At 41.6% G+C, this 144,179-nt stretch overlaps 1 protein-coding gene and 1 long non-coding RNA gene across 2 annotated transcripts; one reads left to right on the top strand and one right to left on the bottom strand.

Moving 5' to 3' along the window:
- Nucleotides 1–66,960: 66,960 nt before the first annotated feature.
- On the bottom strand, nucleotides 66,961–69,153 carry LOC130253982 (uncharacterized). Its single transcript, XR_008840634.1, has 2 exons — nucleotides 68,886–69,153; nucleotides 66,961–68,373 (listed from the first exon to the last, which is right to left on the bottom strand). It is a non-coding gene; the product is annotated as an uncharacterized LOC130253982 (long non-coding RNA).
- NUDT14 (nudix hydrolase 14) lies at nucleotides 68,366–126,317 on the top strand. The gene is made up of 5 exons (XM_056493086.1): nucleotides 68,366–68,891; nucleotides 96,329–96,372; nucleotides 110,125–110,189; nucleotides 114,881–115,118; nucleotides 125,944–126,317. The coding sequence occupies exons 1-5, from the start codon at nucleotides 68,811–68,813 to the stop codon at nucleotides 126,182–126,184; spliced, it is 669 nt and encodes a 222-aa protein (XP_056349061.1). The 5' UTR covers nucleotides 68,366–68,810; the 3' UTR covers nucleotides 126,185–126,317.
- The last annotated feature ends 17,862 nt before the right edge of the window (nucleotides 126,318–144,179 follow it).

The following is a 144,179-nucleotide window of genomic DNA, read 5'->3' as shown; positions in this document are numbered from 1 at the left end:
TGCCAGGGTGGCTGTGGTGCACCCTGACAGCCCCACTCTGCACCTCCAGGGCTGCTGGACCATCTGGGGACTGATGGTGTCAGATCATCCATCCCCCATGGGGCCCTGAGCTCCTGCTGGGACACCAGCCCTGCAAAGAAGGCAAGGATTTGCCAGTGGCTGGAGTGTCAAATGGGATGTTTTCAATCAGAGAGCTTTCTCCAAAGCCTTCAGAGCCACCTTTGGTGGGGGGAAGAGGGCTGCAGGACATCCCTTCCAAGGATGTGTGCCAAGGCCCTGGGGAAAGGGCTCCACACATCTGTTCATGGTGTTGAAGGTGTATGACACAGCAACCCATATGGGTCCCACAAAAGAGGGTTTATACACCCCAGCAAAACCAGAAATGAGACAAATTCAGATTATCCACACTCCTTAAATCCTTTTCTCCATCTGTTACTCACCTTTTATATCTAACCATCCCCTCCATCCCACCAGGCATTCCTGTTGATCCCTTCCCTTCACAGCACCCCCATGATGTCTTCCAGCTTTTACTTCTTTGCCTGTTATTCTGTTTTCTGTTCCCTCACCTCCTCATTCATGACAGTTCAGGTCATGACAGCCATGAAAAAATGTTGAATTATGAATCTAGCCACAGAATGGGTCAGGAAACAGGAAGCTAGAGATGTTCCACAGGTAATTTTCTCAAGCTTAGTTTCTCTGCCTAAGCTAGAACAACCATTCATTGGTACACTCCTGGCTGATCTGAATGATATCTCAAGCACACAAAGATTATGCTCTGGAGATTCCCCTATCCCCCTCTTGCTTGTGATGGCTCAGGAAGTTCCTGAGCCAGAAGTGAATTCTGGCCACTGGACTCAATTGCCAGGGACTGTTATTTATTTGCTAAGGCTGTGAGAGAGCAGGCAAAGAGGTTAAAAATACTGTGAAATACTCTTTTGAAGGATTTTATTATATTTTTTTTCTGAAGGTGTATCATGCTATGTATGTTAGGAGAAAATTGGGTACTACCTGCCACAGATAACAGAGCAAAAATGTTAATCACAAGGTGAAATAATACTCAGAAATTGGCAGCCAGACATGTTTCCTACAGAAGAAATCCAGTAGTGCAATATCTGGTTAAAGAATTGGGATCTTTCTGCAGCCCATGTTCACAGCTCAGCCCAAGTTGCTGAGATCTGTGGCTCTGATCCAGCAAAGCACATATTTATCTCTCAGCATGTGAGTAATCCCATTCACTTCATTTGTACCACTCACACACTTCAAGATAAACAAATATTTGTGTGACTTGTGGGATGTGGCTCTCACTGAGCCAGAAGGAAGGAAAGAGAGGTGACTATGCAGTTCCATGGGGAAGAAGGTTTGGAGATATTTTTCTCTTCTTCATCCTTGCTGGATGAATTAGAGCCCTAGTTAATGCTCAGTTAGTGCTCCTGGTTACTGCCACTGAGTCTGCTTTGGCTGATAGTGACAGGAGTCTTTGGGATTGCCTTTTTTATTTTTTAATGTCTGCAGTATTATGTTTCTTTTAGTTAAACAGATCTCAAGCCTGGGAGAACTCTTCATGGGTGCTCTTCATCGTGTTCTGTCTCTCCTATAATTAAGTCAGTCCCCTTCTTGAGCTCTGTAAGAACACAGAGCACATTGCAAAATGAGGATTTTTTATGCATTAGTATAGGTGCCAGTGTTCACACCCTGGTGTGTGTGTGTTTATGCAGATCAGTATTTTGAGCAGGGAGGAGCCTCTGTTGGTGCACCCTTGATCTCCCTGCTGAAATGAATGATGTGAGGTGCAGTGAGACACATTATTCCCATTCCTGCCCAGGCTGAGATTGCCAATGCTCACATTACAGGGAGACCACTTGACCCATCTCCACTTACCATGTGCACATGAAATGCACTTCATGATTTTACTACAGACTGTATGATTTGCCTCCATGGGTCAGCCTATCATCTTTCATAAATTCCAAAAAGAACAACTCCCTCTGGGCAGCAGCCAAAATAAGGACTGCTGGGGAATCTGATATTGGTTTCATGTTTATATCAGGGGGAGTCAAGCAGTGATAGATCTCCTATCACTGCACTCAAGTTTCTTGCTCTGGGTTATGGGATGAGAAACCAGTTGCTCCAAAGTTGTGTAAACTTGTAGAAGGTGGTAAACTCCCAACACACAAGAACAAAAAGTTATTAAAAATCTCCTTTCTCAATTGGTCTTCGTGCTTAAAACTGAAATTCTCTTTTTTACTTCCCTGTCTTCTCATTTAAGGGAAAGCAAAAAGTACATAAACCCAGATTTTAATATGTTTTGTATTCACTTTGTGTGACAGAGTTCATTGCAGAGGCTTGTTGGGATCTCCTGTTTCTTCTGGAAAGGCTCTTTACACTCTTTGCAATTTGCAATTTAGTTTTTCTCCATAGCTACACCATTTCTTGGTGTTTGCCCTAAAGACTAAGTAAGAATTCAAAGAAAGCTATATCCTGATAAGAGCTTTGCTATCTACTGCAGCTGCAGCTGGCATAATAAGAAGTGATTTCTTCTGGGGTGCATAAGTTAATTTCTCTCCAAGAGCTCAACGATGTACAATTAAATTTGTGGTTTAATGAGACAGAAAAATGTCATATCATTCCCATGAATTAGAAAGGTACAATGCACTTCCCAATAGGCCAAGCCAGACTTATCAAATTTTAAATTAACCATCATTATAGCTCAGAAATTATCATAGATTATTCTTCCAAGACCTGTTAAAATGAAGATTTAAAAGATCACATAAATAATGCCATGTGCACAGTTTTAATTCCTAAATTTTAGGCCAATAGAAAGCCTTGGATGGAGTCTAATTAGGCACATGGGCCACAAGTGAAATGCAAAACCCCAGTCACTGTCAATGGAGACAAAATTCCAGTTAAAAACTCTGATACTTTGATCCAAATAATAAAACTCACATTTTAACCACATTTTTTTCATTTATTTATGGTCCAGTCTAAGTGTCTTACATAACCTGGGCCTCTCTCTTATTCAAACCCCACTAATTGCTCTAATTGTGCCAAGTTCCTGATTCAAGAATGTCTGGTACAGTAAGTACCACAGGCCAGTCCTATAGTACATGAAAGCTATTTTTACCAACCTGAAACTTCTGACCAAATGAAATTTTGCTTATAAAATACCTTCTGTGCTAATTTAAAAAAATTTTGACTGTCTACATAAAAAGCATAATTGGCATGTTAACTGCCAAAGTGGGCAAGAAGAATGGTCATCTCATAGAAACTTGTTTGCATTACTCATACTTTAATTTCTTTCCCATTTCTTCTAATAACTCTACTAATCCATTGTTAGTCTTTAGATCTCTTAAACACTCTTTGCAATGTTTTTGTTCAAAGGCAACCCTAGATCAGTATAATCCAGTTTACCCTAACTATTGCTGAAAAGTCTGTGGACAATATTAATTTTTTAGCTCTTTTCATAGTTGGATAGATATTATCTTCATCTTACACATTGAAAAACTAAGTCTCTGGTATTTCTTTTTGTCTGCTTTGCTTTGCTTTAATCTACAATGTTTTCACACGTACAATCTGGGTTTTAGCTGCCAAAACCATAATTATTTTGGGAACACTGAGAGTTAAGTAGTGAATACTACAAGAGGAAATTTACTGTGGAGATTTCTGCCCTGACATCCCACCAGCCTCCGCTTTTCACATGAGCTCCTCTGCTGTTATCCCAACATTACCCATGTGTGACCTGCTCCCCACCCCAGACTCCCTCAGCAGGTAGTTTCCACCACAGCCTGGGCAATTTGTGGGCTATGCAACCACCCCATGAAGGAGAGAGTGAGTCAGCCTGGAAGTATCTGAGGGAAAATTAATCTTTAAGATATGGCACTTAAAAAAGAATAGATATGGGTTATCTGAACCATTTCATACATATAAAAATATGGCATCAAAGGAGCTCCCTTAACAAACATTCTCTCCACCTCTGCTTGCACCCTTTATCTGGCTGAGGAGCAAATTAAGCTGCAGCAGCAGGAGCAAGCAGGAGAGGTGTTAGCACAGCCCTGAGCACCCCTGAACCTCAGAAACCCCCAGGACCACCGCAGGGGGAACGCCCAGCAGCCAGAATTCCAGATCAGATGTGCTCTGTTGCCCTTTTCAGAGTCTGCATGGATCTTCAGGGCTCTCCTCAGATCTCTCAGACAGCAAATTCCCCAGACCAGACCTGTAGTGGTGTTGTGTGGATCAGCTTTCTTCACGTTCATGGAGATTAGGCACGTAGGAATAATCAAACCTCCTAGGTTACTTATCCCATTCCTTGCCATTGCTGCTAACCTTGCCATCCAATCACCAACACAATCTGTTTTAAGAGCACTTATCCCATCTGTGAGAATATTCCAGTATTTTAAACAAACTAGTTCTTTTAAAATTTTATTTTATAAATTTCCACTGTCTCAGTTTTTCCTTATGAGACATCATGTATAGGCAGATTATGGTTTCTTAAAATGCTTTTCAGCTACTTACCTTCTTTTTTTTTTTTTTTTTTTTTTTTTTTTTTTTTTTTTAATTTAGGAAACTTTATCCCTAGCCCTTTAATTAACCACACTGCCCATCTGCTCCAAGCTCTCATCAAATAACACCATTCTCAGGGCCAGGCTCTTCACCTAGTGTTCAGTATCACACTATCTGGTCTCCACGATAGCCAGCCTGCTGTTCCAGGCCAAGGAATCATCTCTGCTTCCATTGCCATGACTGTGTTACTCTCAGGCACTTTGCTATTAAAAGCAGTGAATCATCATCCCAGTCCTGAGCACAGGCAGCATGCAGCCTGATCCTGAGAACCCTTCCCAGGAGCAGAGACAGGCAGTATCAGTGTGAGTCAGTAGATGGCTCTGTTACAAGCCATTGCAACAGTTTTGGGTCTGTGTGTGTCTGTGTGGGATGATCTTTTAGCTCTGCAACTTTCTTTTTGCAAAGTGGGTTTATATCCAAATCCATCTCTCCTCTGCATGAGTCTGCTGTAGGTAAACTGTCCAAAGAACAGAGCTCATCAAACCCAAAGAAAATCAAATATGGCAAAACATGACAGTCCCCAAATACCCCAGGTACTTTCAGTCAAATGCTAAGAGAAAATGCTGTGACACCCCTGGGTGTTAAGTCATCAGAATGACAAAATCAATTACCTCCATCTTCCCTCAGTTTGTCCTTGCTGAAGCTGCCTGGAGTTTGAAGATGCTCAGAGAGGTCACAGCTTTTTAGTGTCACACTAGACACACTGATCTTCATTGCACACAATATAATTTTTAATTGCACTTCACTGTAAGAATGGCCATACTGGATTAGATTAATTACCCATATTGTCCAACCTACTGTTTCCAACAGCAACCAACAGTGATGCCTAAGGAGGACAATAGGAACATGTCAAGGAACTATGAGATACCCTGAGTAATTTTAGCCCTCAGCCATTCCTGCTCCAGGGATATTCTAAATTGGAGCAGTCTTTACCCTTCCATTAACCTTCAACAGATTTTTCTTGCATGACCTTGTGCATCTTCCTCTTCCCTCATTTAAGGCTTTTCCATCAACACCTCCCCACACCAAGAAGTTCTACAGCTCATCTACAGCATCTCTAGAGTGCCTCTTTTATTTGTTCAGAGCCTTTCCCTGCCATCTTCATATCCACCCCTAGCTCCTGGAGTAGAATGAGTGAACAGACAGGCTCTGCTCCCCTTCTTTGTGAGTTCCCCATCTAAGAGATTTGTGTTGCATTTTGTTCAGTTCTGTACTTTCTGCCCATGTCCACATCACAGGTCCAGTATTAGGGCTGGAGACAGTTAATTCACATCTCTTGTGTGCCTTGCTCAATTCCCACAGCTCAAAAATCAGGATATTCTACAGCTGTGCCAAGAGACTGAGGAGAGCTGTGGCTTATATATGGCTTATAAACCCATTGCTGCCAGCACCACTGCACTGTCTAGCCCTGATAATGGCTTTTCTCTCCAATTTCTGCCTTGAGCACCAGTTCAATTTGATTTCAGCCCATGAGCAAGAGAAATTCTCACCACAAACTGGAACCAGGTCTCAGACTATGTTTCTTGTCAGAGCAAAATGATATTCAGTGCCATTAAAAGCAGTTTTAGTGGTAGTTCCTGCTGAGTAATCATGGGCACCAGGCACTTTGTGCCTTTGGAAATGTCTCACTAACAGCAACATGTGGGAGGAAGGAAGTGCTCCCTGTGGAGCCTGACACATCACTAATTCAGCTATGGTTAAGTCTCCCTGTCCATCAGAGCCCTGCTTCCTGCACTCTGTCCTTCTCACTCCTCTGGCTTTACCTGCTCCTTCTCTTCTCCAGGTTTGTGCTTTTCTCTGCTCCTGGCTGTACTTCTGTCCTTTGGAAAACATGCATCTTTCCTATCTCAAGCCCTCTGGATTTCTTTGTGTATTGAAAAATTACCAACTCACTATCCTAGATGTGCCCTTAGCAATTAAAATATTAAAGTCTCCACATCTATTCTTTTGCATGGTAAAATAACTACCCAGAGAGATATGGTTACTCCAAAATCCCTCAGTGATCCCTCAAACTAATACTCAAATACCAGGAAGGAGGGGACACTGGCACTAGGCACACTGCAGAGGTTTCAGTTCTTGTCTTTGATATGAGAAACATGCAAAATCTGGCAAGAGACCTTTACTAAAGAGTGTTTCAGCTCCTCTGGCTGTTTTGCTCAGTGGACAGGCTGCAAGGCTTTGTGCTGAGCTGCAATAAACAGGAAGCATTAACAATAGCCCTGAGACAAGAAGGCTCCCCTGAAAGTCTGTGGCCCAGATATTTGGCTGGTGCTAATCAGAGCCATTCAACTGGGCTTTGGGGAACAGCATTGAGCACATCAGAGCTACTCCCAGCTCACATATTTCTCGTGCAAAGAACAGGTGACAGCAACAGGAGGTGGTGAAGAAATAATTTATCCAGCTGGATGTTTCTCATAGGTCAGAAATGAACTCACTTTCCAACCTCATTGCAATCTATGCAGTAAGTATCTGCTGTTTTGTTGGCATTTTTGAATCACCCAGAGAAGATGCTGGCCTGGTGCATCCTCTGGAAGGCTAGATCACCCAATTAATCATTTCACCACAGGAAAATTATTATTTTCTGTGTTAGTTCCCAAACAGCATCTGATTCATAGTCTGCAAAACAAACCAGAGGAGCCTGGTATCCGTGGCCAGCCTTGGAAGGAATATGAGTGCCAAAAGTGCAAGGCAGGAAAATCCCTAAATACTGAAATAAGTAAATAAACATACATTCCACTTCCTAGGGGTCAGTTTGCTCAGCTCAGCCACCACTTGGGCATTTTATCCTTCATCTGCTTCATGCAGCAGTAAGGGATTTTATCTCCAGGTCGATGCTGGTGCCTGTCTCAGCCAGGCTCAGCTCTCAGCTGCCTTTAGATGCCGCTGCAACACAAATAAATCCAGCAGGGCTCAGCCTGCTTGTTCCCATGTGTGGAACCAGCCCTTGCACAGGCTGCCCTGCATGTCAGAGTCACGGGCAAAAAAGCACCAAATCCATCACAATTACACCAAGCAAGAGCCATAAAACTCCTGTGACTCCCCGTGAAAGAGGCTGCTGGTTTGGTTTTTGTTTTTGTTTTTGTGTTTTTTCAATTCCAAAACCTGTTATGTTCAAGTGACCTGATCATTCCCAAGCTATTCCTTTACTACGTGGGGTTTTTTTGGTTCTTAAGTCCTTCCTAGGAACAGGGCACTGCAGTTCAGCTCTCCTGTCCCCTGTGTGGGCAGCCCCACACATGTCCAGCTGCTTGATCAAACACTTCCCCACCTCCAGCCTTGCAGGTGCTGTGGGTTTGTTCCTTCAGGGAAGTGACAAAGCTATTCCAGACTTCAGAAAGTGTGCTAAAAGCAGTGATTCTTCATCCTCACCAGTGCAAGGACTACAAACATTGAGGTGAAGTGGTAGAAGAGGAGGATGAGCTCCATGAACTCCCATGCTGAAGTTCACCACTCTTGAGACTTCCATGGGTTTTGGTCAGTGTCCCAAAACGGCCCTGACTGCAGCTGCTGGCTTTTCCCATGGATCAGGGACAGTTTCTCTGATCTCTGCTGTGAGAACAGCTCCTTTGCTATAAAAGCTTACCCTCCTCTTTCTCTCTTCTGCCCCAGTTTCTTCTCCCCGTTTACATTTTCTTTAGTGAGAACTTCCTGGTTCCTTTTTCCCCCATCTGAGTATTCTCCCTTTCTCTTCAGACTGCAGTTTCAGATCCCAGGCCAGATTCATCCTCTGAATCTCTGACATTCAAGCAGAGCCTGGAATGAAAGCCTCTTCTTGCTGCATAGCATTTTGCAGTGATATGGACAGGAAGAGTGGAATATCTCAAGAATAATTCCAAGCTGCAACAGGCTCAAACATAACATTCAGCAATGCAGCAATTTCATTAAAATAACCCAAATTCATCAGTCATGCAAAGCCTCTCCACAGCACACCAGTGAGTCAGTAAGGTTAAAGCAGAACAAAACCCTGTCCCTGAGATAGGCAGTGACTTGCCCACAGCCCCGGAAAGAACAAGAGCAAGATTTGTTTTGTGCCCACGGATATACAATTTCTGCCCTTGAAATCATTTCCTCGAAGGAAAGGGAGAAATTAGAGGCCCTGCTTCCCTCTCCCATGGGGAGAGCTCTGATGTTGTTTTGCCTGAGGCACATCATGAGCTAGGAAGGAATTGTTTATGTGGGCATCTCCTGCTCACCTGTAGGACCAGTCTGGACTGTAGGTGCTGCCAGGGACACCTGGGCAGCAGCAGTGGCCAGACCCAGCACATCAGCCCATGAGCAAGTGCCAGGCAGGTGTGGCAGAGCCCAGCCCCATGGAACACTTCTTTCTATGAGTTCAGTCCTCTGGGAGCATCCTGAGAATCAGAGCTAAGGCAGAGGGGTCTGTGTGTGTGCAGGGAGACTCTCTCCAAGTGCAGGTATTGGTGCTTCATGCTGTGCTCCCAGCTCTGTAAACTGTGGCCAGAGCATTTTAGCTAGGCTGGGTGAGGGCTTGCTTCTCATATTGCTTCCTGTGCTTTTGTGCATTGTTACTTCTCAAGTTGTTCAAAACATCTAAAGGAGGCTGAAGCAATTACACTGCAACTAAAATAAAGTCCTAATTTTGTAATCCACTTCCCCCCTCACCCACACAGAAAAAATCCACAATGAAATTTAGTGCATGAGAAAATACAGAATATTCCACCTACCCTTCAACAGAGCATGTATGAGCACAGCCCTAAAACAGCCAGCACCAGGCTAGAGAGCTTTTCATTAATTCAGAATATATATGGGCAGAAGCTTGATAAGCAAATAGCAGTGTTCCCAGCATACCAGCCAAGCCCTATGAAAACTAAAAACAATAAATTTATTGAAAGCTTTTTGAAAATAGGAGGAAATTATTACTCATTTGAATTCTGTTCATGTTAAGGTCAATGGTCTTTTTTTCAGGTTCTGATTGTTAATATTAGATGAAAGGACATTTCCTTTACATTGTATTTATGAACTCTAGTGGCACAAGGAGGATAACAGCCACATACATTGCACACCAGAAACATTTCTCAATTTTGCATTGTTTAAGGATTAGTTCATTACTCATTTTTCCTTTGACCTTTAAGTTAAAGCCAGGGTTATTTAAATGCATTGGGCCTGATTGTGGTTCTAGAATTTGTGTGTGGATACATGATTTGCATTCAGTCAATGCAGCTTAGACTGTGCACATGGATAAGACTGGTTTGAAAAACACTGGTCTCATATTTTGTATGATGGAGCAAAAATCCCAAGAGCTTGCAGGATGGGATGAGTATCTTCAGTATCTTCTGTTGAGTTTGACAGAACAAGCCCTGTTTATGCCCCTAAGGAGGAGCACCACAGCATTCAGCTGAATCTGCCTGGCTTTGCATGCTAAAAGTTGCCTGCATTGCATAATAGTGTGGGTATTCAGGAGGAAATTTTTGATTGCTCAGGTGAGAGCTTTCACAACGCTGCACGAGCACAGAATTATGGTCTTAGATTTGCTGTGGCTTTCTGCTAACAGCAAACATAATTTGACAACTGCAGGTAGCCCCAGAGCCTTTTGTGTGGTCTGTACCATGGAATAATTATCCACAAAGCAATATACTCCTGGTGACACTTCCATTGCCCCCAGAATTGCCTCCCTTCACTTTGCTGGTGTTACTCTCATTTCACAGAACGACAGTAACACTACTCAGAAGCTTTCTGTTTGTGTGGCAGAGAAAAAGAAGGAAAACCCTCTCAGATTTGCCTGTGTTTAGGTGCTGGATATTGCTCAAGGTACATCCTTGCCCTGGTGATTGCTGACAGGGACCAAAGATCAATCAACATTGTCAGACTTTCACTCACAGTGGAACCAGTCAGACCTCCCTGGTGTCTGTGAGAACCTGGTCTGGCTGTGAGTTTTCCAAGTGCTCCCTCCCTCTGCATCAGCTGCCAGTGTGTGTCTTTGTCAGACAGACAACAGAACTGTGTGCTGAGCTCCAGCACTGCTGGCAGCTCTGAGACTTCCACCAAACACTGTGAGCAGTGGCTTCCTCCTCATGTGGCTGCTGAGACACTGCTCTCATTTTTCTGGTGAGAGTGACACCAGAGCACATCCTTTTCCTCCTGAAGGCATGACAGCCTGTGAGCAGCATGGCTGAAACACCATAAAATTTTAGCCCAAATCCTTTTTCCCCATCTTTTCCTTTTCTTTTAATAACAGGATGAATGTGGCCCTCTCTTGCCATGTCCTCATGCACACACCTCCATCCCAGCTCTGGCAGCTCTTAAGGAAATTGAGAGCATGTTGACATTTGTGAGTGGTTTGGAAAGACTTAGAAGCCTCAGAACCATTCTCCATCAGAACTGATATCAACACAGCAGCAGCTCAGTCTGTGTCCTGCACTAATTTTTAAAGGCTTCTAGAAAATGCATGAAATTAGTAAAGGCATTTTCTGGTTTGATTAAAAAAACTCTTGTGTTCTCAGAATCAGAATTCAGCAACAAACTCTATGTTTGGGTATCACTGAGAAATGTTAAAATAAAGAAAAAAATTATCAGCATTCTAACAGAATGAGGCAGGCAGCCTTTTCCTTCCACTTTCCAATCTCTTCTGCTCACACATGATGCACAACAGTAAAGCTGCACAGAGTATTTTGAACAATTCGAGTTTGTGAAGAGCTCCACTAAAATTTTAGTCTCAAAGTTTTAGGGCCTCATTCAGATTTCAGAGTTTTGGCCTAAAGAAAACACTGGATGCTAAATTAGAAATCAGTAATGATCTGGACAGCCACAGCTCATTTCACATTAGCAGTAACATTGCCATTGTGATGAACAGTCATAGATTTTATGTGAGAATTTGCAGAAAAGGCATTTGGGGGGTGCTTTGCAGTCCTTTGAAACAGGGCAAAGAACACTGTTTTTCCCATTAGCCTTCCAAACTCAGATGTCTAAGGAGAGCTTAAAGTGAAAGACACAGTGAGGGCGTCCCGAGGCTGCCCCTGCTCCAAAATAACAATAATACACAAATAGCTCAGCTATTGAATAGGTTTGGGTAATCCTTTGTACTTTTAGTATTTCACCATCTGCCATGTCTAAAAAGAAGTACATGTAGCCAGGAGCACTGTGAAAGACAGGCAGGCGAGGGATCATGACCCCTGCTTTTGACCTTGATGCTGAGAACTCCCATCTCAAAAGAGATCTAGGGCTGCAAACCTGTCACTAGTCCTGCCCTTGGGAGCCAGACAATTGCCAGGGCAGATTCGTCCCTGTAAAAATGAGAAACTGTTGTGGGGGGCTTAAGGGGAGGAGGGAGTGAACACCAGAGAACAACAACTGCATTTCAAATAACCTCACTTATTCCTCTCAGCCCTCCTATCAGCATTTCCCCTCTCTCATTTCCATACTGAAGGCAGATATAAAGTTGTGAAAGATGTGAAAGATGTTCAAGATGTGGCACCCATTTGGAAACCTCCCAGGCAGTTGCACTGACATGTTTTTAAAGACTGCCTGTAGGTCTTTCGTCTGGATTAGCTGCACATTCTTCCCTTGGCTCCTTTTCTGTACTGAAGAGCTCCCTCACTTTTATCCATTGCAGGACAAAGTTCCCCTTGGATCCCCACCTTAGAACTCTCTAATTTACACAATAGAAGAGACTTGCTCACCACCACTTTGCATCTGTATTTACACAGAGGGGCACCTGGATCCCAGAGAAGTTCCTTTTGGGGACTGACTTCCCTTTGCAAACCAGGAGTACATTCCAGAGCTTCACTCACTTTAAGTTCACAGCAAATATGCAGGTTCAGCTGGGTTGTTCATGAGAGCAAGGCAAGCAAGAGCTGGCCTCCAAATTGCCCTCACATATGAGCAAGGGCTGTCTTTTCTTTTTTATAAGTTTTTCTTGAGTGCCAGAAGTAAGCAGAAGGTTCTACTTTTAAAGGAAGGACTGGTGGATACAACACACTGATCTTGCTGTCCTGGTCTACTTCTCTTTCATTAGGTTGTTTTTTTATTATTGTAGAGGAAAATAACATAGATGGAAAAAAAATCAGGAAGGTCTATGCCAGACACATAAAGCTGAGGTGTTCGTGTTTTGCAAATTGTTTCTTCTCCTGTCTGCTCATAGATAATGGAGTTTTTGACATCGAGCCACAGAAAAACAGAAAAAATGTTGCCTGCCTTGGCCAACCTATTGAAAGAAATCATCTCCTCTTTCCAGTTTGTTTCCATTCCCCTCATTAATCCTGCTTTCCTGCCCAGCTAAACTCTCCCATCCTGTTATCTTCGCTCCGTGATGTTTCACCCAAGACAAGGCTGATGCCTACCATAACAAATTCCTCTGAGAGACCTGGCAAAAAGAGAGCATGACAAGAATCTGCAGGCAGATAGAAACCTGAATGGCTGGCCTTAAGCTATATTGATATTTCTGTAGTGATATACACAGAGACTGCAGTGAAAACCTAGACCTTTGGCTCACTAGGGCCAGTTACTTGTTTTAGATGTGGCTGCTAATCAGTCTTTCAAAGGAAAATGAAAAGTCCCTGTATTACACTGAGCTCTGGTGTATTGCTGTAGAGAGGAATTTTCCCCTGACCTTACAAATCAACAAGATATGTCATGCTTATTCTGATCTTCTGGTATCCACATACCTACAAATATTATCAATCAACATCAAAAAACTGAGTCCTACTCAAAATTCAGGGTAACAAATATGTGTAACTGAGTAGTTGGTCATCATATGTTGTCCTTTAAAAATGTTGTTTTCCCTTCATTTTTGAAAGGTTGAAATAAATTATCTGATTGTCTCTGACCTAGCAAAGGGAAATGAAATAAGAGCAGCTGGGTAGGTCAAGAAGGAGATGAGTCATTTAACATTCAACTCATCAGGAAGGGCCAGAAATTTGGACTACAGAAATTAGGACAGCTGAAAGGGAGTAAAGCAATTGCAAGTATTAGACTCTTATCCAAATCCCTTAAAATGGCCTTTGGTTCTTGCAAAGTCAGCAGAAAACTGGCAATATATTGCTGGAAATGCTTGACAAAAGTGGAAAAGAAATTGCTTTTAACACAATGTTCAGTGGAAAATGCCAGTGCTTCATTTGAAAATGTAGGCTGCTGTCTTAAAACCTGGAAGGTTTTAGCAGAGAAATTGTTGCAGCAAAATACAAATTAATGTAGGTGAAATCAACAATCTATGAGAAATGTCAGAAGACCTCTTAACCTGACTCAATGTAGACTATTTAGATTTCTTATCACTGAAATATATTGTACAGTCCTAAATAAATACACTGAAACACTGGCAAGCATCACCACCAATACATATGCTTTCATTTTACTATTAGTGGCATTAATGTTAGAAAGAGCAAACTGTGCTCTTTTATGTCAATCTGATTACTTCCATTTACAAATATGGATTTGCTTTAGTAGTGTTTTCTAGAACAGGACACACCCTGCAATGCTTCACACTTTTCCCCCTATAAATCATACCTAAACTCCTTCCCCTGGCCAAAACTGACTGTTTAACTTCTGATCACTTCCACTATTTCTGCTTCTTATCCACTCTGCTGATTTCACAGTGTCCAGAGGTTATTAAGGTCCTAGTGATGTCTCAAACCAAGACCAAGCCACTGTGGATGAGTCAAAAAAACTCACAACACCACAGATAATGCTTTAAATGCAACTGTGCAGCAAGAAAGCAAAATAACTGAAAACTTTTTTTAGGTCAATGAAGATCAGGTAAAATTGGAGGCAAGCAAAGGCAGGCAAACAGTTTTTGGATTAAGCACACGGGTTTTTTGCTCTATGATTTTGCCTCAGGTTCATTTTGAAGTTTATAAGTTTTTATTTTTTTTAATTATAGCTCCAGTGTTTGAGGTTTTATTGGAATTTGGGGGGTTCTTTTTTCTTTTTCCTGGGTGAAAGGAATATCAAAATAGGATGAATGCTCAGACAAACTGGCAGGAAATATTTTCTGAAACCAAAAGGAACAAAGAAGAAGATGAAAGTACCAGCAGTTCACATTGTCCTTACTAGTCACTCCAGCACTGAGGGTAACTGTTTTTTTTGATGAGCAACAAGAAGGAATGCAAATCCTCTGAAGGACCAAGGGCTAGCAGTGTGTTGTCCAGTACACAAACTCCTCCCAGCTCACTGCTGAATAGCTGCATGGGGGATGTATTCAGGTACCCCAGAGCATCAAGAGAGCAAGGAGTGCTTGAGAGAGCCACTGCTGTGGAGTCTCCATCCTTGGAGCCACTCCAGCCCCAGCCAGGTATGACCCTGAGCAACCTGATCTGGCTTTGAAGTTGCATTTGGCTTTGAAGTTGGCTGTGCTGTGAGTGGGTGTGTGACCAGGTGACACTGAGAGGTCCCTGCCACTCCAGGATGTTCTGTGGTTCTCTCTAAAGCTGCTCAAATTAGTTCCCTGTGAGCCAGAGTGACACAAAGCAAGGCAGTGATAATGCTTTAGCACAGAGCCTGTAGCCAGCAGCACAAGCCTCTCTTTCCAAGGGTGAAGACAAGATGTGAGAGTTGCTGAAGCAATGATGATCTAACGACATAAACAAGACAGTTGTGTGGAAGGTGAGATAGCATCTCTTTATTAAGCCAGCTGATAACGGTGGAAAAACAAAGATAAGGATTAGGGAATGCAAGACTTCTTCAGGTCTGCTTTTTTTTCATGTCAGGTCATCTTCAGTTGATCTTGTAAATAATCATAATTATTGCAGTGTTAAACTGTGGAGAGAGGTGACTCTATGCATATAATTACTTGAGAAAATGAAGAATGTGAGATAAGGCTTAAAAATGTGCATCAAGGAGATGTACAGACTGATGAAAAATGAAATTTCAGTTTGTTTTGAAATACAATACAATGTAAAGGGAAATTCTGCAAGTTGGATTTTTAATTTATTTTGAAAATGAATTTTAATTTTCATTTCCTTGGGAGACTCCAGTTTGCACAGACTGCAAAACTACAGTTCAGTTCACTGGAAATGATGGTGTCTGGTGGAGAGAATCTCTTGTCTGGGACAGCAGAGGACATTTCAGGTCAGAACTAAGAAGTTATTTGCTATCAGTGATGTCCTTCAAAGAGCTCCTGAGAGATGCACTTGCCTCATGTCAGCCCTGTGAGTCACTCCTTTACACAAGTAATAAATGTGTCCAGATTATATACACTTAACGCAAGGCTTAACATCTTGTTTTTTTAAAGATGTCCTATTTCCTCAGCTGTTCAACATGAAGCCATCTCCCCAGTGCTGTGTGGCAGCTGTGTGTATCCTGAATCCAGAGAGCTGTCTGACCCAGCCAGGGCAGGTTTGTAGCTCAGACAGATCCAAACCTCCCATAGTTTTGCCCTTAGATTACCCTTTAGATTATTTGGGAAAAAGTCCCTGCCATTCAGCAGCAGAATAAATTATCTGTTTGGAGTTTGAGGAGAGCCCCAAAGCTTCCTTTCCCCTCATTCCATGCAGGTCAGCACCTCTGTTTTGTGCCTCTCATTCTGTGTGGATCAGCTGAGGGTGAATTTATCTCAACAGGTTCCTGGGGTCCCTTGTGCCTTGTTTCCAAGAGTTGGCATTTTTAGAGAATCCAAGGCTGTAAGAGGGGTGGGCTGCACGTGCCCAGAACAAGGCAGGCATTCTGAGGAGAGCTGAGGTGTGCTGGTTGGAAAAGGCACAGAGGAGCCACATCCAAAGCCCAGTGGATCAATGGCAGGATGTGCAACCCCCTAATCTGATGAAGCACGGTGCAATGGGATGCTCAGAAGCTGAAGGCTTTGATACCTGAGCCCTGTAGCAAAGATTCCCTGGATGCCATGGAGGTGAATTGAGGTTAGCAGGCAGCAGATAAATACAGGAGGGTGCAGACTTCCATGCACCTGATGAGGGAGCACAGTTTGCTTTCATCTCAGAGGGGCCCTGTGTTTTCTAAACACTTCAGATGCTGCGTCCTTGTTTTGGGTTGGTTTTCATTATTAAAAACGCAGCAAATGAAACCCCCAGAGAAGAAGCTGGAGGGAGAGCTGCTCCCACATTTTCACCTCTAGGTGGATTGCTTGACCCTGCCCACAGTCCCACCTCGAGTGAGTAACAAAAACATAAATCCCTGTGGGACATGGGAAGATACAGGTTTTATGTACCAGCAGAGTGTGCCTCAGGAAAAGGTATGAAATCATTGCCAAGGAATTTCAGCAGTTTATGTGCAGCTCCAAAGTAATCATCTTCTGTTTATTGCCTGGGTAAAACCCTTTCTTTTTCAGGTGCTGCATATATGACTTCCAACCTATCACAGACAAAACAGGCATTTTTTTCTTGCAGCTGCACTCTGCATACTCAGAAGTGCCCTGTGCTCTCTCAGATTTTCCCTTATTTTCTCTTTATTGGCATAATTTCCTTCACTGAAGAACTATAGCAACATATTTTTTGCACAGGAAACAATGACATATACCAGGGCTACCATGAACATCCTGTTATCTGTGAGCAATGCTCCCTATGCTTATTTTTCACTAAAAATACTTCCAATTTTCAGACCAAAATGGCTTGAAAACTCATTAGTTTACACAAAGCTGTCCAGTCTTATCAGGCCTGATATTTTTCTGAGTATAAGCTATGAAATTCATTCGTAGTGAATTATGTCTGCAGGGTATTAAAGGCCTGTAGGGAGGGATGAAAGTTTCCTCTAACTCTCAGCTCATTATTTAGGCAGTGACACTGGTGCCAGGTACCCTGACTGAGGAGAGCAGAGTCAGCAGCACAAACCATCCCTTCCCTGTGTACACCTATTACATGTTCCAGTGATGCACCAGCTTCAGCACGTTTTCTGCAAAGAAACACTTGATGGAGAACACCTTTTTGACCCCTCCACAGACTCCAAATCTTGAAGAACATGGTCTCTTCAGTATGGGATGAGAAGCAGCATCTCAACTGACAAGTGATTTGTGCCTAGCCTGTAAGTATCAGTCCTTGGGTGCCAAGGCAAGGAGAAATCAGGCTAGGAACATGTTCATGTCATGTTCAGACCCCCTCAGTCCTGGCAATGGCAAATTAAATGAGTTGAGGGCATTACAGACAGAGAATCTGTTCCTGGGTTCCAAACTGGCTTGAACAAGGCTCAATATATAACACCATTGACTGGAGAGATTTACTTGAGCAACAAACCCTGGTATTTCTTATCACAAGCAACTTGTGTCCCAGACAGTGCTTTAAAAAATTCAGGTCCATCTGTGTGGTCAGTGCCTCCTGCACAGCCACAGTGCAGTCCATCCCCACCACTGGCATGGCTCAAGCTGTCCAAGGAGTTTGCTGATTAATCTCTGCATGCCAGCTAATGAGCAGCCACTGGTGCAGTGCAGGTGGTGGGAGCATTTGCTCAGACCACTCAGGAATGACTTGGATCACCCTTTCAGCTAAGATGGAAACCCTGTAAAAGACTTTGGCAAATAGGAGTGTGCACCTTGTGAATGTTACAGCCACCAAAGTTGTTGTGGGTCCCTGTGACTAACCAGAGCTCTAAGATTTTAGGAGAGGTTTAAATTTGTAGTATCTCCTAGGGGCACATTTGAAAGGCACCCTTCCTATAATTCCTTAGACCTTGGGGGGAACTGAGACCTGTGGAAGTATTAATCCCAGGCAGTTATTCCAGAGGATTTTGCTAGAAGAAAGCAGAGAGATTCCATACTTGAGCACTCTAGGGCCAGGGAAAGCTGACCTAAATGTCCAGTCTTCCACAGAGCCTGACTCACTGGTTCTAAAGATGTGCTGGGGTCTGCTGAATGGCACCGTCTCTTCTCTGGTGACATCCCAGGAGTCTGGGGGACATTTCCAGGGCAGGAATGACATGGCATCCCCTGTCTGCCCTTCCCCTCACCCTTCTCCTCCATCCTGCACCTTCCCAGCCCAGTGCTTGCTGCCTGCAGCTGGCAGTCCCAGGACATGCTCTTGTCCGGGACATGCTCCTGGTTTTTGAAGCTGCAAAACACTGCTGTACCAAATTAATGTCTCTTGCAGTCTCAGTCTCAGCCATGCTGCTTCCAAAGCACAAAGAAAGGTTTGTTAACAAAGCACCAGACACTATGATTTTAAAAAATCACACCGTTTGCCTTGTGCTGGGAAATCTGTGGGCGTTGGGGCGAGGTATATATACACACACACTCCTAGTGTGTGCATGCATCTTGTAGAGGTTCTGCATATCTATGAATATATGGATCTGTATCAGCTTACACATATGTGTACATGCACAGGTTAAGCCTTATCTGTAGAACAGGCTAATATGTCCCCTTTTTAAATGAAAAACAAACATTTATTGCTGACTTGTGAGGCATATTCCTTTGTGTTGTTTTTTTAACTTGGCCAGTTCTTAGAGTACAATAGTACATTGGCCATCTGTGCAGAGGAGAAGAGGGGTTTAATGAATAGACAAAGCAGGGAATGATTGACTGATTGGGACTGTTTCCCAGTCTCATTCATACCAGCCATACAATGGAATCACTCCCCATTTACACCGCCAGAAGTGAAAGGAGAATCACGTCTGTTTTGAGTTCATTCCTCAGAAGCTCAGATCGTCCTCCTGGGCAAAAGACTTTAAAGCACGTGCTGCTGAAGCCAGGCTATCTGGTTTATTCAGAACATGCCCCAGCCTTTTATATGTGCTGGTAAAATTAGCTTCTCCTCGGCCCCTCTGATGGTGTCATGCAGCAGACGTGGCCTTTGTATAGGGCTAGGACAGTTTGTGTCCGGACAAACTTGTTTATGCAACCCAGTATGCCCCTTCCTTTTTTTGTCCCCATGTATAATGACAAAGTTCTAGGCATGTGGGCAGATCACTTACTTTCCCCTTTTGTCAGAGTACAAATTTACAACAGCCTGTTTGCATACCGTGCGCTGGATTTTAATCAAGTTCACTGTAAGGAGAGATAATAAAAATGAGAACCATGATTACTTCACAGTTGATTTCATTTGAATAAAGAACTGCTCAATGACAGATGGTTTCTAGAGCTGCTCTATATGTGAGCTGCCATGATGTTGAATAGTAAGGAGAACAAGAAAGTATGCTGCTGTGGTCTTTGGGTCCTTACTTTGTCTTATCTATATTCATGTTTTATTCACAGAGGAAATTAGACTCCGCACCATTTTTTATTCAGAAGAGAAGCTTGGAAAGGAATAATACACAGTATGCAAACCTGCCAGCTTCTCTCGGATCAGGTCCACATCCCTTTACTCTGCCAATACAGCTTTAACTATTCCCCACCAGCAAAATGCCCTGCTGTGAATGCAGCTCCTATCAGGGGAACTGTGCTTTTGGCAGCGTGGCTTTCACCTCCACCCGAGCCCAGGGGCAAAAGTGTCATCCCAGAAGAGCAGAGCAAGGGGTTTTGTTGGTAAAGACCTGGTGAGGAAGGGGTGTCTCTATGCAGTGCCTGATGTGTCACACCAGTGACACTGCAGCACAGAGAGCTGAGAGTCTGTTTCCACTGGCTTTGAATTTGGCTATTTCTGTGGGTTACTTTAGCCACATCTAGTACAATATTGCACAAAACTGCTGAGGACTTTGTTCTCAGAGTTTTACTTAGAGGCAGAAATGCTCCTCTGGCATGTATTGAGGGAGCATATATAACCTATATAATCCAAAGATGCTTGGTGACATATCCTTGTGCAAATGAGTGGTCTTTCATCACCAACTTACAGCAATTTTAATCTCTCCCTCATTGCATGCTTACCTGACCACACCTGCATTATTCTGAGCTGCAATGGAAAATCATTGACTTGATGAATAAAATTCTAAGCTTGCGTTGCCTTCTGAAAAGTTTTCCAGAAAAAGTAAAAATCTACACTTTTCCAACGAATAGCTAGGAATGTCAAAATTTGTCAGGAGTAGGAATAGCTTTTCTTAGACCACCTACTGTGCTTGGAAGGGTTAGACAAGTTTTTAAGGACACCACTGAATTTCAGAAAGTTCCAATCTTCAAAAACGGGTAGAGGTTGGAAAGTGTTGCTTTGAAATCTTTTAATGCAGCAGGAAGAGATATCACTTGAGATGAAAGGTAGCTGGTGCCTGTGGCTTGCTGGTGTCAGAAGGGACTGCTGCTAAAAGTGGAATCCCAAAGGGCATTAGCCCGTGTGGTTCAGAGGGAAAGAGGCAGGTAATTTATCACCTCAGGAGCACAGAGGTATTTGCTGAGAATAGTTACTGAGGGATTTGAACATGCCATAAAACCACTGTCTTTATTGCACCCACAAATTTTGCATCCAATAATGATTAAAGCCAAGAGGTAAATATTTCAGCTCCTCAGGCCTCGTTAATGGGAGTCTTTCCAGTGGCTTTTAGATGCTTTGAATTGTGCTCACATAGAGCATGTTCATCTTGTGAGCTTTTGGACTAAACTTTTTTGGCTGTTGAGTCATGGGTTCAGCTAGTGACCACCTGTGACTCTTGAGATCACTGTGATTATTAGCTTAGGCAAATGCACTTGTCTTCCATCCCTCCTTCCTGTCTCCATTTATCCTACCAGGGTATTCACCTGTTGTGTACTGTCTAAACCCTTGATTAGGAGGTCTCTGGGTCAGAGCTTGTCTTTGTTTCCTTTGTTAGATCTCTTCTATATTAATCCCTTTCACATTGGCAGTATATGAAAGGTGGATTCCTCACAAATTCTTATTAAGTACCCAATTAATAAGAGCAAGAGCATGTTAAGAGCACAGCACAGAGACAATGCTCCTTTCAGATGCTGCATGAAATCTTGATGCTGATACTGTCACTTGAGTGAAATCTGTCTGGGAAAAATCCCATGATAAACACTAGGAAAATATTATTAACAGAGCTGGACATATTTTATGTATTTATTTTGAATGTGGTGTGTGTGTGTCTGTGTGTGCAATAAAACAAAAATAACAACTGCTTTCTTTGTTTTTCATTATGCGCCATTTATATAGATGTTAGAAATTCAGACACAAATTGATCCTGTGTAAAAAAAAGAAAAATTGGCCTAAACATTAACCCCTGAACCTGAGCATAATCTGGGGTTTTATTCTGCTTCACAACTTCTCTAGAAACACAGAATACACAACAGAGAATTTTATAGTCATTTGGAGAAACAACCATCCTCTTCTGGGATAATTGTGTTTCTAAGGGACTCATCAGTTCCTCTGTGCCAAAGGATGAGTGAAGTTCAGACATCAGATCCAAAACCTGAGTAGAACAGAATATCTAAGAGCATTAGTGATTTAGTGAACAGCAACCCAGTTGATGCCTTGGGTTTTAGCTTTTATATTTTTCAGAATCTCTGCTGCGTAGTGTGTAACTATGAAACTTCATGTTAGGTGTCAGTAAGTTCTCTTCACAGGGCAGTCAGACAAAACAATCCCTTCCCAGCTGGAGAATCAAGGACACCCAGTACCCAAAAAGCAGAAACAACAGCGAGGGAAAGGGGGCAAGGCAGGGGCTGAGACTTCATAGCCTGGGGCTGTGGTTGGACAATTGACCTCAATGTGTAGATGAAACAAAACTTATAAACTTGTAAAAACTCCTGACCAGGATCCATCCTGGATTTGATTTGGGTGTAGCCCCAGCCAGGCTCTGCAGTGCCCAAGGCAGACCCTTTCAATAAACACTTGTTTTGTTCCTTTTGCTCTGTGTAGTCTCTGTTCCAGGTCAGCCTTTCCAGGAAACACAGTAAACAAGATTCCTGTCCATGGCAGTGGATTGGGAATAGATGATCTTCCAACTCAAATCATTCCATGACTCTGATCAGGAGGAACATTGTGGCAGATAGGCACTAAATAAGAGAGGGTTGTATCAGTCTAAGAGATGAGCTGGAGCAAGATGACAACAGGGAACTGGCAAAGGTGAACTGACTGTGAGAGCAAGCAAGGTGAAGGAGAAGGTTCTGGTATTCCTGGTTGAGAGAAAACTCTGGGTTTTACCTGAAACACCAAATTAAATACGGTGCCAGGCTACAACATTTGCTTTCATAATAGATGGCTCCAAATTTCCAGAGGGAGGCTCACATCTGAGCTGGGTCCCCCATACTGTGAGGGCTGAGAAACCTGGCTCTGCTTCCAGGATCCTTCCCCTGCAGGCTGCCAGGCTCCCTTCTTCCCTCTCTGCCATCCCACACGCAGGTCAGAAGGCACAGGCACAGGAATGCCCTGAGCTCTGGCAGTGCCCACACACATTCCCACGGTGCACCTCCGGCTGGGCTCGGAGGTGATGAAGGCACGTCTCTGTGCTCTCCCAAAAGGGCTCCAAAGACACTGGGTGCTCCTTTTGCCATTCATTGCCCATAGAGCAGCCTTCAGGCCGCTCTGAATGGTAACAGGTGCTTCTGGCCCCATTGTGCCGCCCCAGCTGTCAGGGATTTCTGGGGACCAGTGAGTGAGATTGTGTAGGAGTTGCTTTAGTGGCTCTTTGCCATTCAGGAATTCTTTTGCGCCAAGGGAATCCTCCAACAGCTGTTTGGGCTGGCTTGGTGACAGCTTTGTGCTGCAGGAGCTGGGCAAAGCAGCCCCAGCTGGGCCAAGATCTGGCTCCTTGCGTGTAACTTGCTTATTTAGGCCTGTGGCCCTGTTTTGTAGGTAATCGCTGCTCCTGGGGCTGAATGCAGCGAGCTGCTGAAGCCCGTGGCCTTTGCCAAGGAGCAAAATACCCACTGATGTAATTGGAATGTGAGATCTGCAACGCTTGAGAATTCTGCCAGAAAGTAGTTAAATGGAGATGGCATCTCATTAAAGGGAAGAATGGGGTCTCTGTGCCTGTGTTCTGTCCTTAGGCTGGGCAGTGGATCCCCAGCAAGCAAAGACAGGCATTTGAAAGAGAGGATGGGGAAGGGCTGGAGCTGTGGGTGCAATGGGTAGGTGCAGAGCTACTGTATGCAGGGATGTGACACCCAGGTGCAGCAAACAAGGCCTGGCTGAAGGCTTAGGAACAAAGGCAAGCTTTGCCACACCATGGCTTTGGTTGTGCATGTGACCTGAATGTCTGTCCTCACCCCTTTGTGCTGCTGCCCATTGAGGAGCCACGAGGAGCAAATCATAAGGGCAGCGAGCGACTGTCTCCACATCCACTGAGTCACGATTGGCAGGCACGCCCCAGCATCAGCTGTTTGATTATCCTGAGAGCATGTGGCTTTACTCAGCTGCTCAGGCAAGAAAAGCCAAGAGGGACAACTGACTGATTGTGGGGAAGGGTGGACAACGAGGCAGGAGCGGGAATCCATGTGACTGCTTTCTGAGTACAGTCCTTCAGCAGCCACTCAAAACAGAATGGGCCTGAGCTGGCTGATGACCTGCATATGTAAAAATATTTGTCCTTACTCAAAAGGGAGTGGGACAACATATACTGTGAATGGAACAATGCATGCAAGCATTTGGGAATCCAAGATGTGCCTTGCAGCTAAATCATATGAAATGAATATTGTCTTCCCCAGTGTATTGTTAGTTGGGTAATCAGGTTCCAGCAAAGCTGCAAAGAAAATAAAAGTGGCACAAAACAAACTCTTGCTAATGAGCAAGCCTATTATTTGTCTGCTGCTAAATATGTAAATACTGAAGCAGATTAAGCAACAGTAGCTGAAAGATAGGTATTTTTCTGTTCATTTATCTGTATTTTGTAGCCTAATGGATTAAAGTGTAAAGCTGACAGGCTGCTTTAAAGAGATGTTCCTTGGGGGACATTAAAAAGTCTTTATGTATGATGCTAGACAAAACACCCACAGCACTGTCTTTGCTCTGAGTGAAAAATCAGCTTTTTCTGTCTGCTTCTTATAACCAGCTACTAAAGAATACTCTTTATTTTGGTAACTAGACAAAGGAAGGATGTGCAGTAGAGGTAGACATCACCTAGAAATTACAGTATTTGCCAGTGTTTGAAATTTTCAGGACTGTTAGTTCCCTTAGGATCGTTTACTTCCCTCACCTCTGCTGCAAACACAGTTATGGAATTATTTGGCCTGGGTTCATCCAAAATGATGCCTTGAAGGGACATTCCCAAGGGAAGGTGATCCCACACTGCCCAGTTATTTCCTTCTGGACCTTAGTGGAGGTGCTGCCTGCAGCTGGTGCTCCTGGGGGATGTCAGGATGGATGGACCAAGTGGGTCTGTCCCCAGACAGCCTTCCAAAGTTTATCTAGGAAATAATGGAGCCCCAACACATCTCTGTGTGTGGTGGGGAGCAGAAGGAGGATGAGGTGTCCAGCCTGTGCTCTGTCCAGCTTCCCACAGGAGGGGAGAGAGGCTGGCTGGGTTTGGAGCCAGGGCTTGCAGCTATTCCAACACAAGGGTAAACTTCATTTGCACCCAGAGCCAGCATGTGGGGGGTTGGAAGGAGGGGGGATGGACTCTCCCTGAGGTGATATCCTCCCTGCAAGGGGCTCTCCAGGGTTTTTAAGCGTAGGCTGCAGAAATCTTTTTGATTCGTAGATACATGTTGCTCTTCCTTAAAAGAAAACAATTGTCTTTTTTTCCCCTCCCTCCCTAGGCTTCTTTAAAACCTTCTTCTCCCATGAAGACTTTATCCAAAGATAAAAGATTCCTCATTTTATTAAAAAGAGCCCTTCTGGATATGAGCCATTGCACCAAATTAAAAATAAACCTGGAAAATATTGGCAATAATAATAATAATAATAAAGAGTCTGTATGGTGTGAGAAAACACTCTGTGAACATATTAAAATAGAAGGCAAGGGAGAGCTTTCCTGAAGTGGGTCCACAAGAATCTCTGAGGGCAAAGCCTGAGCATTGCTGGCCCAGCTCCTGCCCCTCCACTCCTAGTCCCACAGTCCTCCCACATCTCCTGGCTCTTCCCCATCACACAGGGACTCCTTTCCCACATGCACTGGTGTGCCAGATCCAGCCATGGCCCCCACACCAGGAAATGTGGTGGTTCTGTGTGTAAATCTTGGTGTGGATCTACCCTGCTCAAAGTCAGAGCATGGCACAGATGAGGAAGAGCAGCTCCACACTCCTCTGAAGGTCTGTGTCATCACAAGCTGCTACTGAAGGGAGAGGGCCAGCTATTTATTAACTTTTTTTGCAGTGCTTTTTGTCAGCTTGAGCGTGAGTAACGTCAGCTCAGTGATATTTTTCATGTTTTAATAAAATGCTTCCAACACTTTGGGAACAGCATGCATCTCCATTTTTTTCCTTCAGTCTCAACCACCCTAAAAATCAGCAGTACCAAATGCTAGGCAGTAACCAGGACCGACCTACAGTCACTGGTGATGATGGACCAGATAGGAGAGAGAGAATACTGTTTTCTCAACAGCACTTTTATCTCACACTTTAAACCCCCATCAAAGAATTTCATACATATTTCTCTACGTATTGCAACTTGTTGTAGGGGCTGGACTTGGATTGCATTTTTAGTTAATTGCTACTTCACTTTATATATCATTTAAAATACACCAGTTCTAAGAAGTTCTACCAGGAGGTCATTGTCTCAGATACTGCATAAATGTCAGCTATGTTTTCATTTGCTCCTTTATTTCCTTTTTTTTTTTTGTTATGATTTTCCTCCAGGCTATGCCTTCTTGAGGTTCAGAGTCCTCAAACCTCTGTTCCAGCTTCTTTACTTTCCAGCTCAGCATCCCACTATCATTCATGGTGTAGTTCCAAAATGCACACATTCCTTACAGCTGAGATAAGAATCGCTGGGGTTTTCTTTGAGGAGCTGCTCTACTTTTGGCCTCACATGAAAATGTTGCCCTTCATAGGAAATAAATTTGCACTGCTTTGATTCACAAATTCATCTCTCCTGATCTTGTGGACCTAATCCTGTAATTGGATCCAGGCACAGAAGCTGCATGTACACTGGTAAATTAAACATGTGCAGCAGCACTCCTGGGCACTGCAGGCATTGGAAAAGGCAGTGCCTGTGCTAGTGAGCTGCCTGGTTAAAGCTGTTCACATGGCAACCACTTACTGCAAATGGACCCTGGACTGGTCTAAGTGCTGTGCCTGAGAACACAGCTAGGATGGGCAAATGCCCAGAGAAGCTGTGGCTGCCCCATCCCTGGGATTGTTCAAGGCCAGGCTGGATGGGGCTCTGAGCAAGCTGGTCTGGTGGAAGGTGTCCCTGCCCATGGCAGAGAGGTTGGAATGGGATGATCTTTAAGGTCCTTTCCAACCCAAACTCTAGAGTTCTAGGATTCTATGAAATTCACGGCAGGATGCTCTAAAAGTCAGGCACAGCCCAGCACCTGGGCATGCTATGTCATACCTGGATTTACAAGTGCTGCTGCCTGAGCCTCTTGCTGCAGAGCCCATGCTGTGGGAGCAGCCCATGAGGACAGCTCACCACTTTACCTGAGTGAGTGGCAGTATTGTGGTGCAAACCACGTCTGCTGGGTATTACAGCACAGCACTGGTGTCTCAACTGCTTGTGAAGGTGTGTTTGTCTTAGGTATATTATATTATATATTATACACCATGAGGCTTAAGCCATTTCTAAGTGACACACATTATCTGGGTGCATAGGTAGGTATGTAGATAGATTGATATATCAGGATCCTTCAGGCTCTGACTCCTCTCCAAATTCCAATTAGAGAAGGTGATGTGGAAGGGACCTCAAAGGGATCTCAGCCCTCACTGCAGAGCATTGACATAAAAACACTTACACAAAGCTACCCACGAGTCCAGGTACCCCAGGGCCCTCTCTGCAGTGACCTGCAGCAGGTTTGCAGAGCCCAGAGCAGAGCATGCTGCAGAAATCCTCCTGTGGGCATGGCCTCCTCACAGCTTGTGGCAATCAACAACTCCCTCAACTTCTGCACTAGTAGACTCCAAAGGAATTTTTCATCATGAATGTTTCTGTTCCTTTTCTGAAACCAGTTATAATCTTGGCCTCTGTAACACCCTGGGCAAGGAGTTCCACCAACATATTAGATGTGGTATGAAGCAGTATTTCTTCTTATTTGAGCTTGCTGCTTGATCATTTCTTTGCATGTGTCTCAGTTCATCTATTGTAAGAACAGCTGTCTTTATTTACCTTTTCTGTGCCATCTGGGATGGAAAATACTTTTTCTCAGATGTTGCCTTTCATCATCACTTCTTTCCCCATAAGGTAGATTCCTTTCTACTTGTTCAGTCTTTGCATAGAACTTATTTCTCCATAAATATCACACAATATTCTGTCACAGTTACAGATGTAATATAGTTCTGCTCTGTGCTAGTGAGATGGGGGGATCAGGATATTTGAATGTACTTGGACTGGAGTAATAGCTTAATAATATCTTTTTTTTTTTTTTCCCTGTATTGTCTTTCCTGTAATTACAAACATCCCATTTGCCTTTCTGATCGCTACTGAGCACTCACTGGTGGTGTGATAATCTCATAGTACTGTCCCCAGTGACCCCAATTTCCCTTTCCTCATTGGTAATTGGTATATTGGAAGCCCTCATTACCTATGTAATATTCAGATTGTTTTTCTCTGCAGTGCATTACTTTGCATTTTCCAATACTAAATTCCATTTCTGTTTTATCACCCAGCCACTCAGTAATGCCAACCTGTTCTGCAATTCTTTGCTGCCAGCAGTAGTTTTGACAGCAAGATCTACCATATTTGATGGAAACAACCAAAGCTGACTCATTTTAACACCTTTAATTCCTCTCTTAAAAAAAAAATCAATTCACAAAAGAGCCCATCCATTTCTTTGCAGACTCTCTCCAACCCACATGCTATTGCTGTTGTCCAAACAGAAGACTTGTCATGGACTTGCCATGCTTCTGCAGTTGAGGCTGAATTAATGAATTAAATCTCTTAGCAGGTTGCTGGGAATGGGATTGGACTTCTACTCCATAAGTGACATAATGTGCTCCATCAGCCCCCTGCAGCAGTTTTCATCTCCACACATCAAAGTGCTTGCAAAGATGGGGGAGTATCAATGTCTCCAGGTGACAGCCAGGGAAACTGATACCCCTTTTAGCAGTAACAGTATGCAGTGTTCTAGAGTGGCCTGAATGCTATTTGTTGAATAAATTAGTTAATGAGTAACAGCAATAGTTGCTAATTAACATACTCAATGAATATTTATGATGGCTCCTTGCCAGTTGCACATCTTATACAATGTGTCTTTCACTCTCACTTTCCCCTTATTTATTTCATACCCTGAGCTCCCATCGGAAACGACCTATCCTGGCTCTGCCTCCCCAGCACCTGTCACAAGGAAAGCCAACTTCTCCTTCCCACCCTGCAACAGCCAATTATCATCAAATGTAAGCCTCAAAAATCATCCCCAGCCTCACTCCTTCCCTGCTTCCCAAGGCAGCAGTTGCTCAGTGGCTCCTGCACAGCTCCCCAGGGACCTACAGAGTTAAATTTTATAGAGGAAAGAAGATCCCAGCTCATGGAATGGACAGGACCAGCAAGTGGCCTGAGGGATTCAAGCCACACATTTTTTGCCACTGTCAAAGACCAGATTCAGAAGAGTCATTCCTTTGAAACATAAGTGTTCTGGGATATTTAAAGCTTCATAAAGACAATCAATAACTTAACTTCAAAGTGGAATCCAGTCTGCAACCTGCATAGCTCAGGGCCCATTGCTGTACCCCACAGCCTGGATTAACTCCAGTGCCTGGAACAGCCCCAGAGCATCTGCATTACACCCAGCTCACTAACCAGGCATTTCAACTCTGTACTCCCTCGAGTAGGATGAGGCAAGAATTGGTGTCTGCAATCCAAGAAAGGAGATGTTAGTGTCATCTCTACTTCTGAGATGTCCAGCACAGTTTTGGTCCTTGTGAAGAGCATCCTGTAGGCACAAACCCCAAAACTTGATGGGTTTTATCCAGTACTTGCCTTAAGGATGAGACCCTAAGGATTATCCTGTGTTCATTTTGCCCAGTTGCTAAAAAGTGAAGGCTGAATTTGAACACTCAAACAGCTAATGCTGGTTGTGAAGAGTCACAGAAAATCCTCCTCTATCAGTGACTGTGATCTAACATTAGCAAAAGATGAAATAGCAAATAAAAGAATCATGATAACAAATGCAAACTGACTCTTACATGGCAAAAGAAATGCCCCAATAATGTCTATACAGTAATGGATACTACATTAGTAATTTCCTCTCAGGAAAGACACGACAATCAGTGTGGATAGTGCTTGTAAGGGTCTAGCAGCACTCAGAAAGCAAAACTGAGTATCAGGAACTATTTGGAAAGAAACAGAGATAAAAAAAGACACCTGTTCTCATGCCTGTGCTGCTGTGTACATTGATGGTGTGTACCCCTGCAGGCAGGGTTGCTCTCTGTGCCCAGGAAAAACAGAGCAGGGCCAGAATGTTCACAGGAGATCAACAGGGATGATCAAAGCTATGGAAAGTCTTCAGAATAAAGAAGCATCACATAGGATGGGCTCAGCTGGAGAAGAGACCACTGGGACAGCAGATGAGAGAGGTGTGTGAAATCAGGAATGGCCTGGAGAATGTGATAAAAATATGTGAGGACTGGGAGACTTCACATGATTAAGTGCCAGGTTTAAAGCAAACACACCCAGTGCATAAGCACTTTGTGACACCCATTGCCACAGGATGTTGTGGAGACCAAAGGCATAAATGGGTTCCAAATACAATAAGAAATTTCTTGAAAGAAAAGTCCATCAAAGGCCCCTAGACTGCAGAGATGAAGACACAGCTCTGGATCAGGAAGTCCCTAAACTCCAGACTGCCAGAAGCTGGAAGGATTAGGTGGAGGAAATATCTCTACTTGTCCTGCTCCTGTGCTCTTTTGCTGAGCATTCACCACAGGCTGGCCAGAGACAGGATGCAGTCTGGGTGACCCCTCAGCCTGACTCAGCACTGCCCTTCCTGCAGGCTGGCTCCTTTCCAGCTGGGCTAATTCACAGGATGGCTGCTCACAAGCTCTATTTCTTCGTGCCCTGCTGTCTTGTGTAACTCAGGGTATCCAGGACACAGCAGAGACAGACCCTCACTGGGATCAAGGCAAAGGGACACAAGTTTTCAGACACAATGATCAGACCTGAGAAACTTGGTGCTATGAGGTCAAGGGTCCTGAAGGAGCTGCAAAAGAAAAGCAATGACAGAGAGCTAAAACAGGCCTGCCATGACCTGACCAGCACTCTGGCAGGACTCATGGGGGTGTAGGAAACTGCACTCAGACTCATTTCTCCTGAGACAGTCCCCATCACAAACCAGTGCCATATGGAGTGGGAGTAGGGACGTGCAAGGAGTTTTGGATCCATGCCATGCCCAGCACTTAAACAGTTTCTGTTGACTTCACATTCTACCAGGGTATAACAGCTCTGGGTTTGCACTGGAGCTCCTCACTAAACCAAGGAGGGGGCGAGCATTGCTTCAGGCTCACACCAGGCTCCCTGAGACTTCCCAGCCCTCCCATGGCAGATACACAGAGCTGCAGGAGGTTCAGATAAGGCCTCACTCCAAAATTTTAAAAAAAGTGCCAAAAAACCAAGACACAAAAACCCACCAAAAAAACAAACCACTTGAGCACCCAGGTAATGAGCAGCACCTGTGCACCTCAAGGCACACAGCCCACAGGGCTGCTCCACGTGCTGGGGATGGAGGTGATGCCTGCACTTCAGCATTTTGCAGTATTGGGCTGTAAAATAGTGCAGAAAATCCCTCCTTTGCCTCTCTTTGCAAAGCTACAGCGTTTGTGAACACTGTGCTGCAGATAAGTGTTTAAGTGCATTGTAGCAGGGCGGCTGTTTTTGAATTACTAAAAATCCCAGCACACAAGTTTTGTCTGTGATAAGCCTAATCTTCTCTTCTCATCATTATCATGCTAGAAATCATGCTGGAGGCCTCTATAGTCTAACTTCATTTTGCATTAACCATAATTGTGAGAACTCACTTTTTGCATGCGTGTTTGGGCAAAGATTGTTTGCCAGTGACTTTATACAACTATTTTTCTCCCAGAAGTATGCCAGAATTATTTTTTTTCCTTGATTTAAAATGTAAAAGAAAAAAAAGGAGGAATGATCCGAGAGAAGAGGAGAGGAGAGGAGAGGAGAGGAGAGGAGAGGAGAGGAGAGGAGAGGAGAGGAGAGGAGAGGAGAGGAGAGGAGAGGAGAGGAGAGGAGAGGAGAGGAGAGGAGAGGAGAGGAGAGGAGAGGAGAGGAGAGGAGAGGAGAGGAGAGGAGAGGAGAGGAGAGGAGAGGAGAGGAGAGGAGAGGAGAGGAGAGGAGAGGAGAGGAGAGGAGAGGAGAGGAGAGGAGAGGAGAGGAGAGGAGAGGAGAGGAGAGGAGAAGAGAAGAGAAGAGAAGAGAAGAGAAGAGAAGAGAAGAGAAGAGAAGAGAAGAGAAGAGAAGAGAAGAGAAGAGAAGAGAAGAGAAGAGAAGAGAAGAGAAGAGAAGAGAAGAGAAGAGAAGAGAAGAGAAGAGAAGAGAAGAGAAGAGCAGTCATTGTTGTGCAGGATGACTCTGAAGTGTACAGCAGTGGCACAAATTTTAGAGATACTGAATAACCAGACTTCACCAGTCAGCTCAGTGTGCACTGCTTCAGTGCACATTGCTGTGACAGGTGAGGTCCCCACACACCAGCTCTCAGTGGGGGACATATGCAATGGCTTCACCTTTGTTACTCTCTTATCAATACAGGTAGTGTTGGGTTTGGGCATCCTTTTCATTTTTTTTCACTTCTACCAAAATCCACACTGTCTGTTCACTCATAACCCTTTCCTCTACAGACTGTCAGGAGTTTTCCTTACCTCTAGGGACTGATGCTATTCTTTTCAAACCAGCACAAGACCTTGCAGGAGGGGTGGGCCAGGGCCAGGGGCTGGGCTGGGAGCTGCAGGGGAAGCTCTCCTGAATCAGTCAGGAGCTAGAGGGATCAAAGAGCACAGCCAGTATTTGCAGCTGCAAAGCAGACCTGATGCTGATCCCAACCCTTTTAGATCCCAGTCTGATATGAGAAAAGAAATTTTCATAGTCTTTCCATTAAACACCTTATCAGCAATGTTAAAGCATCTGGAGTGACGGGGTGCTAAGGAGGAGAGACTCATCAGGGGGGTTTATAAAGAGGAACACCTAAGAACATGAAACCAAAGGTATTATTATGGCTAATGAAACAAAGGCATTTGATTAATTACTGACATTGCAGAAGTACATTTTTAAAAGTGATTACTATAACTAGAGATGTCGAACCTGATAAGATGCACTAAACAACATACAACAGGGCAGGAGAAGATTTATGAGATTCCCCTGCACCTTGGCTGCAACAAAGTTCAAATCCCAGGAGTTCACAGGAAGAGACCTGAAGAGCTGAGACTCTTCTGCAAGGCCCATTAACTAACCAGGACTGTCAGGATCCAGATAAAATACTGGGAGTCAGCTAGGAGGGGTAGAAGCAGCAAGGCTGCTGGGCTGGTGGTCTGCTCCCAGTAAGGGGGTGTGGTGCCAGGGCCAGGTTTGGCCCTGACCAGAATTTCCAGGGAATTGTCTAACAGGGGACACATGAAGAAATTGTGGTGCTCAGGCTTTGATGTGCCACTTCTTCCAGGTGGCCCCCATGGAGCAGTTTGGAGGTGGCAGGGTGCTCTGGGGTAAAACTGAGTTTTACAAAAGGGCTTCACCACGAGAAGGATTTCAGCAGACATGAACTCAGTTGTCTGCTGGTGCTTGCAGCCATTCTGGCCATAAAGCTTCCCTCTCCTTTCACTTTGCCTTCCAGCACTCGACCCTGAGCAGTTTCCTCAGGGAACACAATTATTCATGAGCCTCTTCCTCTGCAGGGGAGGGAATACATCCATTTCCATTTGCCACTGCAGCCCCAAGGAGATGGGGACAAACTGGCCCAGGGAGGGGAAGCCCTCTGAAGACAAACTTACAGCCTCCTTCTATATCAGGATGTCTCCAAGCTGGAGCTACCTTCATTATAGAGCCAGGTGATGGAAAATGGATAATTTTTCATCAACACCTTATACCAGTTTCAGCACCTGGGTCAGATTAGTCACTGGTAGCTGGTGGGGCAGGCTGGGGACTATCTGCTCTGTGCTGCCCTGCTGTCATCCTCTTCCTCAGACACCAGCCCCTGAGTGCTGTCTGGGAGCTCCAGCACACAGCCAAAACTCAGGTTACACATTGCATGTTAATTTGTAAGCTGATTTTGCTCCCTTGGCTGTGTCCATGCCCTGGCTCCGAGCTGCTGCTCACAGTCAGAGCCACCCGTGCATGTTTAGACAGTGACAGTGAGGAGGGCACAGCTCAGGACAGGCAGCAGCTGGGACTTAACACTCCCACCTGCCTCAGCTGGGAGCATTACCTAGAAATACTGCTCCTGGAAACACTGCATCCTGCATGGAAATACCACTTTATTGATCACAGGGCTGCAAACACAGTGTGCCTCAAGTGGCAAACAAAAGGTGATCACAGAAAGGAAAACAATTTACATTAAAAAAAAAAAAGAGTCAGCTATAAGAGGGCAAGTTGCAGCAGAGAACGCTGGGGACTTGTCCAAGGGCCAAGAACTAACCCAGTGTTTGTAGGTGTGCTTGGACAACTGTAATGTAAAGATGTGGAGCCAGATTCTCTGTCAGGGTAAGAAAGCAATGAAATAAATTGCACTGGTGTGATTTACAGCAGTAGACTCTGCCACTAAAAGCACAGATCCCTCCAGAAGAGCGAGGGGCATCTTTCCTGAGTCCTGCATGACAGCACTCCTTACACACTGGGAAAATATCTCAGTGATTTCACCGGCAGACACATGCCCCAAGGGGAGTTTCAAAAGGTGAAAAAAATAACAATATCCTTAAGCTACCTATAACAATTGCTAATTTCCAGCTACTTTCTCTTTTAATCATCAAGCCTGGCGTATGTTGACACTCCTCTATCACTGCTGTTAATCAGATTTAACTATCTCTGTGTAACTACCACCTTCACACGCCCCATGGCACTTTTTTTTGCCTTTATATGACGGCTCCATTATTTTACCCGTGTTGCCCTGCACTGACACGGAGGATAATTGAACACCTCCAGATGAAGGTGCTAATAAAAATACCTGTCTGCAGATGCCCCAAACGCTGCAGAGTGGGAGGGAGGAGATCCCAGTCCTGCCCTTGCCAGCAGAGGTCACTGCAGAATGGAGTGAGAACACTCACCCATTTCAAGCCAAATGCCTAAAAATGAGTTTCTCTGTTCCCAGGCATGCACGTGATAACACACACGCATTAGGTATTTTTTTAAAAGTAAAATTTAGTCTTGTGGAGATCTGGATCCAAACAGTGCCACAACCTCCAGGTAGCTCAGTGGAACTCTACAAGCTCAAGTGACCAGACACAATATTTTTCCAATACTCACTTCTCCCAGCTGGCCAGATCACACTGGTTTTAGGTGAGGGCACCCACTATACCCAAAAATGGTACATTTTCTGAACACAGCAATACGTTTTAATATCACTGCTAGCAGATTGGCTACTGTTGATAGCAGATCTATTGTGTGGAAATAAAAAGGGGCTTTTTTTTTACTTACTCTTGTTCTTTATCTCAGTTTCAGAGGCGCTGACTTTGAATGCTGTAATCTCAGTGAGATTCAATCCTGATTACCCCGTGTGGAAACATTTCTCCCATTCATTGGGGTATACAAACACTGTGACTATGGATCATATGGATTTCCCAGGGCACCCAGGGTCATACAGGGGTTGTCAGAGCAAGGACTAAAGGCACTTAGCATGGAGGGTCAACTCTGCTGTACATTCAGTTATTCCATGGGAGTTTTCATCGTGGTCATCTGAACTGCTGTATAACCCTGATACAAAATCACCTCCCATGAGCTCTTCTCCATCTTCAGATGGTGCAGAAGAGATTTCAGGAAATCATCCACTCTAGATTTAAAAGAGAAACTGAGAATCCAACTTTACTCCAGTAAGTAGTGGCTAATTACCTTCAATTTTTTTACTTGCTTTCTGTTCTGGATGTATCTAGCATCAAAAACCAACCACTAGATTTTATTATGGGTTTATTTTCTGCTTGGAACATCTGTTGTATTTTCCCCATGCTCATACTTGTAGACCACAAGCAAGTCACCCCTCAGCCTTCCTTCAAACAGAAGAATTCCACTGAGTTCTCAGTCTCCTATCATAAAGTTTTCCAGATCTCAGGCTTCTCATGTACCTTTCCCTGATGCCCTTCCAACCTGCCAACATCTCCTTTGAAGTGTGGACTTGAAAATGGGGCAGAGTGTTCCCCTGGCTGCCCCGTGCTGCTGTTCACAGAAATAAATCCAGGTCGTGGCTCCTCCTGTGCGTGTTCAGGACATTCTGCACAGCAGCATCACAGGAGGAGGTGACACTCACCTGGTTGCTCACTGTCACCCTCACATCTGCAAGGGATGGAGTCCTTTCCCAAGGGGTCTTTGACCTCCCAGCACAGCCCTGAGCTCGGGGAAGACAATGGCTCCCCTGATCCTTGGACCATTTGGCTTAGGACCAAGCCCAGGTTTATGTTAGAGCCTCAAGGGAGACTCCCCAGCTGCAGCAGCACAAAAAGGATGGAGCTGGGAGCAAGGGTGGAGCCTGCATTCCTCAATCTAAAAGGAGACTTTTAGTCTATTCCTCACCTCCCTTTCTTTGAAATGTCTCTCAAGAGATGGTTAGAGAACAAAGGCGAGGAATGAATAAAACACACATTATCAGTACTTTGCATGAGTCCTGCAGGGAAAGGTGGCAAGCTCCCTCCTCTTCTCCTCCCTTGCCACAGTGACTCTCCCAGCTCTGGCTTGGAGTGGCTCTGGCTTGGCATCTCCCTTGCTATTCTTTTCAGATCTCTTCTTGGAGACACCAGAGCTGCTGGCTCCCTCCTCAGAGGGCCTCCCTGCTTTGCTGTTTCTTATTGACATCCCAGTTAAAACTGCCTCCACTGGAGGGACACAAATGGCAGCAGCAGAGGAAAACACACAAGAATGGGGACAAAATGCTGCACAATGATAAATGAAAGCCATGACTGTTGTGGGGTGGTGCACACCACTGACTCACTGGGGAGCAAAGCAGAGCCCTATCACTCACTGCCATCAGGAAAACCTGGAAGGACTAACTTTATACCTTTGAACAATGACATTTTTAAAATGAATATACTATTTTTTTTCTGTCTCTTGCAGTATATTTTTGAGAACTACATTGTGCATTGCTGCACCATAATTCTTTCTTTTTCTCCACAGTATTTTAATGGAAATTACTTTCTTTCCACCCCATGGAGCTTTATACAGGTTCTCCAAGTGTTACACCACTACTGCCATGCAATGGAAAACCAAGCCCTACAGATTGTACAAGTTGTTCAGTTATTTGTATAGGCCAGAAGATCATTTGAATGCATTCTTTTATTAGCTATTAGGGTATTTGTGCCTTTTCCAAGCAAGTTCTGTAGGAGAGGAGCATTTGCTAGTCTGCCATATGTCAGCATAGCTTCATGGATGATATATAGCCAAATGTGAATAATGCCACTGGTGTTAATTTGCATGGCTGCTTAACATCATCACAGAAAAGTTGGATAGGGATGGATTGTCAATTGTTTTTTGCTGTGCATGAACTGGGTTTCAAACAAGAAGTGTTAGTTTTGCATGCAATAGATAGCAGATCTATGGAATTTCTTGCCAAAGGATGCTGTGGATGATAAAAGGGTTCAACCAGTGACTGGACAAGTTCACAGTAGAGAAATGCACTAAGGTTACTAAGCAGACAAACCACACCTTGCTCAGGGAGTCCCTGACCTGAGAACAGCTGATGCTGGAAGGGGAATGTATCTTACAGGTTTTCTGCTTCCTTCCTCTTCCCAAGACATCTGTTTATGATTACAGTCCAAAGCTGGATGCCAGTCAAGGTGGACTTTGACATGACCTGGCACAGCTGCTCTCCTGGTTTTATGTTTGTGGCACAGACACTGGAGATAAGGAAGGTGTAGCTCATGGAATCAGAGAATGGTCTTGGTTGGAAAGGACCCTAAGGATCATCTCATTCCAACCACCCTCCCACTAGATCAGGTCACTCCAACCCATTTACTGAAGTGTTTAGTTATTAAGAGAAAAATTACTTGGATATTTGTATTTACTTCTACCATTACAGTATGCTTTGGGTTATGCATGACTTTCAAGAAGTAATGTTGGTTAATGGCACTATTACTTATATTTTCTGTGGATAAGTTTTTTTCTTCTTTATTCACATTCTCACAAGAAAATTAAGACAGTAAAAAAAAAAAAAAAACCAAAAAAACCAAAGAAATCAAGTACACGTGTTGTTTTGACCCAAAACAAGTCCATGACAGCTTAGTACACACAGACATTTCAACAGGCATGTTGGCTTTATAATCCCCTTTTTTTGGCGTCAGTGGAAGTGATGAAAGGTAGCCATGTGTCCAGATAACTCCATATGAGTGATTAGAAAACCTGGTCATTTTCCCCATGGCACAGGCCCCTACCTGCCTTTTTAAAGACAGCTTTCATCCCAGATGCCTGATGAATGCCAGCTTGTTGCAGTATTAGCAGTAATGTCATATACCTGTGAATGTGCAGCCCAGCCCTGCAAGAAGCAAGTGCCAGGGAAGAGGATGAAAAGCAGACCCTAAAAGCCTGAATACTCCAGATGGGCAGGCTGTCCCCAGGGAATAGCTCTCCTCTTGTTTCTATCAGCAAGCAGAGGGAAACAGTTAAAAGAAACAGGCCTTGTTTGCATTAATATTTAGAGTGTTTTGCCCAAAATGTAGCTAAATAATGAATTTGAAGGTACTAAACACTGTTGTGTGAAGCTGGAGCTCAGATGAAACAGAGGAAGAGAGGTGGCAGGAAGGCAACTTGGGGAAGCAGAGACTCTGCTTGGCCCTGTGTGCCATCAAGATCTTTCTGGAGGATTCCACAGAGATCACACTGTGAGACCAGGACAAACCTGACAGCATCCTCAGGTGGAAACACTGATGCCAAATTAATGGTCACTGGAGAACTTCCAGTGAAGCAGGTAAGGGCTGCAGCTCAGCTGACAAAATCCAGCAAGGGCTGGTCTATCCAGCAAGCCAGAATCATGCTGAACCAGCCCCTGAAAGCAGGAAAGGCATCACTTCCCTGAAGGGATGGACATCACCTGGGCTTCCCTAATGCTGGTCAACAGAACAGGGGAGGAAAGGCTCTAAATTAACACCACTGCTCAAACTGCAGGTGGAGAACCGAGCTCCAGAACTACTGACAAGATGCTTCTGGGGGTGGGAAGCAGCAGATCTCACCTAGCAGCCACAGATTAGATCTAGATGCAGACACAGATACTGTTGGTTTACTAATGTGCCTGCTCTCGAGCTGGGTGGCAAGTCCCCCGGGGGGCTGAGTGCAGAGGGTTGAATAGTTTACCTCTGCAAGGGAGAAAGCAAGTCTGAGGCAAATCCCCTGCTCTGCTTCCCTCTGTGTGACTGCTGGGGTCAACCAGAGTGGCCCTTCCAGGACCACAGGCCACGTCCTGTGTCCATGTGGAGCCCCTGGCCCTGCCCTGCCTGTCCTTCCCATCCAGGGACGTGCCCAGCTGCTCCCACCATGGCCCTGGAACTGCCCTGGCTACATCCCCAAGCCCCACAAAACCATCCACAGCTATTCCTCCTGCTCTCCCAAATCAGGATATTTTCCTTGGGGATTGCTGACTGACTGTCAGTTTTTCCAAGCTGAGACTATGCCAGCTTTGCATTTCCTCTTCTTTCCCCACACACTAACTCAAGCTTTGTCTGTGGGAAGCTTTCTCTCCTAAAAGCACCTGGTGAATATCCTAGTTTTCCTGAGCTTCTGGACTGGATGGCTTCTGGCTGGATGGCTTCTGTTCCAGCCATTACACCAAATAAAATCACTGGGCATGCCAGTGTCAGCCAGCAGGTTGCAATATCAGGGTATACAATAGCCATCTATGACAATGAATAATGCATAAAGACTGACCAAAGCCTGAGGTCCCATCTCTGATGCAGAGGTGTTCCCACTGCAAAGAAAAGTGGTCTACACTGATCTGCAATCCTGATCCTCCCAGTTCTCTGTCACCTGTTTTATTTCTGTTCATGCAAGTATTTCATTTGTGCAACCTCTGGCGAAGGAGGCTGGTCCTGGGTCTTGCTCAGGGACAGCCATGGCAGTGTCCCTGTCTGTGCCCAGGGCAGAGAGCCAGTCCTTGTCACCTGGACAATTCTGGAGGAGGAGTCACCACATCTGTCAGTGGTGTGACAATCCTCCTTCAGTTCCTGGATCACCTGGAAGGGCATCAGTGCAGAAGAGGTGTAAGAGTGGGGTTTTTTTTAAAGGGTTTTTTTTTTGGTTTTCAGTGACTGGATGCTGGCTGAGATCCTGCCAGAGCCCATGGGTCTTCTATCACAGCCAAATGTAGCAGGAGGTGCCATTGAGATTATCTGATGGGAAACTGAGGCTGGAGGTGGATTTAGTGACCAATGAACAGACCAGTTCACCAGGGCACAGCACTGGAAGTGCTTAAGTCTTATAATAAGAAAGATCATGATGGGGGAAAAAGGAGGAAGATATTCTGCCTTAGCTTTGAAGATGACCACAAGTTTGAGTGTAGGTTGGAATAAGGCTCTTAGTTTTACACTGAGGAATGCAGAGACTGGATTTGATGCTGGAGAGCTCACCCCTGGAAGCTGGTGACTTTCCACAAACAGCCCCGACCAGCCGAGCCTGACGCCGCTTCACAAAGACCCAAATTTCATTCTAAGCAGATATATTTGTTTTGGAAAGGTGTCTGTAAAGCTGAATGTGGTGCAAAGCATGCTGCTGGCAGTGAATTTGCTGGCAGAGTCCCTCTTGGCATGCAGCAAAGTTACCAGTCCAGCCCTGCCATTCATGCTGGGCTTGAATCACCAGCGTGTTGCTGCAGCTTTGTGCTGGTACCATTCCAGGAAAACGAGTGAGAGGCTCCAGAGAGTTCCTGAGCAATGCCATGTCCTGCCTGCATGGCAGAGTGCATGGCAAAGCTGCCTGCCAGTGGCTGGCTCATTGCAGGAATGTTGCTCCAGCCATGTCAGCATCCTCTCAGTGTCATTTGCTATCTGCCTGCCTGTGCCTTGTTTTCTCTCCTGCTCCAACACCAAGCTGGGTGGGCAGGGAGCAGATGGTGAAAGTGGCTGCTGTGCCTCCTAAAAAACAAGAGCTGTGTCCTAGGTGTGCTGCAGAGTGGTGGTGACAGTGGAAATTGAGGAGAGGCACAGAACCTGGTAAGGTTGGCATCTGACCCATGCTCAAGGTCAGCAGAGCCCTGCCCTGCTGGAGGAAAGAGGAAAGAGTCAAGTGGCATCAAGTCAAAGATGTGCCTTGTACATACAGGCAAAAAATAGTAATTCTGAAGCTCAAACCTTCAACAAAGGCTTGTAATAATGGGATTTAGCTCTCACCACTGTCACAACTCCCACATGCCACCCAACAATGTTATTTCTCCATGTTTCAGTTCCTTCTCTGTGGAATGAGGAAACCTTGTCTCCTTGTCTCTATTTAAACTGCAAGTTGTTCAGGCCAAGCATCGTTTCTCACAAGGTGTACACACAACAACATATTCCAGTGCATATTCTATACATCTAGGAATAAAAACGAGACCTTAGGACTCCTGTGGAACTGACAGGTCTGGATGAGGGACATGCTCACCCTGCAGGCTGTGTCTACCAAGTGGCTGCATGCATGGCCAGTGCTTTGAGAGACATTTATGTGATGTTTCCTTATGCCCTCAGTCTCCTGAACTCCCTGTGCTGCCAGACATGCATGGCTACAGAAAGTCTCCTTAATCATTGGCTGCTGGCAAATACACAATCAGTCACCAGCCACTTTTGAAGTGTGCCAGACACACTGCTCCTCTCAACCCATCTGCACAACAGGCTACAGATGCCAGCTGCTTTTCTTGGAGTGACATGGATGGGAGAGAAAGAAGGGAAAAGGATAAAACAGTAACTAAAACCACGTTCTCCACACTTCTTTTAACCCATTTTCCTCTAGCCTGCATACTGCTTGCAAATTGTTGCCCCAGTTTTTCTCTCCTTTTCATTTTCCCATTGATTAATTAGGCCATCATTGAGTCAATGAGGTTTTAATCATATGACAATAAAATAGATGTTCCTAAACTGACATTGCAGTTTTCTTTGGGAATATTCCCAATTTTGAAAAGGATAAGATAGAAAAGAGCACTGAAGATAATAAATTTAACCTTCTTGTCCCTTATACTTTCCCAACACTGCTCTGACTTCACTGACCATGATGACAGTACTATTGTGTTGCAACACGGTTAGCAGGGTGGTGATTTCACCAGGGTCCTTGTGCAGGATCATATATAGTTTTTGCCAAAATTTTAGGGAGAAAATTTACTGAAATTTTTTATCCCCCCTGGTGCAAATCTACGTGCAAACCCTCTTTTAAAAGAAACATAGCTGGGTATGATTCTGCACATTAAAGCACATGAGCATGGCTGAATCATCTGAATGAATCCTACTTCAATGGGATTGAACTAAAAATGCTACACAAAGTGCATTGGAACACACTTGAATATAAGAAAAAAAGAGGAAAGAGATCTCACAGTGTGCAACTTTTCCTTTTGAGAACAAAACCAATGAAAGCAAGCAAAGGTTAATTCTTCCATGTGCCTTCAGATGAAGGGTGCTTGATGAGCACAAGAAGTCATCCTGGGGTTTCTGTATTTTTTAGGGCACAACTTTTTGTGAAATTCTCAGCCAATTCTCATTTCCCACATCAAGCTCCCCAGCTTATCTGGGGCCCTGCAGACCCTCCCCTCAAATGTATGAATAAATCAGGATTGAGAACAGCAGAAGCCACCTTTCTTCTGAGTAAGGTCTGTCTGCACAGACACACCATATGAATGGAACCATTTTCAATTCACAACTCTTAATAATTTGGTGACAGAGGGGCAGAACACAAGACTGCTGGGTACAATGAGTTAATTGGATAAAAGGCATGTGAAAACACCATACCTATAATGTACCTTGTTAGCATATGCAAATGACATAATTATACAGGCTGATAGCAGTTAGGCACAGTAATACATCATCCATGTGAACTGTCCACAAATACTTTTGAGATCAAGAAATGAAAGTAAATTCTTTAAACATCCTAATTGGTTGCCAAAAGGAAATTCATTCCAACTCGAACTTAATTCAGTGTAAAGTAACGTAACTCATTTGATCTCAATGAAGATCAAAAAAACACAGCCATATCCAGACAATCTTGGATTACAACACATTGTTTGTATATATTTACTACATAAAGTTATTATGCAAAAAGCAGTCTTAGTGAGATGAAGGCTCTGTGAAATCATTCAATGCCATTTCTTATGTGTTATTTGTGAGCCAAACATTGTCCTGTTCGTGCAAGAATATACCAGGTTTTCCTATAGTCTGGGTTTGCATGCAGGATTTCTGCAAGCCAAATGGATAGTCAGATGTTTCTCATTCCCTCAACTGCACTCAGTGATTTTGCACTTCAAATTTAGGCCAGCCTCTCACCTCTCCAACTATTAATGTACCTCAGAGACATTTTCTAGGGAATTATTCAGGTAGACAACATTTTTTTCTACTTGATTTGCTATGAAATGACAAGCACTGTTAAACCAAAGGTTAATAATTGATTGAGTTTAATGACACCAAAAGAAACAGGTCATGTGAGAAAGCAATTGCACTTTCATTTTTGCTGTCACAGGTCATTTATGGCTTTTGATTCAAATTCCACCCCACGCAAAGAGTTGCTAACAACATCCTACTTCAAATTCTAATGTACTACAACTGCAGAGCAAGCATGTGAGCTGGCAGTAATCAGGTCATTTGTAAAGCATACACAGATTCTTTCATTCATCCTGGCCATTTAGCTGTTTGAAAAGATTATTTTATTGTTCTGCATTAAGAGGCAGTGCTTTTGACAAGTTGTTTTACAGAGAAGTGCCCCTTTTTATTTGTGTTCAAGGCTGTTCTGCCATTTTCCTGCATTTATGAACCTCATATTTTTCATCACCTGCAGTTCTTCCCAGTTTGGTATGGACACAAAACAAAACAGAACAGAACAACAAAAAAGAAAGCAACAACAAGAAAGGAAAATAGCTTGAAAATAGATAATTTATTTTCTCTGTGCCCAATAGCTCTTGTGCCCCAAAACACACAAGGACCTGAAAAATCAACTGTAAGAGTTTATTATTCTTTCAAGGATGGCTGCATCAGCAGGGAGCTGCCCAGACAGTAATAGAAACTCCTTCAGATCTCATCCTCCTTTGTACCCTTCCACATCCATTTGGTTCCAGGTCATGACTCTTCCTTTACACCACCACCAAGCAGATCAGAATCAAATCTTCCACCTGCTGAGAGAGAGTTAGTGGGCATTGTTAATCCAATATTCATCTATGCTTTGGCTCCCTAGACAAAATAATTAGCCCTCTAATGAGGAATGAACCCTCTAAAAACTTAGATATGGGCACAAAATAAGCAATAGAAGTAGATCTTGAGGCTTTGTAAATCCTCTGTCACCTTTCTTTCCTTCTTTTTCATTCACATAACAAGACAAAGAAGGGCCTAGTCCTCTAAAGTTTTGGGCACTTATTTCAGAACTGACATAATTAATGCAAATGTGTACAAGAATTTTCAAAACTGACCTTGTTTGAAAGAAAAAAACATAAGGACAGTGATATAAGCTTGACTTTTTCATCAGGATTTTTGTTACAAAAAGCACTTATAGGCAGAGGGGAGCTGTACTTTCAAAAAACTAATGGTGGGACAAAAGACATGAGACTGCCTTTATGTGTAGGTTGTGCATGAATTCAGGGGTGAGTCTGGCTCTTTGGAACGAGGCTGTTGCCAGGTGCAAAGCTGCACAGAACAGTTTGTCTCTGAGGCATTGCACTGGTTCTTCCTGCAATGGGCAAACGACTCCAGGTGTGATTTGATGAAAATGGGCTGTTGGTAGAGACCAACTCTAGAGTATCACCAGAGCTCATAACAAAAAATTGGCTTTAAAATGGTAGTAGAAGTGATACAACAAAAGGAATGCCTTGAAGCACTGAAGTATTTCTCTTTTCAAAGAATGCAGTGAGGATTGTTCAAATCTATAAAACACGAGAAGAGTGCTTGTTCTGCAATAGTGACAAGATTTTTTCCCTTTAAATCTGGTTCAGGAATGACCATAAAAAGTCTATTTTAAAACTTCTCATTTTCAGTGTGGCAGAGCTGGACCATTGCCATGGACTTTTTGAAGAGTCACTTCACATCCACCTCTATTTTCACCCTTTCAACCCAATTCTACATTGTTACTGCTGAGTGGTGGAGCTGCCTTTGAAAACATACAAAGCAGGTGATTTTCAATTGTGTAAAGCCATGTTTGACTTTAGGCATTTGAATTCATGGAATAGCCTTTCAAAGTGCCTAGTCCAAAGCAGAGTGAAGTCAGTGGAAAATCTCCAGGTGACTTAACTGGACCTTGGATCTGATCCAAACTGTGGAGCCTCAAAGTCTGGAAGCCTCAACTGGGCTTGAAATTAACCCTGATTGCTCAAAAAGAAAATAAGAATTTTGCTGGTTTACCTCCTCCACACATGCTGTGTCCTATTTTCCAATGGCTTGAGAGTCTTGCAGAAGGCTGCAGGCATTCAGAACCTTACAAAATTACCTCCCATCTTAGGATAAACCTTCTCACAATAGCCACTGCAGTAGATATGCAGTGGTTTCATTATATTGTCTCCATCTCTGCCAAAATTCATCCAGCTGTGCAGCCTAGTCACCTTTAGCCACAAGTTGTGGTTGCAACTCATCTGCTAAATTTAGCAAGCCACATGGAAATTCACTTCTAGGAGACTATTCCCTCCAGGCACTGGCTAGGAAAAATAAAAGAATAAACAAAAATACAAAAATTTAAATTAAAAATGTGATCTGACTTTCAAAACAATTCTTTATCCATAAAGTTCCCACCCAAGGAACCAGTTACATGTTTCAAGGGACTATATTGTTTAAAGAAACTGTAAATGCCACACAGTTAAAAGACAGAGATGCAGCTAGATTTAGTTAAACAATTGACTAATAACTCAGTCAACATTATTCTTACCCTGGGTAGTAGTTATCAGCTTAGACAGCTGTTACAGTCTTTCACTGTAATACTTAAAAGGCAAACCACCAAATTCAATACCATATTGTTTGTGTAGTAGTGTTTGTTTAAAGGTAAATCACTCATAAAAGTGTAATTTCCTGCTGATACATAATGGTGGATAGGGGCAGGAAGCCGGTCAGAGCAGACAGACCCTGAGATATGCAGTGCTAAATGGCCAGCAGCAGCTACCCCAGCTCTGAAATTACTGTGTTTTTACACCCAGTCACACCTAAATCAGCATCAGCATTTTAGGCCCTCTTGCAGACTCCTCTCTGCTCTTTGTGCAACAGCACATGATAAGGAAAAGTGCTACAATTGACACAATAAAGTCAAGTTTCTGCAAAAAAAGATTCCCTTCCTGCCAGGGAGACCTTGCTGGGCAAAATTCCCTCCCCAGTCTGTTTTTCTGACTGATTTTATACAGAATCATACTTATATTTTGGGAATCCTTCTGCTTGCTTTCAGCTGATGCACTGTCTCATAGAATTCCATCGTTTTTGGAGCTGCTAATTGAAGCTCCCAAATTCACAGTGTTTTGCTCCCTGGTTTCCCAGTGTCAGTGCACAGACAGAGGGCAGCTGCTGTTGGCTTTGGGAGAGCTGCTCTAGATCCATGCCAGTACAACCAAAACCCCAGCTGACTCACCAGCATGTGCTGATCCTTCACCCAGTGGCCCCTCAGCTGTGTAGGGCCTGCCAGTATGAAAAGCCATAGGGATGCTCCCAGGGATTAAGGAGACACATTTATCAACCATGGGATGAAACATGCCCTGAGAGAAATAACTTTTTGTTCCCATCTAGGTCCTTGGAGCTGAATGTTTTTGCCCACCTAAATCTTGGTGAGTCCAAGCCAGCTCACCACATGATTAAATTATAATCAATGAAAAGAGAGGCAGAAGATAATTCATGCTGGGCATTCCGTCTACCTATTTTTTTTTTTTTTTTTTGGCAGAATGAATCAGCATCCATCTCTCAGCTAGTCCCTAGTGCCCAGGGTGGGTGGATATGTATTTTGCTTTCTTGCATTTCCCTAAAGAGATTTCCTGGGATGCCATCAGTATGCCTTGATGGCCTGCTGCCAGAGCACTCCCAAGTGCCATAAGAATGCACTGGATAAAATCACACAGCCTGTAGCTCAAGCCCACGCAGAGTGGGGAGGAAAGGACTCTCACTGCATCTCTCACCCTTTCTCTGCCAAAGCCTAATTGCTCAGAGAGATTAAGAGAATAAAAACAATGTGTGTCCTCTGCTCACTCTTACCCATCTATACCTGAAAAGCTGGACCCAGACAAACCTGGATCTAAGCCACAGTGCTCAGAGGAAGTTTTGACAGAATGAGGATGTTGAGCCTCACATGGTGGGAAGGGCAGAGGCTGTGGAATTTGTACTGGGACTGTCTTGTTCCTCCATTGGACAGGAGAGACTTCTGATATGTCCATACACAGATATTTTTACAGAATTCATTTTAGCAGTCCATAGAAAGGAAATCGGAGTCCTGCAAAGATTACAGAAGAGTGAATTACTATGCTAAATTTAAATTCATAAATCATTAATAGAAGGCTAAATTGGAAATCAGTTCCATCTTCATCTGCCAAGCTCTACTTTCTCAGCAGCAAAGCACGTAGCTCAGGGAAATTCTCCCATCTCCCTCCATTAGGGTTTGATGTTATCAGCATTTTCCTGTCATATACAAAAAATTATCTTTAATTAGCCTAGCTTGCAGCTACACTACCCAGACTTGGAAACTTGTTTTGGGATATGAGGAACTAGTTGTCTTCTCAAGTGTCTTATGAATCATCCTCAGCAGCAATAAATACATCAAAGTCCTGTAGCTCAGGACTGTTGTTTGGCATAACCGAGGCCAAGGCTTATCCCTGGAGATGGAGCTCCAGTGCCCATGCCATGCCCACAGTTCCTCATCCAGTCCACTTCAGCCATCCCTTCCCCATGGCTATCAGCACTGGTCAAGAACAAAAATTTACCCTGCCTTCCAGTTCCAGCAAGTGTATCCCAAATTTGACCGAGGTGGAAGAATTGCTTGCCTAAAAATGCTGGTTTGGATTTTTCTTTGTTTTGTTTTCAAACTCAAATGCATTTAGGAACACGAGTTTCCAGTGTAGTGTGAGCTGCTCTCATTCCCTGAAGTTCGAGTTGTTAGAAATGAAGGGGGATTCATTTCCTGGTAAGCTGAATAAAATCCTTTTGCAGGTTGCTTTAGTTCACAACCAAATATAGCACTTGTCAATGCCTTCCTCACCCAGAGGAAGAGAAGATTGTCTATTGGTTTCCTCTTCATTAAACAGAGGCTAAAATAAAATGTCTTTGTTTAATTGAATGCCTCTGCAGACCTACTCAGGCTCATCTCCTGTTTCTTCAAACAAAAAGATAACAAAGGAAACATGGATCTGCCATATAACCTCATCATTTGCTTGGAGGGGAGGAAGAGCTGCATGCCAGCCACAGCTTCCCTTAGAGCTTCAAGGACAGAAGGAGCAGCTGCCAGTCTGGGGGCAGCAGGATGGAGGAGGTTCACACACACTATAAAAGCAGAATAGCATTTGGAGAGAAACTGCAATCAGCAGGAGAAAAGGCTGTGAGGAGTTTTGTCATGGCAATTCTCTTTGCTGGACCATCAGGCTTCTTCTGTGATGGGTAGTTCATCACCCAAAAAGTAATTTTGAAGCAAAGAGAGATTTTACAATGACTCTGGTGTTTGTGAAGACAGTGTAATTTGGCACCACTTGTGCAAAATGCACCTATTTGGTACAAGGATTGAACTACTGACCTGACTCAAGGATTGGGTAAATGCTTGTCCTTTCAAAAATAAGCATTATTTCTTATAACAATATTTATAATAATAGTACAGGTTTGTACTGCAACCCTGAGTGAGAACAAGACCTCTTCACACTTACAGAGGCAGACCCTGCCCTTCAAAACTTGCATTTTAAATCAGACAGGGAGATGTTGTATGGCAAAGATAACAGAAATGGGAAGGGAAGGGCTAGGTTGTCATAAATCACACAAGAGGACAGTGTCTGTGCCTGAATGCTGATTTTAGGATGCTAATGATAGAAGGCAGGAGTATGGGGAAACAGTTAGAGAAATCCCCCAGGTTCATAGTTGATGACAGTTGATGATGATGATAAAATTCAGGGTTTCTGAATAACACTCTGTGTTGTTCATAATAACAGAATTCAGAATTACACACTGAACAGTGACATACATAGAGCCCTGGTTTTGCAGTCTGTACTCCAAAAAGCACAGGAATCTCAGACTTTAATTTTTTTAAATTTACCATGAATTTGTTCTCCCACCAGTTACATTTGGGTTCCAGAATGGAACTCAGAACAGAGCAGACCAGCAGCAAGCCCCCTGCCCTGCAGTTGCAGTAAGACTCTGCCTGCTTTGCTGCTCTAAGACATTTGCCAGCCTGTAAACTATGGGAGCCTGAATCTCCTCATCCCTTTCCTTTCTCCCCCCCTTGAATGGGGCAGCCCATGCACTCACAGCTCATGATCTCATGATCTTTCAGTCTGACCTCTGGAGTAACCCAAGGTGAAGAAATTCATGCAGAAGCTCCTGCTTAACCCTGTGGTCTCAATTTGTGGTTGCTGGTGGTTTAAAAAAATATGTCTTGCTCCAGTCTCCTGATGATGGAGAATCACCACATCCCTGGTCAGGTATTGCTGTGGTTTGCTACACTCAGTGAGTCAATTTAACACAAATCCTCTCAAGCCTCACAGGCCTCCTATCCACTTGCAAACCTGGAAATCAAGAAATTCGCAGATTGTGTTTCAGCACAATACAAATTAAAGAAACTCATGTTGGGTCTATTATTCAGCCAAAAGCATCCACCAGAATATGTAGATATTTTCTAAAAAGTATCACTGAAGACGGGAAAACCTAATTTCTACATCCATCACAAACTTACAGGTTGATGTATTAGCCAACCCAGATGTTGTTTAAGCCAGTCTTCGCCTCAGAGAGACAGTCTAACTTTTCTAAGAGGCTCTTAAGGACATGGAAAGCGAATTTCTTTTGCTATTTGAAAACCTCTCTCACTGAAACACTCTGAGAGAAATCACAAACGCAGGAAACAGCAGCTCCAGCGCCGCATGTTTGTCCCTATAGAAGGAATGTGATGATATCATTTTGGAATGTGCTTTCTTTCTCAGGTTTTTGTTTTGGTGGTAGGAACGTCACTTTCTTAAAAAGTAAAGCACATTCTTGGCCGTTGTCTCCCTCCCCCTCCCTCCAAATTTTGCCTACGAATCAATATTCCCATCTTCTGCCATGTGTTTTTCCCAACCTGTCAGGTACCGTTCTCATGTTAGTAGTACAACCATCTGATATCAGGCACCCCAACAGGCAATTATAAATAGTCATTTACCATTAGTTTGGAAGGTTTATTTCCATAGACATAAGCTTCAAGACATTCTTTGCTATTTTAAATTGAAAGCATCATTTATTTGCATTTTGCATAGAGGATGTGACCATTTAAAATATGTCAATTTCTGCCATGCTGTAGTAGAACCTCAAGACAAACCTTTGTTTGTAAACACCTCATTCTTCAATTTTCAGAGGAGCCCACATGATGTCCTGTTCCCTGCAAGTCTAACTGGGCACCTCTCTGGGTAGCTCTGCCTGAGAGAGCCCATTTCTCAGTGAATATTTCCTTACAGCCAGAGTCAGTGCAGATGAAGTTGGCCAAACATGGAGATCTACTTGGCTATGATTTTCTGTGGAACCTTCTTATTTTTCCCCTTTTATAGCTAATCCATGTGCTATGTACTGCTACTACATTCCCTATTACATCATGATCTTAAAATTCTACTTCCAATTGTTGTTAAGACTAACTTAAGGATAAGCAAGATCCTAAACCAGTTCCTCAATGCCCCCAAGGGACTGAGATGCTGGAGAACACACCTGCACTTCCAAGAGGCAAACCTTGCCTTATCATGCCAGGTTGTTGTCCTTCCATTTCACAGAGCAATGAAAATTCAAAATTTACCAGGAACCAAACCTTCAGACAGAAGAATCTGAGAATTTAACACTACTTTTCTCATCTGAAGAGACCTCTCGTTGCAGATTTCAGTGTGCTTTGCAGATGACCAGGAAAGGAACGATCTTTTCAGCAAATAACACAGAAGAAACTCTATATGGTTGGAAGGTTCACTTGTCCATACAGGCATGATGAAAATGGCTTTCTGAAAAGTCAACTCTTGTGTCTCAGGAGTTTAACCTGCAGGAATCCCAAACCTCTTCAAGTGGCAATAGGATACTTGCTGGTTGGAAGAACAAAATTAAATTCTTGTCCACCCCAGCATTTAAATACACACAGTATTTAAATTTTTATATTGAGAAGGGCAATACATATCAAACCCCTGAGTTGCAAGAATCCTACTGATCCTGAAAACCAACAAGTTTTCTGAAGTGTGTGCTTCAGCAGTGAACATGTGGTAAAGAATACAGAAGAACAGCAGGGCATTGCCAACATGGCAGGCAATTCAAAAGCAAAAATGTTGCATCCTGTGTAAATGCAGCTGATTCCAGAAAGCTGTCTTGGAATCTTCTTGTCCTAGCATATCTCATGTCTCAGAGATGACATGGTGTGATTTCTGGATCTTTATTCACAGAGAATAGCAACATTAACCTCAGACACACTGCAATTTCTGATCAGGATCATCATGCTAATAGGAATTAAGCAGTTTTACTGAAACCCAGCTCACTGATCTAATGTTCTGTCTGATCTCCAGGGTCATTTGCAATGAGTGCTGCCGTGGTTTTTTTTTTTATCACAGAAGTCCTTTTATTGAAGAACGTCTGACAAAATGCTAAGGGTCTGTAATTTGCCAGAGAATTAAAATTATCTGTATAATCAAGGACACTGCAAGATCAAATATTGACTTTGCACTGTTGCTACAAAAGAATTAAGAAACCTGGCTGGGCAGATGTAATCATGCAAGCATCAGCCAATACATTCTTGTAAGTCTCTATAATGGCTGCAAAATGCTTATGCAAAACCAGAGGCTTCCTACTGACTCAAATCAGGATTGTGTGTGGGTGTAAGGGTGTGCCTCTGCTGGAGCAGTTTAGATGTCAGAGGCCAGAAACCCAACTCTGTATTCTTTAACAATTAGATAAACCAGTAATAAGTTCATAATTGCAATTCCACAAGGTAATTTCATGTGCCTGGGAGATGACAATATGCATACAATTAAAAGAAGAAAGCTTTTCATCTCTGCAAACTGTATTACTGAATTCTGAAATCTTTTCTATTTGCAGTGTGCAGGAGAAGGGAGGGCAGGAGTCACCCGGCAGAGGGTGGAGGTACCAGGAAAGGAAGAGGGAATCCCCAAGGCTGTAAATTCACTGAGTTCAGTTCAACAGAAAATATGAAAATACAGGTCTCTCCTATGCTACTTCTTCTTAGCAATTTTCATCTTTTTAGTTGTATGCAAGAGGAAATGTCCTGGGATAAGGTTCTTAGATCTAGTGTAACAAATTGGATATGAAAAATCCCCTTTACTCTGACCATCTTTGAAATAACAAAGCAGCTCAATTTCTGAATTATTATATTTAAGCTGTCTTTCAACTTTCCTTTTCCCCCTGACAGTTTTAAATCTCTCTGTGGGTGGAGGTCTAATGTCAGCATATGCAATTCTATACTTTAATCATTTTTTAACTACAAGATCAAAGCAAGTAGGTTTTTATTACTCCAGTGTCCGATACTTCAACTTAACTATTGAATATCAGGCAACAGCTCTTCTCAATGCACCACATTAAAATAAATCTTTCCAGCTACACTTCCCTTCCACCAAGAAATGTATTAAACAAAAAAATTACCTTATTAATCATGTGAAAATAACAAACTTATTTCTACATTTACTCTGGGAGTGTGCAAGCAGCACACTGCCTAAGAAGAAATCCCATGGCAAACATCATTAATATTCTCATCTTATTTTCATTTCTAACACTTTTCTTCACTTTCCCTGCTTCCACACAGGAACCCAGGGAAATTAATACCTGGCTTGTGGCCAGACTGTCTGGGAGAGCAGTCCTCTGGGGTATTATTCCTCTGGCCATGGCAGTGCAGAGCAAACCACTTGAGAAGAATGAAGGCATCTTTCACCCCCCGGTGTCAACCCCTCCCTAACTGTGCCCAAATCCCATCTATGGTCTCTCTCCACTACCCTGTCTGTGGGAATTCTTCCCATCATTTGCTGCTGTCTCACTCTCATGGCTGTGTTTCACAGGAATGGTTTTCTGAACTGGCTGCACAATTGTTCGTCCTTTTGTTGACACCGCCGGTTTTGCATTTGGGACAGTAACTGCAAGACAGGGCAGAAGGTTGATAATTCCTTCATACTTCTGGAGAAAAGGTGTCACTTACAGGGACACAAGACTTGTTAAAGTACTCCCTGCTGCTCACAGGGGAGCAACATACTCCTGCTTGGCCCAGAGGAATCTCAGCAGTGTCTGACTGCGATCAGAGCAGAAGCTCTGAGCCATGAACATGAACAACTGCACATGAGCACTTTGGGCACGTGGGCAGTCCCCTGACCCTCACCACTCCTCTGCTCTGCATGGACATGGGTGTGCCAGGCAGCATTTCCATCAGAGCCGTGCACACACAACGTCTGCACTTTGCTATCCTCCCAAATACCTCTCTGTCACAAGCTGGTCCAATTAAGAAGGCATGCAATAATATCCCTAATTACATTTTACTTTGATGAGAGATCTAGGCATTTTTTTGAAAATGCATGTTGTATAGGGTTAGGAGAATGCTCATTTCAATTCTTTGCATATTTTGGCAGGAGCTGTGTCCCGCCCTCGGCGGGCTCCCGGCCCTGCAGGGCACCTGCATCCCTTCTGCTGCTGCAGCCCAGCTCTGGGTGCCAGACACCAGCACAGCAACACGGGCTGCTTTTTGCTGACTAACCCCAGCACCACATCTGTGAGCTCTGACAGCTCCAACACAAGAATTAAAAAAGACCCTGAGCAGTCTGGGGGTCTGGGTGGAAGGGTCCTGATGTAAAATGCACCCTTGGAGCTGTCAGGCTCAAACAGGCACTTGGAAGGAGATTTATATTTTGTTGATTACAATGGTAATAAGCCACAAACACAAATTCAAAGAGTAAGAGTGAACCAAACCCATGTTCCCTTTGAGCTAGATAACATCTCTACCTCTTACACGCCTATCTATTGATGTGTTCCTGGATAAAATGTGTAATTTTAATTAACTGAAAGTACCTGCCTTTTATATGGTGCTAAAAACAAAGAAAATCACACAGCAAAAATGCCATGCTGGCTGAGTGCATTTTTCTTTTGTGCTGAGGAGCTGATGGGTGTACTGCTTGCCTCTTAATCAATACACACCAGTGTGTAATTGGTGACTATAAAAAAATCCCCCCTCAAGGTGTTCAATGTCAATTAGCATCACTTTGCTAATGCTCTTGCCAAACAAGTACAAGCATTTATATGTAAAGCTTGTCTGATGCAGGCTCCACAGGTAAATTTCTTTCTATTAGTGAAGCAGCTACAGGGAATGTAATTATCCCTAAAATTAGGAAGGAAAAGAAGAAAATCTAAAAGCAAATGTGTTGATACAGAACTAAAGTTAAGCACAAGGATATTCGATTCTTTGCTGCAATTGTTTAATACTATTCTAGTATGAAATATTTCTCTCTTTTATTTCAACTATTATGTCAAAACTATGTCCATTTAACATATATATTTGTAAGTATAGATGGAGGTATATATATATTATATTTATCTATGTATACTTCAAGAGTGCTGTGTTTTTGTTGGATCTCAGAACTGTTTGGTCAGCTCAGATCCCTTGATCATACTAAAGAAGAATTTTAGGTCAAGAATTTATATGTACAGTGAACCAAATATCTGAGCAAATGGGTGTTTCATTAGAGCTAACTTTTAATCTCCATCCAGGCCCAAGTTTCAAACACTCCTTCCTGGATATCCTCTCTCTGCCCAAGGGTTTTGCCATCTCACTCTCCCTTTCAACACCACCCTGTTGTTTGGCTAGTGAGACACGTTGTATTTCTATCTCGACCAAGGATTTTGCCAAGTCCTGTTGCTTCCACTTCTGTAGCATATTTAGAATTCCTCCAGCCCTCTATATCTCAAAATTCTTGGCCCTGCACAACTGTTTTATTTTGGCTGCTAGAAGCCCAAACTAACCTCAGCAGATTTTGACTGGCAACACAGATCTTTTAAACCATGTCTGTTTTTCCCTGGGCATATCCTTGTTTACTGAGTCTGCTGGTGGTGGAACCAGTACAGTAAAACTCAGCACACAAAGATACCAAGGAAAATCCATGCTGAATCTTTAAAACAAATACAAGTGCCACAAAACAGAGTTGAGGACATGGCTTAGCCTAAGTCTCAAATTTTCTTTGTTGGGGTTTTTATTTTTGAGGATAGGTATGTATTTCTACTGACTACAGCTTCTTTTTAATGTTTCCAAAATGTAAGCATACAATGCACAGTTTTCATTTTTCCTGCCCAGTTTGCACACAGGTGAATGCCCACAAGCAACTCTCTCTGGATAAGGGCAAACATAATGAAGAGACTCTGTGATTCTCTCACTACATCTGACTGAACTGGGCTATTACAGCTAATAATGTCTCTTAATGTATTAGTGGACTGCTGGTTACTGTACCCTGGTAGATAAATGCAGATGTTGATATTGGTGATGGCAGTGATAAAAAAATAACAGTACAAACAGAGTCTTCTGCTGCAAATCACTTTATTCCCTTTCCCAAGAAAAAATCAGCTTTGATTCTAGTAGCAAACTTTTAAGCAAAGCTCAGATAACATTTGTCCCAGAACATTTTTATCACTATTATCCTTCTCCTCTGGTAGGTTAGAGAGAGCACCAACTCCAACAGTTTTCCTACATACCAGGTGCACAAGGTTGCCTTCGTTGAAGAGCTGCTTCAGTGGTTTACTAAAAGATAGAGTTCATCTCTCTTTTTTTTTATTTTTTACAGCTTTTTATAAACCCCATTTTCACTGCACTTGGAAAATGTGACTGTACAATGGGAAAGGGCAGGCCCTCCTTTTTTTTTCTTGTCTGAACACAATGGCAGGATAAGGGAGGCACCACTCATTACAAGGAATACACTTTAATCAAGTTGCCCAGCACCAAGTGTTTGTCTTCCACCATTTCAGATGCCAATGTTTGTTTTCTCTTAGGGAGAAAAAACAGACAACACTTTTAATTTTAATAAAAATCTTCCAGAATGAAGCAAACAGATGACCTAATTTGGAGGATCTACTTCTTTGCTTGGGTTGCAAATAAAGACAAAGATGACTGGCAGGCTCCCATACAGCATTGCTGGAGGAGCTTTAACACTTTCCTGCTCTGTTTGTTGGCTAGGAAGTGTGAGATGGATTGCCATGCTGTTTGATTCCTCTTTCCCTGTTCCAGCAAGTGTCCTTACTATCACACACTGCTTGGCTTGAGTGAGAACTGCAAAATATGCTGCTGTGACTAAAGCTCCAGTTGGAAAGGTGGAAATCTGATTTTATTAAACACATGTGGATGCCTGTTAAAATTACTCCTGCAGCTAAAGCCAAGACTCCATCTCCACTTTCACAACACTCTCATCCTCTGATATGAATCCATTGTTTCCAGGTTTAAGGACATCAAAGCAAATTTTCTGATGTACTGCAGTACTGGATGTCTAAGTACACAAGGACAAGAAATTATAATCATAAGAGCCATCTTTCACCTAAATAATTCATTTCAAGCCTCCATGTTTGTGAAGAAAAACAGAAAATTATTAAAGACTCCTAGTGCAAGGAAACTGAAATGCTTATTTTTTTGTGAATCCTCATGGGCAATTTCCAGGATTTGGAACTCGAGTGCTGCATTTTTTTATGCTGTTGGCTGACAGCAGATAAATTTGAGGGCTTCAAGCATCTTGCCTTGTTTGGATGTACCATCCAGTAACAACACAAACTTATTCTCTGTGACCAGGTAGAAATAACTGGAGCCTGAAGACTCCTGTTCTGTTCTAGGATTCATCTCCTTCAAAGCCAGATCTCCCACACTTTTCTCCCAGCAGCACTGAACTCCAAAATTCAAGGGAGGGGAGGACAAAAGGAAGGGTGAAGATGCAGAAACATAAAACCTAAGTCCTCATTCACCTACATCTCCTTGAATGACAAGGGAGCAGCCCTGTTGTCACTGCAGTGTGTCCCCCTAAGCCTCCCAGCTGGGAACACAGGAGGGATGCCAGGTAAGAGGAGACAGAAGGTGGTGGAGGACTGGAACCAATGCATCTTCTGCCATGCACTTCTCCCCAGACAAATCCCTACCTGCTTTGCTCACAGTCTGTAACAGATGAAACTTGGTGTCATCTATCAACTTGTCTATAAATTACCAAAAAATACCATACTGGTTACCAGCCATGAGGTGGTTTCTCTTGGAACTTGTGCTGCCCTGGTAAGTGATGCCCACTGCTGGAAACACACTTCTTCATTTTCATTTAAACTTGCCTTACTGCAGCTTCTTACTGCAAATCCTGGCTATTGCAATGCCATGGAGCATCTCCCTGCAAGAGTGAATTGGGCAAAACTGAGGCACTCCATGATATTGGTTTTTTGCTTTTTTTAAATTTTGTGAGCAGATTCTGGGACCTGCTCTTCTGCCTGCCTGCACTAGAGCATACAGCAGGCATTACTGACAGCAAAGAGCTGCTTTGGAGCCCCAGAGTACTGTGAAATGCAGCAAATGTACAGAAATAAATCTCACAGTGATACCTGGCTGAACAAGGAACACCTTGAGGAAGGGCACTGACTGATGGCAATCATGGGATTCAATCTTTGTCCCAGATCCATCCATGAATGGATCAGTCCTCATTTTCATAAAATCATTGTTTATTCTACTGGCCCACTAATTGCTACTATTAAAGCAAATGGTACCATGCATGGTCTTGCAGAGTATCAACAACTGAGAGCTGCCTGGCACTTAGGTGTGTACCAAGGAGCTGCATGCAAGCACCTCCACCCAGAGGATGGGCATTTCTTTGATTATTGCTCTGCTTTACCTTTGCCATCTCTCAGGGCAGTTCTCCCCATGGGCACTATCCATAGACACCAGCTGCCTTCCTGTTTCAGCCAGCAGCTGCCACCAGCTCTGTGCTATTCATTTGGCAGAACTCTCATTCCTGAGCAGGTTGTTATGGTTTATGAGCATTTTCCTGTGCTGGAAGACCCAGGAATGAAGGTGCTTTCATGTGCTTTTGGCCCACATCACCTCTGTGTCACATGTAACATCCAGCTCTCTGAAACTACATCCCCTGTTTGCTGCTGAGATTGGAGAACCACTTGGATTCCAGGGTACAAGATGTGATTTGCTATTTACTGTTCCTCCCAGACACTTTAAATCACCTTGGGATTTATTTTATAATTTATTTTAGTATTACCAGGAGGATATTGGATCAATATTTTCTCTACCAAAACCAGCAACACTGTCAGCAGACAGTCTGTCCCATAAACTGGATGGGAGCCAGACATGCAGAAGTCCTGCATGAAAAAATGGATTGTTCTGCAGAATAATCTGTAGACATCCTGCTATATCTCACCCACAGAGAGGTGTCAGAGATCCCAAGCTGGGGCCAAGGAATAACTGCTGGCACCCAGGATAGATTCCTGAAGACTTCCCTACACACAAAATTAAGCATAAGGGTTTCATATAGATCAAAACAGCTCAAAACAAACATCTCACCATTCATCAGTTATGCTCATTTATTTTCTTCTTCTTCTTCTTTTTTTTTTTTTTTTTTTTCTTTGGTTGTTGTTGTGAGAAAATGGGCAGAAAACAAGTGGAGAAATATAAATTTATTGTCCATAGACTGGAAACATTTTTTTTTCCGGTCAGCCCCATTCCTGAGTCAGCTATCTGTGTACACTGCTAAAGGAAGTAATGGAAGTTGTCTACACAAAAGAAAGGGAGCACAAATCAACAGGAGAGAAAATTGGGTTTATCTTGAGCCACTGGCAAAAACAAAGCTATCAACCATGTGAAACAAGACAGGGCTCACTGCAGAATGGCAGAGCCCCTGTACTGTATTGATGATATCTAAGTTGTGTGACTGCTTTGCAGCTCTGCTGCCTTTAATCCAAATAGTGTCAGCCTTCAGATTGCTTCTCAGCCTGTGTCTGCCTGCAGACACTACTGCATTGATTTCCATCTGGTGCATGTTTTAAAAGTTTTCCTCACAACCCTAAAGATTAACTGCCCCCTCCACCTTTTTTTTTTTTTTTTTTTTTTTAGCAGAACTTCAGATTCTGAAGCATGCTGAGGAAAACAATCACAGCAAAGAAGCACCAAATCTGTGAACTCTCCCCTGATCAGTGGGCATACAAAGATCTACCAGCAGCTGTTAATGTCACTTTATGGATGATTAGCAGGACTTCCTGTATCTAATGAACATGGCTCTTTCAGTGAGGAGGAGACACAGTACAATGCTGTCCCAAGAACATAAAAACGATGTAACATTCAGTCAGGAATGCATTTACTGCATGGCCTGGAATGGTGAATTGATCTCATGCCTCTGTAACAAAGATCTCATCTGTAGTCCCCATGCACTGCTGGCACTGGCACAGCTTCAGAACAAGCCCAGTGATCCTGCTCCCAAAAGGAACTGATTAGGAGGGATGTTCTAGGAGCTATTTGATACAGGCAGCACGATCCAGAATGCCATTTATAGAGCAAAAATAAAATAATACAGCAAACTTCAAGTATTTTTATGTCTAAGTATGCCAACAGCATCTTCTAACTGAGAGTGAAAATAAGCATTAAACACCCCTATAACCATGGTGTTCCTGGATTTGAAGCAGGTAGAGTGGATGGACAGATGTTTTGGTGTGAGCATGGCACATAAGAGAAAAATGTTCCATTTGGTTTTGCTGCTTTCCTTTTGCTTTTTAACTGGAAATGTAAAGCAGGTCCATTTAAAATCTCTCTGCTCATATCTCTACATTTGTTTCACACACTGGGGATCCAGGATATCCAGGCGTATGTGAAATAAAATGTAAAATTGCGAGATGACCTATATGGTGAAGGGAACAAGGATATAAATAACACAGGCAGCTTGTAAGAAAGGCTTTCAGAATCTTTTGCCAGCTTGTGGCAACAGTGCAAGCAAGAGGGTGAAAATGTACTTGGAGCTTTGCTTCGTCAATACTATAAAATAAACCCAAGTTAAAACGGGTGTTGCCCAACCCAGTCATCAAACATCACTGCTGCAATGCAAAGACAAATGTTTATTGGCTTAACTTTGAAACTGCAGTAAATGCTCTTCTATTCAATTACATAAACAAATACAGGACAGAGTATATAATAGGGTCCTTTCAAGTAAATTATGCTTTCTAAGTCACGTGTAAAAGAAAAATGACTTTAATGTTTATATTTCTGTAAAATAAAAGACCATCAAGGTTCTCCTTCTGCTACATTCTAAATATTAAAAAAATAAAGAATGTTTAAATGATGTCCATTTTATGACAAAGTCAGCAAAGTAAAGAAGCATAGCCAGGCTGACAATCCAGCTTTTCTTCTCACCATTACAAGAGAGAAAGAGAAAAAAATTCTTTATTCTGTTCTCATTTACAGTAGCACAAATCCCCAGGAACTGCACTGATTTCAGTATGTTATTTTGGATTTACAGCACACTAAAAGAGATTAGAATTCAGTCACACATGAATGAAGAACAGAACATCCACATTCATTCTAAACATATTTTCCTTTCTTGTGTACACAGAGCAGCAATGCTGTCCTTAGCAATGACTATGTGCTGCTGGTTTACCTGCTTGCCTAGAAGTATTTATACAGGTACCAGGCAGGATGCTTTGGTGAAGGAAGCACTTTGTTACCCTCAGTTTTTACCCTTTGCTAGCCCAATTTATGTCCAGAGAGAACTGCCTGCTCTGCAGCATCAGGGCATCAGGCAAGGGGCTAAAACATACTCACAGCATTATGCATCCAGTGATAAAAACCACCTGTTTGTGAGCCTGTTCTATTGTCTCTGCCAAAGACTGGCTCTAACTCCTGACAATTTCTCATGCAGATGTATTAGCATACATGGACTGTATATCTTTAAAATAAGAGCAGAAAACCATAGTAGTGGTTGGAGAGTACTGTGGTTAAAATAATATATAATTCCTAATCTTGATGGAGAAGGGCATTTTCTTTTTACTGGTTGCTTAGTTATGGGAATCTCCAATCTAGTCTAGCAAAAAGGCAATGCAGTGAATAGATCCCTCCCAGTTTAAAAGCTATGGCATCCCCTGCATGGCACAAGCCAACTGCACACCCCAATGCCCCATTGCCTGTCGTGTTCAGCTGAGGTGCAAACTCCTCACACACGAGCAGGGAGCCAAACAAGCAGGGCCTTCCCTTTGGTCTTGACACCTGTCAACATTAAACACATCCACCCCTCCTGCTCTGCAGGCTTTCTAATGAAGTGGCTGCAGGAAAGGAAGAGGCATTAAGAGAGGGAGCACTGCAAAAGTAAATTGAAAATAAGGAGATCAACAGAGATTAGTGTTGGATATCCCTGGGCTCAGGTTTACTGTGAGCATACTAATGCACACATCTCCAATTGAAATGCTCTGGAAACCTCTGCAGCTTCCAAGAACACAGTGCAAAATAATAATTCCAGCAAGATAGATCACAAATAGGAAAGAGGAGGAAGGGCTGATTTTTGTGGTTACATTTTTCTTTTTTTTCTGAGCTATAACTAAAGAATTGAAAAGTATGCAGAACATTTATTAAAAAAAAATAAATTGTCAAGGCTTCAAAGTCAGGCACTTTCCTAAGTTAGGAAAGGCCAGTGCCAACAGTTTGGAGAGTCCAGTATAAAATGCCTAGGATTTTGTTTTTCAGAACTTTGATTTTTATGGAGATCCAATGTCTTCCAGACCCAATCTTTTAAAGACCCAAATTCTAACTTTCCAGCTAGCCCTCAACAACAAATCAGCTCAACTACCTGCAGGTTACTTGCTAAATCATTTCAGCTCACTCAGTCCAACCCTTATATTGCTTCCTGACTTCAAGTCTCTGATAATGAAATCCTGCTGCTCCCACATCCCAGCTGCCACAGCTCTCCCAGAATCGCTGTCTGTGCTGTCCTTCACGTTTTTTGCAGAAAAGTTACAACTCCTTGAACTAAGTTGTGGGGTGCTTACCCCATCCTCCCTCTGAGCTCTTCTGCAACTCACTTCCAACCACAAGAATCTCACTAGAGCATTTAGGCTATTTTGTTCTGCAATTCGATACTGATGAGCACAATACAGCTCTGGGTTCCTAAGCACTGGCGTAATAGAAATAAACAGGAAAATAATGTAATATGCCTGATGAAGAGGAGGCAGGAAAATGGCCAGCTGAGTCTCTCTACCTTTCTATCACATAAAACACATATACATATATTTACATTAAAATACGTCAAAATATAAACCATGTACCTGCTCCCTACATCTGGTGAAAAAAACCTCTCTGACTATATTTTTATTTTGGAATGTCTCAATTTACCAAACAGAAACATTTCATCCAGACAAGTATTCAATTAAATTCCTTTGAAAAACAGGCAAGCTTCCACTGGAGCTATGCCAGCCCCAGCTTCTGAGCAGTCCAGCTGGTAGTCTCCTGAGGACCAGGACTTCCAGCTCCCACAGTTTCAACAAACCTTGCTAGACAAATTGCCTGAAAATAAAGGACCCTTTGGCTTAGAATGCCCCCAGTCCAGGGCAGAGCAGCAGGCACAGCACAGTGTCATAGTGACTGGGGGCTCAGGGATACCAGGATCACGGCTACAGCCATGGCCAACACTCCAGTATCCAACAACTCCAGCTCCAGTCCTTTTTTACAGGCAATTTCAAACTGTTGGAACATGAAGGTTCCCTGAGAAATCAAAATACTTTTCTCCTTCCAGCTCTATTGCATACATATGTGGCAAACAAAAGAAGATTCTTCGTGATCTTTTGCTCTCCTTCAGCTGTTCCTTATTAGGTACATTCATCTTGTTTGTTCTTTTGTGCAACTTATTTTGCTGCTTTTTTTGTGAAAGACGCCATTTTTCTACCTGCATTTGAACAGTTCCCAGCTTAATGAGATCCAGATATTGGTTGTACATGACTCTGTAACACAAACAACACAGTGTTATCATTTTCTTTTTTCCCTCCTTAGGGAGAAGTTTATTGAAAAATCAAAGCCTTCCCTCTAATCGTTTTCACCCTGCTAGCTGTAGGCAACATTTGTTAGATAGTAATTAATGTAATATAAAAGTATCCAAATTTTGCATGCATATTGTTTCTCTTTTTTTTCCCACAGACTGTGTTTATTCTTCTCCCAGCTGAAAAGCTAAAATTGAGAATTTACTTCCCATGTTCTCACCTCCCCTCCTCTACTTTATACCATATTGCAACTTGTTATATTATATTGTGAATAACTTAAGAACTATTTGACATATTAGTTACACATTTATGTTGCAGAGCGTTTTTCCTTCACTATTTTTAGAGAGAGCAATTTTACATGTCATGATATCCATATCTGTATTTATACTGAATATGTTTAATTTTTTTTCTTACCATATTTAGTTCAAGGCTTTTACTGATGATAGGCAGAAAAAAACGAGCTATTTATCAGACCTCCATTTCACAAGGCAGATGGACAAATTTCAGCTCTTCTGGGAAATCACACTAATCTAACTAGACACAGGTGAGTTTCCTACTACAGCCATGAGACAGTTCTTGGCTCTGCAAAGTAAAGACCAAGATGGAAATTCTCATTAAAAAAGATACACTTCTTTTCTGAAAACAACGTGGAGCTAATCAAAACATCTAAGGGAAACAAACTGACATATTCCTCTAACTCGCTGTGGTGCACAACAGCAATACCACACACCATGCCTGTCTTGATCATGCTGTCAATCCTTAAAAACCAAATTCAGGAATAATTGCTCCAGGTTCTTCAGACTGAGGCTATTCATGGATTAAAGCAGGCTTGATCAATTGATGGTGAATAAAATTGTTGGAACATAATGTTATGTACTGCAGTGTGGACCTCTAATTTTATATTTTGTATAATAATTTATTAAAAAAAAAAATTGTCTCTCAGAAAAATTACTACTAAAATCAAAACAAATTTCTCTAGGGCTCTATTTACAATGCAAAAGAATTGCATAAGCACAATTCCTGACTTTCATGAATGTAACCAGGGTGGTTATGCCCCAGAACTGAGTAATAATTAAAAGTTAGATATTGGCAGCTTCAGGCTTGCTTTTCCCCAGGAGCCTAAGGGGTAAGCTTTAGAAGGCAAACTTCACAACAGCCACTTCATTACAGAAGGAACATGCATCTGCTCCCCAGAAAGGCACTCAAAACTAACATCTCTGTGGCGATGCAAGGATGGCCCACATGAAGAGGCTACGGTTTCATGCTGTCAACCATAAGGATTCCCAACAGGAGTTTACAAAATAGTCTTCATTTGGGACACTTTCACCCATCTTTCTCACTAAGCCTGTACAATAAAGGTGTCCAACTCTCCTAATACCCCCATGTGACCTTAACAAAAACTGCATGTGGCCCAGGGAGCAGAGGCGGAGGAGGAAGTTCTGGGAGCAGTTTCTAGGCAGAAGACAACGGCTTTGATGGCATCCCAGCTGGATGGGGCTGATGTGGGCACACAGCTGGACCCAGTGCCTCTTGGCTACTGAACCATTCTTCTGCCCAGAGCTGGGGATTCAGGCTATCTGTCACCCCAACAGCAAAGCCTTTCTACCAAACATGTGGCATCACCTCAGCTTACAGCTCACAAATCATTGAGTTTGCCATCATTTACATTGCCATCATTTACATCTCCCCGTTTTTTTCCTTGCAACCATGAGGGTTAGAAATATTTTTAAAAAATTATTTGAGAACTGCAAATCAACATGACTCTAGTTGTTGGGTCTTTCACACTTGTAGTATCTTAGTAACTACTGTACTCACAAGTATCAAAAGTAATGATACACTGCAGTATATGAAGGAGTCCCCTGGAGATGAAAGGCTCAGGACCTGATGATTTTTTGCTCATGAGCCATGGCATGTCAAAGAACAACGTGAGCCTGGCAGGGACTGATGGAGGTAAAAGTACATGCAGACACGTACACACACAAAAATCACTATGGAAAATGTGCTGCCTGACTCTGCAAGAGTGAACCCAACATCTCGGGCACCTTGCTAAGCTCCAGTGGGAAGAGGGAAGTACTGCAAGGGGCATTCCTGGGTGTCCACTCACTGTCAGCTGGGCCGAGGTGAGAGGGAGTGCTTGGCTCCCGGAGCCACGGCGAGCAGAAGGGCAGCAGCACCGGGCTGGCGATGGAAACATTCCCGCTTGTGTCCCAAAACAAACAGCAATAAAACAAACTGCTAATGAGGATGCAACCTGACCCTTGCAGAGTGCGTGCCCAAGGACCGCGGGGCTGAAGGGGAAGGGAAGGACTGAGCCGGCAGAAACGCCAAGCTCAAGGGGATTTTTTAAAAGAGCAGCCAACAAAAAAAAAAAAAAATGTTTGGGTACTTTGCTGGTAATAAAAGTTACTCATGAAGTAATACAGAGCAAACACTGCTTTGAAGGAAAGAGAAGTCTGTTAAACAAAGAACTTTACTCTGCGGAAAGAATTCCTTTCTAACACTAATGTTAACATTTCATTTTTTTGTAAGAAATCCCAGTGACTTTTCCCTTAAGACTCTTCAGACAGGACACTTCTCTTTTTTCCTCTCTGCCTGCTGATGTACTCTTCTTTCCAGGAAAGAAACAAATTTTTATTCACACTTTCTGCTTTTTTTTCATTAGACTGTTTATCACAGTGTTACACAAACTATTCTCAGAGCTATTACAGCCTAGGGACAAACAACTAGATTTTACTATTTTAGAGCAGACCAGCAGCTTCAGGAGACTGAAGAACCCATGAGTAAATCACCCATGTCAACATTCACAACCTTGTATCTGTTTTTCCTTTTTGTTTTTTTGTTTTGATATTTTTTTTTTTTTTTTTTTTTTTTTTTTAATAACGAGAAAACAATCCAGAAGCTGCTGCTAAGAGAGAAAAAGGAATGTGTTTAATTGTAGTGAAAGGCAACCTGTCATTCTGACCAACACATTCTTGGTTTTCTGGAAGTCAAGTTAACAGTCATACTTGGCAAGGAAGATGTGATGGCATAAGGCATTAGGTTTGTGGAAGGACATCAGAGGTAGATATTTTGATTAGAAGTGTAATGACAAACCTGGATAGTGCCCTTCAAAGAAACTGTGATAACCAAGAGTAATCCAGGATGTAAGAAGTCTGGGAACTGATGAACTAGGGACTGGATCGTAGAAATGTATATGATACAGGAATAATGCTAATCAAACTCAAAAGATTCTGCAAACAGTTAAACAAGGGCTTAAACTTAAGAACTGCAAATATCTCAATAGGCATGAACACAGTCCTTTGACACTTAGGAAATATGGACATCTGTCTTCCCAAGTTTCTGGACACATACCATCACTAGTATATCTGCTTGAAAAAGGAGCAAACACACAGGGATGTCAAAGAACACACAACAGAATAGTTGGGGCAGTTTACTGAGCAAACACATCATGTCCTTTGGAACCCAGGTGGGAACAGAGCTCTCCTGACCCCTGAGCTGAGGGGCTGAGCAGCATCTCTCACTGTATCATCTCCTAATTGCTGTGAATTCAGTGCACTTAGAGCCAGGTTGGTGTCACTGTGCCAATCAGCCACAAAAGCAGTGAAAGGGAACAGGAAAGCAGGAGTGTGTCTCACCCATACAAAAGTAACTTGTTCTCCCTTGTTATTGTCCCTTTGAATAAATGGCAGCTGAGAGAAATTTCCTTCTTGGGATTGTTCCTGGACTAGCAAATACAAAGCCACTTGCTGCAGAGGGTATCTAAGCCTTAATAAAGAACTGTAATGAAATTCAGGTCCAGGTGCTGAATGATCGTTCCACTATGCAGAACATATTTTTCCTATTTATTTTCTTGCTCAGATTTCACCTGTAAAACAGGAACACTAAGGCAGCTCTTCAATCTCAGGCTGTAAAATCCTCAGTTCAGCTGGCATACTCACAAAGAAGATTTTCCAACAAAGGAATTGACAGCTTTCCATTGCAATTGCAACACCAAAGCAATTGGTGCACCAGAGCATCCCAAAATGCATTTTCCTGTGACACTGTGCTCAACTGTTCCAGGTACATTAACGAGATCAGGTCTGTGACACATCACAACCCCAAAAGCTTCCCACCTAAACCTAGGAATGGAATAAGCAATCCATCATAGAGTGTGACACGTTCCCCAAAACACACACACACTCAAAACCTGAAAGTGGTGTCAGAATGTTTATTGAAGAGGGCAATCTGACTGGCTGAACCAACCTGGGTAGCCGGTAACTTTTAACATAAGCAAACAGAGATACTGTAAACCTGCTGTGCATGGAAACTGTGTTTATACTTAAATTGGACTTGGAGGACTGAAATAACTTACTAGAAAAATATAGCTTAAGTTCCCAGGAGCTCTGAATGACCTTGAGATCATTCTGAAAAAAACAGAAATATGTAGACATATACAGTGATGCAAACAGAGTTACACAAATATTTTTGAAGTCAGCTAATAAAATACATTTCCTTGCCTATTTTTTATGATAGCTTTGCAAACATACTTTTAAAACCACACTTTTCAGCCCCACCAAGCATTTTTTTTTGCCACTTGCGTTATCAGAATTGACGGTAAGCATTCTGCTATGTAAGTGCTGCCTCATTTACTTCTTACTGAGTTTTGTAATTGCTGGATCTGTTCCTTTTAGATAGACTGCTGAAATTCTTACTACCACATTACAAAACAATTAACTTTCTTAGTGATGCAGCGGTAGTACAAAGGAGGACAAAAAACAAGAAAAAGATACAAGAAATTTCAGATTTTCTTCAATGTGGCCAATACATTGACAAAATATTTTGATTTAAATGGCACCTGAATTGCTCTACACAGGCTCATCTGTATGGAAAGTGATCACAAATCAAAGAGAAAACAACAACCACAAACTGTGAGCTGTGTTGCTCACAAACCTAGAAAATAATTATTAGAAGTATTAAAGCAGCCAGAGTAATGTAGCCTACCGTTGCATAATTGTTTCACTTTTGACGAAAACTACAAAATTGGTAAATCTAAGTGTTTTGCTTAAAAAAATAAGACATGAAAGGAGAGGCATAACAACTTTATAATTTGAAAACAGCCAGGGGAGTCTAACTGAGCTGCATTTATTCTTCTGCCATGCGCTTAGTGCATGGCCAGTACTGGAAGCTGAAAAGGAAAGCTGGAGATGCATCAAGCGATGGACTGCAGGTTATCCATGAATCTCTATTTGTACCTGCATTTTCCACAGTACAATCTCCATTCAGCATGAAAGCACCACGCATGCAGGCAGGCAGGCAGAAGGGACTGTGCATTTCACAGCAAGAAAAGCTTTTTTTGCTCATTCTGCAAAGCCTGATGATGTCCATGAATGGGAAAACCTGGGAGCAAGCAGATCACATGAAGGCTTTGGAGAAGGGGGGCGGGTTTCAGTTCAGTGCCGGAATACCCCGTGAATTTTGGTGTAAAGTGTGGGCATAAGCGATGCTCTGAGAGCATCCGCAAAGCTCCTGAGAAAACAGGATGGCGAATAGATGTTTCTGGAGAATAATTCTACTCCATGACGGGAGGTTGTAGTGAGTTAGGAGGGGGCCGGTCTCTTCTTCCGTGGCTGCATTGAGAGGAAAAGAATAAACAGCCTTAAGCTAAGAGAGGGGAGATTCAGAATAGATAGTAGAAACATTTTTTTTCACTGTTATAACGGTCAGACATTGCAACAGGCTGCCCAGGGAGATGGTGGAGTCACCAGTTCAAGATCTGGCACTGGGCGACGTGGATTAGTGGTTTAAGGGTTACAGGGGCAGTGCTAGCTGGACGCTTCAACCGGATGATCTTAAAGGCCTCTTCCAAGCTAGGTGATTCTGCGAATGAAGGCGGCGAGGCTCCTGTGTCCCGTTTCGGGTGAACGGCAGCATTCCGCGGCTCCGGCCCGGTCCGAGGGCAGAGGCCCCGCAGCGCCGCGGCCGCGTCCCGTCAGCTCCGGGGCGGCTGCGCGCGCCTCTCCCTTCCTCCTCCTCCTCCTCCTCCCTCCTCCTGCCCCCGACAGGGATGGAGGCCATCGAGGAGCTGGCGGTCCAGCCCTGCACCTCCTCCCTCTACCTGCGGCCTTTCCGCCTCTCTTACCGGCAGGTGAGTGGCGCCGCCCGCCCGCCCGCCGTGCCCCGGCCCTGCGGGGCCCCTCAGCGCCCGCCTGCGCCATTTTGCAGCAGCGCCGCTGTCACCTCATGGCGCCGCCCGCCCCGCTCCGCCCGCAGCACCCCCGGCCCGCCCTGAGGTGGGGCTCGGCAGGGCAGCGCCGGGGGCCGGCAGACCGTGGGGTCAGTGCCGTGGGGTGCTGCCGCTTCCCCATGGGTGTGCTCTGTGCCTGCCGCCACACGGGGCTGGGCTGTCACTTTCACCCCGCGCTGCTTTGGGCTCCCTCCCATCTGGGCCTTGCTTTGTGTGAATGGTTCGCATGTCGAGCCCCTTCCTGGCCAGACCTCAGCAGCCCATCCCTTTCATCCACGAAACTTTAGGGGTCTGGGGCATCTCTCTTATGAGGACAGACTGTGGGAGCTGGCCTGTTCAGTCTAGGGAAGAGAAGGCTGAGAGGAGATTCCATTAATACATATAAATATCTCAAAGATATTTATGCCAAGAGGATGGTGCCAGACTCTTCTTCAGTGATGCCCAGTGGCAGGATGAGGAGCAGTGGCCATAAAAAAACACAAATTTCACTTCAGCATAAGGAAGGACTTCACATCGAGGAGCAGGCTGCCCAGGGAGGTGATGCAGTCTCCCTTTTTGGAGACTTTCCAAACCCACCTGGACTCATTCCTGTGTTACCTGCTCCAGTGATCTCCAGAGGCCCCTTCCCTCCCTGACTATTCTGTGATTCTGTGAACAGCCTCAGTGCCTGCAGCTGGGAAGTGAGGAAGGAAATCCTGTCCCATATCATGTTTATATCAACGTGAGTCACCTTTCACAGGATCGCTGGAACTGGTACCTCCAACAGCAGCAGGAATGCAAGCCTTGAAAGGAAAGTCACTTCTCACAGCACAAAGCGTTACAGGTTCCTTGGATGCTTTCCTTGGGCCTGGTTGTTGGCTGGTCCAGGGTGAGCTTTTACCCAGGCAGAGTGGTGGAGGGGGAAATGAAGCAGAGTTTGGACAACCCAAGAAATGGATGATGGAAACACATCTTTCATTCCTTCTTTGCTTCTAAACACATCAGTTGGAAAGGCAGAAGAAGAGTGTATTGAGTTCAATAGTGAGATAAAGTACAGAAAATGAAAAGCAAGGGTTTGAATAGGTTTCATCAAAGCAGATAAGCTGATTTTTAACATTTTAAAAAATATATTTTATACATTATTTTTCTAAAGAAAGCTCTCTTCTCATTGGGATAAATCAACCATTTTGATTCATGAACATCTGAGAGCTTTATACTGAATTACATCTTTTTAGGTATCAGAAGAAAAACTGAAAAGCATTCTTTCATGTTCTGAATTTTTGCTTGCTTAGTTTACATGTGATGGGTCTTACTACTTAATTTCATTTTAATTTCTGAGTCATGCTTTATTTACATGAAAAATGGGATTTAATTAAAATGTTTGAAACAGTATTGCAAAATTACATTTAATTGATGTGCCTTAGATGTGATGAGTATTGTAAAGAAGAAATAAGGATATGTTTGGTCATGTGCTGTGCATTGACAGAGCATTGCCACTAAATGAAGTAGACTTGCCCTTTTTGCTACTTCCTCTCCTTGCACAAGTTTCTGTGCAGCAACTGAGTGAGCTGGACCAGGGTCAAATCTAATCCAGCCAAAAAAAGAAGTCAGTTTTAAGCTAAACAAGATCAGTGATTGAGTTCATTATGCTGGCAGAGGGGAGGTGGTAATGTGGTAGTTAGGGATGAGTGTTTGGGGCCTGGTGAGGGCAGAGATTGTTTCTCTTGGCTGCAGCACTGTCTTAAAATGAACTTGAAAATGTAGTTTCTATGGCATCTGCACAGAGGCTGGCTTGTGTCCAGCCTACTGAGAGCATGGCTCAATGTGAACACAACTGCCTGTACCTGACCTGAGAAGCAGCCCCTACATTTATTGAAACACATTTTGCATTTAAAAACTGACTTACTAACCAGAGGAAATATTAAATTTTTTCACTCATTTGACTAATTGTTTTAAAAGCATTTAAGTCTGCTGAAAACCCCGTTAAACACTCTGAAATTCAAGAGAGTTAGATTCCTGTTCTGCTTAAGAATTTTTGAAAATTCCACCACTCATCTAAAACTGACAATTGTGTCCAAAATCTAGTCCTTGATCTTAACACTGTTATGCTGAATAGGTTTTCCTTTGTCCAACTATTTTAATTCACTAGCTGGAAAAAGAAAAGAAACTTTTCTTCTTCCCAGTTCCTAATTGCTGTATCTTACAGTAACACTAATTTACCCCTTCCATGAATTCCCTGCACTTGCTTGCTGAACTTGACCCAAATCTAATAAAAAAGTATTTCTGGATAATAAAATAATTTAGTGGGGAAAACATGAATAATGGCATTTATTGCACTGTGAAAACTGAAAATAGTTTGGATACCTAAATTATGCAATCTGTGGACTTGAGGTGATCTTACAGGTACATTTTGTGAAACTGTAACACATCCCCTATAATTCATTGTAGTCCAAAGAAGATTCATTGATATATTTTTTGGTGTTTATATGATATTAATGAAGGATAATTGGGGCCTTGAAGACTGAGAATTTGAAATCTATTTTCAGAGAGGTGTATTGCTAAAATAGGCATTGATTTTTAACATATATTTTCTGTCCAAGGACATACAGAGAGTGGGAGAGTTTTTTATTAATTTGTTTTCTTTCACAACTACTGCTTTTCTGTACAAAAGGAAATGGAAAGAATTTTTACATACAGTGTAGGATTTTGAGATTATTTTTAAGCATTCAGGAATGCTTAAGTAATAGCATGGATTTCTAGACACTTCATATCAAAATTATGCTACTTGTGTTAAATCCTACTACCATATCTAATACAGCAAGGTCTTTAACATAAACCTAAGTTTTATTTTTTTAAAGAAATTGAGATAGGTGATTTACATTTCAGTGTACCCTGCTAGTCTGATTTTATCCATTCAACCTGCACCCCACTGAGTTGTAAATCACTGTTGTTCTAGCAGCTTTACAGACCACACAAAAACTCTAAGACATCAGAAGAGGATCCATTTGAGGGCTGAAATCTAAACAAAATGCTGAGTAAATTACCTAAGTTGGTCAGAGCATGGTGCTAATAACATCAAGTTCACAGGCTCAGTCCCTCTATGGGCCATTCACTCAAGAGTTGGATCAATGATTCTGGTGGGTCACTTCCATCTCAGAATATTCTGTGGTTCTGGAGATACTTTTGTAAACCTACACAGGTTTCACATCTGAAGGAGGCTGTGGTCACACCTGATTGATGGAGAGTGGAGCCACAGACTCAGATCATTGTCTGCCTGCTCTCAGAGGCATTTTACACATTTACAGTTGCAGGCCCAAGGATTGCATTAATATTTTGGCCAGCTGAGTATTTTCCTTGGACATACAGATGCTCAGACTGGGAGCTGTGGATAAACACAAGAACAGAGTTGTCAGGCAATTACTGTCATGTTAGAGAGAACCACAGCAGGGTCCATGTAGGTTTGTGCTTGATTCCCATGTTCTCCTGTGTTCTAAGAGCTTGAGTCATCCTTTACACTCTATTTGGTTACATATAGAAATACTCTTCCAAAAGACCGTGAGAAAAATGTCAGTTTCTGACTCTTTCACTGAAGTGAGGTTTGTAAGAAATCATGGCAGTTCCTGAAGTTACAGTAATTAATGCCCATGGTGGATTCTGTTCTTCCCATAGAGGGTCATGAGAGCTTTTCATATGAAGTGTTTCATCATCCTCTCCTTCTGCCCATGTGTATTTTAAATGAAAGCAATGAGCTTTGTATACCTTTCTAAAAGACTTCCAGGTTTTGAACCTTGCAGATTGAAGCACCCTGCAGCTTTGTGTTGGGCATCCAAGCTGTGGAGAATAGCCTGGCTTGCTGGACAAATCACTGTATTAATCACTCATTTAAATGATTAGTTCTATCTTTGTGTAATGTAAAGGTAGAAATGGAAGTGCAGCCAAGGAGTTGTAGAATTCAGCAAGCTGCAGCCAGATTTTGATGGAGGGGTAAAGTACAGATTAAGTTTATATTCTTCAAAATAAGTGTCTGACAGAACTTAAAAAGGGACCTCAGCTTCTATTTGGGATTTTCAGCTGTCAGCCCTGCTCCAGGTGGGGCCCTTAGTCAAATCAACCATATTTGAAGCGAGGTAGCCTGGGTTTGGGAGATGGACAAGATACCTCACTTAGCCTGAGAAATATTCTCTTCATTTTGTCAGTAGGAACCCTGTGTCCCTATATATTTTGGTTTTGCTTGATACCAAGAGAAGAAAATTCATTTTCTCACATAAAGGATAGCATCTGTTAAGCTTTAATGCGTCCTTGCCCCCAAAGTGCAAATTGATTTGTTATCTAAATTGGCTTTTTTTAAAACATACATCACCTCCTGAAGAACTGGCTTCTTTACCAGGAACTCCATGGTAAATCTCTTTTCACTTTTTCCTATTGAAGTTTTTCTGCTTTTCATAAATAATTTATTCAAGAGACCAGAGGGATGGCTAATGAGAGATTAACTCAATGCCCAAGGGCTAGGGCATTTCCCTGGGATGTGGTAGAGTCAGGCTGCAAGATCTCACTTCAATTAATATTGCTTCCCACATCACAGGAGAGTGTGCTCACTGCTGGGAAACACATTTGTGTATAAATCTTCAGCTCTCTTTTGTGTATGCTAGCTGGGCACTAGCCTATATTTTAGACAAAAAAAAAAAAAAAAACAAGTTTAAGAACTCTGCTGAGACTCCCAAGTCATGAAGTCTACTCTGAGTAGTAACAGTTAAGGAAAGTCCTTAGGATTTTGAGCAGCATTCCCAAATGGGATTTGGATACAATGAAGTCTTCTTAATCAGCACCTGAGCAGGGAGGGGTTTCAGTGGTTCTGGATGTTAGATTTGGACCCTTACACAGGATTTTGACAGAGCTATGGTAGATATTGCTGTAGCAATTTAAGAAGTTACTGCATGCAAGTTGTTCCCTGTGCTTATGGTTCTTAACCCCTGGGAATCAGCTGAAGGTGGATTTGCTTCAGCTCTTGCTCTGTTGTTCCAATTCAAACCCACTGCCATCAGCCCTTTAAGCCAAATCACAGAGCTTTACACAGAACTGAGTGAATTGCCTTTGCATATTCTTTTTGGTGACCTCTGTGCTAGGGACAGCACCCTTCAAAGGGGAGGCAGAGCATCCATCAGCTGGGTCAAAGCATCTAGCTGGGGGAATACCTTGAGCTGTTACAGAAACTTTTGTCCAGAGCTCACATATCAAAGCCTTTGTGGATCTCGCCCAGACTCCTGTACCTTTGTTTTTGAAAGTTGTTCTGGCAGGGGAGCTCTTGCCACTGTTTCCTTGCATTGTATAAACATATTTGTGCATTCTGCCCAGGAACTTTAGAAGTTTGCCACCACACTAGAACCAACTGTCAGTAATTTTCAGTGTGTTTGTATGTGAGTGAGTTTGTGTTTTGAATCTGTGGAATGGTGAATGGGCATCTGTTTCAATGATGAGGGTGGGATAAACCTCAAAAACTCTGTGCATATTGACTGAAGCATGCAGTCAGTAGTGCTAAATTGGAACTATTCTCTCTTTTCTGAGCTTCACATTCCTTCCACACTTCAGAGTAGGTCAGTGCCTTAGCATCACATTTCCTCTATTGATTTAATACTTAGAATAATTTATTTTAAAGTTAAACATGAAAAATGCTCCCTTCAAGTTCATTTTAATGCATGATGTTTTTTATTCACTGTTAAGGGAATTAAATTATTATATCTTTGAGTTTTGCGGTCGTTCTAAACCAGTTTTCAAGGCTGCTGTAGATTTTAACACCTCATGAACTTTGTAATGGGTAGAAAATGTGCTTCATGAGCAGGGTGCAGTTCATCAGTGAAGAAAGAATTTCTTCTGATCTGGGTTTGCTACTGCTTTCTTCTGTGACCATGAGCAACCACTGTGTCTTACAATTTTAACTGTCTTGGAGATGTCATCAAGATTAAAATATGTGTATACATGGAGAAAGAAGTGAGGCCTGTATTATTAATGCCATGAAAACTTTGAAGATGAAAAAGCAAAGCAGGGCAGTGTAACAATAATATTAACAATCTTATTTTGCATTTAGGAATTTTTGTATATGGTAATAGCAACATGAATGTGCCCAGCTGCCTGAAATATTCTCTGGAACTTCCGTCTGCTTTTTTATAAACATAAAACATTCTTTTCTGTTTTGACAGTTAAAAATTATGCTGTTGAGGGAGTAAACAGATTTTTAAGTTACCTGTTCAAACAAGTAAGTCTTCTGTTCAATCTTCAAAAGGTTCCAGTAGTAGGAAATATGTTACCAAGTAACACATTTATTTGCAGTTCATTTTTTTAAAGCAATAGTGCAGTGAAAGGAGATGCCATTTTTTCCCTGTGAAGTTTGTCTCATTTTCTTCAGCTTGTCAAGTCTGTTATGTCAGTGTTGATTATTAATCTTAAATGGAAACATACTGCTTCCAGCTCAGGGAGTCCCTGAGCTTCAAATTGCAGGAGTCTGAGAGTGTTTTAACAATATAGTCTTCCTTGGGCATTTTGGCTTCTGTCAGATGAGACTGATTTTTGATCTGACTGCTGCTGAGTTAACAGTGAATGCAGTTCAGGTGCAGTATAATTCTTTCATATGGGTAAAAGAAAAGAAAGAAAAGTTTTTGCAAAGACAACATTGTGGAGTTAAGTACTGTGGGAGCATAATTTCCTTTGAGAGAAATGGTGTTCTCTGCAATTAGAACACAGATTTAAGAAAAGGAACTGAGGAATCTAGGCATATCTTCTGCTGGCTCTGCCATATGCTTTGAATTCAACTCTGAAAATTTGTACTAGTTATTTTTGTATAAGACATGAATTACTAAAGGGGGAAATGGGAAGCATTAGTTAATAAGAGCAGTAATGGTTTTTGTTTCAGTGAAATTATGTCATGTTAGTCTTAATTTCTTTATCCAGTATGCTTTGACAAGTGAATGTAAGCTTTGAAGTAAATGCATGAAAAGTAGTTGACAGTGACAAAACTTTGTGTTTTTAGGTCAGTCATACGATGATTTAGCACACTTGTGACAGCAAATGTCACATAATGGAAAGAATAAGGCCTTGTTGAGCACCTTTTGTAGCTGAAATGTGTCTGCACATACATAAACGATCAGTAAAATCTCATTTAATGCCATCAGACTACTTGGGTTACTGCACAGTAACTGTGAAGTTAAGACTGAGTGTAGGAGTGAGTTGTAGTCAGCTTAAGCTGTACTTCTCAAGTTCTGATATGCAGCTCAGTGTGTGACACTGGAATACTTGTAGGTCATCCATGTGAGGCAGCTAAGAAAAGCAGATCAATTATCAGCAGGCTTAATGTGCTACCAAGGCCTGCAGCTTCCCTGGAAGATGTTTCCAGGTCTGCAGATGAAGCAGTTGAAAGCCATCAGCTCTGGCAATACCACTCCAGTAGCCTCATCTGCAAGGACTTGTCTGCACAGGACTTTCCTGATTAACTCCATGTCTCATTCTACAACAAAGAGTCTGGTTCTGTTTACGTTAAACCATTTTCAAAGTACGATTGCACTTTGAATTCATACCCTACCTTAATCCATGTTAACTTTCCAGTGTGTGCCCTAAGGGAGCAGTAAACTAAACTGGATGACTGTGTCCACACAGGGGTTTAATGGAGTTTAAGTAGCAGAATTCAAGTTCATCAAGGTAGTTATTTCAGATTCATTTTCTTGATGTCCTGGTATAGACAAGCCCTAAGAATAAAAGTGGTTTAGTTCTAAGTGAATGAACCATGTTACAAAATTCATCACTGAAGTTTTATTGTACTTTTGTATGTGAAATACAACTACTGTAGGGTAAAAAGTAGGCTTTTTTGTCTTGTTTGGTACCATCTCTCTTGTAGTAATTGCAGTTAGATCTGAGAAATAAAATAGTGTTCCTGTTCTTCCAACAACTAAATGCTGTATTTGTTTTTCAGTTTGGATCGAAATTCATGTGTTTGCTTCAATAGCAGAAACTTTTCCTCATACAAAAAAACTGTCATCTGAATCACAATCTCAGCTATGACATTATGTGTATTTGATATGTTTTAAAGCAGTTGAATGCTGTAAAATTTTAAGTGTTTATAGCAAATCTGAGTATCATGGAAATTAGACATTTTCTATAAATGGCACTATTCTTTAAAATGTCAGGGTTTGATGTTCTAAAGGGGATGAAACTATCCTACTCTATTCCTGAAAACAAGTGTATTTGAAATAATTTTCTCTCAGCTCTTGCCATATTTAAAATGCATTTGTATTTTCAGCTGTAACTCATAAAAGGTTAGCTCCCGTGCTCTGAAAACTCTGCACAAGTTGATACTGCATAAATGAGCATGTTTTACACAGCAGGCATATAATGTTATCTGCCCCTCTGACTTGCACTCAGATCAATTATTCTCCATAATTTTTAACTAAAGGTAACTTAGTTTTTTGGTACTGTCCTTCAGACATTGATCAAAATCTTGTTAATACAGTAACACTAAAGTTTACTAAAGTTTAAACAAAGTAAAGCTCAGTTTTTCTTAGTGGTCAGCTCATGTCACACTAAAGCCCTGATCAAAACAGCATTAATTATTTGTTTCACGTTGGGGTTGCTGTGTCAAAATCCTTTAAATACCTCTTGGAGCAGAGAGGGAATCTTACAGCCTGTGACAGAGCAGCTGGTGTGGACATGGGCTGATGCCCCAGTTGACAGGTTGTTGGATTAGAAAGAATATCAAAGGCAGTGAGTAAGATTAGGGATAAGTGAACATCTGACAGCAGTTTGCAGCAGGGGAGAACAGATGATAAACAATGGGAGCGGGGTGCGTGGGGGGGGTGAGAGGTGAGAAGGCCATGGGAAAAGTGTGGCGGCAATCACTAAAGCTCCAGGTTGCTGAGCCTCATGAATAGAACAGGAAATGGGATTTGCTGGGACAGATGTGCTGAGTGGTGATGAATACATTATAGGGAAATGAGGCTAAACTCCTGAAGGTGAGAGATGTTCTTTCTCTGAAAATAGAAAATGGGGAAAAGAAAAGTTTGCCCCTCTGGAGAAGTAAACAGTCTTGAAAATTAATATAGAAAGAAGGAATGGTAATGCTAATTTTAATTAAATTATTATTCCACAGGAGTGTTCATGATTAAGTCATGTCCTTCTAGCATAACAATGTTAGAGTGCTATTGCATATATAGGATTGAAAGTGTTTATTTTAGTCATAAGACTGCACAAATGGTGGAATAGTTTGAATGATGGAACAGCCTGGAATGGAGGCTCTGACTGGATAATGCTTAGAAGCATATTCTGTATCTGGCATGTATTACATAGCACTCACATAGCATATGTTTGATCCTGCCACTGTTAAGAGACTTGTACTGAGTGATCTTGTGAGGTCCTTCCAGCCTTAACATTTTTTCAATTCTGTAAAGTGATTGAATGCTTGTAGAAAATCGTACATAACTCTTCCTGTTCCTTAGGGTATTTCTTCTTGGACTTCCTTAGTTTATATTCTTGATGGATCCTTTTCCAATATTTATGATATAGTTAGTCAGAAAGCCAACAGAAACTTTTTGTATGTTTGCTTATAGGGCTGTATGTCAGTTTTCTGACTTAGAATTCTTATGAGATTTTTTTTTTTCAAATTTCTTTAAAGAAAAACTCATTAAAAACATCTCACACTAACATTTTAATAATGTATTACTTTAACTGAAGGGAGGACAAGTAGAAAGTATAATTGTTAATGCTATGAGAAAATACCAATAAGATTTTGTTCGCAAGACATCTAGAAATTTATTCCACAATGTATTCTCACAGTTTGAGTTACAGACACAAACTTGGTAAAATAATGCAGAAACACAAACTGTGAGAGTCACCAACTGGAAAACATAAAGCTCAATGTTGTAAGGACAAGAGATGACTTAGCTGTAATGGGAATGCCCACCATCTGTCCTTCCTGACCTCCAGTCCCTCAGATGTGCTGCCCCTGTCCTCAAGTTGAGGAGACATGAGGCTGGCCTCCTTTAGTCCCTGGTTGTTCCTAGCCATGTGTACTGTAACTGTAGCTCTCGTTTGTGAAAGAGCAAGGAACTGTAAACAGGTTCTGGGATTAATGTGTCCCATAGCCCTGATTCACGGAATTAGCTGTTCGTGTTTGAGAATTCTTTGTTCGATATCTTGACCACAGTGACATCACTTGAATACAGCAACTGAAGAGTTCGTAGAGCTTTGGAGTTACAGATGTGCCACAAAATTTTCCATAATGAAATTTGTCCTTCAGTTAGCCAGAACCAAAGAAATAAAATTGTGGTGAGCACAGCAAAATAGAGACAAAAAATCTGGTCTACTGATTCTAATTAGCATAAGTACTGTCCTAATAGATGTAGTTTCCATAAAACTGATTTCTACATTTGCATGAAACTATAACCAAATAATTTATCATTTGTTATAGGCAATTCCCATTTTAAAGATCATTTACAGTTGGCTTGCATAGTTCTTTATATCCCAGTATTGAAACTGTTACAGGGTCACTGTCATTCAAGATTCAGAAATACTGCAGTAGCACATAAAACTGTATATGAATCACTAATCAATTAATTACCCATTCATTCAATGCCAGTTGTATGTGGATTTAAGTAATAGTTAAATTTCTCACTAAGAATGCTTTCTATTAGAATGGATGACAGATTAGAAGGTGTTCACAAGTTACTTGAATCTTTTTGTGTATTACTTCTTCCCACTGGGAAGATGATAAGGGTACTGCCTCTGTGGAAATCAGATTTCAGTTGAGTCTATCAAAATTGAGAGGTAAAAGTGAAATTAAAAAAAGAGCAGAATCTGGAGCTAGTTGCATCTGTCACTTTGAACTGATTTTTGGGTGGGGGTGGGGAGAAAGGAGAGGATGAAAAGCCCTGAGGATCTTTGTGAGGAGGGTCTGTGAGAAAGTCTTAGGAGAAAAATCTAAAGATTGTTCCTAAGCCTTGGCTTCTGTTAGCCCCCTGCTGCTGTTCTTCATCAAGTTGTTTTAATGGCTTTCAAAGCAAGTGAGTGGAAAATGGTTTCTCTGGAACTTTAAGGAGCCTGAACTGAAAACTGTCATTGCTTTATAAGTAAAACACATCAAAGATTGATGGAAGAATTGCTTGTTAAACACATTGTAGATTTAATTAAAAAACGGCTGATATCATAAAAGAGACATCAGATCATCATAACTGCCTAAAGGTGAAAGTTTCATGGCTTGTCATCTGCTCAGGAACCTGGATTAAGTATCTCTTTCATAGCTTTTGTGACCCCCTGTATGTCTGCAAGATGGTTTTTTTCCACAAGTGTTGCGGTTTTTTTCATAATGTATAGATGGAAAAGTACCAAAGCATAAAAATAGGTAGGTGGTCGTTACTGTGCTTTTTAATTTTCTGTCTGTCTTTAAGGATGCCTTTTTCTGGTATTTTTAATTAACCAGTGCTTCATATTCTTATCTACTTCTGAAATAGCTGTTTTTCTTTATGTTGCAGTGCATAATATTTGGTGTGTTCAGTGTGTACAAAGTTCATTTGTGTATCATCTAGTAATTGCATGTTTCTTCTGGAACCTGACCTCTAGTTTTCCTCTCCTCTCCCCACTGTCAATTCCCTCCACAGTCCTCCCAGTCAGTAAATAGCATTTTTTTACCATTGTGTTGTAGATCTCATGCAAAAAAAAGTGGAGGAAAAAAGTGTGCATTGAAAACAGCAATTCCACTGAAACTAAGGCTCATTTTTTAAAACCAAATGCTTTTTCTGATCTCATGCTTCATATGATCAAGGTGCACATTTAGTAAACAAAGACAAACAATTCTTTTTAAAGACTAGAAGAATTACTCAGCAAGCTGATAAAGTACACTATCCATCTTCAGATAATACCAGTTTTAATTCACAAGTTCCCTCTGGAGTAAACCAGCTGCATCTATGCATGATTCTGACTCCAAATCTGGTTGTATAAAATGTAGAAAATTGTTTTTCCTACGAGCCTAATATGTGATGATTGTAATTTCTGGATTTTTTGCAAATGATAAGCCTTAGAAATTGTATGTTTCATCAAAAAGCATGACATTATTTGAGTGAAATCTGTAAGATTTTCATGATGTACGAGATCATTTAAATAGGGAGTGAGAATATTGACTATCCAATCAACTACATAGAATTTGATCACTTGATGTTACACTGTTTAAGGATTCTTTTCAATGATATTTGTCATTTTAGATCATGTTTTAATTAGCTGTAATGGTTACTTGTGAATTGAGAATGGATATAGCATTTTGGTTTGCTGCATAAAAAGATTCTAGACAATAAGTGAGTCTAGCCAGATATTAAGATCCTTGGCATGAATTTTTATAACTTTGTGAAATTCCAGCCTTGCTAAATAAAATTATATTTTAGCTCCTCTCTTTGATGAGGCCAGGTCGTCCCTTTCATTATTTCTATTCAGTCCTAGTTTAAGCAAATTTGAAAGTAATTTGAGTAACTTTTTTTTTTTTTTTTTTTTTTACTTAGTAAGTAAGCTGATTGGAGTAGAGGCAGTTCAGTGCTTTTTAACCAGAAATTATATATTCTGTCAAACTGAGCTGGAATTCAAGATGGGGAAAAATAGGGGACAGCAGTAAATTTGTAAATTGATGATAACATTTTAAATTTTAAAATATTTAGGCTATGGTGCTATATAGCTCTTGTATATATTCTTATCCAGAACTGCTGAAATAAATTATCACTGTTGACTTTATTTAGTTTCATTTTGGCTTCAAGACCTACCTTTGTTATCGTTATGCCACTTAAACTTGTTGAGCTTTTGAAGCAGCAGGATTAGAAGAAAAATTGTCTTTCAAAAATCAAATCTTTTGGCAAATCCACCTTAGAATTTCATATGTGTGTCTGCACTAAGCACTCTGCTTTCAGCATTGTAATGTTTCTGACACTTGAAAATATTGTACACAGGCAATTTCTGGCTTACTTTGCAAATCTGTGTTGCTTTTCAGAGTGACATTTCCATAACACTGCCATTTGTACAGCCTAAAATTTTATCTATAACTCATCTGATTTGTACGGTTCAGATAAATTAAAAAACAAAATGCGATCATTTCGTGTAGTGATAGGACAAGGGAGAACAGCCTTAAACTGAAAGAATATAGATTTAGATTAATTATTAGGAGGAAACTCTTGGCCATGAGAGCAGTGAGGCACTGGCACAGTTTGCCCAGGGAAGTTGTGGGTGGATGCCCCATCCCTGGAAATGTTCAGGGCCAGATTGGATGGTCTGGCGGAAGGTGTCCCTATGGCAGAGGGTCTGCAAATCAATGATCTTGAAGGTCTCTTCCAGCCCAAATAATTCTGTGAATATTGGCCCCCTATTCAGTGAAACCCATCACTAATCATTAGTACAGAAATTACTGCTATAGTATTTTACAGGATAGTTCCTGAAATCAAATCTGAAATACTAACATCTCCCTGATTGTTTCTGTAAACCACCCTTATTTCTTGTCAAGGAGAAGTGGTTGACCTGCCAGTCTGGAGAGCCCTGTTTCTTTTTCTCCCATTAGTTTCTCTTTGATATGTCTAGGAGTTCAAACCTCAGCAGAAATCTGACAGGACTCACGGGAACATACGAGCCTCCCTAGAGCATTATGGGACACTCCACAGAGAAAGATTAATTTGTTAAAGTAATAATATAAATGTCAAGATTTAAGTGTAAGGATTACATTGGTGGGTGGGAGAGTAGAGATTTAATGACACCCAGGTGCTGAAATAGTCAGGGAAACTATTTCACTAAACGGAAAAATTGTCAGGATATTTGCTTTTGAATTATTTCTGAAAAAGCCTAGATGAATGCCAGTTGGAAATGTGTTTTTCCCTCTCCTCTGTCTCTACACTCTGCTGCAGCCCATAGGAGAGCAGTGTCAGGCCTTCCACCCCTGCACTAAGTGGGATGATAAGCCACACCCAACAGTTGTGCCTTGGGGAGGGGATGAAAGGGAGAAGAAACAACTTTCTGCAGTGCTATGTTATGTATACGTTTCAGTGAGAAAAGTGTGTCTTGCTCTTGCAAGGGAAGGTGTGTAATTGCCTGTAGTAGTTGTGAATGTTAAATCTTCATTCTTAGACCAGCCCTGCTGACCCTGTGGGGTGAACTTGTGACCTTCGCTCTTTGTCTAAGATTTAGGCTCTTCTGTATATGCTGCATGATCAGAATGAAGTCTTAGAGCTTAAAGTGTCTTGGTGTTCTATTGAAGGAGCCAACAGAAGAGGCCCATAAATAGTTTTAACATGTTCATAGTATTCAGTACTGCTGAGGAGACACGCTCAAAATCCTGGCACCCTGTCTATAAACTTGATGGAAGTGGTAGATTTGAGTTCCTATGAGATTTGGTGTATAGGATGTGTCGTCCCCTGCTCTCACTTCATTGCAGAGACATGGCAGTGCTGCACCTGGCTTTGTTCCCAACTTTGTTGAGACTCAGGATGTCCTACTGACCCAAGTTCTGCCTACTAACCTTGGTCAAGCTTGTTAATGCTGGATCTTTGTTGGCAGATATCACCCTTGGGTGTGAGGCCCAGTTCATTGAGCTGTATTTTCTGCATTGATTTGAATGCTGTACCAGAACTTTATATATAAACTTTGTAAGTTACATATATATCAATGAATAGATTTGTAAATTATTTTAAAATCATACTCAAGTGATCATGATATTGCTTATCAGGTGCATAAGGAAAACTGTAACTTGGCAGTTATGCATAATGGATTGTTTTCCGTGTTGTTTGGGTTTTTTTAAAATCCAATTTTGATGATACAACAGTCTGTGGACAGGGTTTCTCTTATCAACATTCTGCTTCAGGTGACACAGTCAGTAGTTAGGGTTTTTTTAAAATTAGATCAGCATTCATCAACTGCATCATTTTTGAATGCAGATTTATTATCTGTTTCAATGTGGAGTGGCCCAGTATTGTGGTAGAAGAGGGATAGTTTTATTTTCCTGCTGGCTCTTTGTCAGCCAGAAAAGATTTTAATCAGATCCTATATAAGTTGCTGTGGATTGTTAGAATGACTAAGGAGGTAATGAGAAATATTAGACAATTGATGGTGGTGATTAGCTTTTGGCTGAAGTACCAGTGGCAACTTAAACTGTGGTTTTATGGTATTGTCAGTGTTGTTTTCCTGAATGACATAGCAAAATTAATGATGAAAGGACAGTTTCTTTCCTTCCTCTCTTGGATGAGGGTCATGACCTAGAGCAGCAAAGAAGAAGAAATTATGCTTGTAGGCGTAGTGGTTGCCTTGGGACTGATGATTTTAAGATTCATTTACTCCTTCTACCTACTACACTTACGTTTGCTTCTCTCCCTGCTGTGCCTGCAGAGATGAGGTGAAAGCCCTAAATCCCAGCAAAGTCAGGGGGGTGAATCTCATTGAGTCAGAGATCCTACATGAGGCTGTGCTGTACCAGGAACTGGCCACGGAATCATGAGTTGTGGGAATGTGATGTGGACCAAAGCAGTGTTTGTCCTCTGTGTAGCATTTGGAGAATCCTCTTCCTAAGGGGTTGAAAGGTTATTTTGACTGATGAGTGCACAGGATGAGTGCAGGAAGGAGCTCAAGAATATTCAGTGAGAATTCTCATCGACTGTGGGGTCTCAGACGTGCTTATTGAATTTCACCATGTCTTGAAACAGCTACTACAGACAGACATGATTGATCTAGGTATGTTATGATGAGTGCAGAATTATTGCCCCTGCCTGTCACTAAATATCACTAGTCTGAAATTTCAGTCAGGCCCTTTATCTTGGTAACTCGTCAAAAGAAGCAGCTGCCAGAGGACAAGAAAAGATGAAAACAGGTTTCCTGGAGATGTTTTTAATTCTTTTGGTCTCTCTAAAGAAAAAAAAAAAATTAAAATTTATTTTTCTCATAGTTATGTGTATCTCAGTAAAATTTAGAAGCTTGGATAGTATTGCCTTTAGTAACTTAGGTGTTTAAGTGCAGTTTCCCAAAGTAATTTTCAGGAATTGGTCTCACTTAATTTCAGTAACACTTCACCAGGTAGTAGAGCAGAAATAATTCTGTAATCCTAGACAAATACTGCAGTTTCAGTCCCACAACAGAAATTACATTATTGAGTAAAGATGTTTAGATGCAACTGGGGGGTTCTGGTGTTTGGCTGGAATTGGGTCCAGAACAAAGTCTAAATTCAATTCTTCCATCTTTCAAGTGGGGGTTAAAGGTGAAAGTTGCTGAATGCTAAAAAGTGCTTTCATAAATATCACCTTTTGGAGTTACTCATGAATTATTAAAATTTGGTAGTAGGGCTGTGAACCCATATTTGTGTTCCCCAGATTAATTTTTTCCTGAACTACAAAGGCCATGCTTGTTTGTTTGTTTATTTGTTTCCAACTGCAACAATATGCAACAATTTATACAAATAAGGAAAATTCCAGAAAAAATACTGAAGCCCAGAACACCCAGGAGTTTCTCAGCAATGTTTGGGTTGAGGTATTTTCTTGGCTTTTATTCTCTGAGCTGGAGCCAGCAGATACGCATCCTGGACATGTATTTCTCAGCCTCCTATTACAGTTATTGCAAATTGTGTGAGATTTTTTCTTAAACAATAACAGAAAAAATATTGGTAAAAGATTAGAGACAAGGCCTTTGCTGTGGAGGTTTTCAGCAAGTATGGGTACAAGTGAGAGATGTGCAATACATCTGTTTGAAAGTACAGCACTTATTTACAGTAAAGTATTTTGCTGTAACATCAGCTGAATGCAGTTTCCAAATTATATTATCTCTGCTAAAACTTCTTAGTTATTAGGAATATATTTCTTACCTATGTCCAGTCAAAGTTTCAAGTTTTATGTTTTCCTATAGTGTTCTGGAAAAAATAAGGTAAGTAATTTGGTAAATAGGGAAGGTGTGTGTTCCTTTTATCCCTGCAAAATAAGAAAGTGTTTTACAAACTTCAAAGGAAAAACACAGTTTAGTGAAAATGGAGAAATACATGCAGAAAAATTCAATTATGTAAGAGAAATTTATGTAAAAGAACAGTTGAATATTCACTTTAAGTTTTATCGTTTGTATACAATGACAGAGGAGTCTTCAGACTCCTCTGGTTCCTTTGCAACTGGTTCCTTTGTACAGAATTGGATGGAAATCCCCATCTGTATCTCAACTTATAACCTTAAATTATATGCTGACTTGGCAGTAAAATGATGTGAGAAAAGTCATAAATTTGACCTTTGTCCATATTGTGTTTCTTAATGTCCTTATTCTTTGTAGTATAGATTTCAGTGCAGTGCTGTAGATTTGCCTTGGAATAAAGTGTGTTTGATCTGTACATGCAATTGTTTCTGATAATTATGTGTATTAAAAACATAAAAACAAGGTGAGAAAGGAGATTTGATTTAATTTAATGTACTTATATATGCTTAATTCTCATGTTTTATAAATTTCATTCAAAGGTAAGTGATCTTAATGATAACTGAATGCCAAGGTAAACTGCAACAACTCCATTGTTGAAAAGTACACACAAGAAAACAAACTGTGACCTGAAAAGTAAACTTCCAGAGGATTATAGGAGAAAGTTTACTTACACATCAGGTATCTTAGTTGTAATTGTTCTGGCAGTTGATGTACATAAAATGAACAAAGTGGCTTGGCCCAGTATTGCATTAACAGTTAAATAAATTAATGCATTCTCCATTGTTTGTTTTACCTCCCAAAGTGTGAAAAAATTGCACCTTTGAACAGTAAACTCTATTGCTATAACCATCTGTTTGCAGTTTCATTACACACTCCTACCAGAATAACCTTCTCTTTGAAGAGAAAATTGATATGGGTTGTAAAAATTATGGTCTCTGACCTTAGGTTTTAGTCCCTTGAGGTATCCCTGGTGTGGTCTCCACTGGTAGATGTTAAGGTTTCTTCAAGAAGTACCTTTATGTCTTCCAGCTAATTTCAGATAAGAAGCAATGCATCAAAGACTTGGCTGTCACACAGAGCTGAGCACTCCAGTCTCTTGTTCGAGCCTTAAAATGAGCTGAGTGAGACCCTTGCAGCTTTGTCCTGCCCTGTCCAGAACTGCTGTGTCACCTGGGGCTGGCATGATACTCTTTAGAGTAAAGGATGCTTTGTCTCCATGGACTTCACTAGCTCAGTCTTACTTCTGAAACTGTTAATATTGTCAATTAAAGCCAATTAGCAGCACTGGTATTTTGCTTCAGGTAAAATGTTCCCTTTTAGTTCTGTTAAAATGTCATCAGTTCATGTATTTTTGGATGCATACTCCACAAAGGCACTAAACTCAGTCATTCCCAACTGAAATACTTGAATAGGGAAGTTAAAAATTGAAAAATGCCATTATTTGTAATCATGATGCTTTTAAAATAAACACTCTAGATAGTTTAGTAATGAAATATTACAAGCTTTGTTTAAAAAGCAAACACTCCCCCCCTTCCTCTTGAGCTTAAACAGTGGCTTGTTTAAAAAACCCAGTAAAATTCCATAACACTTAAACTCTTTTGAAGTAGTTTTTCAACATCAGCAAGTAATTCTGCAAATTGCTTTTGAAGATGAGGCTGCATTTGCTCCAGCGTGTGCAGTCTAATGGAGTGGATTAGTGGGTGTGGACTGAAATGGTAATTTTGGCTTTTTTGTGTGCATGTGTCTCTGTAGAACACTCCCTACCAGACACGTCTCTGTCCTCCTGGAGGAGCTGTGAGTGAATTGGGGCTGTTCTGTTTAATAGTCACTGCTGAGGACTTGCAATCTGTATGATGGCATTGTGTTCATGTTGACTAATAATTTTTTATTTTTAATTTTTCATTTTCATTCTACTAAATATTTTTTCAGTTGTTTTTTTTTTGGTTTTTTTTTTTTTTTTCCTAGAGCAAAAATAAAATTTTAATTAGGTGAGTTCCCAGAACCAGCCCACATAAATATCAGTGGTGGGGTAAGGGTAGATTAAAGATGTGCAGATGAAGTAGGAAGAGGAGCAACCTGGTTTTGTTTGACTTACACTGTTTTGGGACTGCACCCCAGGACAGAGTGACTTCAGCTTTGCATTTGAATTAGTAGTTATTTAATGGGATATTCCAGCATAAGACAATTCCCTAATACTGATGTGTACATTCAAAAGGGAAAAAAAAGGTCACTCAAGTAATGCAAATTGAAATTATTTTATTGATTTTTGTATTTTTTAACTGAGTTGTATGATTTTATGGTAGCTGAAAGTGCTTCCTTTCATTTTGAAAGATGATGTAGAACTTTCTATGAAGTCTGTAATTAGGTAAAAAGAAGATAGCATTCTCCCTGCTTGCTACAAATCAAACCTTTCAAGTAGACAAAAAAATTATGATAAGTCATTATTTCAAACAGATTTCAGATGCAAAGTAGTCTATTCAAGACAGAGTTTTTCTTTCAGATGAAAAAGTTGAATATTAAATGTCCTTGAATTTTTGTCTGTTCATTTGCACTGGGTTTTTTTTTGTGGATGAAAATTTTTAGATACAGCATGGCAGTTCTTTAGCTTCTGTAAACAAAAATCCACCTTACTGACTCATTAATCCAATAAAAATATTCAACAGGAAGCAATGAAGCTTTTAAGGTGTATTGAATAGGTCTTTTATTGTCATTTGGAAAACTTCAGGAGTCCAAACGTGCTTTAGCTGTCTCAGTTTGATTTCTGTTCTTCATACAGGTTTCACTGCATTGTGATGACTGCCAATGCTTTATTTATTTAAAAAAGTTCCAGACTTTATTTTGACGGTGATTTTTTTTACTCACATAATTTTTGTATGTGGTGTATGCTGAAAATACTATGAAAAATGCTCAGATAGTGCAAGATAATTTGGTGACAAATTATCTCTGACAATGAAGAGAAAACAATGAAGTCCTGAGTTTGTCCTGGAAGTGCAGTTTCTGTGGGCACATCATTGTAGGCACTGAAAACATTTTGTATTGATTCTATAGAACAGAGAGTTCCAGCATTAATAATTTAGCTGGCAAGAAATGGTTTACATTAAGTTATCAATGCTCATATGTTGCCATTGAGAACTGCTACAGATGTGACATCAGGTTCCATTAGGCTGAAAACAGAAAAGTCACAAGGAAACCTCAATTGATAGCAGCACTTCTTCAGTGGTGAGTGGAGAAAGGAAGGGAAAGGTTCATTTGCAGAGGGATGAGGACATAACTGTTATGGCTTTACCATAGGGGAAGTCCAGTCTGTTTAATCCAGGGTCTGGGACTTGAGAGGCAACAGCTAACACACATCTTTCCTGTTGTAGAGACATATATTTTATAAACCAAAAAGTTCTGAATTACTGCGTTGCTTTTGTTGCAAATTTATCTCTTGGCAGCTTTTACTGGTAATAAAAAGGTGAATATGGCTGAAAAGCATTAAGCTGTGACCACTTAAGGAAATAAAGGTGGCAGAAGGCAGCAGGAGCTGGCTGTGTTAGTACAGATTTTTGTCTTCATGAGTCAGATACTTGACTCCCCAGGCACACTGCTCATGTGGATTAACTGATAAAAACCCATCTAGTAAAATTACAAGTACAATGTTCTCTTGCTATGAAAGTCTGGGCAACAGGTAGACACCTCCACAGGACAATGCACAGTGAATTTCCAGATAGAGGCATTGCTCTGCACATTGATACTAAACTGTGAATACATTTGTAGAAGATTGGTTGAATGTGAAAATAAGTGCAGTAGAAAAACAAGTTTTACACTTTTTAAAAGAAAAGCGTAATCCTCAAACCTTTAAAAAATTTTTTTGAGAACAGAAGAAAAGCATAAAATTGATTATACTTCTAGGGAATTTTACAGCTTTGGTCCATGTAAATCATTAAACAGGGACCTCACTCTTGCTTGGCTTTGTGACTCTGGTTTAATACCGTTACTTGCCAATTAATTATCTTATCTGTTTTTCTGTACCTATAGTATTTATTTTATTACATGAAGAATACTTGTTATCACTCTGCATTAAGGACATTCACTCCTTTTGTGTCGTAGGAGTGGGGAAACAGAGTAAATGGAGCAATGAGGGCAGAGTTATTTTTATTTGATAATTGCTTCAACTTCTCCAGTTGGATTTTTTTCGCAAATGTGGAACATTTACTTCTTGGGTAAATTCAGATGGTAGACTGGGGATCATGACTGTTGTTTGTTATTTTAACTGTCATAACTAGTGCATGTAGCTTATCTAAATCATAATATATTTGTAATTTTTCTTAACTGCCTCTGTTTGTTTACATCAACTTTTGTCTAACTGAATTGTAAGATCATTGAACAGGAACTGTTCCCACTATATGTGTTTAGTGCCTTTCACAATGGGTCGCCAAACCTCATGTTGTCTCTCCTGTAATGTAAACAGAAAGAAGTTAATCATTGTCATGGACAGATTTATTTTCTTTCTTTTTTAGTGGTATACGTGATGTTAATTTGCTTATTTTGGACATATTTCGGACATATGTCTCCTGCATTATAAGTGATCTGCCTGCATGGCCTGTTACCTTTCTCTTCAAAAATATGTAATACAAGGTACAAAACCTTTTTACTGAGGTGGTTTTGGTGTAACTTTACAGTTCTTGGCCACTTAGACTTTCTCTGCCCAAGTAGAAGTTTTCTGTGGATAAACGTAGGAGATGACTCAAGGCAGTTCCTTTAAATTATTAAATACTTATATAAGGCAAATAATCTAGAAGAAGCTTTAAGTAGATTTTGAGTAAAGATCATTTCTTCTACACTTGTGTATTGTCTGTCCAGAGCTCATTTCAAGGAGTCATTAAGTAAGTGGCAATCCAATGTAAATTTTATTTTGTTGAATAAAATTCCCAACAGAGTGACTACAGGAAATCTGTTACTGTAAACCTGGGTGTGGAGGATTTATTTTATACACCTTTGAGTGATGTTGTGAAAAAATTATTACACAAAGTTAAAGGAAGCATTTAGAGCGGTTTTGTGAGTGTTCTTTTACTTGTTACACCAACATGTTTTTGATTTAGTCTTCAGAAGAAAACTTTTAATAAAATCTAAGAAGAATAAGCCTTTAATTGCACACGTTTAAAAAATACAAGTAATGTAGTTTTTCTATAGCTGTTTCAGAAGCTTTCAGTTAATTCTTTTATACATAAGCAAGGCAAACCCCTCTGTGCTGCTGCAGGACTTGAGCACTGGGTCATTGAGATGAGGCAGATCACTGCCCAGAAGAACCTCAGCCTTTTTCCCAGGTAGCCAGCTATGACATAGTGCTTCTATATTATGAGAAATAGTGAATATTTTTTTCACATTCACCATCTCTGTGTGATTCATGGTTTTTACAGACTTCTGCTGTGTCAGCCCTTAGTGTGGCACTACCAAGGTTACCCTAAGCTGTGTGTTATGGACTACAGCATCCCTGTCCTTTCACTTCCTCACCTTGACACTCAGTAGCATCTTAAAATTGGAGCACCATAGCTCTAATTCAATTAAAATATTTACAAAAAGATCTCATTCTTTGGGAAGATTCCTGGAATGATTCTTGAGGAAAGGCCTACACCTCTTCTCTCTCAAATTGTCTTCAAGTACTTATTCCATCCATTTGAAAAAGGAGAAAAATTGAAAAATTTCTCAGCATCTGCAGAGAAATTGTGAGTCCCAGGAGGGCTGTACACCACAGCCAGTCTGAGGGGTTGGTTTGTTTGGGTTGGATTTTTTTTGAAAGCCTAGGATGGTATCAGTCTAACAATGATGAGTATTGGTACCTGTGCAGATGCATTACCTCATGTAAGAGCTTCTCAGGTGGCAGACTGTGCATGGGCACTGCCCTCAGGGAAAAGGAGGAAGGCATTGAAGCTGCCCCCAGTGAAGAGTAGAAACACCCAGTGACTTCTGTCAGAGCACGTCCAGGGTCTGTCACATGTGGATCTTACCCAGTATCACCCAGTGAATGTTTCTTTCTACATCATTAGCACAGCAAGTCCTTTTTCTCTTTTTTATTGGCCCTCCTGGGCTAAGTCTTAGGTGAGTTCCTCTAGGCAGCAAGAGTTATCCTTTAGTCATTCTATCAGTGATTTGACCTTGTTCAGATGTTTCATTGCCTCAGGTGGTGGAGAAAAGCAAAGGACAGCAATATTGCTGGGACAGTGATTCTTAAGGCATTTTAACCAGAGGGCATGTGGCAAAAAGAATGGTATTTCATAGGCTGCAGACAAGTCCAATTTATCCATTACAGACAGTGTGAGGAGACTCTTGCCTGTATTTAGGGCACTGAGCTGGTGCTGAAAGAATCTTAGGAAAATTATTTCAAGGATGGTAGCAGGACAGAGAATGTGAAGGTCAAGTATGGCTGATATAAACAGCTCTGCACAGGTAGGAGTCACATCTGATGAACTTGCAGCCACTGTCAGTGCTTGTCCAGCAGAGAGCACTTGGCAGTGCCTGGAATCACTTGAACCAAAAGGCATTGAGTCTCCTTGTGCAGACTGTCAAGCTGGGAGCAAGCTGTTGTTAATTCTGATTAAGTTATCAATGCCATTACCAAGTCAATCTTACAGACAATATGCACTTTGCACATTCAGGTAGTACAGAAATGGCTATTTGTGCTTGCTTCTTAGTTTTGAGGGAGGACTGTGTTTAATTTGGGTGCCTTTTTGCAGTACTGTCTTTTGCCACCCTTCAGTGCCTTTTGCCTTTTGGAAGAGTGTTCTGGGGAAGCATTGCTGTGTGCTTTCTCTGTTCTTAAATTTTGGAGACAGGTTGCCAGGCAAGATGTACATCTTGTCTGACCTGGTATGGCTTTCTTATGCAATTAGTACTTATGTAAGTGATCTGTCTTCTGTGTAACGTGAAACTAAGTTGTCTCACATGCTGCCTCTCCTGGAATACAGCTTTATTAATTTACACATACTATATGCACTAGTTGAGTGTTGCAACATCACAGAACCTGATCACTGAGCACAGAACTAGAGTGTGATTACTTTGTGATTAAAGATTTACCAAATCGATTATCTGTTACACAAGGTTGTTGCAATATCAGAACTGCTATTCTGAACAGATTAAAACCAGTGAAAAATAATTTTGAAAATAAAATATTTATCTTTACAAACATCCCAGGACACATTTCCTGTTTGAAGAATGATTTTTTTAAATCTTTCTCTAATATCATAAAATAATCCTTTCTTCTTCCTGTCATCAATGTTTAGATCTCCCAGCAAACAGTTATACTCAGTTCTCACTGCATTTAGAGATACTGTGATTGTTCCTTATTAGAGATTGGAGAATGAGCTACTTGTAATAATGCAATTACATATGCTTATTAAAATGATAAGGGTTTGAGAGAGCCTTTGTGTTTCACAGAGATATTTCTCTTTTTCAGGAATTACGTTGACCACTGATACCTTTAACATTGCAGCTATCTGTAACTGTGGTGATAGCAGAGCTTTGTCCAAGACCAGGATATATAGAGTGGAACAGTTTAACAAGTAATCATAGCCACTTGGCTTTTAAAAGCATGAATCTTGATCAGTTCAGCAAGTAATACTTTTGTCCCAAAGATAAGATAGAGATACTACATGCAGCTTGATATAGTTGGTTAGAAGCTGGCTGGAATTAATGTTCTGTAAAGTATGTAAAGCAGCATAAGAACCATTGGTAACTGTTTACATGCTATTAATAATTAGCAACCTTCCTACCAGTCTGTTAGGAAAAACCATGCATTGGGTACAATAGAAACTCAACTCCATTCGGTTGGGTTCAAATTACATTTGACTTCGACAATAGGGCATGAATGGGGCTCATTTGAGTTTCTGCCACTGTAAACAAAGAGATGTTGGAATGTTTCATTTGTTTATTGATTTATTTATTTGGACAGGTGCAACTTGATCATATGAAGTAATTTTTTAATTCACATATAGGCAGAAAATACCTTAGTAAGTGTTGTCCAGTCAGAGTATATGATACTAACCAATTTCTTGACTCAAATTAATTTAGCTTGTGGCTGGTTTTGAATTTGGATCTTAGACTAATCAAATCATGTTCTAGAGAAAGGGCTTTACCTGAGCTTAGAAAATAGAAAATACAGATTTTATTTTCTGATTCATTTATTTTTAGGTACTAAGTTCCTTCTTTTGGTTTCTGCTAAAAATTATGTGTACGTCTGTGAGGTAGTCTCTGTTAATGGTAATAGAGCTCATCCTTGGGAAGAGGTCATTCAGTTCTGATGGATCCCATCTGTATGAGGATGATTCTCTAGGGTGTAATTTCCCTCAGCTATTTGAAACCCTCTCTTAAGTGCTCCAAAGCAATCAGGTTCTATAATTTGCAAAATGATGGCAACAGGAAGATTGTTGGTGGGATCGTATGGTAGAATGCAGCATCACAGGACTAACAGCCTAAATTAATGCAAGGAGAGACTTGGTTCAGGCTTTTTTTGGCATCTCCAGCAGCTGGACACCTGCACTTCTCCAAAGTGGACTCTACAAGGGGAGAATGGATGATGGTAGCACCAGCTTATGATTTCGGGCAGGGGAAGGTTGAGACTAGAGAAATGATACGGAGTTACACGTGGTACAGAGTTTTCCAGTTCTTTCGTGTTAAATGGAAAATTGCTCAGCAATCTGCTAATAAATCCCAGAAATACTTGCTTTCAGGTAAAAATAAACCTACAGGAAGATTGAGCTGACCTTGCACATTTAATACCTTAAATTATCTTACCATACAACACAGCCCATGTTGCAGCTGTATTGTTTCATAGTTCTATCAAAGTTGTTCCTCTGTCTCTCACCAGGTGGAATGAATTGGATATACACTCAGATTTGGAAGCAATGGCTTTAATAAGCAATGGCTTTAATATTTCAGTTCACTCTGAGAATTTGCTGTCATTACTTCCCTTTCAACATTATATTGCATTTAAACCATGACAGGGCTTCTCCTGTAGTGCACACATTTGATTCCTGTCAGTGCTAGCAGAAGGTATGTGCAGGCACCAATGGAAGCATGGATTAGAGTTTCTCTTGAGGTGAACAACTGTTTATAATTAGAGTTGTGGGAATGAAGAAAAACCCAGCTAGCAAGCAAACAGTCCCTCTTCCAAAAAGCTTGGTAAACTCATAAAGCTCAGGGGCTTAATCTCTGAACCAGAGTGCTTGTTATCTAATCCCCACCAGCTGTTGTGTACTTGGTAGCCATGACATCTGTAATAGAGCTGAAGGGCCTGTCTATATTGGTTGGCACCTTTACCCACCAACTAAATTTGATTCTTCTCTCATTGCTCACATTTACCTGCTTTAAATCATTAACCAGTTGCTCAGGGTTTGATCATCCATTTAACCATACTTTATATTAGAAGTCAAGTGCTGTTTTTCACATTAGGCGTATTTTAGGTAGTAGGTCTTCAGCAGGTCCCATTTTTGTGTTGCTAATAAGAAAAGGTATCAACCACAAGAATTTCCTCTGGTTTCATACTGATTCCTAATGTAGACTTAAAACTGACCTGGGAGTGAAATCTCTTGAGTTGTATTTGAGCTGAAAAACACATCACACTACCAAGTAGAGTAAAGAGTTCTATGCATCTCCATGAACTGATGTATATGAATTCTATAGGTAACTATAGAAGGTGTAATATAAGTGTAAGCAAGGTATATGTGCTCATTGTAACTGTGAAAGAACACTTGTTTTCAGAGATCACTGTCAGCTGTGATGTAGTGGATATTGATCTTTTTAAGCTGGCAGAGGACAGGAATTGGCCCATCTTGAGAAAATCTGCCTTTTAATATCTCCCAGTTCTTGAGTGAGAGCTGTGATTCCAAGCCTGTGAGACAGTGCCCTCAGCACCAGCAGCAGTGCAGAGGAACAGCTGCTGTGTGGAGTGTGACCCCTTCATGTTAGGTGTGGATAAAACTCCTATTTTGGTCCTTGTAAGGGGTTGGAGGGAAGGTGTCTTGTTCCTGGATCCCACATGGATTTAGTTAGGAGATAAGTGCTGAGCTGTTCCCAAGGTAAGAGCATTTCTGGACATGGAAGATCATACCTGTGTGTTGTTTTACTGGTTAAAACATAGCTGTTTATAGCTTCCTGCACATGAGTGGTTAGATTGAGCAGCTGAAGTTGATGCTGTGGCCAAAACTGGGCCTGAAGGCTGCAATAAATGTATTCTAACTGTCATCATAATAATGTGGATCTGAGATTTTGAAATGTCCTAAAACAGTAACTGTAATACTAACTGTCAAAATCCAGAATACTGTCCTCTTAAATAAAATCAGCTATACTAAGTTTTCAAAGAAATGCCTCTTAAGTTTGGTTAAATTTTATTGTAGTGATTTTTCAGTTGGAGTTAATTTGACTGATTTTTAATGTTTTTTTCCCCCCAGAATGGCACTAAGAAGTTCTGGGATTTTATGAGGACACATGACAGGTAATGATGGCATCACATTATTTCCCATTGTCTTCATGCTGTATTTCATACTGTATTCTCTTTCATTGGTCAAGTGTTGATGTTCTTTTTTCTCCAATTTCCTCTTCAATTCCCACTTCTTGTGTAATACTTGCAGGTGGTTTTCTACTGTTAAGATAGAATTAGCAGAAATTTAAAAATCTCCTTGTGCTTTATTATATTTTTGGTAAGTTTTGTCTGTGCTTGGCTATTCCAATATTAGAGTTTTAGCACATGATTTATTGCACATTTTAATGATTACACAGAAGATGGAACTGAAAGTTTGGATTGTACGAAATCCTCTTTTTTTGAGTGGGAATTTATTACCTGAAGGAAGGAGTTTCTTCTGTCTTTCCAAATGTATTTCTCTGATTGGGGAAGAAAAATTCCTGACTTCAAAGATTAGTTCATGCAAGATTATAAAAAATAAGGTATATATAAAACAGACCAAGTCTTAGTGTTATTAAAAACTAAAATATTTATATGTCTTTCAAAAAGTATTAATATTTAATCTGTTTGCTGAAAATGGAGGTACTAGAAGATAAAAATAAAAAGCAAGGGTAACAACTTTTTCCAATAAAAAACTTTCCTAAATCTATTAAAGGCAAAAAAATGTAGCGGGACACTAAATGAATTGTGACATAACCAGAACCACCTCAAGAGATGTGTTTTTTGTGTGCATTAAATAACTAAAATCAGTTGCATTTTGGGAAATTCTTCTCTGTTGGAACCCTCTGAGTCCTTTCATGAGTCTGTACATGCGTGTGGGTGCCTGGGAGGCATATAACATTTTAGCAACACTTTTTATCTTTATAAAGGTTATGAAGGTAAAATTTTCAAGAAGACTGGGAAAGTATTAGCTAGATTAAAAATGCCTGTACTGCTTGAGAATGAGGACAGAAGACGGAGTGATATTTCAATACTGAACTTCACACTTGCTTTTGGAATTTGCCTGGAAGACAGTTCTGTCTTTGCACTTTGTCTGTCCATATGGGCATGTTCCTAAATTTATGATGGCAGATACAAAGGCTGAAATGATAATTGATTGCTGGAAATTTAATATATTCCCATTCAAGCAAGTGAATCCAGCCTTAAGTCACAGTGCTGAGAACAAGACTTCCAGATGAATTTGTGTGACTATTTTTGTTTAAACTTTAGTTTATCACTGTGTGATAATGTGTGAATATATGCAACTAACTGAGTGGGGTAAGTATTAAAGGATCAGTTTTCCATGAACTTCTTGGGAACAGTATTTCTGAAGGACTTTTGTGGACATTTTTAAAATAGTTGAGAACATAACTTTATAAAAAGGCTACAGCCACATGTCATGCCAGTCATCTCTGGTCACATAACATTTGTTAGCTTCAGATGTACAACAGCTGCCACCCGAACTTATTAGTGACTGCTGTTGAACTGCAGAATGTCTAACACTCTTTGACAAGGAAATTCATTGCAGCTTCTGACACCAAAGGTGGTAATGTGAACTTTCTGCAAAGGAAATCCATGGGTTTACATGTTTGGTTTTTTTTGTGAATAGGAAGGCAATTATTATCCAATGCAGTAGTCAGATTCAAAATCCCTTCTAGTACATTAAAGCCTAATATTTTGGTGTATTTTATTAGCTGTGATGCTTGTTATTTGGAAAAGTGATGTTAACTAGTTCCTGAAGATTATAGAGAACTTAATACTGAGAGAGCTCTTACAGGTTCATTACTGTTAATTAAGGCTCAGTATTGAAGAAGAGGAGATGTTTCTGGGACACATATTCTGTTATATTTCTTGTATTTCCTAGTGTGTGTGTGTCTGCTTGAAGAAGTTTGTAGATGTTTTCCAGAATTAAGACCCCTTTTCCATAATACTTTTTTATTAGTATTCATAGCTTACTACTTATGGAAGTGCTGTGAGATTGTTAAATGCTCCAAGTGTCTGTAATAGGTCTGTTTACCTGAACTGAGCTATATATATATATTTGTAATATTTACGTAGAATTGATATGTATAATGAATTTAGTGATGATTAATTAAAAAAACAACAGTGTAATCATATAAAACCACACATTGTGCCTAACCCATGTCTTTATTTGTAATCTTCTTTCAGTAGCACAAGTAAACATGCCTAAGACTGAACTTCCTTGCTGCGTGGTAGTGAACTGAGAGCTTGTGTGCTGGCTTCCTTTGGGACCCCAGTGTTCTGTCCCATTTCAAATTAGGTCAATATAAGCCAATATTTAATAGATTTGTATCAGAAGATGCAGGAAAATATTTACCAAGAGATGAAGTTATTGTTGTATAAATACATCCTTTCCAACAGCTGATTAAATGATACAAAGACAAAAACACAAGGACTGCAGTAGTCACTTCATTTGCCTTAGATGTGAGTCATCTTTTAAAATCTCACTATATGTTGCAGTAGGGCAAGATCATTTAACCACATGCAGTCTGGTGGTGTAACTCTAGCTCAAGGTAGTATAGCAGAATTGGTATTACTTTCCTTTGGTTATTGCAGATCTGGGCATAAGTCTACAGTATGTTGTTCATGAGCTTTCTTTAGATCAATATCATTCAGAATTAGACATCAATCCTTAAGTCACTTCTGTAATTTATGTTGAACAAATAATTGCTTATTCCCAATGTCTCCCTGCCACTTAAAGACAAAAATAGTTACATGCAATTTATTACTGGTCATAGAATAAACTGTGTTAAGGCAAAACCAGAACCTCTGCTGTCAAAAGTCACTTGCATGTCAGCATAGACAAAAAGAAGCAGCATTTCTTACTATATTTAGGTTAAAATTTTAACAGGGAAGATCCATGACACAAGGACATACCCATGGACAGTAGTTTGTTCCTGGAATGCTTTGCCCTGAGAGACTGACGAATCTCCATTCTTGGAGAAATCCAAACCTTGACTGGACAAGGCTCTGAGAAATCAGGCCTAACTTAGAAATTAACCTGACTTTTAACAGGAGATTGGATCAGATGATTGCCAAAACTCACATCCTGAAGGTTTCTATGATTTTACAAGCATATTAAATGCTTAATGAGTGTTACAGTTCTCATCTGAAAACTCAAAAATTTGCAAACTTGGCAAGAAATCTGTCAATTTCTAAGCCATTTTTGTATTGGAAAAGAATGAACTTAATATTGTCTTGTCTTCTGGAGTTAGATGTAAGTTAATATTAGGGCTCATTGGAAGGTTTTATTATGTCATTAGAAATGACAGTGACGTTTACTAAAAATGAATGAAGTAAAAATCCTTGATTACCTGTTCTCCACTATAATTATTGAACAAGTTTATTGAGGTGTTGCTCCTAACAGTTACATAATTTTGCCCTGTTGTGTTAGGCACACAGCAGAAGATGCTTTCTGTAGTTATGCACTGCTTAGTTTTCTGATTAAGTGTAATTTTCCCTTTAATACTCAAGATGATGTGTTTGGTCATTATTAAACATATCCTGATGAAAATCAAGCAGAGTACAAGCAATGAAAATTTAGATGCAAGGTGTATTTCAAGATTCTTTTTAGACTTGGGTCTGTCAGAACTGGTTAGCAATTTGTGGGGGTGTGATTTGTGGGCTGAAGAACTGTTAATTTTTTTAAGGACTTGGCTTTTAAAAATAAAAGTCTTTATCAGGAGAACATTAACATTTTTCTTTTGCAAATTTGTGGTGATTTTCTGTTAGAAATAGAAACATACTAAATTTTACAGAGTAACCATCAATACCTGTAATAAAAAATCATTCTCTAAAACCAGACTCAGGTTACAGTTATATTCTCCCTCATCCTAATTTTGCTATATTTAGTACAGTAAGAGCCTGAAATGTAATACTTAAGTTCTACATTCATCTACTTTATAAAGCAATAGACCACGTTCGTTTCAGGTTTCAGCAGCTCCCCTTAAACAGATTCAAGGCTTTTAAAAGGCATAATTTGGGAACAGATGAAGGTCAGTGTGCAGTCACGTGCTCCCTTCTGTGCTTTGGGTAATAATGCTTGAGAACAGGGACACAACTGTACATTTCCTAGTTGACAAAACAAAATTATGTCTACCTCTCTATTTGAAAGTATGAAAAATTCACTGAATTTAAAAGAGTACTATTTTGAGGAGGCTGAATTGTATGCAAGATACTAATGTGAGTTCCTCTCAACTCTGAAAATATTATGTGATGAATAAAAAGCATTTGGACTAAAAAACTTGCAACTCTGCATGTACATTGAATCCCATTCATGCTGCATTTTTACCTTCAAAAACATGTCACAGTGACTCAGCAATAGTTCCTGACTTAAAAAATTCTTAATGATAAAAACTGCAAGTTTATTCTTATATTGCTGCTTTATAAGATCTGCCCTTTTTTTTAAGTAAAGAGATTAAGTTGTTTCATATTTAAAACAAATTAATTCCTAAACTAATTTGCTTCCTTGGAAGAAATGACTTTATCTGTTACAAAAACAATTGAAAAGTGTAGTTTTCCATCAGGACTGTGTTTACAGGGTGAGGGAAACCAAACCAATCCCCACCTCGGTTTGCTCCCTCCTGCAGGTACCAGTCCTGGGGGCAGACAGGAGGAGGTTCTCGAGGCAGGTTAAAAATGAGCAGAGAAGGAGGAGATGAAGGTGTCCAGGCTCTGTGCAGTGCAGTTACCTGGCTGAGGGCAGAGAGCAGGAGGTGGCTGCCCAGGAAAGTGCAGAATTTGGCCCAGGAGCTGCACCAGGAGCTGCTACATCCCAGCTCTGGCCATGGGAGCTGGCCAGGCATGGGTGACCAGTCTGGCCAGTGGCCTGCAGGAGCCACGGGAGCTATTCTGGCTCAGTGGCTGTAGCAGGCAGCTATGGAGACAGGGTGGAAGTCATGTGCCCTGACCACATTATAGGAGTGGATTAAATTCCTTCTCCTATTTCATATGCCAGATCATTTGGGCTTTATGGAAACTTAATCCTGTATGTATTTTTCTGGTTTATGTCCTAGTGTATTATAAGACACCATGAAATTTAACTCAGACGCTTCCTTTGTGCAATAATTATCACAGTAGCTGTAAAACATAGCTTTTTAACATCCTTACAGGTAAAAAAAAAAAAATATTTTCCTTGGGTGGCATATGCCTTTTACTTTCAACAATGTGCTGTTGTTCTGTAAACCTTGTCTTGTCTTTGTAATGTCTCCTCCAGGGTGTCAGTGATGTGGAATTTTCTTGATTATCTTCAAAGATAGTGTGGAAGATAATGCACTGTTTAAAATCAACTGGAGGTAGTTCAACAAACAAAAATTATGGAAAGTTTAGGGAAATAATAGCTGAGAGAAGGGAATGAAAGCTGGGCATGTTCATGCAAAGGATAGCACAACTGAGGAGAAAAATTACCACTTATCACAAAATGTAGAGGAACCTTACAGGGCAGGCCAAAATAATTTAATTTCATCAGTAATCAATGGCAGAATGAGAAATGATGTATGGTGGGGGAAGTATGTCTAAAATTAAATACTAAGAAACTGTTTTTACCAATAAGTAATATGATAATCCAGGAAGGCAGGTTCTGTAATCACTGTCATTGAAAATGCTCAGGTCTAGGCTTGATATCTGTCTATCAAGGATGTTATCAGGATAATGATAATTTTCCTGGTATTAGAAGGAAAAACTGTAGTAGCCTATTAGTTTCCTTCAATCCAAGTAATTACACTATTTGTTTGTATATGATATTTGCAAATAAAATGCACTTAATGCTGTGCTTTTTGTTGTTCATTTTTGGGATTTTCTACAGTGAAGACTTGACAGATCCTCTGCTTTCGTGCCAGGAATTCTGTAGGCATATTTACTGTCTTTTAAAATGAGTTACTATATTGTTACATTGGGATCCAGTCTAAATAAAAGCACTGAAATGAGAGAAACATGAGATGAGAAGAGATGCTGTAAAACTATCAGAGAGAAACATGAAATCATAAATTTTCAGATTCTCATTTCATCTTTTAAGCATGTGATATGAAAGCACCCTATTGCATATAATCTCTTCCTTGCTGTATCAGTGAAACAGGGTACAATGGCAATAAAATCTTTATTGAGGGCATTGCTTCATTTGGAAGTTAAATATTTGCCTAATTTTAAGAATGGAAGCCACAAAAATTCTTACAACTAAGCAGATACACAAGAATTTTGGTTCATTATTCATGAATTTCTGAATACAAGTTTCTGGTATCATGATTAGAAACATCTTGGGTTTTTTACAAGTTTAGGGATTTAATTTTCTAGTGTTTCCAATAATATCAAAAAAAGAATGAATGTGTTTATTCTCTTGCAGTCACTGAAATCAGAAAGAGCCTTCCCTCTGCTTCCAGGTGATTTTGAAATTCTATGTGAAGGGTGCCAAGAGTTTGTACATGGCCTAGAGACACTAGCATGATCATGGCCTGCATTTGGGATTGGTAAAAATAATCTCAGGAAAGCTAGGAAATGTTCTGTAATTTGAGTTCCTGTATTTTTGATTTTTAGCTGAAAATACCTCTTAGAAAAGAGGAAATAATTTAAACCTTATTCTAGAAATGGGAAAATTGAGGAAAATGTGAACAACTACCAGTTTCTAACTGATGGTACTGAGGCTAGGGAGTTATACCTGGCAAAAGGTTGTGTTATGCACACCATACTTGGATTTTGGTAGGTACTAAACAAAATTGCTGGTTTCCCTTACCTTAGTACAGAATACTGGAACTTTTTTGTTTTGTGAGCTGTCCTTGAAACCTGATGGTGTTTTAAATCTTTGACTTTTGCCATTTCAGAATGGAATATAGCTATACTTAAGCTTTTCAGGTGGATTATTTATTGATCTTACTATGTGATAGCATTTATAAATGGCAGTTTCACAAATAATTAGGAATTGGAACAAAAGCCCATAAGGCTCTGACATCTGTTGCATATAATTCCCATAAAGCTGTATTTAATCAAATAAGTTAGCATAAAACCTGAATTTATTTATTAAAATGTTTTGTTGAAAGAATCCCATTGAGATGTGTGTCATTTCTAAGGGTATCCTGGGATACTGGCCAAGATATGACACTTAAGGAATGTTATTGAGAGCAGCATGCTTTGATGTCTCATTTATTTTGCAGTTGAATTTTCTTTTTATTTTTTTTTCTTTGTTGTATAAAAATAAGTTACTGAGAGAATTGTTTGTTCCAAAGAAGTTGTCCTGATCATATTCTCTGGTTGGCAATACAAACTGCTACTGTACAAGTAGATATAACTTGTGTTTTAAAAGTGCATGTATATGGGTTTGTTACCACTTCTTAGTTCATTTTTACGCTAGTCTGATGATTAACCAAACATATGCTTCCTGCTTTATGGTGTCATGAACAACTTCCTGCTGCAGTTCAGTTTACTGAAACAAATCTTCCTTTTGATTTTTTCCAAAGTAAAGTTTATTTTCTTAAGCATACGTGGCTCACCACTTTATTCTGGGTTTATTTAGTATTAAATATTTACGTTGTGTTGGAGAAAGCATTCAAATTTCATCAGAACACAGAAGTCTTTTAGATGTCTCTAATTATCTATTGCCAAATCCACTTTATCTGTGATTAGTATGAAAGGGTGAATGTTTTTGTCAGGAGCTTATAGCTTTGCTTTTGTAATAGGCTGCATTTTAAGCAGCCAGTTGGATTGGTGTTGGCCTTTGAAAGATGCAAAATGCTTTGAAGGAAGACTTAAATGAACCAGTAAAGATTGTGCAAGCACACACATTTAATCTCAGGACTATCTGCATTATAGTCAAAGCTCTGGGAAACTAAAGGCATTGCTCTGGAGAATAATCAAAGGGTACAGCTCTATTACATCTCTGCTCTGAAAACGAAGGGGCTGTTTTCTCTGGCTTAAGGTACTGGGTGCTGTGCTGATAAAAGGAAGAAGACAGTGCCTTGGACACCACATTAGAAGTTTTCAGGACATGTCCAGCTGTGAAATGAATGGTTAATTTGAATACAGAACTGGCACAGGGACTGCATACAATTTTTTCTTACAGACACCAAAAATAATTTTTAAATAAGATGAAGTTGGCCCTCCTGAAGGTTGACTCCTCCCAGAGAATTGCTTTTGAGTGTTGGCTCTCAAACATGTTTAGGTGTTTTTTGATTATCACTTTCAAGTTTAAAGCATAGTCATTTTAGATTTGAACAAGGACACATTCACAGCCATGAATGTGGTTGTGTGGAGAGCTCAGAGCACCTGCAGGATCTGAAGGGGGCCCACAGAGAATCCAGAGAGAGACTCTCTGTCAGGAACTCTAGTGACAGGACAAAGAGTAATAAGTACAGATTCAAAGAAAGGAAATTTGGGTTAGATATTAGGAAGATATTTTTTACTGAGAGAGTGGTGAGGCATTGGAACGGGTTGCCCAGGGAGGTTGTGGATGCCCCAGCCCTGGAAGTGTTTAAAGCTGGGTTGGATAATACCTTGAACAACCTGGTCTGGTGGGAGATGTCCCTGCCCATGACAGAGGGGGTTGGGAGTAGAGGATCTTTAAGGTTCATGCCAACCCCTTAGCATTTTATGAATGTACTTTATTTGTGATCTGGGGTGTTTATCAAACACAGTATTTTAAAAAGAGTAGATGGAATTATAGGCTTGACATTGAAAACTATGAATAATCAATTTGTCATCCCTCTATGAACAAAGAAAGCCAAATTCATGTAAGTTCAAGAAGAAAAATTTATACTTTAAAGCTAAAACAATTATGGGACTTCTAAATTATTTATTTTTTTCGTACTAACTTTTCATCTAGTGTGATTTGTAAGTCTTGACATTTTCTCCTTTATGAGCTATGTGGGCTAAAATATGAAATGTATGTTTTATATTCACATGCTCTCCAGCAGAGATGAATGCATCTCTAAATACTTCTGTGGTTGCACACTACATTTGATTATTTTCTTCTGATTGTATCAAAGGGATTTTCAAAACCAAATATCTGTTGAGAGTCAAGGGGGCTGATTAAATCACTTACTTGCTTTTATTCTTGCATGCCATTTTTGTGTCTCCTTTTGGAATCTGCCATTCCTTTTTCTTTGTCTTCTTTGAGAATGGTAACTGAAATACTGCAGGCACTGTGTTAGTAGTATTGGAGGGGTTTTGGTAGTTTGGTTTGGTTGGTTTGTTGTGGTTTTTTAGAAATCATACATCATTAGTTCCTAAAGTCTCCCCGATGGAGCTGAGATTATTGTTTATAGGCAGCACTTACCAGTATTACAGGCTATAAACTTTTTGAAATATTTTTTAGCCTTTAAAAGTAGGTGAAAGCGACTGAGGTTAAGAGCTGAGAAGTCCTGGCTTTCAATGTTACTGTCAGTCTTTTTTTAGGTGCTTTATCTTCCACTATTCATTTCTGATCACAATTTGTGTGTGTCACACACGTACCCATGCTTGACACAAGCAGTTCCTGATTTGTTCTTACAAGGGCTTAAGAAAGGTCAATTTCTTTACCTGTGTTGCCTCATAATTTACCAAATGTATTAGTATTTTAGTTATTAGTACAGGATTGTTATTTAAAGTCCTCATCTCTAGCCTTGAGAGTCTTAGCTCACTGAGAGAAGTACAGGAGTCTTGTCCTTGTTTTTGCTATTGGTATACTGTGGGGATTTTCTAAAATTATTTTTTAGTTTACAAATTCAGCTCTGTAAGTCAGTGTTAAGACCACATCTGAGAATACAGAAATACTGAATCAATTTTTATTTATTAAAGGATTTGGAAAGTGTCTCATGTAAAGCAATTAGGAAGTGTCAGCAGTTGCATGTGGATTAACTATAGCCCTAGAAGTACCTGTTTAAGAAGCTGTGGTAAAGTTCATTTGCTGATCTCAATTGCTGGGATGTATTTCAAAGAATTGACTTTGCATGGTCCATATGTGTGTGTGCACATTTTAACAGGATGTCAGTTTTCATCTGTCCCCTACCTCAGAGCTGCTGTGGTCAAATGCTGCTCAAATGTGTCTTGTGTTGCTCCATGAAACACAACCTTCCTTTCTCAGGTTTGAGAGTGTGATGTTGTAGTATTTCTAGCTAAGTATCTGCTGAGCTGGAATATCACAAAGCATCAGTTACTGTGATTTCAATAAATACAGAGCATTACTGTGTTGGAGGAAGGAAAAATGTGGAAGTACTTTTCTATGGCACACAGTGAAGTAATTTTCTAAACTATTCTAAAGAGGTGTTTTCAGTTTTAAAGGTTGTATTCAGGTGGGTATTTTTGCTTTTCGTAAGAGTCTTAAAGGTGGAGGAGGAATTAAGGTTCTGCACTTTTATGTTGCAGCGTCCTTCGGTCAGCTGTCTTATTTCTGTACATTGACTTAGTTTAGGGAAATCAAATATCCACCAGAGAATCCTAATACCTATTTCACTCAGAGCTTTTTTTTTTTTTTTTTTTTTTTTTTTTAGTTTAAATGGTTAAATGCTACACAAGAGCCTTGGCTGAGTAGTTGGAATCCCTTTCAGAAAATGTTAGATGCCAGGATCAGACACACTTCAACTGCAAACTTGAGTACAGTGACAGCTTAAGTACAGGTTAAATGCTCTTTGTACGTGACATTTTAAGTACATATCTTTCTTAAAATATTTTAAAGCTACTCTAATTGTTCCCATGTTTATAGAAAGAACAATATTCTACATTATTGCACAGTAAGTTGTTTATATACATGCCTTCTTTGGGGAAAACTGCTGTAATTATAGTAGAGATTTATTTTATCTATAAAGTAAGTGGGAGCAACTGCAGTGGGAAATTGAGGATGAGGTTGGGCTGAAGGCTAAGTAGGTCTGTGGTCTTCATCAGCACTGGAAGTCACTGTACACACCCTGTCATCTCTTAATTTTATTTATTTATTTATTTAGTCAGTCAGTTATTTTCTGTTTGGTTGTAGTCCCTAATGCAGCCAACAATAGATGTGGTGTGGAGGAGCCGAGTCTCCTTCACTGGTCAGTGGTATTTGCATTCCTGGCCTCTCCTTTTACACCTCTGATTTCCCTCAGAGTCAGCTGCTGGAGGAATAGCCAGCAAAGATCCACACCTCTGGAATATGCTAAAAGTAATCTGCCACACAAAGTGTAAAGATTAGCAGATCCAAGCTGAGACAGGGTTTCCTTAGTGCAGAGGTGTTACAGCTTGTTTTAAGGCATGGATGTAAGCTTGGGATTTATCATGATCCTTTTGTGTCTGGGTATTGTTCTCCTTTGTAAAATATAACAAAAAAGTGTTCCTGTGCTCCTGTTTGAGACATGAAGCCTGTTGCTACATTAGGACCTTTGATATCAATTTTAGATTAAACTCTTGTATAGTATTACTGACTTCTTTTAGGGAATGTGGCTGGGCTTTTTTTTTTTTTTTCTTTTCTAGTGCTTCTATGTGTTTTTCCCAAATGTACAACTTCGGCTTAATTTCTTTTCTGTATCTTTTAGTTGTGGAGATGCTCACAAAAGTCCTTGTGGATGTTTTACTTTTTTTGTGTTTACTCCTCACTTAAAAACTGTTCATATAATATTCTAAAATAGGTCTGATTGTAATATTTTGAAGGGAAATCAAATATCTCTGTAATACCTCATGATATGGTACCACTGAAAAATGTACTTGGACCTACTAATGGATTTGTAGTAGTTCCTTTTGGTAGCCTGTATCATCTGTAAAAATAGCAATTTCAAACTAATTTTGTAGTGAATTCTTTGTAAGATGGTTTAAAACTCCAGAAGATAAATACTTTCCTTATAGGCCAGACCAACCCTCATTTTGGGGATTCATTATCAGGAGACCCATTGAAAATAGAGGTGAGGCTCCTCCACTTAGCTCAGTTGAACTGTCTTGCTCTAACTTTGTGTAACACTCAAATAATGTCCTGAATGCAGCCTTCAGTGTGTTTTCAGAAGTTACAGACCTGGTGACCTGTGGAAGTATTTCATGTTATGTTGTTTCTTGTGAACAAAGAAACAGCAAATGATATTTCCAATGTTACCCTTCTCCTAAGAATGTATAATTCTGAACTTTGTCTTCCATGGCTCTCCAACTCTGACAGGAAATATTAGAACTTGTGTGTTGTGGTTTGTTAAAAAAATGTAAATTTCTGTTCAGAATTGTCAGTCTCTCAGAAAATTAGAAGTAATTAAATAGAAAGTTTTACAGATTTGTGCCATTTCTGTACCCTCTCATCTCAAGATGGTGTGAGAAGCAGACAATTGTAATAACTTGCTGCTACTCCTTTCCAGCTAATTTGATCTTGTTCCTTAATTCTGACAGATTGTTTTTAATTTTCCCATCTGTTCCATAAAAATCTCAAGTGATTGACTCCTAGGAAAAAATAATGTCTAATAGCTGAGCCATTTTTAATGAGTTGGTATGAGTTATTTAATGAGACGTGCTGAAGAAGGCAAGCCAAAGGAAAGATTGGGCCTGGGGTGGTGGATGTAAAGAAAGGTAAAGGGCAACCATCTGCTTCAGGAAGCTTCACTCTTCAGCAGCAGCTTTAGGCTGCTGCTCTCTCCAGTTTCAGGCAGTGCCCATGGATAAAACAGCATAGGTTCAGTAGCAGTGATTCCTTTTCCCCTTTTATTTAGAGCAGTGTCTAACCTCAGACAATACTGCTTTCAGGAGAGGAACAGTCATGAAAAGGAAAAAAATCAAAGAATGAAAGAATGATATTTAAGTAACCTTAAAAATACTATGGTCTGTGGTTTAACTTCATTTCTTCCAGCAACCTACACAAACTCCCAGATATTCCAGAAAGAACCCTAGTGCCAGTAAACAGAGTGAATGTTCTCTTCCAGCCTCTCTGAAGGCTAAAACCTTTGCTTTAAAATTGCCTGCAAATGGCATCTCCTGGGGCAGGAAGCCATCAATATGCAATTGAGAATAGCAAGCATGAATATAAATACTAACATCTGGACTGCTCCCTTCTGTTTTGGTTTTTATATATTATTATAATAAACATTAACATTATTTTTAATAATCGTCAGATAGAATTTTCTTTGGCAGCTTGAGACTTCATTATTAAATCAAATAGTGAAAATAAATATACAGCTCTTTTACAAGGAAAGTTGAAAGTTTGACTCAACCCTGCAAATATGCCATTGTGAGTCTAATCTATTGTAGAATTCATAGAATAATGAATTAACGTCTCGATTGCATACAGTGAGGCAGCACAAATGAGAGAATGCTGCCATGGTAATGAGCAAAATACACACTTGTTTTTTCAGGTGGCAGTGGGCTACCAGCTAAGGAGAAAAACTTTTGTCTGCATTTCCTACACTAGTGAAACCTGAGAGTGTGTTAGGCAAGCAGAGAACATCAGGACTCTACACATCCAGAGCATGGCTAAATATTCAGCCCAAGGTTTTGACTGTCCTAATTTGAGGCTGATATGAGGGGAAAAGATTTTTTCATTTGTAAGGATTTTTTGCTATCTAGTACCATGTTCTAGTACCAGTACCTCTCTGGAAGAGGGGGTGGTGGTGGTGTCCCAGTTAGGAAGAAGGTGCTTATTTTGCCTGCCAGGAAACAAAAGGGACTTAATTTTGAGCAAAATTGTCATGGGCTTTGGGACATTACCCATTATCTATCCCCCTTGATGGATTTTGGACAAGGACCTTGTGGGGTTGTGGCTTTAGTAATAAATCTTACTTGTGTTTATGTAATTGAAATTAAATTCACAAGATGTAAGTTATAGTTCTGCATGAATCCTTCATACAAGCATTGATCTTTTGTTTTGTTTTTTTTTATCTTCCTCCTCAGTGTGTCAATCCTGATCTTTAATACTTCTCGGCAATGCTTTGTTGTGGTGAAGCAGTTCCGCCCAGGTAATCCTCTTTTTTAGATTTACTTTTGCTCTCTAGTGAAGCAAGCTTTTAAGGGTTTAGCAGTTAAAAGTTGGTGCATCTGTGGTGATAAAATCTTTGTTCTATATTCTGTTTCTTTATATGATAGCCCATCCTTTTCAGTCAGTCAGAATTTCTAACCAGGGAAATTTCCATTACAGATGAAACGAATGATTAGAGTAGTCTCACATTCTGCTTTTGGGCTGGTTATTGTCCTCTTTTGGATGAAATTACAGCTCTACAATGATCGTGCAAGAAATTCATTTAATTTGAAGTTCCTTCCTGACCTACTTGTACAGAAGCACAGTATTTTCCTCTTTGTTTTGTTTTGTCTTGTCTTAAATATTCTTTTTATTTGTACTGTCTTATTGTGCATTGTATGGTTGGGAATTTAAAATAAGGGAGGTTTGGGACTGTATGCTTTTTCATCAGTATGTGGACAGCTTCATTTTACCAGTTATTATGAATTTAGGTTAATATACTTTTTTTCTGGGTTTTTATATCCTTTATTTTAACTCAAGGCAATATTTACTTTCTGGAAGTTAAAAACGAAATGAGTATTCGCTGCATGTTAATTAAAAGAAATGACAAGGTGTTTCACTGACTGTTGCTAAGAGACCATTTCAAGACTGCTCATGGTAGACTTTATCAAAAACTTTCTAGGGTAGTGTCACATTGCCCTTTCTTCCTGACAGTGATTACAGCCTCTCCAGTGCTGTGCAGCAGTGTTACACTGACAGTGCATCCTTCTCATCAAGTGCTAATTGACTTGTATAAAGTGTTTGGTTATTTGTTCATCACTAATCCACTGTCTTTTATTTGCCAGCGAAAAAACAGCTCCCATAGCTCTTGCTCTCTTTGAGGCAGTCTTGGGGAAAAGCCTTCATATGTGTGGATGCATATACATATATAGCAACACATTCATTGCATTATCTCTATGAGAGTGTCAAATCAGCCTCAAAAGACTGCACTGTTTCTGGAGTGAAACCATTCCAGAGGCTGGAGCTGCTCAGACACCTGGCTTTAGGCACAGTGGTCAGTCAGACACCCTGCAGCAATTCAGTGGTCACAACCATGCCCTGCCATTACTCACGTCCCTATATTTATAATTGTATCTCCATTCCATGGTTATTGTCTGCCCTGGTGCCTGTTCCACAAAGCAAAGCAAAGACTGAGACTTTCCTCATTGCCAGGGTCCCACCAGGAAGGTGATCACTTGTTGCTGTGAGTGAGCAGCTGCTGCTCACTCTCCAGGCACATCTCCTGTGTGTGTGCTGGTGCCACGTGTGCTCACCTTACCCTAGGCTGTGCTGGCAGGAGCAGCTTTTCCCAATGATGCCTGTGCTGCTTGTGAAGGCACTCATCCCTCCATGCCCATTCCCATCTCGTTCTGTTTGGTAGCAGCAGCCCTTTGCAGCCACAGCAGAATGGCTGCAGACAGGAGGTTTTGAGGATCAGGGAGCTGAAGGAGTTCTTGGTGCCTCGAGGGTGGCAGAAACACACAACTAGTGAGGCAAGCAGTGTGCTCTGGGCTTAGATCATCTTGAATGATCATGAGATCACACATTTGGGAGGAGTAGAGAGAAGAAAGATAAACATATATCTCTGTGTATGTTCCTCACCCATAACTAATTTGCAAATGTATTGGTCAGTGCTTATTTTGGTAGGCAATTGACCACACATTTTCAAATATAATAAAATGACATGTTCCTAGGGTTGGCACCTATGAGCATGTACTCTGGTTTATTCACTGTAACTATAATGACCTTCCAATGAATTGTGATGTTTGTTTTTCCACTGACTTAAACAGTATCAAAGATTTGAATCATAAGCCATGTTCCATTTCAAGAGGTACAAAACACCAGTGCAGTCAGAAGTTTAGAGAGGAGCCAGCAGCTTCCCAGACAGCCAAACCCCACTGGCTCCTTAGTCCCTACTGTTGTTTTCTTCTATTTAGGGATGGTAGACAAGTCCCTCTATGTGTCACCTACTTTGGTTAAACCATCTATCCTTTGTCCCACGTTAGAGAAAGGAAGGTGAGAACATCAGTTCTACTGCAGTTTCCACTCTGAGTGGACACTTTCTTACAGCTGAGTGGCTCCAGGGTAATTAGTCCAGATGTGGATTCCATCACTTCCTTGGGAAGCCTTTTCCAAAGCCTTACAACCCTTTCTGTTGTCATTCTTCCTGAAGTGCAAGCAGAAGCTGCCCTGGCACAGGTTGATTCTTCACCGTGCTGCCACTCATGGTCGTGTCCATCTGGCCATGGAGGAGAGACTGCCCAGCAATGGTGCAGTGGCTGTTCCTGGCCAAGGAAGCATCAGAGAGCAAAGGGACAATGGACATGGGACAAATGAGTGGGTGACTGTGCCAGGACGTCACCAAACTGCTTTCCAAACCCTTTGTGTATTTGCAATAAAATGACAACCTGTTGGTGAGGAAGAGGAGGGTCACAGGTTTCCCTCTTGAAGAGTGTGCCTTAGCCAGTAGGTCACACACTGCTTTTCCATCCAGTTCTTTGTCACCCAGTGCACCACTTGTGCAGTCAGTTTTGCACCTTCAAGAGAGTTATGGGAGACTCTCTGTTCCCTGATATTAGCAGGCAGCTTGGCTCTCTAGGCTTTGCTTATCTGTGAGAGATAAACTGAATTTGAACCTTTGCAAGCCAGGTGATACTAAATTCATAATCAGACTCCTTGGTGAATGCTCTAATATTACAGAAGTACTGCTTCTTTTCTTCCTTATCTACAGAGAAAAACTGTTCCTGGTCTTGAAGTGTGGCATATCACAGGACTTTGCTCTGAAGAGGACTGCTGGATTAGATCCTTGTGGGAATGTAGATTTTGATCTGTGTGGAACCCAGTTGGGCTGAGGGAGAAGGAGAGTGGCAGATGCCTGATAGAATGACAGGATGGGTTTCAGGGATACAGAAGACTTTTAACACTCTTAAGTCACAGTTTCATATTTCTGTACCCCACACTCTTACCTGCATCCTGTGTTAGTGCCCAAAGCCTTCAATGGGATGTTCCTTTGTTCCTTATTGTTCCTTTTTTAGTTATCTGATATGGGTATGTCAGTACTAAAAAAGAAATAAAACTTTCAGAGGATTTGGCTCGTCTCAGAGAAATCTTGGATGTGGTTGTCATTTATGATAATTTTCCTAGCTTTTAGAAGTTTTTGGAATAATTACAATAGACACCCTTCAAGGAGCTGTCCCTTAGAGCTGGCAAGGAATATTTTTTTTTCTGGCTTCATGTTGCACTTTAAAAAGAAAACTGAGCTTTAAGTCATGTCTCTCAAGTAAGAAATGGAAACTCCAATCCGTTCCTGTTTGAATCTCAAAGACCTGGATACACCTAAGCCTAGCAGCTTTGAGAGTTTTAACTCCTGGAGAAAGATTAGATTTTGGATATTGGAATGATCTGGACACCTCCTTTTCAAGTGCAGATCTTGCTATCACTTCTGAGGTGTCAAAATGAACACTGCAGAAAGAGCCCAGGCAGAAATTTCTGGGATTTAGACTCTGCCCCAAGACCAAGTGCTTAAGAAGTCACTGTGGTACTTCACTGTTATGCAACAACATTTCTCTAGAGACCTTTTTTTAAAAAATATCAAACTACAGTACCTGGAAGGACAAAAAGTTGCCTATTAAACCTGAGTTCTTATATATCAATTCTGCAAGATTTAGAATGGGAAATAAAAGAGAAACTAATTTGAAAACTGTGTTATGTGTATGTGAAATATGCATGTAAAATATTTTAATAGGATAAAAAAGGTTTAAAGTTTAAAATAGTTTTATTCAGGTGATTTATAGCATTCTCTTGGAAACCTTTCATGAAAAGCAAGGGGATAGACATAAGGAAACTTCAAGGAAAAAAACAAGTGGAATTATATTAAAGTTACATTGATCTGGAGTTGTCTGTCAGGAGGGATTCTTTGTGTGTTGACATCCAGTCCTGCAGTTCTCACTCAAGCAAAAATTTCTGTTGACATCAGTGAGAGGTTTTGCTTAAATCAGGACTAAAATCTGACATTTGCACTTTCTTTAGGAGTGCATTACAGTGGCAGCTGTTTGTAGATTAGTTCAAGAAGTCTTTTTCATACTCCACACAGGAATTTGTGCAAGGAACTGTATGTTCAAAAGAGGATTTTTTTTCAAACAAACATACATGCTTTTCATACCCTTTCTAAATAACAGCTGAGTTGACAGGCTGAAAGACTCATCATTGTGCACATGGTACTTTATGTGCAACCCAACTTTCCTGCAAGATAACTGCATAGTTTAAATTAAATCCCAATATCCACATTGCTCAACAAATGGAAGCTGTATGGTGCTTCTGGCACTTAGATTTCTTGGATGAACAAGCTTCCTTTTTCAGTTTTTATTTATTTTAAGGTGTGCATGAATTCATTTCAGGTGATGTAAGTACAAATAAGAGTTTAAATAATAATTTTACAGACATGGCAAGAGAACCTTTGTTCTTTAAAATTCCAGTTTTGTGTGTCATTATTTTAACAGATAACACAGCTGAATTCCTTGTTACTCTCAAGTACTCTCATGGTTGTTAATTTCCAGGCAAAATTTGTCTGCTAGCTTTTTTTGTATTTAATATGAAGAGACTAACATACTGCCCCTTGTTTCTTTTTGTTTTGTCTTTTGGGGTTTTCTTAAGCTGTTTACATGTGTGAAGTGGAAAGGCATCATCCTCAAGTCTTTCAGAATCAGGACAAGGAGAGCCTTCCTTCCCTGGAGAACCCCTTACCTGCTGTGGTTGGAGTGACCTATGAACTCTGTGCTGGCATTGTGGACAAGCCAGGCCTTTCTTTAGAAGAAATTGCTTGTGAGGAAGTCTTGGAAGAGTGTGGCTATCGTGTGTCCATTGCAGACCTCAGGAGGATCACTTCCTACAGGTAAATAGCAGCAAGTTACAACACTGGTTTTCTTGTTTCTCAGATTGCTGAAGTGCCCTGAATGTTCCCTCTTGCTTTGTTAAAGCAGTGTGTTGGAAAAATATGGACATCTGAAGGTACAAGAAAAGTGTAACTTTTAGCAAGTGAGAGGACTATTTAGAGAAATGTAAGGAATTAGAAATATATAATCAATATGATAATTATGGTATTGAATTCCCAGGAAGAATCATACTATTGTGACTTATTCCAAAGAGTATTAGAACAGGGAAAAGTTGCTTTGGGCTCTTCAGAGAAGTTTGGAAAAGGCATACCCATATAAAGGTATATCCAGCATTAGGAAACAGCCTCTCTTTACTATACTGGGTATTTTCAGTCTCTGATTCTTATTCAGATTAACAGTAGAAACTGCCCAAGATGCTCTCTGATTAACCTTTAACATGATTTTGCAGAAGCATGAGAACCTGTGGCATTAGATCTAATTATTGTTATAGATGAAGATTTTGCTGATTTGACTGTGAAAATTATTACATTGTATTTTTGCAAGGTTTCAAATAGTTATCAAAATAGTTTTTAACATGTTTTAAAACATTTATTAGGAGTAAAAGGAAAAATTAATATGTAAGTGGAAAAATACAAAATGTGAGTTGTTGGTGAAAAAAAACCTCAATAGAAACTTTGCACACAGCTTTAATCCTATTATATCTCATTCCCAGCTTTTAGTATTGTTATCCCAAATGTATGTATGTTTGTATTTTACAGAGAAAGCAGCAGGTTTTTTAGTTTCTTTATTTTACTTGACATCTCCATTGAACTAGGCACTGTCATTGGTTTTTAATTTGGGAATTGAATACAAATCCACAGCTGTCAATCCTGGCAAATGTTATTTCCTGCTGGATTAACAAGCAGTGCTTCTGTTGAGGGGAGGGGGTGAATCACAGGAGCTGTCTTTTACAACTCATTGAAACCAGATTAAGGGTTTGTTCTGCTGAAAGAAAAAGTGTCTTCCAGATTTATGAGCAAAAGCTGTCTATAGAATTTCATAGGTTGGGTGACACTGACAGGCTGCTGCATGCAGATGTATACATTTGTATATGTATGTATGTATGTATGTGCATACAAATGCAAAAGAGGAAAAGTAGAATACAATTCCTGTAGAAGGCTGTAGATTTTGTGTAGAAGTTTGACTCATTGCAAATATTTGTATCTGCCTAAAACTCTCTGTGTTTTGGTGTTGGCAAATGTCTTTTTATGTTACAGTTGGTTGTTCATTCAGTTGGGCTTTTTTGGTGTTTTTTTTTTATTTGCACTGACTTGTGACAAGTGTATACAATTGGGGTTTTCTTTGTTGAGACACTTGCAAAGAGCTCATAATCCCCCATTGTCCATGTGGACACAGCTTTCTGCCCATGGAGATCCATGCTGAAGTCAGAAGGGCCTGTAAAATTTTTACATTTTTAAATTAATATGGAAGGTTGAAGCCTCAAAGACAATATTTTACAGGGTTTTTTTTGTTTAATTTCCCATACTCTATTACTAGAATTTCATTCTAAATGTTTTGGTATTCCTATTAGGAGTGTCCTGTTTTCCTCCAGCTAAGGACTGGCATATCTTTTTGATCCTTGGGGATTTGATGCAAAGATAGGAAGTAATCAGTTCATTTATGGTCTCCTAAGGACATTTTTTCTGCAATGGGTGTACTACATATAAGAATCCCTGGGCTTTTTCCAAGTGGTTTATGCTGTTGTTTCTTGCTGTGACAGTACAAAGCACAGGCATAAAGCACTGCATTAATGCATGTGCATGCCATTACAATTGCAATGCATCCTGCACTTCTCTTCCCTCCCATCCCAGCAATCTGTGTAATAGTTGCTCTGCATTAATTATTGATCCAGTGCCTCAGGTCAGAGTTTTGGAGGACTCTCTCTAGATGCTCCTCTTCCCAAATTGGCCTCAGCTGGACTGGCACCAGTTGTGATAAGTGTGTGTCTGTTCTTTCTCTCAAATCTGATCATTCTGTGGCCTCTCTTGGAGGGTTTTGGCTTTCTCTCTGAAGTGTCTTATCTGTCTGTACCACAAGCAGTTTTTCCCACGTCTTTCTTTATTTCAAGACTGACACTTACCATTCTGTCCCCAGTGGACATGAAGTACTTCTGCACCTTCCCCCTATTTGCTAAAACATGTTCTCTTTATTTTATTTTTGACTGTTCAAAACTATTTTAGTTGATTTAGTCTTTCTCTTCAGGTCATTTTTTCTAGATATCTTATCATTCCTTCTGCTGTCCTTTGTCTTCTCTCCATCTAGTCTGCATATTTCTTAAAAACTTAGTGCCCAAAGTGAAGCACAGTACTTCAGTGGGGGCTTTCCTGGATGGAGTGGAAGCATTACTTCCTCTAGTCTCACAGATTATACACTGGAGTTTGTTGTTTGTCTTTTCTGAAGAGGCATTACATTATTGATATAATTTATCTTCCACAATGCCTCCCTTATCTCAAAGCTAGGAGTTGAACTTGATGATCCTTGTGGGTCCCTTCCAACTCAGAATATTCCATGGTTCTGCATTGTCATTCACCTCCTGTCCATGTTCTGTGCCATCACAGCCTTTGATCTGAAAGCAGGGAGTTGTATTTCTAATGACATCCTTTCTGGAATCATGGTAATGAGAAGGAAATTGCCTGCCTGGAATAAAAACAGGAGTTGAGCTAGACCTGACAGAAGGGCATGAAAAGCCAAAGGCATATCAAATGCAAAGGGAGAAATGGTTCTGACTAGGGAAGTCAATACAGTTCTGTGCCTAATGGATTAAGAAAGATGGGGCATGGACAATCCATAGGGAGAGCTTAGACTATGGGGGAAAATTGAATATGAAAACCTTGAGTGGAAAAAGAGAAAGAAGAGATGAAGGAACAATGCAGAGAAAAATCATAGGCTGAGAACTAAATGGACCCAGGGAAAGTACATTCATTGTGGTAGAGCAGAATTCTCTGTAAGGAAATAAGGGAAGTACTTAGACTGTATTCAACTTCATTCTGGTTTCCAGATGTGAGAACTGTATATGTTAGAGGTGATCTGAAGATTGCAGGGATTTTCCTCATTTCTTATCAGGGCCTGTAGCAGTGGTTTTGGGGGATTTTTTTTTTTTTTTTAGTGCCTCTCAGCTAACCTGTAAAGTGTGACCCCAGTACTGCTACAGGTAATTCATACACACGCAGGTAACTCACTGCACCCCCTTATCAAGCTCTGCCAAAGCTCCAGTGACTTAATACTCATCACATAGAAGTCAGACACTGAATTAAGCAGATCTCAGATTTAATTACCTGGAATGATCCACAGAGGAGTTGTGGAGTCAGGAAAGAAGCCAGGAGTTGGGGAATTTATGCCATTTGAATAAGGGTCTTTGGAACAAATCATTCCAGCAGCAGGACAGTGTGGTGTGGGTGAGTGAAGGAGGCTGGGTTGGGGACAGATAACAAGAAACACAAACATATTTAGAGGAACTTGACTGGAGGAGGACAGAGGAATCACACTTTGAAAATCAGAAATATCTGTTCCTATTATAGAAAAATGCCAGACAGGGAGTGAATTGAAATGCAGATGGTTCATGTTGCTGTGTAGATAGAGGAGGGATCATTCTGAAAAGAATCTGTATTGTTTGCAGCCTGTTTGGTGAGTTCAGTATCATCACTGAACAAATTTCTGCTTTTGTGCTTGGCATTCAGTAACTTCATTTTGGTATTGAAAGAAGGTTGGTTTAAATTATGGCAGCAGCTAACTCACTTTTGGAGACTTCCAGGTAGTTTTGGTGGCTGCTGCTGTCTTGAGTTCTTGTCAGTTGTATGCATGGCATCAGTCAAAAATAGCATAGGTGGTTGATGTGAGGGGGGCAAAGGAATTAACTGGTTCAATAATAAAATAACAGAATGAAGCTAATCCTCTGAGGGTTCATGAAGGTTGAAGGTTGCAATTAAATGCAACATTTTTAAAAGCTCTAAAAGAAATCTGTGAGCTTCCCTTAAAGTTTGGGGCTTTTTTCACAAATGCAAATTCTCTTAAGTGAACGTCTTACCTTGGACTAACTCATATACCAGATGTAACAATTTTTCTATCTGTCATGGTATCCCAGCAGTTTTCTGATTGAATCCCATGTGCTGAAATTCAGCTGTGAGTTAGTTTCTTAGGTTGAAGTACTTCCAGCTATCTGCCTTGAGGCTTGCTTCCTTACAAGACAGGGGCAGGGAAATAAGTTGTTGTCATCTTTGTAGTTGGCATTGATGTTATTGTTGCTATTGCAAAGTGTTTTCTTTTAATTCTTGAAAATATTGATTGTCTGCAAGAATATTTATAAAATTGATTTGGCTTCAATAACACATCAGAACATGAATGTAGAGTTGAACCAGAGCTTCTGGTTCAGCTTCCTTTTCCCTTCATTACATCTTTATTTTCTCCCAGAGACTGTAAAAAGCTCTTGGCTCTGACCTGGATGCAATAGGAGCTGTAGGTTCTCAGCTCCACTGCAAAGAAATCAGATGGATTAGTTTAAAGGACTGACTATATTAAAATAGGTACTTACTTTAATCTTCCTACATTTGATTTTTTTTTTCCCAAAGTGTACAAGAAGAGCATTCAGAGAATTAATACTGGATGTTCCAATTACTCTGCCATGGCTTTTAGCCTCTGTGCAATGAGGTAAAAATGGTTTGTATTCACAGGTTTTTATGTAGAAGGAATAATAGCCCTGAAAATATTGGAGTGCCTTGTAATTAGAAAGATCACCTGCTAGTACACCTGTTGGGTGATAGCATAATGTAATATAATTTTATGTTAATTACTTCTGTGCTTTTTTCCCTGCACCTGCTGCTTATAATGTCAGAACTGTACAAAGGTCCTAAGAAGTGACAATGGGAGCTGCATGTCACTGATCATCAGTTTACATGTTGTATGCCTAACTGGATCTTGATTTAAGCATAAATAACAGAGATTTGTGTCACATTTATTTGTAAACATGAATTATGTATCCACTCTATACCCAAATTCTGCATCCAGATGGCTTATGTCTTATAAAGGATATATTGCTTACAGGAATTTGCACATTAACTATGTAAGATTAAAACAAAACAAAAAAAAAGATATATTTCTGTGTTGATAAGAATGTTGATTGTTTATAAATACTGTATTTTTTTAATATTAACACATTACAAGAAAATTAGCTTTTAATTGCTGTCTGTCAGAAATCTGAACTAAAGTAATAAGTCTTCATAAGGATAAGTCAATTTATATGTTCCCTATGTTGCAGCAGAGGAGTAGAGTACAAAATACTGTTTATATTCTCATACATGCTTGTTTCTTCAAATTAAAAATATAATATTTACAAACATGTTACTTATGAGTGAGATAATTGGTTGGCATAGGCAAGCACCCAGACATGAGGAAAAGGCAAAGCTATTCTGGAACAGAAGCTTTGAATTTTGGCCCTGATTGCAAATGTGTTTGAGTATGGACATTCACATGTGTGTGCACACTCATTGTGAAGAAAAAACTCACTGACTGTTGGCAAACTCAGTCTCACTTGTGGCTTCAGACACTACCAAACCTTTTTTTTAAGCCATAAGATACTGTTTCCCAGTTCTGATAAAAAAAGTATGTACTGTATCTTTATGCTCATGAACTTAGGCCAAGTGAAAAGTCCCACTTTGTGAGCTGGATTTCACACACTGTGTATTTCCTCATGCACTAGATAAAAGGGAAGAGTTAAACAAAGGCTTTGTGGTAGCTGCTATTGCCCTGGTTCAAAAACAGATTGGAGGGACAATCTGCCTCCTGTGTTTCCCCTGGTCTGAGGAGGAAGTAGATGGAAATGCTGTAATTACAGCCTCCTGCTGCCAGCCAGTCCCACCCCTGGGCAGGAGCTGAGCAGTGCTTCAGTCATTCTGCAGAAGCTCCTTCTCTGGTGTGGTGTTGCCTGAAAGTGTGCTGCCCAGGGCTTTAAAAGCCATAGCATGATTTAATCTCACTGTTTGAGTGTTTTATTCAAAATGAAATATGGGAAGGCAGCATACAATCTTGTTTTGATGTGTTAAACTTACATGTAAGTTACTATTGTGATGAAAACCATACGACTTTGGTATCCTTACTTTGACATGCTTACATTCCTAGACTTGCTGTTGTCAAAGGTAATGGAGGTTTCTAACTGTCTGAAGCAATGCAGAAAGTTTAGTGCTAATAGAGTTTTGGGGTTTAAAATCTCTCTGTTGAAATTACATGGCTTGTGAGCTTAAGCCCTAATGACTTGCCAAGGAGTGTTTGTCAGCCCTGTAGCTGTTAATTGGAACGACCATAGGAGGAAACAGATCCTCCCGATAAAGAGATGAGGAAAACCGAGCTGTGCTTTGTGTAGATCGTTTGCCTTTGTCCCACAGTGGCAAATAAGTCAAGCCCTGTGCAGACACATCAGAATACAGCTGGAACAGTCAGCTAAGGTCAAGCCAGGCTTAGTAGGTCTGGGTCAGTGTGAGCCATGACATGCTGGGTTTGGGCAGCACAGTGCTAAACGCTGGACTGACACCAAAGCCTGAAGTCTCTCCGTGGAGCTCAGACCTGCTCACCCTCCCCCCAGCCAAGCCTCTCCTGTCCCAGGAAGGCACTTTTATCAGGAAGGTGGCTTTGTGGCTTTCCCAGGCTGAAACTCATCACTTGCAGTTCGGGTGTGCTGACCCCTGTGATTTCCACAGATGCAGAGCTAATGAATATAGCTGTAATCTGTTAATAGGTGACTCATTTCAGACCATGGCAAAAGTGTTTTATTTGTAGTGGGAAATACTGGGGTAAGGAAAAGAATGTATCACAGGTGTGGGATAGAAGAAGACGGTAGCAGAAAGAGGAGTGTAAATAGGATTAAAGGCACATCAAAATTCCTTAAACAGCATACTCAGAAAGTGCAGGTAATTGTGCAAAAGCAGAGGAGATTTCTAGTGACAGATAAACCTGAAAGCAGACTGCAAACATAATATTTCTTGTAGCCTGTTCATCAGTCAGACCCACCTTCTCCCTCTTTGCTCTCTTCCTCCTCTGCCCCAGTGCCCAAAATCCCTGAAATGTAAAATGTTTTGCAAGGCTATATGGAAAAACACTTGATTACTTCAACCAGAAAAGCATAAAAGTAACAAACCTAACTTCTGATTTCTATAAAAGCCAAAGGTACTAATACAGACAAAATGTGAATAGCATTGATTTTTGTGCAATTTTCTAAGGACAAGCAGGATACATTAGCAGTCTGAAAACATTGTGGAAGACAGCAGTAAGCTGTACTGGAGAATATTCAATTTTTTAAAGGGCAGTCCATGTGGATCTATGCAAAAATGATCAACTGGCAGTGTAAGCCAGAGCATTTAGAGAATTAAATATCAAGTGGAAAAATGTAAGATATATGCCTCTTTTAAGAATTAAAATATATTTCTACATCTTCCAGTTTCTGTCTGAAACCAATGAAATGGTCTTTTAGAATCAGAAACTAATGGAATATGCTGAGTTGGAAGGGACCCACAAAGATCATTAAGTACAAGTCCTGACCCTGCACAGGGCACTCCAAGGGTGACACCTGTGCCTGAGAGCTTTGTCCAAAGGCTTCTTGAGTTCTGTCAGGGTTGGGGCTGTGGCCACTGCCCTGGGGAGCCTGTTCTAGAGCCCAAACACCCTCTGGGCAAAGAACCTTTTTCTAATATCCAGCCTAAACCTCTCCTGACTCAGCTTCATTCTGTTTCCTCAGGCCCTGTCACTGGCCACAGGAGGGAAAAGATGACTGTCCCTCTTCTGCACCTGGTGAAGGTGTTGACCCCAGTGAAATCTCCCCTCAGTCTCCTCCATGCTGAACAGACCAAGTGACCTCAGCTGCTCCTTAAAAAGATTCCTATCAGATCTATCACTATCCTGGTGGCCTTCTTTGAATGCTCTCTAATAGCTGAACATCTTAATATTGTGGCACCCAAAACAGCCCCCAGGACTCAAGGTGAGGGACAATCCCTCCCTTTCCTCCCTGGTGATGCTGTGCCTGATGCCCCAGGAGAGGGACATCTCTCCTGGCTGCCAGGGCACTGCTGACTCATGTTCAGCTTGCTGTCAACCAGGACCTCCCTTTCCACAGTGCTGCTCTCCAGCCTCTCCTTCCCCAGTCTGCCCATACACCCAGGGTTGCTCCATCCCTGATGCAGAATCCAGCTCTTGCCTTTGTTAAACTTCACATGGTTGGTGATTGCCCATCTCTTAATTTGTTGAGGTCTCTCTGCAGGGCCTCTCTGCCCTTGAGGGAGCCAACAGCTCCTCCCAGTTTAGTGTCATCAGATTGGGAGGAATTGTCAACTCCTGTGAGGGAGATTAGACAACTATTTAAAGCAGGGAATATGTTTATAAATAACATTCTACAACAGTCTGCAAAGCCACTATCTAAATACTGAAGGGATTCTAGATAGGCTTAGAAATGTTAGATTTGCTGGTTTGGAGAGGAATGAGCAAAGAATAGAATAGAATAGAATAGAATAGAATAGAATAGAATAGAATAGAATAGAATAGAATAGAATAGAATAGAATAGAATAGAATAGAATAGAATAGAATAGAATAAGTATTACTTATTAATACCAGCATTCTTTAATTTTATTTATAGGTAATTTTAAAGTTTTTATTACTTTGTAACTAATTTCTTGAGGCAAAGTTGCACCAGAGAAGAGTAAGTTTGGTAATCAAGAAAGAATGGTCATGTGTGTATGTCCTCCTTTGAACATATGTTGTTTGTTTGAACATTTTTGTTTGTTTCTGTGGTTAATTATATGCCAATAAATGTGAAGAAATACCATAATTTTGGGCATCATACCAAAGGAAAGACCTTGATGTCCAGGACTTTCATCTTTTGTATTAAGTGTAGTAGCTACTCTTGATATATGTAGTTTCATAACAAAAGAGTGTCATATGATAATACAAAGAAATTACACCATATGGAAATCAGCCCCTGCTATTTGAGCTGTGGTGGCAGGAACCTGAGTCTTACAGTGTAGCACCTTGGAAATTGGTTTTCCTTTACTTTAGGGAAAAGATGTGTAGAAAGTAAACTGATTTCCACAGCTATAGCTATTTCATAAGGAAATGGTCACAGGTGCTATAGAAGGAGACTTTGCTGTAAATAATCAAGCCAGAATGTTCTTATAGAAGTAATTCTTATATAAATTTGCTGCTTTTGTATATAACCTTTATATAATATCAAGTGGACATGGAAATACTCAATTTTAGTTTTCCAGGTGGGACAACCCAGAGGAAGATGTCAGACTTGACACTCGTCATAATTACCGGACATTAATTATATTTAACACAGTCCTGTGTTTTTCATGGAACCTGTGGTGACCAGCAAACTGCATTCATTGTCTTGCAGATTTTACAGTTGGTTAAAACATGGATCAAAAACTCCAGTCCTAACACTGGAATAAAGTAATGAGCACAGAATGAAAGAGATCCAATATCAATCTTCAGAGTTCCTGAAAATGCCAATGATGGTTAAGTTTCTTTTCATAGATATGCAGAAATGATCCTGAAGGGGTCTTATCCAAAGACACAGAATGCATCAGAAGTAATTTTAGGAAAAGAATTCACTGATTTGCTCCCTATTCAGTATTTTTAAAAAGTGTGTATTGATGTAAGAAACAAATTTCAATAGTCACTATTAGAAACCAACCTCAGGAGTCACTATTAATTCCCCAAACAAAATAATTGCCAGTGTTCTTAGAACACTGAGAGACAAATGATTAATTCCTGCTATGGGGTGTGATGTGTGCTGGATTAACTGGAAGATTTAGTTGACTAATGGTTGGGTAAATCTGGATATACACTCTAAGATCATAACACTGCTACAAATCTGAGAATCCTCTGTATGTGTAATAATATGGAAGCTAATTTTTCATCCTGCCCTAATGCCTCATTCAGAGTTTCAGTGAACTTTGGATCCAGATTTAATGTGAAAAGTCACTTGTAATCATGTGAAATGAAGAAATTGCGATTACAATGTGAATATTTTCTTGGAAGGACTAAATGAGTGGATTATGTACTTATCCCTTATTTAATAATACCTAAATTAAATAGTCCTAAGGAAATAGAGGATTAACAAATAAGAAGTATAATACACAGCAAGCGGTCTAGCTGAAGAAAGACTACATAATCTAAAATATCCTCAACTAAATCCACTGAAGCAAATTTAGCAGGGAGACTGAATTACTTTGGACATGTGCGTGCTTACAGTGGTCCATTTGGGTCAAGGCTAAAGTTCAGGAAGGATAGAGTGAGTCTCAGACTGCCTTTCCCTTCTTTACCTATCCAGTCCATGAGTAGAGGACTCCAGCTGTGAATGGACATAATCCTCTTAAGAGTAACAAATCTAAATATTTGTGTAAAAACAAGCAAACAAATGTAGCACGACAGCACACAGATACACTGGGGAGCTTCTTGCTGTTGTTTGTGCATCTCTGAGTCATCCTGCAGTTCTGCTCTCCCTGAGGTCTGCTGGAACTTCTGGTGACTTCAGTGTCTGTAGAACAACAGTTCACCAATACAAAAATATTTTTTCTTTTTTTTATTTTCTCCCAAATTCACATATTTCCAAAGAATATATTTGAAGATGGATCTATTTTACATGGAACTATATTCAAAAGTATTGGTATTTCTGCATGAAAGTTGCAATCAATTTCTGTCTCAGTCAATTTCTGTCTCAGGTGTTAAGGACCCAGGTTTCCATTCCTAGCTCCTTGCTGCCTTCTTTCTGTCTAAACCAGAGTTTCCTTTCTGCTTTTTTCCAGGTCTGGAGTTGGTGTGACAGGTTCTAGGCAGACACTGTTTTATGCAGAAGTAAACGACCAGATGAGAACCAGTGGAGGAGGTGGCCAGCCTGAAGAGGGAGAGCTGATTGAAGTTGTGGAAATACCTTTAGAAGAGTCCATGAAGTTTGCTTATGATGAGACTTTCCCGAAGACAATGGGTGTCATCTTCAGCTTCATGTGGTTCCACAGCAACATAGCACCTAAACTACCCAAAAAGTAAAGCACCATGATTTTAATCAAAGCTTTTCTGCTGGTGTTATATATGCAGAAAGCTGCAAATCTGCCTGCCTCAATCAACTCAACTTCTCACAAGACAAATCTTTCTTTAAATAAATTTGGAAGTGAAATCAGAATTTAAATCATCACACAATTTCCATTATTGGCAAAACACTTAGTGGCATCGCTGGGGCCAGGATTTGACTTGGAGAGGCAAATGTTGATTTTTGTGCAAAGGTTAAGTGAATGTGTCCAGTTCTCCTTTTTGGCAGCACTGTTTTGAAGAGCTGCCCAAGCTCTCAGCACAGCTGCCTCAGGAGCCTCTCACCATGTCTGTACGTGCTGGCAACTGTGTATTCATTGTCAGTTTTGATATTTTTTTGAAGAAAGCAGCAAACCTTAATAGTCACAGATACCTTAACAATGTTCCTGAGTGCAGCACAGCTCTCAGGGAGCAGCTTTCTCTGTGGTGTGTGGCTCCTGTGCAGAGGAGGAGTTTGCATTTCTGAACATGCAAACCTTTATTTCATAAGCAAACAGGTCTGTAAATCCTTCTGCTATCGTGTCACTTTGACAATGGAGCAGCTGTAGGATTATGCGCTCCTGATTGTTCCCATCACAATGCTGGGCAGCAGTGATGGTGATGGAGAGGTGAAGGATGGGGGCTTCTGCTGGAACACATGCTTCTTTGTTTGCTTTATGGGCAATACTTAATAAATTAGATCAAACTTTGTCCTCTAGAGCGGGACCAGAGAGGCCGAATTCTTTTAATTTGACTATGAGGTGACTAACACAAGGAATTTCTCTGAGGTTTTCTGTGGTCTCAATTTCCTTATCACCCAAATGGGAGGAATGGGACTTACCCCTCAGATAACACTTCTTGGAATCTAATGATTGGAAATGCTTTGTTGTGATTTTATCATGATTTGTGCAGTTTACATGGAAGTCTGTGCAACCTGCACAGAGGTACTGAGGAACACAATTTTATTTAATGAAGTGGTCTAATTAGAACATATAGTAGTTGTTCTGTTAGTGTAGTTTGGATGTGGTGTTTGTCATGTGAAGCTGTTAAGAGCATGAATGAAAGAGAGTCAAGTCTGGCAATTTAATTATGCACTGGGTTATGTCATTCACTGTCTTAATCAACATGCCCACGTTATATGTGTCTCCAGGAGTACTGAGGTGCTAAGTGTGTTTAGAAGAGGACTGCAAATATGCAAACTTGAACTTAACAGCTGAAATAATGTCTGATAGTGTCCAGTGGCAGATTTTAAATTACTGCATATCTCAATACGTGTATAAATAAAAAAGGGTTTGTTTTTTTTAAAAAAAAAGGCTTCTAGAATTGCTGCTTGCTGGTTCTCCTGAAAGGGAGGAAAGGTCCTTGGAAAGCAACTGAAGAAGGAGCAGCCTCTGTCTGTGGAGTCAGACTTTTTGTGAAAGTTCAGACACAGCTGTGTTGAGCTGGGCCTGGTCCATGGTGAGTCAAGGGCTGAGTTATTGTGAGAAGCAAATAAATTCTGTCTGTCTGATGTATTGACATTGGAAGGTGTTTTAAGGTGGGGTCTCCACTGCTCTGTCTAGTACAGTGTGTCCTGATTGCTGCTGAGGCCTTTATGGACTGCTACAGTCCATAGAATAAATAATGCCTTTTATTACAGGCTGTAGTTACCAAAGTTTCTATTTGATGCCATCAGAATTACTGGTCACACAGCAGCCTGTTCTCTGGTTAGTGCCAAGCTAATAAATGTGTGTGCATTTCTGTATAATGCAGAAATTGGGAAAAGTAAAATATTTTGGCCCCTCCCAGGCGCTGTGACTGTGCCTCTTAACATACCAAACCTCCCAGGGGCCGTGCCAGGCTTGCCAAAATCTGGCCCCAGCTCCTGCTGCTGGTCAGCAGGAGGCTGCTCCCCATGGCTCAGCAGCTCACAGGAGGCATCTGCTGGGGCTGTGCAGGGTGACACCAGGGAGCCACTGCCACCAGAGCAGAGCAGAGGCTGCCCAGGGCAGGGTGAGATGTGCAGGGTGACACCAGGGAGCCACCACCACCAGAGCAGAGCAGAGGCTGCCCAGGGCAGGGTGAGATGTGCAGGGTGACACCAGGGAGCCACCACCACCAGAGCAGAGCAGAGGCTGCCCAGGGCTGGGTAAGAGCTGCAGGCCACGGAGTGGGAAGAGGGGGATGTGTGGCAGCATGGAAGGGGTGGGAGGGAAGCTACAGGGCTGGCAGGGTGTCATCAGTGCTCTTCTTGCTCCAAGGTGATCTCACCAACACAACCCACAGGCTTCAGAGTGTTTTTAGGCAGTTGATGCTCGTGGATAATGGTGATGGAGGGCAGTGCTGTGAGCTGGGCATTCCTTCAGCATTTCTCCACAATGCAGGCAGCCAGACAAGAAGCATTGTCCCCACCTCCCAGTCTGCCCCTCCCTGCTGGGCACACACCTACAAACTCCTGGGGGACTGCAGTGGCTCTGAAGCCTTTACACCCAAGGGGTGCTGGGCTCCATCCCTGTGCTCTGCTTCACTGTCTCCACAATGTGCAATTCTCAAACACACAAAACAGTCACAGCATTACTTTAATTTTCTTTCATAGTCTAGGAATTTTCCATAGAAACAGCAATATGCTGAAAGCTGTGCATAAAGCAATGGGGGATCTGGAGTTTGAATCTGCAATATTAAATATAAACATGTCTTCAACCTCTTACTTTTCCATGTTAATTTTGGTGGGAGATTTTATAAGCAATTATGAAGGTTTGAAAATGTGGGTGAAAGGGCTTGACCTTGTTGTGTTTTTTTTTCAACACAATAGATGATTCATATTTATAAAAATAAAACTAGAACTATTCAGATGTCACTTCACTCATCAGGGCTCATTTCAAAGATCCTAATTAGAGGAAATCCAATATACATTGGCCAAGCCAGGCAGGGAAAAAGTTCTTCTAATGGAATCTCGCAATCACATCTGCGTTTTAGATGCATCCCTTGGATGTGCCACCACACATACATCCATGGAGGGTGGACAGTTAGCATAAAGCAGGGTCCCCATTTGCTAATGAATGCTGAGGTCTGCAGAGCTCTGATCTGATCTCATCCCACCACCCCATGAGATCAGCGTCTGTTATTGAGTACAATTGAGCAGTCCACATTTATAACACAAGTCTTGGAAGCACTGCCGTCTTTACGATGTGACTTTGAGATGCAGAAATAATCTAATGAACCTGAAGTTATGACTCAGACTTCTGGTGAAGCCTGGAATGATAGAATCTCCAATGCATCGCTGTCGGGCTCAGTATTGGGTGGCACAGGAGAAGGCACCAGCACCTCGCAAGTCCATGGACCTCGTCTGTAACTGCTCTTTGTGACCCTATTTGTAAAGTGGCTGCAAGCCCTGAGCTACTCCAGCTCCCACGAGCAGAGATATGATTAGCAGGGCTCTGTAAAAGGCTGTCGCTGTAAATAAGCGAGCTGGGTTGCCCCGCGGGGTTGGCGGTGCGGGGATCCCGGGGCGCGGGATGCTCCGGCTGGAAGCGCTCCCCGCCCGCGCCGCTGCCTCTCCCCCTCCTCCTTTCCATCCCTCGCCAGCCATAAAAGCGGCGCTCCCGGCTCCCCGCAGGGCCAGGGCCGGGGCCAGGCCAAGGGCAACCGAGATAATTGCTCCTGAAATACACGTGCCGGCCGCGCAGGGCGACTCGCTGGACAAATAGGATTTTTGCTAAATTAGGACAATTGCCGAGCACGCTCCATCCCCTCGCCGGGGCTCTATACATAGATGAAAGGCACACCCAGTTGTGCAATCTGTTGCAATGGCACACCTGGTGCTGTCTGCAAGTCTATTCACAACCGTCAGCAGGTGCGACGTGGCCTTTGTGGCCATAAAAGTCTGTCTGGGCCGCCCCTGCTGTGCTCCCCGCGCTCGGGCAGGGAGGCTGTCACACATTAATGCTCTTGTTTGAAGCTGTTGGGAGCTTGTAGAGGCTTCAGGGGGATCAGAGCGAGGCCTGTGCACACAGGATGGATTTGCAGCTTCTGTCTTGGTGGCTGTGCTGGTGTGGAGGTGGCAGGCAGGGCAGTGCTGCTGCCTGAGCAGGGACAGGGGACAAGAGCAACCTGGTCGGGTGGGAGGTGTCCCTGCCCATGGCAGGGGGTTGGAATCTGATGATCTTTAAGGTCTCTTCCAACACAGTGATTCTATGATACAGCAGGTTCCTGCAGCCCCAGAGATGCTGCCTGGTGGCTCTGGCATCAGGCACCAATGGTTTCCAATCGAGCCCCTGTTTGGGCTCAGCCTCTCCAAAAAGGGTTTGCTTGTCACATACATTAAGGTGGAGCTCCAAGACCTCAGCCCCAATCCAGACTTGACTCATTTAAGCAAGGATGCCATGGACTTTGAAGTAGGTTTTCAGCAGGAATTTTCATTCCCACTGGGTTCATGCAGGATTTGGCTTGATAGGAACAAAAAAAAAAAAGGGATGCTCAAATCCCACCCTGCTGCAAAAGGTATTTCTCAATTTGTCTAATCCTTCAGAGCCACTCTCACATTTTAATTGGCAATGCATTTTTACAAGGACTGAAATGCTCTTGAGATGAATCATGAGGGAAGAGAGGAAGAATTCATAGCAGTTAAATGGCCCAGATTTGTGGTGCTTGGAGCTCTCTGGCCTGCCTCAGGACTGGCTTCGGTGCATTTCTGGTAATTGGAAATACAATCAGATACATATTAAACCCTGCCAACCCCGCACTGTATCGCTCTGCTGCTGAAGTGCTCAATATCCTGTACTGGCTTCAGTCTCTAATAAAACATTCAAAAGCAGTGACGCTCAGTGAAACCCCTTTTGGACCCTTGGTTATGAGGAAAATGGGCTGGGAATGGGCAATGTGGGAACGTCTGTCAACCCTCATCATTAAGAGTGGCCCTCGTGCCCCAGCCTCGTTAACAGAAACATCCCTGGGCTCCTCCTGTGCCCACCTGTGTGTCAGTTCTCTGGGTGTGGGTTGATGGCTAGAGCATCCAACAGTAAGAAAAGCATGATTTGATCCTTTCGTGACAGCAAAATGTTGCTGTGTGTGGGAAGCCTCTGGGGTTGAAGCTGCATGTCAGTTGAGAGACTGACCCCTCCAAATGGTGCCCTGTGCATGTCCATCACACTGTGAACACAGACTGGTTTTAACCCTATTCCCCGGGACTTGTCGAGAAGGACTTGGGGAAAAAAAATGTCAAAAATAATCAAAGACAATATCTTTGGACCAGGGGCATTAATCGGGTTTCCAACGTGTCTGGCCAGGGAGGTGGCTGGTGAATAAAAGGTGCCTGTAAGAGTTTAAAATGAGGGACGTGGAACTTCAGGTGTGCTCTTTAAAATGCTGTTTATTGTATTTAAATGATGCGGCAATTTACAGATCGTGGGTGACAAGAGCTTAGTTCACAGCCTTTTAGTCACAGCTGTGGGTTCGGCTGAAAGCCTCTTCTAGTTCTGGTTACAAAGCATTATATACTTTTCATTACAGAGCATTTTAAAACATGACAACTAATTAATACTTTTACAATTACTTATAGCTTACAATAACAACTAACATTACTATATTCGTGTTACTATATTCTAATTACAAAAATCAATATGCTACAGTTTAAGCTAGAAGTTGTTTTTTAGCTTTCTTGCAGTGGAAAATTTTGAGATCTTTATTTTACTTGCAACATGGCATGTTTGTGTGTCAAAATCTTTTTGCTTGCTAAAAACATCTTTTGTTTGAGATGGATTTATCTTTTGCTTTAAGTCATAAAAGCCCCTTCCAATTCACTTGCTGTTTGCCTTCTTAGTTACCCAGTAAAACTCGCTCAGCAATTCTTTTCTTTTACATCAAAACATGCTATCATTTCTATACTTATTTCAAATTCTACATTCAGAGATCTTTCTGTTATACATACATATCTGTAAGACCTTCTTGTCAACTCCTTATCCAACAGGTGCCTCCGTCTCCTGCCCAGCGTGTGGGTCCCTCCGGAGCCCTGCCCTGTTTTGTGGGGAGGAGGTGTTGGGGTAACCCTTGCTGGTGCGGCAATCTCTAAAATAACTGTTCAAGGCACAGTCAGGCTCTCGAGAGTGCTCGAAACAATTTAAGAAATGTTCTTGGTTGAGCGGCGGGGCTGTGCAAACAGCTCGGCGGGCTCCGTGCGAGGGGCCCCGCAGGAATGCGCTCGCACCGATAACCCGCACGCTCCTCCTGTAACCTCCTGCCTCTGGTCCTTCAGGCTCCCCCCGCTCCCACCCTGGCGTTTGGAGGTCCTTTTGCAATAAAACCAGGAAAACAAAACCAGAGTTACCACGAGTTCATGGCACACTTTCTCCAGCACCCATTTTCTAGTCACTATTAAAGCAAGGCACTTTGGGAGGAATTCATCACTACCCACGGGTCTCCCCCGAGGCAGAACTTTGGTTTTGCTGCTGCACAGATTCCCAGTTTCAGCAGGCTCAGTGGCAGCTCGCTGGCCTGGCTGGGTCTGTGCCACAGCCCGAGCTCTGCTGAGCTGCAGCAGGGATGCAAAGGCTCGAGTTACAGCGGTCCATCAGCTGCTCATCCACTCGCCAGCCCCACCGCTCTCCTCACATCGATCTCTGGCAGCCCCAGGGCGGGTTTGCAGCCCGGTTCTCCTATGGCAGCTTAGCAGAGTGTCAGCTGCACAGGGGAGCCCCGGGCCTGAATGCAGCCGCCAGAGCTGACCTTCCACATCCACAAATCTCCCTGGTCTTTGGGACTGGCATCAGGATCTGTCCTGTCTCTTCCTATCACTGTTGGGATAGTTGGTGGGGCAGCACCAGGCTAAAGCAGCCAAGATCACATTCAAGGTTTGTGCTTAGTCATGCAAGTGCTTCAGAAAACCTCACTTGATGGAGTGAGCACCCTTTGGTCTGATATTTATGCAGGATCTCTGAAGAGTGAGGAGAGGGGTTTGCAACAGGCTGCCAGAGGAAAAAAAGGAACAGGGTTAGGCTGGTGCAGAGTGTGCATGAGAATTGCACAGCCTCAGACTGGTCTACAAAGCAGCCACATCCCTTTGCATCCCTGACCAGCTGATTTTGTAAGAGTGAGACTGTCCCATCTGCAGCAGCAGCATCATGCTGAGCAGCTTTTGGGCTGCCCAGAGCTGGAGCAGGACATGACCAGGCCGGGTACCAGCTTTGTACCCAATGTTCCTGCCTGCTGCATCTTCTCATCATGCTGCCCTTCATTTTTCCAAATGGCTTTGTTTTACCTCTAATGTCTTTGTTCAGGGTAATTTTTGTACTACTATTTTTTCTTTGTTTTATTGCTCTTCCACACAACCTGATCCCAGCCTCTCAGACAAGCACAGTCAAAATCACACCAATACATCACCATAATCAGATCTGATTGCAGGGCTCTCTGGAAGCCAAGGCACTGAGTGAAGGCTAACAGGCTTATTGATCACAGCAGAGTGACAGCTCTCCCTAGCACAGGATTTAGCTCCTAGGTGGACTCTAATATGCACATTTGTTTTTCCTCACTGGAAAAGCAGTGTGTAAATATTCTGCTGTTAATGATACAGGTCTGTTGCTAGTTAATAAATGGGGAAGCAGAAAGATTGAAGTGAATGTCTTGCCTTCTAAAGCCTCATGACTGATCCTAATGCCCTGTCCTTTTTCTATCAATCAAGGCTGATTGGCAAAGCTTTTTAATTCAAGTCTCTAAGCAGGATGATCAGCATTTACTTAGCTAGTGTTGATTTCCACTTGACCAGGCTGCTCTGGAGAAAGGTATCACCTTATAGTGCAAACCCTCTTACAAGGGATAAAGAAACTGAGACCACCTCCATCCTCCTCGTTAACGATCCTCCCGAGCAGCTCTTGGTGAGGGTCAGGGAATGGGGGTCCCACAGGAGCTGGGCAGGCTCCCAGTGGGGGCTGTGGCTCTGAGGGCAGAGCACAGGGCACCTCCTGTGGCCCCAGCCCAGCTGTGGTGCTGGCTCGTGGCAGCCCAGCCCCAACCTCCCTTCCCAGCCCTGGTTCCAGTCACAGTGCGTGGCCTGGGACTGAGTTCCAGAGCTGCTGCAACATAAAACAAACCTGGCAGCAGGAGCCTGCAGCCCCTGGCACATCCCCCCTGCCTATTTTTAGCTGCTTTTCCAGAGAAACAAGGCTTATGCAACCTGCCTGCAAGTGCAGGGGCTCTGGCTACTGTTCACCACGGCACCTCCACCTCTTGGATGGGATAGTAGCTCCAGGATGGGTTTAGCAATGCCACTGGAGAGGGCAAGCCCATGGAGCTGTAGCACAAGCATCCCACAGAGCTGGACCATGAGCTCTGCCACTCACAGGTGACGAATTTCTCCCAGGGTTTCTTCTGTCACCTATACCTGAGCACCCATCCTGGGCTGCCTGGCAAGGAGAGAGGAGAGATGGAAACATGAAAGGCAACTAGGCTAACATTTCACAAAATGACTCATTTTTGTGTAGTTGTTTGCTTACAAAACGTTGTTCTGTAAAGTCCCATTTTCAGACAAGATGGGGGAGGGTCAGAGCTGAGAGTGGTGTTTGGCTTTGCAGGACTGGTGCTCCCAGGGCTGGTTTTGCCTCACTGGCTTCATAAAGCATATCCAGGACATGCATGAAGCACTACAGAATTTACACAGAGCATTTACACTTGATACAAAATAGAGCAGCTTTTTTTCCTCAGGTACTATATTTAGATCTTTTATGTGGAATAAAAGTTTGGGTTGTCTCTTCAAGAAAAGTAGAGACTGCTGAGTGCCTGGGAGGAGGGGAGTCTGGAGCTAGGCAGGACCATTCTAAATGTTTCAGGGGGCTCAGGACCCATCTCCAGCCAAGACCTCCATGGCATGAGGAAGCCTTCAGTGCTTGGGAAAAGCCTTGAGGCTGTTGGGGCAATAGTCTGATGACTTTTGAGATCCCTACTGCTACAGCCATGCTCCAGCTGCAAATATGCATCCTATTTCAAAAGTAGTGTAGTTCAAGTCAAAAGCAAAGCTCTTGTCTGCAGGACAGCAATCAGAGGCAGCTTGGGTCATTTCAGAGCCCCTCTTGTTTTGCCAGCAAACAGCATACATTGCTGTGAAACTCCAGACTGAGCCATAGGGATGACACTGGGGAGTTAACAGGAGCCATCTGTGCAGGTTAGGAACTGTTTCCTTCCCTTTAACCAGTTTTGGGTCAGCTGGGTCATTCTGAGGTACAAGGAAAGTGCCTGCCTCTTTGTGCCACCTGGGGATGTCAAATCCCATGCAGCAGCATCCAATACAGAGCAGCTCAACAGTATTCCAGGTCATTATGCAGTGCTCAGCCCTCCCACAGCTATTTGTATGCAGATCATGGGTGCTCTAGATCAAATAAATTCTTCTAAAATTTTGGAAAAGTGAATGCCAAACAATAAAATTATTAGACAATCATTCTAAGCCTGTGTGTACACTGATATTCCTGATAGGATACAAAACACATTATTAAGCACAGAAAGAGTATTGCACTAATGCTATAGAAGCTATAAAACCAGCCTGAGTTTGAGTACTCAGAAAGCTGCTTATCTGCTCCTTTGGACTAAGAAGACTCAATGCCTTTCAGTTATTAAAAGGGCTGAATTATGTCTCAGACTAAACTTGGAAGTAGAGAAGCCACAGACCTCTCCAAGACCTCTGAAGGAAGTAAAGCCCTTTAAATCCCTTCTCAGCTTTTCAGAAAGAGCATTCGACTCCAGGAGAGATCTCTCATTTGTTTGTTTGCTTGTTTGTCTCCAACCAAGCTTATTCTCAAGTGATTTGCATTGACATCCTCTGTGGGCTTGGGCTTTTCCAGAGCTTCAAGGAAGGTCCTATTCCAAAGGATTGTGCCATCCCTGCTTCCAAGGCAATCCTTCCACTGGCAAGCTGCAAAGGCTTTGTAAATCAAGTGTGTGTTTGTGGAACACCAGCCCTGGGTAACAGCCAAGGTCCTGAAGGTTAAGGGATGATATGGAAATACAGCAGACCTCAAGGATACTGGATATATTTTCTGTTTGCAGATTTATGTGCCTGTCCTGGCATGTGTTTTTTGTCATGTGTACAGCATGAGCCCTGTAGTTGACACTTTAAACCGAGGAACAAAGGACTGTAACCGTAGAGGGGGCTAAATTGGATTGAATTAATTTGTTTATCCTGCAAATCAACATCTGCTCAGACCTATTTCTTTCAACTCTGAAGTTGTCATAACGGAATATTTTGCATTCTGCTCAGTCTAATTGTAGATGCACGAGCCAAAAGCTCTTAATTTTGCTCACAGCCATCAGTGGGAACTTTAAATTAAATGAAGTTAAATGAAGGCTCTTTCTCAGGAAGGTGTTTTCCCCAGTGAGTTGTGTGTTGGTACCCATCTAAGGGGATGTTTTTGCACTGAATTCATTGAAAATCTTCTTTTCAGCACTGATGAAAACCATTACAGAAGACACAGGATCCCAAGGGGTCAGGTCTGCTCAAGCAGGGATGGGAGGAAAGTTCTCAGAGGCAGACAGCTCTGTCATCATCACTCTGCAGCGCCCAGGAGATGGACTTGTGCCACTGCACAAACAGAGCACCCCTCACCTCTGAGGGCCCCAGAAAGGATCATAACTCCATAAGTGTCCAGCACAAAAAGCTTTCCTTGGTCCTCATACCATCACAGAATCCTAGAGTGGTTTGTGTTGCAAGGAACCTTCATAATCAACCAGTTCCAACATCCCTGCCATGGACAGGGACATCTTCCACTAGATAGGTTGCTCCCAGCTCTATCTAACCTGGCTTTGAACAATTCCAGGAATGGGGCATCCACAGATTTCTTGGCAAACTGTGCCAGTGCCTCACCCTCTCACAGTGAAGAATATGCCAGGGTGGCTGCTTTAATATGGAGGTGCCCAGGCTGGGGCAACCATGGGGCTGGTGAATCCTCCCAGCCCAGCACAGACATGGCACAGATTCAGTGCATCAGCCTGAGGAGCCTCAGTCAGGTACAGACTTGTCCCCATACCTTTGATGCAGCAAGTGTGTGACCTTCCCAACCATGGTCTCATTTCTGATCACCTCAAACTATATATAACATTTTCCTGCCAGGTCCTAAAGAAGTCCAGGTGCCCCACTCTGTAATGAAAGAAAACTGTGGTTTAATCTTTCAGGTTTCATCAATTTTCTAAGAAAGTGGGCATCCCCACTTCAAAAGGTTTCTGAAAGCAGAGGGGAATTTTCAGCTGCTCATTGATGGAAATTACATGGTTTTATTTGCCAAATCAGGGCCAAACCAGGTTTGATGCAAATAAATACATCTCTGTTTTTTTTTCCAGAGAAAGTTCTCTGTTGACTTACCCCACACAGAAAGATAGAATGACTTTTCTTTGCCTTGATTGTTTTGGAACAGCTCTGGGTGCAACAGCTTATTGAGAGCTGTCAAAATCCAGATCTGCTATTGAGTAAAATGAGACTTGCTGCATTTTCCACAGAAAAAGGACATAGGCATAGAAATGTGAAGAGAAACCACTCTTCCCTCCCTGCAGAGCCATACCTGTCTCTGAGCTCCCTACAGGATTTTCCCGGGCAGGAAAAGGTCTCCAGCATGTCAGTGGCTGCTCCCAGTGCAGTCCTGCCCTGAGGCTCCTCAAGATGTTGTCTGCCTGCCTACTGCTGCTGCTGCTTATCAGCAGCCCTGGCTTGAGGCTACCCCAGCAGTGCATGGCCATTATTTCCTCTGTGGAACTGGGTGAAACAAGAAGCTTTTTCCAGGGTTTGATATTTGCAGCTGGAGATTGCAAAGTAATTAGCTCCCCTATCTGAAGTCATCTTCTGCACACCAACTGGGGCTCCTTTAAGTAAGGCTCATTTAAAAAGAGCATCATTACCAGCACTGGGCCTCACACCATTTAGAGTTTTTTCAGAAAGGCTTGAGGTGGTGAAGAATTTTTGCCCTTAAGTCACAGATTTGAGTGGTTTTTCTCTCCTTTAGAAATAAGTCCTGGAAAACACAGCTGCCAAAAGCAATCCCAGTGCAGGGTCTGTATTGGCTTACACAGAGGTGGGGTCAGGATGGATGTTTAATTTCTCTCCATGTGCCTACAGCACCTTCCTTACCTGCTGTCTCTGGGTCCTCTGTCAGAGTGGTTGCCTCAGAGGTTTCATGCTTGGATATGATACATTGAACCAGAACTTATGGCAAAAGTTTGATATTGCCATTCAAATATAAAGACAATATTAAAAAAACCAAAAACCCTGAAAACCAGCCCACCCATTCATACCAGGTAGCTCAACTGCAGGTTCATCCTCCAGAATTCTTGGAAAGGCACAAGACCCTGAGTGAGAGAAAATGCAGGAGTGGTCCAGATCCTGTAAAATGTGGAATAAGCAGCTGGAAGGCAGTTAGTGTTGTGGTTAACAATATAGCAGATTCTGCCTGGTAAATGGGAACAAGAGAGCCAGGACAAAGGGACATGGCAAACCTCCTTGTCCCTCCAGACACTGGAAATTGCATTTCTCTGACCAGTGCCTGGGTGGTCTGTTCAGTTGGATTTTAAGTTCTAATGAGCAAGGATAAAAGGCATGAAGTTGAGCAGGAATGTGCCTGGTGAAACCCTGGCCTATGCCAGAAAATCCGCAATTTTTTGAAGGGCCAGGATTTGACACTCTGCCAGCTGGCCTGTGTCTGTATGCCTGTGTTAGGAGAGTGGCAGTGGCTGGATGTAACTGCTGTGCCCCAAATATCTGCAGGACCTTCTCTGCAAGTGGCACTGGCTTTCTCCAAGATGAAAGGTTGGGGAAAAACAAAGGTAGCACTGAATCAGCATCCTTTCCCAGAGGCTTAGCAGGAATTTGGAGCACTTGAATAGTCCATCCCCAAAGAATCTTTTCCAGGTCTGACTCTGATGCTGGTGCATGCTGAGACAGGACTATGTGAATTTGTAATCAGTCCTGTAGACATGATTTAAGGCCCTATAATATGTATCTCACTATCACATCACAATGCTTTGAATTGAGGAGCTCCAAGTATTGTGTTTTCTTGCATATAGCCTGCATCTCAGATAACTCATACCACTGTAAAAGAACTGTCCTTTCAAACATGTTCTTAGCTAATCTGCATCCTCAGATAACCCAGGGGTCATCCCAGAGGATCAGTTATGTGTGGCAAGTATTCAGTTCCCTCCTTCCTCAAAGCCTCCACACCCCTTCCTGCTCCCACCTCCTTCCCACAAAATGCCAAGATTTTTGCAGTTCCCATCTCCCTTCCTGTGTGTAGCAGATGTGAGATGGGACAACAGAGCCAACAGCATCTCAAGGTGCTCACAGCTACCTTCTGGTCCAGTTTTGTTTCCACATGTAACTGGTGCTGAGCATGGACATTCAAGGGGCTCTGAGGGACAGTCAGGGTGGTGGCAGCCTGCAACTGCCAGCAGCTTGGATATGGAGGGTGGAAAGATGGGAAAAGTCACAAGCTGGGCCCTAAAACTGTGCTGAAAAACCAATTTATTAATGCTTTCTCTATTGCTTGCATTGGTGTTTCAGAGGTAACTCTGAGATGATCTTCCTCAGTACTTTTTTTCTTATTTCCATTCAGAGTGCAGACAGTAAAACCTTCTTGATGCAAATTTCCACTCCAGCGTACAGAAGCTTGGCAGAGAAACTGGGCATTTACAGGGATGATTGCTGCAGCCAGGAGTCTAAAATTAGACTTTTAATGCCACTGCCAGCACCTGAGAGGTGACCTGGTTTTCAGAAGTGGGGGGAAATGTCAAAGCCTGGTCCATGTATGGCTCAATGCTCCACGACAGCAGCTGAGTCTGCAGCTGCTCCAGATCCTGGTCTGTGACAGTCAGGTCTGCAGCACAGAGAACTGTGCTCTCCTTAGGGGACCTACCTGCAGAGCTGTGTCATCTGTGGCAAATTTATTCACTCACCTTGCCTTCTCCAACTCCTTTTCACTCACAAAAATGTCTGATCATGCTTTTTAAGTTCTGCTGTTGAACAATATGGCACATAGGTTTATTCTGCTGAGGAGGTAATGGCATAATGTACTTGCAAACATCAGCTCCTGGGCATTTCCCAGGCTATGGGGTCTATTTAAAACCATAAAATGCATTTCAGGACTTCCAAATGAGCCAAAGGAATAGCTCCCTGCCCAGCAGCAGTGATGCTGCTGGATGTACACAAGGCCAGCCAGCTTGGCAAGACAGTGACACATAAAACCTCCTTTATAACAAAACCTGTGAGTGTATCAACCCCCTTGCACATGCTGCACCTTGGGGCCTGTGTTTGTTTTTGAACCAAGGTCATCACATGAATTATATCCTCATTGCAGGGTTTGTTAGAAAGGTCTTTGAAAGCAGATGGGATTGTGAAACACTCCTTTACTACACCTAATGCATTGCAAATAGCAGTGAAAAAACTGACAGCAGGCTGGAATGCTGAGAAAATTGCTTTGCTAAACTAAAGTGTTTAAAATAAACTTTAATGTTATTGATTTTAACCCATGTCGGGAAGCTGAAGCTAGAAACATTCCTTCTAGTGCAAATGAGTTCAGCTTCAAGTCTCTATAAAATTGAAAAAAGCCACAACACAGGGAGTAAGAATTAATCTGTGAAAAACTGGAGATGTGCAAGCACGTCAGGAGAAAGGCTGGGCATCCCTTAATATTTGCCCTGGGGAGCAGCGAATGGGCAAACAGGTAAAAATGGACAAAAAATGGGCAAATGGGCAAGAAATGGATTAATGGACAAATGGGCAAGAAATGGACTAGTTTGCAAATGGGCATGGTACGTGGCTCAGCAGCTTGCCCCACTGTTGTTCCAGCAGTTTGTAGGAGAGTTTGCAGGACAGATTGCAGGACAATTTGTAGGGCAGATTGCAGGACAGCTCACCTGGCAGCTCGAGAAGGGCTCTTCCCTGATCCTGCAGCCAAGAGAGGCAGCAAGCAGACCAGGGTCTGGAAGGATGAGCATCCCATCAGCATTCTCAGTGTCAGCTAGCACAGGGTAGCTGCCCCATGGAAGCATGGCTGGTAGCTGTGCCACACTGCCATGAGAAATGTGCCTGGTGCGTCAGGCCCACTGAACACCAGTCCTGCCAAGCAGAGTGGAGGGGCAGCCAGACCCATCCGTGGGCACTGGGATACCCCTGTGCTAGCTCTCTGTGTGCTCTGGACCATCCCTCCTTCCCCAGAGGCCAGCACTGATGGAAGCTGCCAGGGCTTCTCCAGTTGTGGCTGTTTCTTATATAAGCAGCCAGTCATTTGTCTTCAGTGGAACATATTACACTTTTCCAGGAGCTTTTCTACTTTTCAACCTTCATCTGATCCCATCACGCCTTCCTGGCCTGGCAAGTTCCATTACTGCTCAGGCCTTATGTTGTGCCCATCCACCTCCATTTGATGGTGACCCAAGCTAAACACACAAGGTTTAAAGAGCCAAAGAAACTCTGTCAAAGTGAGAGCTGGGAAATGCAGCCTCCTGCCCAAGCCATGTCACAGAGCTGGGCTGGGACTGAGGTCTTTGAACTGACCCAGCATTTGAGGCTTTAATGCCCCACCCTGCCTCATGTCCCAGTCTCCTTGCAGGGGCCCTGAACTGACAAGAGGGTCAGATTTGAAAAGGCTGCTTGCTTGCTTCTTTTTCCTGGAAATTTCTCAGCCAGCTGCTGCTGCGGCCTTGTCTTGTTTGGCTCACAGGATCTGATAGGATCAGAGCCAGAGACAGTACCCAGATAGGCCAAAATGACTGGTGTCACCTGCTCCTCACTTGTAGCAACAAGCTCTCTAAGACCTGATGGTGACATGTCTGAGAGGTCCCTCTTTGGGGACCCTCTGGCTGCAACACCCTTCTCTGCAGAGAGGATGTTGCCAACACATCTTCTAGGTCTCTCCTTTCAAAAGGGCAGGAATAACCCTGCATTTATCTATCTCCAGGCTGTAATAGACATTGTAATGCAAAGCAGCTGCTCCGCCCCTGAGGGATCTGTGCTCTCCTTTTGGCTCAGTCTCAGGATGTTAAACCAAGATAAAACCAAAATCTCCTGATGAAACATCCCTGCTGGACTGAGGAACTGAAGACCCATTATGGGAGTGCAGGACACCCAACCCCAGACCCATTTTGGATTGGGCAGCACAGTGGTGTCATCCCCTATTATGCCTTGATCTCTCTCTGCCATAATTTCACTTTCCTACAACAGCTGAAGCTTTGATGCTTCGATTTTTGCACATACAACCATGCTGGGTATTAGATCCTACAAGAGGTCTGAGATTTTATAAATATGTATCAGTCTGCATCATTTCTGAGAGCCTGTTTGCATCTGCAAAGCCCCTGGTGTTGGATTAAAGGGATATTTGAGGAAATAATAACAACAACAACAACAACAACAACAACAACAACAACAACAACAACAAATTAATAATAATAATAATAATAATAATAATAATAATAATAATAATAATAATAATAATAATCTCAAATACACATTTTTACAATAATGACTCATCAGTGGGTGGTCACTGCAGTCAGGGCCCCATGTGACAACATCCCCCCCATCCTGTCCCTTCCCAGAGTGTGCTTGTGGCTGTGGCACTACCTCCATGTGGAATCAAAGTGCCAATTGTGGGCCAAAAATGGCAGAGCACAGCATAAAAAAGAGGGTGCGATTTGGCCCTGGAGATGTATTTTTAGACTTTCTATTTTGGACTACTCATCTCTAGCATAACATCTGTTGGATCATTTTATAGCTGTGATTGTTTACTGGTGACCGGCTGCCACTGCAGGGATTTGATAATAGTAGTTTTTCTGTGTATCTGGGGATACATGTTACTGAAAGGCAGTGGGGACAGGTGAATGAACTGTATTTAAACACCACAGCAAAGGGAATAAATTTTTAAATCAATTATTTTCTTGCTACTTGTAGAATCTGCAAAAGACAAAAAAGGATCCCTACACTTATGTTTGCTGTTCAGAGATTACCTTGAATTTGACCCTTCTGCTCAGTTTACTTTGTTGAAGCTGCTGAAATTGTCATGTCCTAATGTCACAGAGTCAATCCCAACTTCACAGTTGCAACTCTGGCCAGGGACTCCATGGTTTCTGCACTGTCGGTTCCTGTGAAAGCCTTATCTGCAGGGCACATCAGAGAAAGGAGAGTGAGGGGGCTTTTAAATGATAAAAGTATGGTTTATTACAACAAAAAAGAGAGATAGACAGGGAGAAAGGAAGAGAGGATGGGCAGTTTCCATGAGAGGAGAATCAATCCGGGCAGAATTTCCAGCAAGGCACATTTAGAGGCAGCATGTAATTGAGATTATATTGATTTTCCTCCATTTACTGTAAGGTAACTGCGAGTGAAACTGTAACAGGAAACTTAGAAATGCTCTTCACAGAAGCTATATTTAGGCAGACACACTGACATGATACCACTGAATAAAATAAACATGCAGGAGACAACCAGTCCTGAGAGACTTTCAGCTCCATCTGCCTGACATGAGCAAGGGGAATGCATTATTCCCAAGCCATCTATGTGACCTTTATGGCAGGAACCTATAGAAGCCAGCAGGCTGCTGGGCACCTTGGGTAAACTGGGAGGCATCTCTTTTAAACATAAGGGGCTTTCCCTTCCCTGCTAAAACAAAATGCCTGCTAGCTGGTTTGAGCTCAGCTCCTCTGGCTGCTGTCCCCTTTTATAACAGGATAATTTATGGCTTGTTGTCAACAGAAAGAGCAACAATTTGTTTGCTGCACAGGCTGGAAGAGATGAGTTTTCTCAGAAGTCTGGGTGATTTTTGGAATTAGGGGGCAGCTGCTTCTTTAAAGTCTCTGGCATGGTCTCCTGAGTGAAATTAACCCGTGCATGAGGTACAGCTGCCTGGTCTCACTGATGCTGTCACAGTGCACACAGGGGCCTGATTTTTTTATGGGGCACCCAAAGCTTTATCCAATTTCCTATCCAAATTCCCTATTGCTCCTTTATCCCTGGCAAGGGACACCATTTCCCAAAAGTCCCAGGGAAAGA

The sequence above is a fragment of the Oenanthe melanoleuca genome, chromosome 5 (assembly GCF_029582105.1).
Source record: "Oenanthe melanoleuca isolate GR-GAL-2019-014 chromosome 5, OMel1.0, whole genome shotgun sequence".
Lineage (NCBI taxonomy): Eukaryota > Metazoa > Chordata > Aves > Passeriformes > Muscicapidae > Oenanthe > Oenanthe melanoleuca.
Note: the sequence above shows the minus strand (reverse complement) of the source record. Positions and strands in the feature narration are given on the sequence as shown.

Bases quoted from the DNA above. Each gene is read 5' to 3' on its own strand.
- NUDT14 (XM_056493086.1), top strand. From the start codon at position 68,811: ATGGAGGCCATCGAGGAGCTGGCGGTCCAGCCCTGCACCTCCTCCCTC. The intron at 110,190-114,880 runs GTAATCCTCTTT...GGTTTTCTTAAG, and splicing joins GGTGAAGCAGTTCCGCCCAG to CTGTTTACATGTGTGAAGTG. The intron at 115,119-125,943 runs GTAAATAGCAGC...GCTTTTTTCCAG, and splicing joins AGGAGGATCACTTCCTACAG to GTCTGGAGTTGGTGTGACAG.